Here is a 144,179-nt window from a genome sequence, read left to right as displayed (position 1 = left end):
AGTCACAATCACAGTGCCCCATCTCGTCAATGCTTCCCATTTTCCTCCATCCTTTCAACGACCTTTAGTCGCTACCTTCAGTTCTACAAAAGCCTATATAAGCATACTCATCGATCCGCCTCCATCATGTACATTACCATTTTCACGCACCATGAACATTATCATTATAAGATAGCAACATTGACATTATCATCATTGATTTTATTTAAGTGTAATATAAAATCATCTGTTGAGTCCATACCACCTCGTGATGCTGCACTACGCCGGGCAAAATGAGATACGACATGACATTAGAGGGCTTCCCACGACGTCATTCATCTCAGTGTAGAAGACAATTACAGGCTTTCGTCTAGCCCGCATCTCGTGGTCGTGCGGTAGCGTTCTCGCTTGTGTACTGTCCTTAGGTTAGTTAGGTTTAATTAGTTCTAAGTTCTAGGCGACTGATGACCTCAGCAGTTGAGTCGCATAGTGCTCGGAGCCATTTGAACCATTTTTGAGCTTTCGCCTACCTGGCTGTTTTCGAAGCAAACGCCCACCAAGGGGCGAGAAAGGAGCATAAACAGCACAATGAAACAAGAGACGCTGTACAACAACAAGAATAATAATATTTTTAATTTTATCGCTGTCAGTATCTGTTTTCATTATTAGAACAGTGACGAAGGGCTATCAATAGCAACCGGAAGTTTTTTACCCAGTAACTCCAGTTATTCGGAAAAGCGCTGAAAAATAGCCTTTCGTAACTGGATGTGACCCTGTCTTTCGATTGTGTCCACATCAAAGGACACCAGAGGAACTGCGAAGAATATATAATATACTAACGGAAATGTCAGAACGGGGACCAGTGAAGAAGTCTGGAGTATGAAGCAGTCCCAGGACTCACACTACTTTAATATCCATCACAACGGCCGCTAAAGGCTGCACACTTAGGTCTAAGGGACGCTGAAGAACACAGAGAAATCTTTTTACTGCAAAAGGTTAGTTACCCTTTAGGAAATTTCGACTATAGAAGGTAAACTGAACCACTTCTAGTCTATCTGGTGTACTCTGGGTAAAAGTGAGAAGTGGCTTGCTTCTTAAACTTTTTCTCGATAGTGTTATTGCTAATGTTGGATTTAACTTCAATATTTGTAATTACTGTTGTTGCTGTGTTAAGTTCCTGGTCGTAGTGTTCCTGGGACCTAGTGCTGGAAAAGAGATGATGTACGACGTACTGGAACACTACATGTCTGTTATATATTGAGTGTAGAAAGGAAGCTGTGATGAATGTGTATATAAAATAATCTTTCCTGTTAATTTTAAATTTATGATTAATTTTTTTTATCTGTAGGTTGACAACTAGAAAGATACTGGTAGGAACATCTAACTCCATACTGACCTACGCCACTTGTTCACAGTTTCCAATAACTTACGGAGTTTTCTAGTGGAAATTTTCCACAAACAATGATTGTCATCAATTTATCTGTACCAATACACTGCATGTTTTACCAGTGGTTCAGCGTTAAGAAAGTTTTCGAGAACATTTCTGGGAGTAATGGAAAATGGGTGAGCCCACGGCCAGTCCATCTGATTGCTTGTAGTAACTCTCTTCAAAGGAGATATAATTTTGATTTAAACTATCTTCTATGGTATTGCATACGATCAGCTGTTTTTCTGAGTTACATTTGTATATGTAAAGTCATCACGTCAAACATCCACCCAATCTTTGAAATGAGTTGTGTACTGAAAAATGGGCATACAACACGAAACCTAGGTTTTACGAGAAAACAAAAAATGTTTTCTTAAAAAAGTTTATACAATGCACAGTACTTAACCATGAATATACAGATGAAACAGTTTAAAAGTAGAAGTGTGTCGAAAATAATTTTTATATGTGTGACCTCCAGAATCTTGTTACTGGATTTTTTTTTATTACAGCTTCTGCGGACGATAGAGTGGTGAGGCATTCAGAGTCCACAACACAGAATGAAGGTTAGTCTCTTTCACTGAGAATTTCCTGTAATGCTACGAGTTGCGCTTTGTTAATACTTAACATTATATCTTAGCCAAGTGTCATCGGTCTTTGTGGCTACAAATAATAATCATTAACTGCTAACTTCAATAGACAACGTTGCAGATTTGAGACTTTCCATCAGCTTCTTCACCGTTTGGATTTTCAAGCTAGTGCTTAATAATTAATTAAGTATCATCAACCATTATCCGTCAGCTGAAATTTTCTTAGTTTATTTACACTAAATGCAGCACTCGAAGGGTAGTCTGTACCTAGATGAGAAGACAATGATCACTAATGCCAACATGTATATCATGAGGTGGCCGAGCGGTTCTAGGCGCTACAGTCTGGAACCGCGTGACCGCTACGGTCGCAGGTTCGAATCCTGCCTCGGGCATGGATGTGTGTGATGGCCTTAGGTCAGTTAGGTCTAAGTAGTTCTAAGTTCTAGGGGACTGATGACCTCAGCAGTTCAGTCCCAAAGTGCTCAGAGCCATTTGAACCATTTTATATTATGAGTGAGCATGTGGTAATATTTTACTGCATGGGACACTGAAAGTTTACTTTGAATTTCCTCTTTAGTGACATACTCTCCGTTTGGAAACACTTTCGCCAGACAGTATTGGATAACGGTAACTGCTATCTTTTGAGGAGTACAACGTCTAAGAATACGTTGCACTCCTGAGAATACAGATGTTTATGCTTAACATCATGTCGAAGTCGATTCCATGAGAGATAGGGTAGCGGATCGGATCAGGAAAGGTTGGGGAAAGAAGTGGCTGTTTTGCAACCCTCCCCGCATTTTTGTTATGCGACTTACGGGAACAACGGAGAAACCGGACCGAGAACTGAACAGACGTCCTCCCGCAAGCGAATCCAGCTGGTTGACTACCGCTATATGTCGTTCGGTTACAGCGCCGAGATACATTGCTTAGCACCCAATCCACGAAATTCGGTCAGACGCGTTACTGGTCACGCAGCCTGGTGTTCACTGGTGACACTTGGCGCACGTACTTAGATATGAACGTGACCTGATTATCTCTTACGGTTGGATAACACATAAGTGAGTCAGCTTTCTAATTGTCAAAATCCTAGCTTAAATACCTCTGAACATATACGTTTAGTGTTCATTTACTTCTGTTGACGGGTTATGGCGATTTATTCTTATCAGACTAACCACTCTCCAATATACATTCTCCAAAGACGAGTCCTGATGACACAATTTTTTATTTTATTCAAAGTTCCTGGTACAGTATTCAGTTCTGGTAGTTTACCGAGCGAGGTAGCGCAGTAGACTCGGATTCTACAGGACAGAGGCTGAAAAACCCATCCAGCCATCCAGATGTAAGTTTATGAGATCTCTCTGAATATATCCACGGTTGTTCTGCTGTATTCCTAGATAAGAGTTTTGAATGTGCGTCTTACGGACCAACATACAAATAATGATGCGGAATTATATGGCATTCTGATGGCACTGGAGAGGGATCACAGACATCACCGTACAGGGTTTCTTGTCTGTCCCGACTCGTTTAGTGCATTGCAAGCACTCTACCAAATGTAGCCAGCAGACCCGCTGATTCAGCTCACCCATGGCTCCTTACAGCGGCTCCAGCATCGTGGCAAGGAGACGATCTTCTGCTGGGTACCTGGCCACATCGGGATACAGGGACGCGACATGGTCGACAAAACCGCCACGGAAGCATGTCGGATTGGTGCCGTCCATCACTGTCCCATCCCGTTGCACGCCATCGTCTCATTTTCTGACAGACGCATCACACGTGAGTGGGAGACTGAATGGTTGCAGGTGACAGAAAACAAGCAGCGGTCGCTCAAATCGACTACACAGGCATAGCGGACGTAATGTCGGCCTCGCCGCTGGAAGGATGTTCTGCTTACCAGACTGCGCATCGGGCACAGTCCTTTAACACAGGTCTTCCTCCTCCAGCGGGAGGATCCATCACTCCGTAAAGTTTGTGTCGTCGCACTTTCAGCTCAGCATATTTTGGCAACGTCTATCCTATATAATGATATCAGGGCAGCCCTCAGTCTCGATGGAGATCTGGACACCATTTTAGCAGATACTGATTCCCGTGTTACGAGAGTGGTGACATTTTGTGAACTGTCAGGCCTCATCCCTAAATTGGCGGGGAAGAGAGGCCGACTTTAATAGATTATAAAGTGCTCCGCATGTGGGGCAGCCTTCGTTCCCACCCACGAGATTAGCATGCTGAGTTTTCGTCAGGGTGCTGATGACCATGATGTTGAGCGCCGCTCAACTCGGTTCATCATCATAATCATCACTGAATATCTGTAGGCAAACGCCGCCGCCATGGTTCCACTTTCCTCCTCACCCTTCGCCAATCGAAGATTCTGCCATATCGCTAATACTGTCGTCGTGGGGCGGGGGGGGGGGTGTTAAAAGACGTTAAAATCCAGTCTTCCTTCTGAGTCTGATCTTACTGTTTGTTAGTGAGTGTTATACACTCCTGGAAATTGAAATAAGAACACCGTGAATTCATTGTCCCAGGAAGGGGAAACTTTATTGACACATTCCTGGGGTCAGATACATCACATGATCACACTGACAGAACCACAGACACATAGACACAGGCAACAGAGCATGCACAATGTCGGCACTAGTACAGTGTATATCCACCTTTCGCAGCAATGCAGGCTGCTATTCTCTCATGGAGACGATCGTAGAGATGCTGGATGTAGTCCTGTGGAACGGCTTGCCATGCCATTTCCACCTGGCGCCTCAGTTGGACCAGCGTTCGTGCTGGACGTGCAGACCGCGTGAGACGACGCTTCATCCAGTCCCAAACATGCTCAATGGGGGACAGATCCGGAGAACTTGCTGGCCAGGGTAGTTGACTTACACCTTCTAGAGCACGTTGGGTCGCACGGGATACATGCGGACGTGCATTGTCCTGTTGGAACAGCAAGTTCCCTTGCCGGTCTAGGAATGGTAGAACGATGGGTTCGATGACGGTTTGGATGTACCGTGCACTATTCAGTGTCCCCTCGACGATCACCAGTGGTGTACGGCCAGTGTAGGAGATCGCTCCCCACACCATGATGCCGGGTGTTGGCCCTGTGTGCCTCGGTCGTATGCAGTCCTGATTGTGGCGCTCACCTGCACGGCGCCAAACACGCCTACGACCATCATTGGCACCAAGGCAGAAGCGACTCTCATCGCTGAAGACGACACGTCTCCATTCGTCCCTCCATTCACGCCTGTCGCGACACCACTGGAGGCGGGCTGCACGATGTTGGGGCGTGAGCGGAAGACGGCCTAACGGTGTGCGGGACCGTAGCCCAGCTTCATGGAGACGGTTGCGAATGGTCCTCGCCGATACCCCAGGAGCAACAGTGTCCCTAATTTGCTGGGAAGTGGCGGTGCGGTCCCCTACGGCACTGCGTAGGATCCTACGGTCTTGGCGTGCATCCGTGCGTCGCTGCGGTCCGGTGCCAGGTCGACGGGCACGTGCACCTTCCGCCGACCACTGGCGACAACATCGATGTACTGTGGAGACCTCACGCCCCACGTGTTGAGCAATTCGGCGGTACGTCCACCCGGCCTCCCGCATGCCCACTATACGCCCTCGCTCAAAGTCCGTCGACTGCACATACGGTTCACGTCCACGCTGTCGCGGCATGCTACCAGTGTTAAAGACTGCGATGGAGCTCCGTATGCCACGGCAAACTGGCTGACACTGACGGCGGCGGTGCACAAATGCTGCGCAGCTAGCGCCATTCGACGGCCAACACCGCGGTTCCTGGTGTGTCCGCTGTGCCGTGCGTGTGATCATTGCTTGTACAGCCCTCTCGCAGTGTCCGGAGCAAGTATGGTGGGTCTGACACACCGGTGTCAATGTGTTCTTTTTTCCATTTCCAGGAGTGTATGTTGCGTAATGTTGCCGAAAACAGTAAGTAATTGAAAGTCCCACTGAAAATAAAAAAAAAATTACTCTGTCAACGACATTCAGGGTCCAGTCACATTAATGTTACCTCCACCAATATTCGACGTCAGCGTGCAATAAAAGCTCACACGTGGAAGTTGGTAGTGCTAGCAGTGGAGGATACGTAAAGTGTGCTGGGGGCAAGCCGGAAAACGGTGCAGTCGTTGTCGTAATGCGGGAATGGAGCGATTTATCCACGTCCAAAATACCATGATCATTAGATTCGGGGCAGGGGTGAAAGCATTTCCGGAACGGCTTAGTTTGTAAACTGATCGCGTGCCGCCACGGTTAAAGTGTGCCGTGTACGGCGATATGGCGCTACCCAGAACTGGCACCGAGGTAACTGTAGTGCACTGCGGACTGTAGCTGACGGAGATGAACGACGGCTGGGCAGATTTGTACGGCCGAACAGACGTACCAGTATGGAGCAACTGGCTGTCCAGCTGAACGAAGGGGCTGCGAACAGTGTCTCCTCAACGACCGTTCAGCGAACTTTGCTGCCTTCGGCCAACTCTAGCAGGTGCCCGGTTCACGCGCCCGTGCTCACTGTTGTCAATGGGCGACAAAGGCCCGCATTTGCACGCAACTTCCACAGCTGGACGTCCACTGAGCGGCGACAGGAGGTCTTTTCAGATGAATCACATTTTTTGCTCCATCGGCTTGTACAGCCTGAAACAGCTGAAAGCAAACATCCTGCAACCAGGAGGGACCTTTATGGTCTGGGGACGGTTTAATTGGAACTGTCTGGATGATTTTGTTATTCTGAAAGGCACAGTGGACCAACACGAGTATGTATCTATCTTTGGGGATAGTTGCGCGATGGCACGGTCACATCTTCCAGCAGGAGAATGCAACGCGTCGAGACCCCAACAGTGTAAGTCCGAGGCTCGAAGAGCATCAGGATGAGTTTACTCTACTCCTCTGGCCACCGTACTCCCCGGATTTAAACCCAATCGTGAATCTGCTGGACCACCTCGATCGGGCTGTACCGGGAGCGATCCGCAACCGAGGAACCTACCTCAGCTGGCCACGGTACTGCAGTCAGCATGGCTCCACATCCACGTCGGTACCTTCCAGAACCTCACTGACTCTCTTAATGCTCGACTAGCAACGGTCCGCAGTGTAAAAGGCTTTTAGCAGGTGCTCACATTTACGTGATTGGCCAGTGTACTTCGATCTTAGCTGTAGAAGACGTGTTTTCAGCAAGCGTGTGAAAATGTGTCTGTACTTGTAAAACTCAGAAAAACTCTCCTCTCCAGAAAAGCCTTTCCTCCACTGCACAAGTTTTCCGTTCGTAATATTGCATCCGAGTTGGATTAGAAACGTTATTCTTGTTAGATGGATTTCATGTAAACGAAGACTAATTCGAGGTAGTGGTACCTTTAGAGGTCACAGTTCGCACTAATTGACGAAACGTCATCGAGTAAAACAGAAGTGATTGCTGACGTTCCCGAGGGTAGGTGGATGACATCGGAAGTTCACTGAGGCTTTTTGCAGATGATGCTGTGGTGTATCGAGAGGTTGTAACAATGGAAAATTGTACTGAAATGCAGGAGGATCTGCAGCGAATTGACGCATGGTGCAGGGAATGGCATTTGAATCTCAATGTAGACAAGTGTAATGTGCTGCGAATACACAGAAAGATAGATCCTTTATCATTTAGCTACAAAATAGCAGGTCAGCAACTGGAAGCAGTTAATACCATAAATTATCTGGGAGTACGCATTAGGAGTTATTTAAAATGGAATGATCATATAATGTTGATCGTCGGTAAAGCAGATGCCAGACTGAGATTCATTGGAAGAATCCTAAGGAAATGCAATCCGAAAACAAAGGAAGTAGGTTACAGTACGCTTGTTCGCCCACTGCTTGAATACTGCTCAGCAGTGTGGGATCCGTACCAGATAGGATTGATAGAAGATATAGAGAAGATCCAACGGAGAGTAGCGCGCTTCGTTACAGGATCATTTAGTAATCGCGAAAGCGTTACGGAGATGATAGATAAACTCCAGTGGTAGACTCTACAGGAGAGACGCTCAGTAGCTCGGTACGGGCTTTTGTCAAAGTTTCGAGAACATACCTTCACCGAAGAGTCAAGCAGTATATTGCTCCCTCCTACGTATATCTCGCGAAGAGACCATAAGGATAAAATCAGAGAGATTAGAGCCCACACAGAGGCATACCGACAATCCTTCTTTCCACGAACAATACGAGACTGGAATAGAAGGGAGAACCGATACAGGTACTCAAGGTACCCTCCGCCACACACCGTCAGGTGGCTTGTGGAGTATGGATGTAGATGTAGATGTAGATGTAGGGTTACGGACCCTCTGCTGTCCCTCGTCTACATAAACGATTTGGGAGACAATGTGAGCAGCCGTCGTAGTTTGTTTGCATATGATGCTGCCGTTTATCGTCTAGTAAAATCATGAGAAGTTCAAACCAAATTACAAAACGATTTAGATAAGATATTTTTATGTTGCGAAAATTGACAGTTGACCCTAAACAGCCGGCCTTTGTGACCGAGCGGTTCTAGGCGCTTCAGTCCGGAACCGCGCTGCTGCTACGGTCGCAGGTCCGAATCCTGCCTCGGGCATGGGTGTGTGTGATGTCCTTAGGTTAGTTAGGTTTAAGTCGTTCTAAGTCTAGGGGACTGATGGCCTCAGATGTTAAGTTCCATAGTGCTCAGAGCCATTTAAACCATTATCCATATGAGTGCTAAAAGGAATCCGTTAATCATAGGTCACACGATAAATGGTTCAAATGGCTCTGAGCACTATGGGACTCAACATCTTAGGTCATAAGTCCCCTAGAACTTAGAACTACTTAAACCTAACTAACCTAAGGACATCACACACACCCATGCCCGAGGCAGGATTTGAACCTGCGACCGTAGCAGTCCCGCGGTTCCAGACTGCAGCGCCAGAACCGCTAGACCACCGCGGCCGGCACACGATAAATCATTCAAATTCTATGGCAGTAAGTTCAACTACATATGTAGGAATCAAAATTACGATCAACTAAATTGCAAAGAACACATACCAATGTTGTGGCGAAGCAAACCGAAGACTACGTTTTGTCAGGAGAACACTTAGAAAATGTAACATATCTGGTAAAGAGACTGCCTGCGCTACGCTTGCCCGTCCTCTTCTGGAATACTACTGTGTGGTCTGGGAGCCTTACTACATAGGTTTAACGGAGTACATCGACAAAGTTCAAAGAAAGGCAGCACGTTTTATATTATCGTGAAATAGGGGAGAGAATTTCACTGACATGATAGAGGATTTGGGGTGGACATCACTAAAACAAAGGCGTTTCTCGTTCCGGCGGTATTTTATGACGAAATTTCAATCACCAACTTTCTCCTCTCAACGCGAACATATCCTGTTGACGCCGACCTTCATAGGGAGAAACGATTATCATAAAAGTAAGGGAGATCAGAGCTCGCTCCGAAAGATATAGATGTTCGTTCTTTCTACGCGCTGTTCGAGGTTGACATAATAGACTATTATTGTGACGATGGTTTGATGAACCCCCTGCCAGGCAGTTAAGTGTCAGTTGCAGGGTATCCATGTAGGTGTAGACATAGATGTGTTACGTTGAAAGCTGAACGTCCGTCGTACATTTTTTAAGTCAGTCACTATAGAAAAGTTGTCGTAGAAACAGAACCACACGAATTTATTTATTGTTTCCTCTTGGGATTTACTCATACGTCTAAATCTTACTGCATTCAGAAAAAAGTCAGTTTTGCAGTTACTACACTTCCATAAGCACTTGGTAACGCCGATTCATATAACATCCTTGTGATCATCAACCACTAGATTCACTAGTATGGACACTAGATAACATGAAATCAATCGCACCGTCATCAGTAGTGTTAATTTACCAGCATTATGTGCTGCTATTAAGTATTATGTGTCCCCGGCAAACTTAGTGGCTGTATCTTTGTGTGTTTGTGTGTGTGCGCGCGCGCGCTTGTGGCAACAGCAACTACAGATCTACAAATGGCGAGCAAGAGTACATATATGATTGCTCTCTCTTACAGTTGCAGGCGACCAGTGCTCCTTCGGAGAGCACAGACTGAACATCGGCGACGAACTTGTGGTCGGCAGCAGCCGCTGTGTCAGATGCAGGTGTGACGTGCCTCCATTCATAGTGTGCACGGAGACATCTGGATGCGACGCACACCTCGATTCATAACTTGCACATAGAGTCCAGATCATGGATGAGACTAACATGATTTTAGGTCTTCAGACGTTTATATATCAGATTACGATTTACATGTCACATTTTAAAGAAAAAAATTTATCATTGAAATGTAATTAACATGAAAATGAAAGGAAAGTAATAAATCACAGACCAAGCACTAATTCCAGTGAAGGTCTATTTGAAGGAAATTAACCTCAGTACTACATTGGTATAGTTATTATAATGCTATATAGCTGCAGTACATTACCTACAACTTGTAACACATCTTCTAAATGATTGTTCATAATGACTGTATATGTAAATAGGTAGTAGACATCGTATAGCATATTGGCTGGCTGTGGTTATTCATGGTGGTGCTTACACATGGGATGCCCACACTGATGTCTTGTCAGCAATCTTGAATGAGGCGACCTGCATCTGCTTTCTCCGAAGCATGTATCAGGTGCAGTGTCAGAACCTGAACAACCATGACTGGTGCTTATGGAGTTGGGTGTTAAGCTGGCGGTCTTGTGGACGAGTATGGTGGAAAGAAAGATAGGGAAGGGGTGCAACCCGGAGTTAGTACTTAATTTTCTGTATGTAACAATTTGTACGGATATAAAGAGGAATGCTCACATTTGCTGAAATGTAGTAAAGCAGGTCGAAGCCTTCAGTTCACTGACTGGGAGATTACAGTCCGTATACACGGGCGACTTACAAATGCCTTGCATCTATCACCTTAGAATATTGCTCAAGTGCAACCCGTGGAAATGGAGATACTGAAGCGGTACAGAGAGAGGCAAGCATGAACAGCCACAGGTTTATTTCACTCAGGAGTAAGGGTCACGAAAATGTTCAGAAACCTTCGTTGGCATGGGCACCAGTTATTCCCCGAAAATCTACTTACAAAATTTCAAGATCCAGTGCTATGTGACGACTCTAGAAATATTCTTCTGATATTTCCTTTTGCGACTGTTATATTTGTTTAATTTTGAATAAATATCTCCAATTCTACATTTTTGTTTTTCATTGCACTCTAATGTGGATGTTCTTATAACTGATCAATGCAGGTGGCATGCTTACAGCAACGCTGTCTGTTAGAAAGCGTCGCTAAATCCATCTGAAATTGTGTAACTGCATTCCAATTATCTTTCAGCAAAAATAATTCAAAAGAAACATAAAATTTTTTACTAAGCAAGTTGTCTTGTGAGACTCTGTGTTATACAGTGGAAGGAACAGCGTTAAAACGTGTGACGTCACAGTACGAATACATGGAACTAACAGAGCTGCAGCCAAGTCTTCGAAGGAAGCATTTGAGCTACGAATCCACGACGTCCAGAAAAATATGGCCCCAGTATGCCAGTATCGATTATTTTTGGGAGGTACATTGGAGCCTGAAGATGGCATAATGAATTGCCGAAACCGTTAGCCAAAATAAAATAACATCTCAATTGCTCAGCTGTTTGACGAATTTCATTATTAAAAGAGATTGAAAATCCAGCAGAGAATTACAAACTGAACTTTGGAAGAATATACGTTCAAAACGTTCCTGTTAAAATACCCTGCAAATTTACTACCAAACTGAGCAAGAAAATTTGCGAACAATAAATGACACATACGCGAGCATGTAGTACCATATTATAAGAGTAAGAATGTATGACAAAAGAAATGAGTTCTGAACTATACTTCAACATAACTGACCCTGGTGATAATTAGTAATGCAATCCTTGTCCGTGAATAATCTTACTGTGTGCTAAAAGTGATTTTAGACTAGCCCTGAGAAACGTTCGTGACTTATCTTCTCTCAACGGAAACTCAATACTCTTGATTACTCAGAATCGAAACATGATTAGTGAATCTGAACAACTCAATTTCTTGGGTTCCTAGGAAGTTGGTATGCAGTCTTGGAAAATCGACGTTCAGGACTTTGTTCAAAAACTTAAAGCGGCTTGTCTACTATTAGAAAAGTATATGCAAGAAGTGATAGTCCAACATGAAAACTAGTTTACTTTGCTTCTTTTCATTTGTTTACGACGTACGGCATTATATTCTGGGGTGAATCTTCCCATTCACGAAGGGTATTTTTGCGTCCGAAAAGAGCAGTTCGAGCAATCTGTGGTGTAAGTTCAGTAGTCTCTTGTCCATCCCCGTTCAGAATCTGCAAATTCTGACATTGGTCTCTCTTACGCAGAAAGCGGTGCTGTATCGTACAGCATCCATTTGCAGTAAGCTTCCACAAGAGTGAAATAATTGTACTGTTTGGTCGTCTTACTGGTGATTGCCAAGGAATTGTTGGGTTCTCTGGCAGAGAGCAGAAGAGTAAAATGCACTTCACTTGAATTCCAAATGCAGATCCAGAGTAATATCAAATACAAACCCGGGAGCAAGTCTGCATATCCACAATAGTAACAGACGGTGAGTGTCGAGGCAGAGCCATTAAACTAGACAGACAGAACTGTTACTGAAGAAGCCTCTGGGAAGTGTTCACAACAATTTGTCACGTTGTCCGCCTCGTGAATTACCGTGTACTCCTTGTGGTTCGGAGACAATATGCTGAAGTTAATAGTGGACAATCTTCCACAATGTGTCTGTGGTATTTTAAAATGAACACTAGATTTCATCCTCATAAGACACCAGACTAATAGACTGGTGTTTCTCTAACAGTTTCCGTGCCAGCCTGACGCTGCTGACTTCTTTGCCGGTGCTTGCATATTATTAGTTAAGCTGATAAAATGTTTATTGTTTCTAGTGTGTATAATAGCCCTGTTGCAGGCTAATGAAACCACCGTCTAAGTGATGTGAGTATGAGGGCACGGTCTGTGCCGAAGAACTCCATGCAATCTTGCTTCTGTAAAAGGAAAACACACAATACACACATTGTAGGCTGCAGCAGTGAGGTCGAAACGTTTATTTTAGAAGAAATATGACGCGGTCTAACAACCCAGAAGATTTTAACTTTAGTGGCAACGGCCACGAAACCTGCAGACTTACATCCTGTTACGTCTTTGATTATCAGAAACTGTACAATGGAAGTTAAGGGCTGGAATCTTTATTATGTTAATGGGGATAAACTGTTTTTAGATAAGATTTTGTTGCAGCAAGTCTAGGTCCGTAAATGGCCATGACGGTAATCCAGGTTTTAGCAGATTCTTCCTGTTAGTTATACTTACATTAACTGGCAGTCGGTGCTTTGTGCTACTTATACTTTTTATACATTTGGTTACTACTGTGTAACCTGATGAGTAATAAAAGTGACCTGGCGTTGTACACTCAGTCAAACCACTACGCGTGTAATTATTTTGGACCCAACTCCCTGCTTCCAAAACACCAGTAATCCTCGCACTTTGAACTCTGAGATAAAGAATTTCATCAGGGCTCACTCCTTCTATTCTACCGAAGAGCTCATAGGAAAAAAAACTGAGCTCATTCCTCTGTTGTATTGTTTATAATACTAATACAAACTCAGGCTTCGTGTGAATTTTATTTTAACTATACTTTTCTGATGTTAATTTCATGTACTGACTCGTTCCATGGCCATCGAGATTTGCTCCTCTGTTTGGTGCTTCGGAACTAGTCTAAAATTGAAATAAAAACAAAACTTAGTGACCGCATTATTATACCCAAATTGCACACGAATGCAACACACGCTACTCTAGTACATGATTATATGCCAGTTACCTACCCAGATGAAGAGAGTGAAAGAGTATATGATGACATCAAAGAAAATATTCAAATAGGTAAAGTAGACAAAAATTTACGTGGGAATCGTGAGTGGAATTCGACAGAAGGACAAGGAAGAGAAGTATTAATATTTGAAGCACATAGTCTGTCAGAAAGGAACGAAAGGACAAGGGGGGGCGGTAGAATTATCCACAGAACGAATTCTAATCCTTGCTAACACTTGGTTCAAGAATCATTTAATAAGCTTTTATACGTGAAAATCATTGGAGACACTGGTGGGTTTCAGATTACGTAATGGTAAGATTTTAAACTCCAAGAGATTTTCAGAGACAAAAGTGAATCCTGAAAATAATTTACTTTTTATAAAATGCAGATTGAAACTGAAGAAACTACGAAAAATTAGGAAATTGAAGAGACAAGACCTGCGTAGATTGAAAGATCCTGAATCTGTTGAGAATTTTTTAGGGACTACTAAGCAACGATTGACTGAAAGAAGAAAAACAATGCAATAGATGATAAGGGGTAACATGAAGAGATGAAATAGTGAACAGATGATCAAATGGGTAAAAAGGCAACACCTTGAAATAAATCCTTGGATAACACAGGAGATATTGCATTTAACTGACCAAAAGAGTAAATCTGCACATACAGTAACTGAAACCGGCGAAAAGCAATATAGGCGTCTAAAAATGAGATTGACAGATAGTGCAAAATGGCTAATCAAGCTTGTCTAAAGGACAAATGCAAGGCTATAGATGCATGCCTAATTAGTTGAAAGATAGACGCTGCTTATAGGAAAATTGAAGAGACTATTGTAGAAAAGAAAAGCGTACGTACGGATATCAAGAGCCCAGAAGGTACGTCACTTCTAAGCGAAGAAGGGAAAGGTGAGTGGTGGAAGAGATATATAGATCGGACTACTGAATATCATAACAAGAACTAGAATAGAAACAATAACGACCCAATAACACGGACTCTTTTGATAATGTCTTACAGAATAATCTGTTTGGATTAACTCACCACTCAGAAAGAAAATAATGATTGCACAAAAGCGAACAGCGAGATTAAGATGTGGTGTTCATCCACTGACATCATGTAGGCACCTCTTCAAAGAGGTTGGAACTTTTAACTGCGCTGTCATAGTATACATATTCATTAATGAAATTCTTCACTTATAACCCATCACAGTTTGAGAAAAACAGTGATGTCTATACCTACTGCAGACAAAGGACTTTCATGGATATGATGGAGTGCCTAGCAGAATATTAAAGTACTGTGCTGCACATGTTAGACCTGTACTTAGCCATATTTGTAATTTTTCCCTTAGGAAAGGTGAGTTTCCTGAACGATTAAGGTACTCAGAAGTAAACACGCTTTATAAAAGAGGAGAAAGGCATAATGTAGACAATATTAGACCGATTTCTATGCCATGGTGTTTGCTGAAGTTATTGAAAAGCTGTGTATGTAAGAATAATTGACCATTTTAGATAACATAATTTGCTACCAAATGTCCAGTTCGGCGTCATAAGTTGTTTAACAACTGAAAATGCTATATTCTCTTTTCTCTGTGACGTACTGGATGGGTTAAACAAAAGTTTTCCAACGTTAGGCATAGTTTTTGATTTAACTAAGACGTTTGATTGTGTTGATCACAAAATATTGCTCCAGAAGTTGGACCATTACAGAATACGGGGAATAGCTCACAACTGATTAATCTCTTACTTTAACAACAGAAAGCAAAGTGTTCATTCACAGTTTTGAGAATGGCTGAGATGTGGGGTCTGAGTGGGGTGCCGTCAAATGGAGGGGTACCCCAGGAATCAGTTTTGGGGCCACTCTTGTTACTTATTTATATAAATGAAATGCCCTCCTGTATTATGGGTAATGGTAAAATATTTATGTTTGCTGGTGACACTTGCTTGGTAATAAAGGATGTTGAGTGCAATATTGACTCGGTTTCAAATAGTGCAGTTCATAATTTTATGTCTTGTAGAAAATAAACTAACGCTAAATCATGGTAAGACTCAGTTTTTACAGTTTCTGACACACAATTCAACATAACCCGACGTTTTAATTTCACAGAATGGGCTTATGATTAGTGAAACTGAAAAGTTCAAATTTCTAGGTGTTCAGATAGATAGTAAGCTGTTGTGGAAAGTCCACGTTCAGGATCTTGTTCAAAGACTTAATGCTGCCATTTTTACTATTCCAACGGTATCTGAAGTAAGTGATCGTTCGACATGAAAACTAGTCTACTTTGCTTACTTTCATTCACTTATGTAGTATGGTGTATTTTGGGGTAACTCTTCCCATTATAGAAGGATATTTTTGGCTCAGAAACCGGCGGTTCGGGCAATAAGTGTTGTAAGTTCGCGAACCTCTTGTCGACCCCTGTTCGCTACTCTGGGTATTTTGACGTTGGCTTCTCAATATGTATATGTTCTTTACTGTCGTTTCTTATTAACAATATCAGCTTATTCCCAAGAATAAGCAACCTTCACTCAGTTAATACTCGGCAGAAATCAAATCTGCTTTTGGATCAGACTTCCTCTTTTCTAGTGCAGTAAGGTGTGCAGTATGCTGCTGCGTCCATTTTCAAGATGCTGCCACAAGATTTCAAAAATCTTAGCAGTAATCCACGCACTTTCAAATCGAAACTGAAGAGTTTCCTCATAGATCACTCCTTCTATTCTGTCGAGGAATTCCTTGAAAAATTAAGCTGATTCTTGTTGTATTGTTGATTGATTTACTTAAACTTACGGACTGACTAATTTTTTTAGGGTTCATAAACATTTTATTTTTATCTGTTATTACGTTTATGTCGTAACTTCACGTACTGACACGTTCCATGATCTTGGAGATTTTCTTCTTAATTTGGTCCGACGGAACATGACGTGCATAAATAATAAAAATACTATACAAGACGGAAAGTAATCTTCATAACCCAGTGTTATAGCTGCCAGAGGTTCAGAGAGGAGTTCAACACGCAATAACAAGAAAATTTGATCATTTGACAAATAACACAAAAGTCTGACAGGAAACAAAGTGATTTTTTAATCTAATTTAAAACCACATCTCTGGACAACTCCTTCTATTCCATTGACGAATTTCAACTTAAAACTTGTAGGTAGTATAAAAAATATAAAAATGATATTTGTGTTTTTGGATTTATTTGTTTCGCCGTTTCTTTTTCTAAATACCTCAGTTTACTGGACAACAGTAATTTACAAAGAACTTGTGCAAATTCTTGTTTCAAGGTATCTAAGTTGTATTTCGTAGTATCCACTGTTCTCGTGGGAATATTTGCCTCTATAATGTGTCTTTGGCCCTTGGAAGTTACTCAACTTTGCACTCAACCATGAAGTGGCTGAGCCACATTATGTACCCCTGTAGACAGTAAAATAAATTCTTCTTACTTTGGAATTTTTGTTTTGAAAAACATAATCATCTTGAGGTTGAAGCTCTTCAGTCTGTGTTTGCTGTATCAATAGATTTGGTTTTGGAATCGATCGACCTTGAGCAAAACAGGCAAAACACGCAAAAAACAAGAGATAAAAATAACCTACAGGACAGACAACTCAATACAGAGAAAAATAAGGACAATCAATACAGGCACAGCAGAACACAACACATCTGGTATTTAAAAGTTGACATGATTGGATTGCAAATTAATTTACATAGAACAGACAAGTAGAGACTAGAGTACTAGATACACAAAACACACAAGACCATTAAGTAGTAACAGCTGTCATTCTACGTTTGCTGAACTCCTTATGGACACGAAACACAGCCAACAGACATCAACACTGACATTAAATTAAAAAATGCAGCAACAGCCCACCCTCCCCCACACAAAAACTAATAATTGACAAACTTTATCAAACACAAAAATCCATAGTTTAAGGAAAAGCAATAATAATAAATGAATACACCTTTCTCTGCAAGGGAACTCTGTTCTCGGCCCTCATAGAACTATCAGATAACACCAATCCATAAAAACCCCAAACCCACCTCTCCAAACACACACACACACACACACACACACACACACACAAACACACACACACATTCACACACATAAATTTAACCGCAGAGATAGTTAAGTTGATGTGAGCACTAACGAGGACAAAGCCATTCGTAGGATTCGAAGTAAATAGTTTTTGTAAATTTAGTTCTATATATATATGGCTGCAAATGGCAAACTATGAAAGAAAACAAGCTACATAAAAAACAAAAATCGCAGCACAATCACAGCTGTAGTAATAAGATATACACACAAACCTTTGTCTGTTTTTCAAATTTGTAAATACCGTTTGAAAAACTGAAATTTATTTCTGTACAAATAGTAAAGAGCATTTTGCTTCTTTAAAAGTAAGAAAACAAAAGCTCGCTGATGTCCCTGTAGCTTGAGCGAAACATGTATCGGAAGTAAAAGAAAAGACTAAATTGTGTTTAGCTCAAATATACTGAATAACCTAGTCTGTAGTTTGGTCCTCAAAAATGAGTTTAATGACTAAAATTCCTGTTCACAAATCCATCGTGGAACCAACAACAACAAGCTGTGGGAGTGTATGCTGGGAACTCAAAGAAAGAAACAAAAAAGGGACTTTGAGCTTGAGAAAAGCCTGTAGAATTACCCGACTTAAGACCACGTAAGAAATGAGGATATAAGAAAAAGGACACATATTTTTCTAGTATTATGGATAAAATAGAGGAAAGACAATTAAGATGGTTTGGACATGTCAAAAGGTTGGAAGAAGACAGATGGACCAAGAAAAGACTTTCATGGCAATCTCCTGCAAGGAGAAGAACTGGAGGACCACGGAAAGTGTGGCTGAGTGGTAGCCAATAAGCGATGGAGAGAAGAGAAATGGAAGACGATGGGGAAGGATGGCCAGACCGAGGCATTTGGCGACAGAGATGCGGGATGCAGCGGTAAACGTAGGACCTCGGAAACAAGAAGAAGTATCTGCATGAGTAGGACAAATAATATTAATGTGTTCATTAACGTTAACACTGATCGTGTCCACATGCCTTTTAACTAACAAATAATAAAATGGTTTTGATTTCCAACATCCTCCGTTTCGAAAGTTAATCCTTTTGATCAACCCGATGTCTAATAAGCTGCATCCATTTTCCTCATTACTCCCTAATCCAACATTCACATTTTAAATCAAACTGTGAATATGATTAACTTTTAATACGATGAGTAGAACAGAAATGTACGGATTTCTTACACTTCCGAGAGCTCTAAAGATGCTAACTCACGTGACGCAGGTGAGGACATCTGGAAAGCGAAACAAATCTGCTGAGTGCTCCTGCAGCAGGTGGGAGTTCTTGCAGGCCGTTCACGAAGGACTCACCTCACCGCTCAGGGGCGCGCTCGTGTAATTAGAATCACCTTAAAGATGTAGCGGCGCTTTTTCGTGGCATTGACAGGCAGACAGAGGCTAAAATATATTATTTCCGCAACACTATGTGTAGCAGATCATTTCAAAGACCGCTACAGTAAATTAAATAATGGCTGTAGTGCTGCAGCACAGCAATCCCTGTTATTAACTGTTACATTTCGTAAACCAAGTTAGGTCCATTTTGCACATAAAGTCTGAACCTTTACCCAAATACGGAAATTCGAAAATAATGATTTTAAAATCAGTGGACTTTGAAGTTGAAGGACATCGATTCTAATCTCTAACATTCCATCCAGATTTTCCCTTGTTTCATACACGTCATCGACGTGGTTGTAGACCCTGATCTTCCTTTCATTGCAGAAACAGAACTAGCAGCCGATATTTTTTGCATAGTTCTGTTCATACCCGTTTCAGGCTTTCATCCATTTTAAAACGGAATAATAAATTTGTACCTTCCTTAGTGCAGCATGTTAATAGACTGGTTTTTCAATCCTGCACCTGCCTTACGTTCAACAATTTGAGGGTCCTTTTATCGCCTTCATATCCATAGAATAACAATTATAAGTTCACTGGTAATCCATCGTAATTATAGCTTTAAGAGTCGCTTAAAGAAAGAATCGATATATATTTGACTTGGGTCCATGGTACTCCAGACGTTGGTTACTTTAGCGAACGCTACTGTCAAAACTACATTGCCAGAACGTCGACATTCACAATAACCTTGGCATAATTTACTCTAAAACAGCCATGTAACGTTCTGTCAGTATTTATCCACGGAAATGGCTACTTAAACAGCAGATAACCTACTTTAGGGTGTGCATTCGAGCAATGCTCTGAAGCTGACCATACTAGACGCTGTCTCATCATCTAACATAAACAAGTAAAACTATGTTGTGTAATATTTTCCATCAGTTCTTTCATCACGGCATGATTGTCATTTTCTCATTCCACATGATGCATCTTACGATATATTTTCTGCTAATGTTGAAAATTATCATGTTACCTGTAAGCGCTACGGAGTTTTGCAAGTGTGACATAATTCTGATAATTTTTTAGTGTCATATGTTGAATCTCCCACTGGCTTTAGCCCCTTTGCATTTGTCACGAACTTTTTCAAAACACTATGTGACATTTAATACTTGTGAAAATGTATTTGTCCACTAGGTAAGGATATTTGCAAAATGAAAATACAAAGAGAGGTAGAAGAAAACAAATTAAATGCAAACGCAGCATGATGTATAAAAATTCATTTCGAGTGCCTATAGAAATCACATAGATTTAAAATTAATACACGAAACGTGTAGCAACAAATGAAATCAATTACCTTCATGTGATAGGTACATGGGTCACATGTTAAAGCATGTCAAGATACACACGAAACATGAAATCGGTCACGCACACAATACTTGCTACGTACGTTAGAGAAGACGTTTCTTACAACTGATCGCAGTGTGTAATCAGCATGATGGAAGTCCACACGTTTTGTACACTAACGCATTTCACTCAAATGCCATAAATTTTATTTCAGAGCTCCATTACTTTCATTTACGTCCTTCACAGTAGTTCACTCCTGTGGCTGCTTTGTATATGTCGTTGTTGTTTTATTTTATATTTCTATCTTTTTCGTTTGTGTCCTCAGTTTATCTATGTGATAACTTCGGATATGCTTTGCTGTGGCTGATCTTCTCCCACAGCAAATCTCCCTACATTTCATTTACTTTCCCAATGAATTACAGTATTTCTAAGGCGGAAGTAGTTCAAGGGCCTCAAGGCTTGTATACCACTGGTTTCGAATGTAATGCTAGGTGACCGACAGTATGGAATCTGTATCGTGAGTTCTAACTGTATAAACGAAACCCACTGCCCAGGTGGTGCCCAGGAACCGGCTGACGCGTTCAGTAAGCTGCCAACACAGCAACCCAGCAGAATCAGGCACTTTTGCTCCATCAACTTCCACACGGCAATGCCCGCGCTTATGTGCTAGCCAGAGGATTCGTCGACACAGAATAATGCAGGAGTCGAGGAGTATCTTCTTCACCGTCAGCTCCAAAAAGCTGCGTTTAAATCTGCAGGGCAGCCGAGTAGATCATCAGCATAGCAGAGCTATGTTAGACACCTGCTGTGTGTTTGTACCAGTAAATCTGCAACATTCTTCTGATGTATCAGTAAACGGTGCACCCGGTAGACGCTATACCACTCCACCATCTCTACGAGACAATCCCACAAGCTACCTGCTGCTACCTTATGATCAGAGGCACAAATGGACAACTACCTGGCTCCATAGTGCTCACGTCCGGCAACTGTTTGACGATACTTTTCAGCCTGTGGTCCAGGATTTGATGCTGGTGGCCCTGTCATCAGCTTTGTCGCCGACCACCACCACCATCACATCACCACCAACCGTGCCAGCATTCTCTGAGTAAGAAGACCACCTTCCAGATCTGTTCGTATGCTACCGGCCGTTTGCTATTCGCTACGCCTGCTGTTCAGACGCAAGGATAACATGGGACAATGCCAGGCGAAGTCATGGACGCGGACACACACATCTTAGTGTTGAAGCATTTTTTCATGTGCGGATGACATTTCTCCTAAAGTCAGATGATACGTCCAAATACTCATACATTTGCGCACCAATGTGAATAGTCGTTTTGTTGCTACTTTCCCAATGATTTTAGAAATTCTGATGGAATGTTATCTACCCCTTCTCCTATATGTGATATTACGTCCCCCGTAGCTCTCTTAAATTCTGATTCTATTACTGGATCCCCTATCTCTTCTAAATCAACTCCTGTTTCTTCTTCTTTCACATCAGAAAAGTCTTCCCCCTCATAGAGGCCTTCAGTGTACTCTTTCCACCTATCCGCTGTCTCCTGCATTTTAAAGTGGAATTCTCGTTGCACTATTAATATTACCACTCTTGCTTTTAATTTCACTAAAGGCTGTTTTGACTTTTCTACATGCTGAGTCAGCCCTTCCAACTATCATTTCTTTCTCGATTTCTTGACATTTTTCAAGCGCCATTTCACCTTAGCTTTCCTGCACTTCCTATTTAATTCAGTCCCAAGTGACTTGTACTTCTGTATTCTTGAATTTCCCTGAACATTTTTGTACTTCCTTCTTTCATCGCTCAACTTAAGTATTTATACTGTTAGCCATAGTTACCTTCTTTGTACCTACGTTTTTCTTTCCATCTTCTGTGACTGTCCTTTTTAGACATGTCCATTCCGCTTCAACTGCACTGCCTACTGAGGTATTCCTTATTGCTGTATCCATAGCCTTACAGAACTTCAAGCGTATCTCGTCATTCCTTAGTACTTCTGCTTTCCACTTCTTTGCGTATTGACTCTTACTGACTAATCTTTTAAACTTCAGCCTACTCTTCATCCCTGCTACATGGTGATCTGAGTCTATATCTGCTACTGGGTACGTCTTACAATCCAGTATCTGATTGCGGAATCTCTGTCTGACCGTGAGGTAATATAATTGAAATCGTCCCATATCATCCGGACTTTTCCAAATATACCTCCTCCTTTTGTGATTCTTGGACATACTATTCGCTATTACTGGTTGCAATATATTACAGAATTCAATTAGTCTCCTCTATCTCATGCCTTGTCCCTGGACCATATTTTCCCATAACCCTTTCATCTACTCCTTCCCCTATAACTACATTGCAGTCCCCACGACTGTTAGAGATTCATCTACCTTTACGTGCAGTATTACCTTTTCAATATCTTCATATAATTTCCCTATCTCTTCATCTTCAGCTTGCAACGTCGGCATTTACACCTGAACTATCTTTGTCGGTGTTGGTTAGCGCCGATTCTGATAAGAATAACGTTATCACTGAACTGTTCACAGTAACAAACTTTCTACACTGTCGCTTGTGTTACTTTTTATTTGTGGATGACCGATTTCGATCTGCTACAGAGATCATCATCACATCTACATTCCTTGGTGTTGGCAGGAACCAGTGACATGGAGCGGGCCCGTCCGTGCTGGAGCTAAGGACACTGCGATGGCGCTGGTGTCTACAGTGTGTTTAATGGTCCAAATGGCTCTGAGCACTATAGGACTTAACATCTTAGGTCATCAGTCCCCTAGAACTTAGAACTACTTAAACCTAACTAACCTAAGGACATCACACACATCCATGACCGAGGCAGGATTCGAACCTGCGACCGTAGCAGTCCCGCGGTTCCGGACTGCAGCGCCTAGAACCGCACGACCACCGCGGCCGGCAGTGTGTTTAATGTCATCAATGCAGAGTTTCTCTGAAAACCGAAGTTTTAAATTCGCTTGCACAGCGCTTGCTTGCTGCAGTTTTGCTTCGAAAGCGACAGTGTGTGGCTCCTGTCAAAATATCGGCGGTTACCAACGATATCACCCAGCTGCATTACTGTAAAGTATTTGAGCACTGGGAAAAGCTCATGTCAAATAATAATTTTTCATGCAGAAATACGCATAAGCTACTATTCTTATACAACTGCATGACAACAGATCCTTGTTAGCTATTGTTTAAACCATTTTATTTAATGTTTAAACATTTATTTATATGAGTTTGAGAGAAGGCAGTTTGGCATTGTTTTCAATAGTGGTGTCAGAAAATGCATGTATTGAGCACTTCCAAATTATGTTAGTTTGTCGATACCGGCTGTAATTATATTTAAATAAAGTTATTGGCAAAACTGAAATTACCAAACAAATGTGACAAGATATGAGATATTCTTCCTGCATTCAGTTGCTTTGCTATGGTGGAGGATACGATGCTCTATCAGACGTTTACCTAATGAGAAAGTTATTAAAATCGTAATAAATCAAGAAATAAAATAGAAGCAGTTATGTGTCTTTGAGGGATCGTAGGTACAGTGTAATGCTATCATCTGAGATATGGTTTGTTGAAATTTTCAAAGCATTTGAAAGTTGTTAATCCTATCGTCAAAATAATATTGCACTGTAAGACATTAACTTCTGCCGTTTTTAAGTTACTGAAAATATTGTTGTTTTAGTGGGTGCAAAGATGTATCGCATTTGCTTTATCATGTAATAGTACTGTATCATAGAGTTTCTAAGAAATGTAAGAAGCCACGTTTCAGACAGGTTTACACTTCACCATTTCTGCTGCCCTGTCGGATTTTTCTACTAATTGAGTGACTGTTGTCCACATGCTGTTTACCTTTGTACTTGGGTGGCCGGGGCCATAAAGGTAACTTTACTGAACCGGTCGCTGCTCACAGTTGAACTTCCAGCCGTACAGCAAAATTTCCTTAGCTGCTTTTGATCCTAGGTGGTCAAATAGCTCGCCCATATAGCGTAGCGCTACTCTATCATGGTCACAGAAGCAGCGTACCACAGGTGGAGACTGTAATCGTGATTCAGTGAATGGGTGCAGCGCCTTGGATCTCAATTTTTCACTTTGTATTTTTGAGTTAGTCCTCATCCCACCATCATCTTCCCATTATATCGGGAGAAGGTACTATGGCACTATTTGGTAGAGGCCTGAGGGCTCAACCATGATCACCTATGATGCACCCAATGCAATGTACCAGGAAACTAAGCTCCATGCACTGAGACGCACCCTGTAGTGTGCTGAGAAAGACATTGAGCCGAAAAGAGCTAACAGTGTGACTGGCTCAGTTGTGGGAAACCATGGGTTGGCAGAAAGCTTAGGAACAGGCCAGAATACATATCGAGTTTTTCTTGGAAATAGGATGTCGGGTAAGTACTGGGAGTAATCACACTGACGTGACAAAAGTCATAGGATACCTGTTAATATGGTGTCGGACCTCCGTCTGCGAGCGTAGTGTAGGAGCACGACGTGACATGGACGTGCAGAGATGTTGAGCCATGGTACCCCTACAGCCGTCCATAATTGCGAAAATGTTGCCGGTGCACGATTTTGTACACGAACTGTCCTCTCGATTATGCCCAAAAATGTTCGATTGGATGCATATCGGTCTATGTGGGTCACCAAATCATTTGCTCGACTTGTCCATAGTGTTCATCAAATCAATTCCAAACATTTGTTGCCCACTGACATGGCGCACTGTCGTCCATAATAATTCCATTGTTGCTTGAGAATATGACACCCATGAATGGCTGAAAATGCTCTCCAAGTAGCCGTTTCCAGCCAACGATCAGTTCAGTTGGACCACAGACCCAGTCCATTCCATGTGAACACCGCCCACACAATTATGTAGCCGCCACCAGCTCGCACGGTGAAAACCTGGATCCAAGACTCCGTGGGTTCACCCGAACCCTACCATCAGCTCTTGCGAACTGAAATCGGGACTCATCTAACCATGTCACGGTTTTCCAGACGTCTAGGGTCCAACCGATATGGTCATGAGCCCAGGAGAGACGCTGCAGGCGATGTGCTGTTAGCAAAGTCAGTCGCGCCGGTCGTCTGCCGCCATAGCCCGTTAACTCCAAACTTCGCCGCATTGTCCTAACTGATACGTTCACCATACGTACCTTGTTGAATTCTGTAGTTACTTCACGAAGCGTTGCTTATCTTTAAGCACAGAGAACTCTACACAAACGCCGCTCCTATCGGTCGAAATGTGAATGCCTTCTGCCACTGCGTTGTCCGTGCTGAGAGGTAATGCCGCATATTCGGTATTCTCGGCACACTCTTAACAATGTCTTGCCAACCTAACGAAGTATGTCCAAAACAAGCTTCTACGCGTGATGCTTGCATCTGTGTGTGTGTGTGTGTGTGTGTGTGTGTGTGTGTGTGTTTTTGTGTGTGTATGAGAAGAGAGAGAATGACTTGCAGAGCGAGTATGTGCTTCTTAAAAAAAGATAGAGTGTGTTTGTTTGTTTGTGTGTGTGTGTGTGTGTGTGTGTGTGTGTGTGTGTGCGTGTGTGGGGAGAGAGGTTGTAGCTTTTTTTTTAGTGTATGTCTGTGGGGGGGAAGGAGGGGTTGGTGATTTGAGTTTGAGAGTACTGAATACGAATGTAATAGCTGTTAGAGAATTGCTGAAAACTTTGGTGACAGCTGATGTGACCTTTGGTTTCAATGTTATGTGGAGGGGTTAATGTATAAGTGAGTGAAATGGCGTTAGTGTTATTATTATTATATTGGGTGGTATTATTACATTAATCCTCTGGAAAACCCTGTTGAATGACCAAGTACACTTGCCAAACAGTTCATTGTTTACAATAACAGATAAAGTAATGAAATAACGTTCCCAAAGAAGATTAGTATGGTAATAATACCACCCAACAACGTTTCACTCACTTAACAACAAACTCCTCCACAGAACATTGAAACCAAAAGTCAAATCAGCTGTAACCAAAGGTTTCAACCACCAACTAACAGCTATTACATTCATATTCAAAGCTTTACAACTCAAAACACCAATCCCCCCACAAACACACACTACAAAAAAAGAACAAAAAAATCACAATCCCTTCTCCCCCCTCCCCACATACAATTCTTTTAAAAACTTAAAAAGAAACTTGTACACAATCTTCGTTTCTCTCTCTCTCTCTCTCCCTCTCTCTCTCATACACACACACACACACACACACACACACATAAACACATACACTCACACACAAGCGTGCACATATAAACATCATGAACAGAAGTTGGTTTTTGCCATATACTTCGTTAGGTTTGCAACGTGTTGGTAAACGAACCACAGAGGAGGAAACACATAATCAGGTTACAATACTTACGTTGGTAAAAGCACTGTGTTGGAAACAGCTATATTTAGTGGCAAAAGAATAACAGTACAGCACAAAAAAGATGGAAAACATGCTTAAGAGTATGAAAAAATTCAGAATACAAAATTGTAATTGTGTTTCGGAAACAAAGGGGTAGTGCCACCTCCAGACCAGATGAGAGGAAACGCAGATTACAGCAAACTGTAAGTAATTACATTTAAAAAATAAAAAAAACACAAAAAAATGAAAAAGTTGTTATATTAACTTAAGTATGTTGTTAAATTAACTTAATTATGTCATGTATTGGAAAATTTGACTCGTTCCACATCATTACGAAATATCGTATTCATGATCCATGGAACTAGTATTAATCTAATCTAATCTAATCTAATCTCTACTTATTTACATAAGAAACGCGACGTGAACTGTTTGCTAATCTAAAAAAACAGAACTCTGTCGTTATAGATCCTATTGAAGATGCCTTAGAGCAAGAAAAGGTGACATGCATCTGGGAAAAATAAATTAAGTTGCCCCAAGAAAAGGCTGTTTTAATTACAGAACTAGTATTATGTGTGTTGATGATCATGACGATAGAGATGGTGTCAGTGATTCATTGAAGATGTAATTGATTGTGTTCATTGAGTCCCAGAAGAGTGGTTAATTTCCTCGTCAGTACGTCTGAGTACGTGACCATAGCACGAATACCATTTACTCCTTTCTTTTGTGGACAGTTTTCCTTATTTGTTATGTCGTAGTGATAAGGCAACAGGGTAGTGTTCATAAAGGTAAATGAGCTTGTATGGTTAAAGAACCACCTGGTATCTCATTCTGAATGCTGAATAGCATATGGCATTGTTCGTGTGAATCAACACCGAGCTGCTACCTAACGACATACTTAAGAATTCTTATTTGTCTTTTCGCTTTTACTTATTAGAGGTTTGTGACGTATACACACTGAGAATATGGGAGATCCAAGTTTTAGTATGTGTTGCATTTATGGAGAGTCTTTGAACCGATAACTCGAATGAACTCTAGGAGAAAAAGCAGTAGTGTGCATTTGGAAATGCTGGGTGGGAACGTCTAACTAGGCCACACTGATAGGCACGCCTTCTTGGTCTGCATTACCTTATTATGAGAGTGAATGACACAGTTTTTTTTTGAGTCATCATTCTTCTGAGTGGTTTGATGCGACATGCTCAATTATTTCTGGATGTATTCCGATCTCTGTCTTCCTCTACAGTTTTTTCGCTCTACAGCTCCCTCCATAACCACTGAAGTCAGTCCCTATGTCTTAACAGATTTCCTGTCATCCTGTCTCTTCTTCTTATCAGTGTTTTCCACATATTCCTTTACTCTCCGTTTCTGTGCAGAACCTCGTCATTCCTTACCTTATCAGTCCACCTAGTTCTCAACACTCGTCTGTAGCAGCGCAAATCTAATGTTTCGATTCTCTTCTGTTCCGGTTATGCCACAGTCCATGTTCCGCTACAATACAATGGTGTGCTTCGGACGTACAGAAATCTGTCCCTCAAATTACAGCCCATGTTTGTTATTAGTTGACTTCGCTTGGCCAGGAACACCCTTTTTGCCAGTATTAGTCTGCTCCTGATGTCCTCCAAGTTCCGTTCGTCATTGGTTATTTTGCTGCCTAGGTAATACAGTCCCTTAACTTCATCTATCTTTACTTTAAGTTCCTCACTGTTCTCATTTCTGCTGCTTCTCATTACTTTCGCATTTCTGCGATTTACTCTCAATCCATAATCTGTACTCATCAGAGTGTTCATTTCATTCAGCAGATCATGTAATACTTCTTCACTTTCACTGAGGATAGCAGTGTCATCAGCAGATCGTATCATTGGTATCTTTTCATCTTGTATTTAAATGCCGCTCGTGAACCTTTCTTTTATTTCCGTCACTGCTTCTTCGATGTGCAGATTGAGCAGTAGTGGTGGAAGACTACATGACTGTCTTACATAATTTTTTGTCCGAGCACTTCTTTCTTGGACGTCCACTCTTATTATTAGCTCTTGGCTCTTGTACATATTGTATATTATCCTCCTGTCCCTATACCTTACCCCCATTTTTCCTCACAATTTCGAGCATCTTGCGCCATTTCACAATGCCAGGCACTTTTTCCAAGTCGACAAATCCTATGGACGTGTCTTGATTTTCCTTTAGTCTTTCTTCCATCATCAACCGCAACGTCAGAATTGCGTTTCTGATGCCTTTACCTTTCCTAAAGGCAAACTGATCGTCATCTAACACAGTCTCAGTTTTCTTTTCCATTCTTCCGTATGTTATTCTTGTCAGCAACTTGGATGCATGAGATGTTAAGCTGTTTGTGCGGTAATTCTCACACTTGTCAGCTCTTGCTGTCTTCGGAATTGCGTATATTATATTTTTCCGAAAGTCAGATGGTATTTCGCCGGACTCATACATTATTCACACCAACGTGAATAGCTACTTCCCCCCAATGATTTTACGAATTATGTTGGCATATTTTCTACTCCTTCTGTCTTATTTGATTTTAAGTCACCAAGCCTAAATTTTGATTCTAATACTGGATCCGCCTTCTCCTCTAAATCGACTCCTGCTTCTTCTACTATCACATCAGACAAATCGTCCTCCCTCCATTCCTAGTAATTCTGCATCCCACTTCTTTGTGTATTATTTTTCCTGACTAATGTCTTAAACTTCAGCCTACTCTTCATCACTACTGCATTGTGATCTGAGTCTATATCTGCTCCTGGGTACCTCTTTCAATCCAGTATCTGCTTTCAAAATCTCTGTCTGACAATGATCTAATCTTATTGAAATATTCCCGTATCACTTGGCTTTTTCCAAGTATACCTCCTACTCTTGTGGTTCTTGAACAGATTATTCGCTAATACAGGCTGAAATATATTACAGAACTCAATTACTGTTTCCCCTCTCTTATTCCTTGTGCCAAGCCAATATTCTCGTGTAACCATTTCTTCTGCTCATTCCTCTACATCTGTGTTCTAGTCCCATATGACATTTAGATTTTCATCTCACTTTATGTACTGTTTTACCCTCTCAGTATTCTCATATACTTCCTCTGTCTCTATTGCTTGCGACGTCGGTGTGTATACCTAAACTATTGTTGTCGGCGTTGGTTTGCTGCGGACTCTGATAAGAACAACCTTATCACTGGACTGATCACAGCTGCTTTCCGGGTCAAACAGCGAGTGTTGAAGGAAACTAGTGCAGATCAGGACCTGGAGACTCTATGTCAGTGTAGAGGAGAAAGCGGCACTGTGAGGTGAAGACTATTCAAGAGTGTTTACCGTAGATTCAAGATGGAGAATGTGAAGTTTAGAAGCAATTTTCCATATATTAGCTCTTATATTTTAGCGAGATGACAAGCAGGAATCTGGTAGGTCTGATTTTTCCTAGGTAGAGGTAAATGTAATGGCATAGTTCACAGCAACGACCTGCCAACTCAGCACGCCAGCAGAAGCAGCCACTTGCACACCATCCTCCTCTTCAAGGCAACATCCAAAGTCACTGACCACCTTCTGGAAATCTTCCACGCTAGCCAGAGGGTTCATCTGCCTGTAGGAAAGTGACAGTGGTATACATCATATATGCAGACAGTTGTATTTAAACCCCAGGCCCGAAGACCATGTTATCGGTGTGGCAAGGATACGTAACGATGCCTACCATGTGTCAGTTGCGGCCGCGACACGGATAACGTTCTACTGACGTCAGTCATAACTGGTACAGCTAGGATATGTTGTTCTGGAGGCACTGGACTTAGGATGTAGCCAATAATCTGCCCCCCGCCCCCCACCTCTACAAGACCATTAGTTAAGTATCCTGCCTACGCCTCATGCTCTCCCATCATGTCATGTTTCGCGCGGCTCCCCCGATCGGAGGTTTGAGTCCTCCCTCGGACATGGGTGTGTGTGTTTGTGTGTGTTGTCCTCAGTTAGACTAAGTAGTGTGTAAGCTTAGGACCGATGTCCTTACCAGTTTGGTCCCATAAGATCTTACCACAAATTTCCAAAGAGCCTCCCCCATCTCCCCCCCCCCCCCCCTCGGCTCCTTGAAACTGTAGTCCGCCAGCCATCTGCTGATGCTCTCAAGCCAGTGGTTCGCCATTTGACACACCGTCAAGTGCTGCATCACTTGAAGACGTCACGACAGCAGTGGACTGTCCGAAATGCACCAGCCACTGCCGAAGAAGCAACACCTGCCGTGTTCACCGAGTTGGTGGCTCACCTTCAAGCTGTGTGCATACATCACAGGCCGCTAGGTACATCTGCTGCTCTGAAGCAGCAACAAGACAGGACGGTGTCAGGTCCGCTGTGTCCTCAACCAAGGCACGCACATGCAGCTGTTCGTGTCTAAGTGATGAAGAAAGTATTGTTCAAATCTATTTCTGACTGCAGCCTGTACGCCTCGTCTACATACGCTGTTACATTCAGTCTCAGCCACGCGAGGTAGTCACGCGGTCAGGGGCGCCTTGCCACGATTCGTGTGGCTCCCCCCGTCCGGGGTCCGAGGCCTCCCTGGGGAATGGGTGTGTGTGTTGTCCTTAGCGGAAGTTAGTTTAAGTTAGATTAAGTAGTGTGTAAGCCTAGGGACCGTTGACCTCAGCAGTTTGGTCTCAGGGGAACTTAACAGCAATTTCCTTATTTCTAATTCTGTCTCACGGCCATCACACGAACCGAGGGTGCCCCTCATTGCCGTCAAATATCTAAACACTGAGATCTCCTCCAACACCCAGCAGCTATCATTACACAACCCCTCCACCACAAATGCATACAGCAGTGCGATGAAAAGATCGTACAGTGTTGATGCCCAGGGGGCGTCCACCTGGGGTAGTTCGTCCATCGAGTTATAAGTCTTTTCAGGTGACGCTTAATTGGACGACCTGTTTGTCGATGACAATGAAATGATGATGAGGACAACACAACACCCAGTCTCCGATACGAGAATATCTCCGAACCCGCATGGAATCGAACCTGGGTCTACTGCATGGCAGTCTCACACCCTGAATGAGGAGGCGGACATAGAGCAATGATTGATGTCTCGTGTTGAAGTGGTGTTCGATACAGAAAACAAAGCGGCAATGAAGAGGCATTTCTTAAAGTCAGACCTCAGGGTCAGCTTGCAGTAGTCAGACAAGGTCAATGCGTGCTGCGGCTGCCTGCAGGTACAGCTTCGGAGAATGGGCGACACCTCTGCCAGTGCTAGGTCTGCGTCATCGGAAGGCCGTCGGCCGTCAGAGACATATAAATAGCAGAGCTGTGCGTGCAGTGCTGCGACTGGTTGACCAACGTGAGTCGTGCGTCACAGCACGGGGTTCCCTCGCCTGGCGGCAGCGCTCTGTCCTGTTGTGACGTAACAGCAGCTGCTACTGCCAGCTGACCGGCGTAGCGCGGCGACCTTTCCCACCACACGGTACACGGCCTTCCGTCCAGCTTCTTCTCTCTGCTGAATGTCAATGTCACTGGCGGCGTCACTCAAGTAGCATTTCTTGGAAGATCCGACACAGATTACTATGGAAACAACATTCAGATTGGCAAAAAGAATCTGGTATTAAAGATACTTAGTTCGTCAGGAATGTAAGGAGAATGCTCACAATACGAAAGAACTGTTTTAGATGGGTGTGTAGCAGCGCGGCTGTTTACGACTCTGAATTTTGGCGTTTCGTCGAAGTCAGTGTACTTTGGGGCAGTTGAAAGCGTTTTACCGTATTGTGAACGTGTTCTTGCTTTTCCACGATGTATACCAAGCAACAAGTTCCTCCTGCTTTCTTTTTATTCACATTTAAAAATAATATTTCCTGATATGCCCAAACAGATGCACTATTTGGAAAACAAGAACAGGTATTGTAGCTTTGTTATTGTTAACCTAGAATCTCGACTTTGTTTCTGTTCCACACTGCAATTACTCAGACTGTATGCCGTCATAATCACCCCTATCTTTAAGGCTTAGGCTTGCGGATATGTCGGCTTCTTGAAAGGCAATCGCCCTCCCACACTATCTTTCTTCATTCTGTTACCCTACTGCCTCTCTGGAGTTTTCTTCTTATCACTCGTTCAATATCTATTTTCCACTTAAGTTTATTATCCTGTATTCTATCATTTATAATGAAAGGTACCAGTGCACTTTTTATATTGTTATTTAGTTTATTATGGAGTAGTGTATAACTTGCATCAAATTTTAAAAATATTACTCACGCAGCTCGCAGTTTCCCCTTGTTCAATCTGCTTAACATCACGTTCTCGTTGTCGTATGTTTACTTAAAACTGCGATAAACTATAAAACTTGATTTTGGTTGATTGTGAGTTTTCCTTCCTAATTACGCCCATTGCTGTATCATAAATGTTTTGCAGTTCGTTTATTTTCTTAAAAATCTCTCGCAGTAAAATATATTACGCCTTAACTTAGGGTGTGTACGTCTTATTTAAATTAAATTATTTGTAACTGTATTTGTCCTCAGTCTTGTTGTCTTGCTTTTGTGCATAACCAGTAGATAGGCACCTTACGACGGCACTATTCTGTCGAAGTGCTTCGTGCTGATGTTAAACTATGGATTATGCAGAAAAACTGTGATGTTCATGAAATTCAAACGGTGGAGACAAATCTCAACTAGTTCCAGATAACAGTGATAAACTGTGGAAATATTCAGGTTGTGCACTCATAGCCAGTCACCAAATGACATTAAATTTCCTTATCCTCGGTTAGCTGCATTGCAATGAGTAAACTCTTTACTTGCTATTTTGATTGGGAACCGGTGTGACATGAGCAGCAGTCGCGATACATTTAACTTTCAGCTACTCTTAGAAAAGGTTCTAAAGCAACGGTCAGCTAAGAGTACTGGGTGTTTGTGTTGTCCTCATCATTTCATCATCATCCAGGAAAGTGGCGAAATTGGACTGAGCAAAGGTTGGGAAATTGTACGGGCGCTGATAACCACGCAGTTGAGCGCCCCACAAACCAAACATCATCATCTTCCCAGCTAAGAGTACATCGCCACATAGGTCTTCAAACAGTCGTGCATTTAATTAGATACACGAATATGCACTAGGCCTTCATGTTAATCTGAAAATGAAAATAAATCCACTCCCAGATTCTAATTTAATGTTTCAGGAGGTTTATGAGCCACACATTCCCATTTCGGGTGCTCCCTTTTCCTCTCGAAGCAAGCTATGATTTGGATGACAAGAATGGGCTTATACAATGGGCTAGATCGCAAATAGTCCTCTCTACTGTTCAAAACTGAGGATGAAAGGTATAAGAAACCGAAGAAAAAAGCTCCTTTTTACCTACTTGTCGACGACTGGATCATTATTGGTACCAGCAATCCCTCCCCAATGGTGTCAAATGGGCTTCTTGTTTTCGTCCTTCTACGGCGGTGCATCGCTGTGTTTGGTATTTACTATGTTCTTTGGAGCTTCTGAAAGCCAAATGTCCCTGAACTGACATCAGACAGACTCTAACTGTCATTGCTGTGGATATTTTGCAATTTGAGATGACATACCAACTTGTTTCTAATTCCTATGTGTGTGCACTCGAAATAATATCTGACGAAATTGATTCTGCTTCCAGTATTGTAAAAATTAACAAAATAAGCTAGTCGCCGGAGGGTGATAACTAACGGTATATAAGCACAGTCAGCACTAAGGAAGACACTTAAATTGTAAAACTGTGGACCAGATGTTTCTGATTGACTGACAGAATGTGATTCTCTTTATAATATGGATCGATACTACAGCGTTCAGAACAGACGTTATTGCCGAAGAAGTTTTTCTTTCTCTTCAACTTAATTTTTTTATTTACGATTCTCAAATATCGCTTTTGTTCATCTTCCGGCCCAACTCGTGATTGCTGGACGGTCACTGCAACTTAGTTATTTATTTAATCTTTTCATAATTCACATTTTTAATCTTCCAGTCCCAAGGCGTATTTGCAGTACCGTCTGCTGTGAAACTTCCTGTTTTCGGCCAAACATTCCATCAGGCTGGGAATGAAGAACAAGGAAACCCAATGGAAAATGTTTAGAGGTTCCTTCCAATCCCGTCATTCGCCGGACGACAAAGGGAAAGCTCCTGAGAATCTTCTTCAGGCTATCAGATTACGAGTATTTACATTTATTTCTGGTACCATTTGTTAAGGTCCCACACAACGCTGAAAAATTTGTGTCTGGGTTGTATTTCACTACATGTGACACGTACCTGACGACACATTTGTGGACAACATGTACGTCAAATACCAGCGAATATGAGTACGGAATAACTTAAAGTGGAACGAGAAGATAAAACTAATCGTGAGTGAGATAGATGACAAATTCAAATCCATTGGATCAATCTTAAGGTAGTGATGTACGTTCGCGAAAGCTGCAGGTAACAGAACCCTCGTCAGACAGATATCTCATGACTGCTTCTCAAGTTGGGATTCTTATCACGTAGGTAACATAGAGGAATCCAGTGGATACAAAGCAGAGCATAGTGTTTCCTGAGGATTTCTTTAACCTCGAGAGTGCTACAGATATGGTTACTGTATTGCAATGGCATGTTCTACAAGAGAAGCGCTGTGCAACATAGTATGATTTATGTTTAAAATTCCGAGAGCGTGCGGTGCAAGAACAATTAGCTAACATTCGCAACTGGAAGGGAAGATAGAAGTGACAGTTGTCACACTCTCCGCCACACACTATAAGTTGATGTGCAATGTACTGATGGGGATGAAGATGAGCCTTGATCTCCCCTATTGATGTCACTTTATCTGCTGTCTTAAATGAATAATAACAGAGCTATTGTTTGCAAGCATAATTCGCGAACTGGTGCATTTCTGGATCGCTCTGTTTGAGACACATGTTCTTTTTCTAATCCCCTAACAAAATGCCGAGGGTGAGCTCTAGGAAATATTAGTCCTTCGAAAATCCCATGTCTTTTGATCCAGATCCCAGAGACTTGACTTTGGTGAGAGCAGACCCAACGAAAAAAAAAAAAAAGATAAAGGAATGACGCATTACGTGGGAAGTATCCGGATGAAACAGAAATCGCTGGCTCTAACGTACATGCACAGACAAACAAATTATTACAATTTCAGAAGAACCGGATGATTTATTGAAGAGAAAGAGGTTCACAAATTGAACAAGACAATAATTGGTTGGTTCACCTCTGCCCCTTACGCAAGCAGTTACTCGGCTTTTCACCGACTGATAAGAGTTGTTGGATGTTCTCCTGGGGGAATCGTGCCCAATTCTGTCCAACTGGAATTTCATTGACGGTGTACAATTGTATTCACTGATGAATCCCGCTTCTAAATGAGCCCCAATGGTCAGGGGTCTCATTTCCTTTCATTGCAGGACCCGTCGTTCGTGGCACCCTTATAGCACGAAGATACGTCGGCGATACTCTATGTCCTGTTTTGTTACCCTTCATGGAAAGCCATCCTGGGCTTACATGTTGGCAAGAAAGTTTGCCATATCTCTCATAGAATGAGAACGTTTGGAGCATTATTGGCAGGTGCTTCCAACCAGCTCGGGATTTTGACAATCTAACGTTCCAGTTACACATAATTTGGCATGATATCTCTCAGGAGGACACCCGATAACTGTATCAGTCGACGCCAAGGGGCAGAGGTGGTCCAACGCGTTATTCATTTGCTCAGTTGTCGTGAAGCCGTTCCTCTTGAATAAATCATCCAGTTTTTCTAAAGTTGTAATCATTTATTTCTCTGTACATGTATCTCACACTACTGATTTTCACCAATTCAGATAATTCCTTTCTTTCTTCTTTTTTCACTAGAACAGCACTGTCTCACTGGAAGTCAAGACTAAGCGCATTTACATATTTGTGTGTCAACGTCGATAACTTGGGCATCATCTACTGGAAAGAACTTGTCTTTGTACAGACAGGGATATTTCATTGCATGCAGGAAAAAGGAGGGCGGTCTTTTGTGGAGCTGGGTTCGTTTCGTTCAAATACTGACGGGCTAGGAGCAGGTCAAAGGGTTTGTCAGTTGAGAACATTCGGGAGGAAATTGCCAGTTCCAGCTTGTTTCCTAAGGGCAGAAGTAACATCCAGTAAACATTAGTCTGAGCTCATGGACTGCAGCTATTTTAAATGTGTTTTTACGAATGTCTCCCAGCTGAAGATGTCAATTAGTCGTGAGTATGTATGTCCATCTCTTAATGTCTGTAACAAGCAACATCACTGACTGTCACGACAGACAATGACTCGCCCCTGCGTCGTGCTCTTAACCTTGTACCTCTGAAAAGGACGATTCTTCCACGAAGGAAGGAAGAGGAGCGGGAGGAGTACGTAGACACAGACAAGACAAAGAAGCGCATCTGTCAGCAGACCAACGTCCGTAGGAAATTAAGGTTGGGCCTTAAGCGTTCTGTGACGTCACTAAGGAACAGCGTCAGCCTCGGGAACTGCATGTAATTAATATGTTTCCTCTACATAATGTAACTTAACCACGTTTGAAAAAGACACTGCTGATTAAAATAAGAAAAAAATCATACATCAGTGGAATCCAGGCAAGCAAGACGATCGCAATCTATAGTCTATTCTTGCATTTTTCTGTCAAGATAAATGTTGTAAATGAGCTTTCAGTTTTCTATGTGGCTCTGAGAAAAGTTTTAACGGGTAAACGAGAGCTATATAACGTTCATTCTCATTTTGTATTCATCACAATTTTAAAGGAACTTCAACTAACAGGTGTCCTCTGTCGTTTTCACTCATGAAACTACATATACAAGTGCATCACTTGTAGAAGGCATTTTAATAAGTTAATCAAACTAGAAAACCGTTCAAAATACCTGATGACAACTGAAACTGACGTTTATCCAAGAACGAAATACTGACACCCCAGGTAGAGGATATCCAAATTTTTCCGGAACAATTTTCAGCTCCCTGCCATGAGATATCACAGTTAACTCAAATGTGTGCAAAGAAACTGATATGCAAAATAAGGTCCTCTTTGACACGTAGAACCTGTTTTGATCCCTATAAAAAATTTCTGATTTCAGCAGGTGGAAATATTTTGCCAGTGTCCGAGTACCTTCACGGAACACAAGTGCATTTTTAATTACTTTCTTCATTGTGAAATCGTCATTTCGTTGATGACAACTGACTTCGAAAACCTTTAACACCTACTTGCAATTTTATGCACACAGTTTCTCCTCTGCGATGCCGCTACGTTATTCTGTAAAGTGGCTGTATCTGAACCTCAGAAACAATCGTACATTTATCAGCAACTCAGAAGCGAAGGTGAGGAAAATGAACTCCAGCAGTTAGCTATCATTTCCAGCAATCAGTGTCTAAAGGCATAGTATGACGTCAGCTATTTGAAGTGAACGTCGGACGCTGCAAAGCGGTTCTTACCAGCCGATGAGCATGAAGGACATTTTGGCACGACGTGAGCTATACTCACGCCGTGTAATATGACCACAGAGTGTAGGAAGAAAATGATAACAGCCTTCGATAATTCACCCTTAGTTTTTTTTGCAACATTATGCTGAACAGACAACAATGTACCTTTAAATACTTGGCGGTGAGGTTCTAGGCGCTGCAGTCCGGAACCGCGGGACTGATACGGTCGCAGGTTCGAATCCTGCCTCGGGCATGGATGTGTGTGCTGTCCTTAGGTTAGTTAGGTTTAAGTAGTTCTAAGTTCTAGGGGACTGATGACCTAAGATGTTAAGTCCCATAGTGCTCAGAGCCATTTGAACCATTTTTGAACCTTTAAATACTAAGCAGATACTTTCATTGCCTACGCCACGTTTTCACAATACTCCTTTCAACTTAAGGCCAAATTATGTGCAGGCCCGACGAAGGCGAGGGGTGGGAGGGGCATGGTGGGAGAAGAGTACAGAATTTCCGGGGCCCAAGCCTCGAAAGAGGCTCAAGAGTCTCAAGGATTCGGATACTCCATGTGGCTCAGGCGGCAAATGTCATACTGCTATCGTAAATTAAATTTTGTATCATGCAGTAAATAAGAGAGCATTACCGCAGCAACAGCGTAGTCAAATTTAGATTTTGATTTCCAATTCAGTTCCTCGCCCTCATGTTATTTATAAGACATTATTGTTTCGTCAAAGAAACTTGGCCTTCGGAGGTTCATCGTAGGGAACTGAAGATGCAAGTAATGAAAATTTTATAAAATGACTTTTATCTTAATAATATGAATATTTATATATGTGTTTGGAGAGAAAGAGATTGATTTTTGATTGAGATTTTTACTTTAAGTCGTAACTGGTACCTGAATTTTGGTTGCTACCTCCTTGAACGATCAGCTTCTGCACCAGTTGGTGACGAATTATAATCTGGAGGAAGTTATTGTTCTTTAAGGTTTAAAATACGACTCTGTTAGTTACTTGGGCGTATTGCGGATAGCTTTGAGCCCTAGGTTTCGTAGCTTTTCATACCTACGGGACCGCTGTTGTAAGTAAATAAGATCAAACAGCAATCTGCTTTTCGTGAGAAAACGAGATTGTTTGGCACACAAACTTCCATCAAACTATACGTCCTGCTACATCAAAATTGGTCAGTGGAGTTCAGCACCATACTATTGTACAAGAACATAATCCAATTACTGTAACTGAGAACTTTTGAGACATTGTAACCTATTGAATGAAAACTATAGAAAATGCATTTCTTTTCCTGTATTTTAGTGATCTTTGTACAGTTACAATTCTGTCGACTGATAGACGGCGACGACAAGGAAGTTTACCTCCTTTTCCAAATACAAGATATTTCTGTTCTTCGCCCGCAGCTCGTGGTCGTGCGGTAGCGTTCTCGCTTCCCACGCCCGGGTTCCCGGGTTCTATTCCCGGCGGGGTCAGGGATTTTCTCTGCCTTGTGATGGCTGGGTGTTGTGTGATGTCCTTAGGTTAGTTAGGTTTAAGTAGTTCTAAGTTCTAGGGGACTGATGACCATAGATGTTAAGTCCCATAGTGCTCAGAGCCATTTGAACCATTTGAACCATTTCTGTTCTTCACTTCCAGAAAATTTGTATACCTAAATATTTGGCAACTCTTACACATATGTTACTCGGTTTTATCACTAAAACACCAATCTTCATTAAATGTAACAATACGTTCTGAGCGATGGTCTAGCAATACGTCTTCTTTCCGCAAGATACAGATTAACAGTCCTCTTTTTTTTAAATAAGTAAATTGTCGTTTTTTTAGAATCCATACTCAAAGATTCACAACTACTATCGTTGCGGGGATTGCGCGCTAAAGCGTTTCTTGCTGAGCAGCTGCACTTCACTTCAAGTACTTTTTGAATCACATTTACATTTACGGTATGTACATACATTACTGAGCTTCCCAGAATAAAATCAGGCACAAATTAGTTAAAAAAGAACCGTGAGGCACACATAAGATTACAATTTCCGCAGAATATTGGAGTTCCTGAGTCACTATGATGCAGTTCTTGAAAAACACATTATCTATATCAGAGGCTAACAAGAAGCTGGAGAACGTTTACAAGTGGATCACATGTGTAGTGATACTCAGAATGACTTTATCTCTACTTGTGTGCATCACCTCAGCAGTACATTATCGGGACAGAGTGAAAACGAGAAGTATTACACAATTACTGTTCATGCAACTCGTCATTCAAATCATGCAGAACAAGTAAAATACGTTATTTGAATAATGAACTTGTTAAAAAAGAAATAAATGAACGGCATTGGAATTCGTAGTTTAACAGTTAAACAGGAACGGCTATTTCACATTTACTTCCACGAGTAAGAGAGTGTGTTACAAAGGAGTTCAGGCACATTTTCTTCGGCTGAATCGTCGTACAAAATTTTCTCCTTGTACTTGTCACAGCCTTATGTGGTGTACAGGCACATGAGAGTTATCATGACGCAGATACTTTTTCCGGAGTGATCCAAAATTTTTACAATCCGAATGAAATTTTCGCTCTGCAGCGGAGTCGGCTGATATCAAACTTCTCAGCAAATTAAAAATTTGTGCTGGACCGATATTCGAACTCGAAACCTTTGCCTTTCGCGAGCAACCGCTCTATCGTTTTTTTTTTTTTTTTTTTTTTTTTTTTTTTTTTTTCGTTTGGTCTATACAAGCACGCCTCACGACCCCTCCTCACAGCTTTACTTCCGCCAGTACCTCGTTTCCTACCTTCCTAACTTCACAGAAGTTCTCCTCCGAACCTTGCAATCTCAATCGCTAGAGCAGCTGCCCTCGAAAGGCAAAAATGCCGAGTTCGAGTCTCGGCCCACCATACAGTTTTAATCTGCTAGGAAGTTTCATTTTTACAACGTGTTCACTTGCAGTTCACTAGATGGGATATTCTGAAACGGTGTGTTGGAAGTTCTCTACATTCCATGTTTGATACCAGCCGGAATGCTCGTGTTTACGCTGTAAGAAGAATTGCAGCTCACTCCAATAAGACTGCCATTGCTGTAGAAACCCACAGGAAACTAAATTTGTTATCTGAAACACGTGGTACGGGTTTGTTTTGGATTATGGGAGATATTTCAAGTGCTTAATCATGAAATCAATCTGTCTAAAGTTGTTGGTATCAGTTGGCTACAGAATCAACTTACCACAAGCTCGAAATACTACCACTGACATTCAGGTAAGACACCTTGAGAATTTATTATACACTCCTGGAAATTGAAATAAGAACACTGTGAATTCACTGTCCCAGGAAGGGGAAACTTTATTGACACATTCCTGGGGTCAGATACATCACATGATCACACTGACAGAACCACAGGCACATAGACACAGGCAACAGAGCATGCACAATGTCGGCACTAGTACAGTGTATATCCACCTTTCGCAGCAATGCAGGCTGCTATTCTCCCATGGAGACGATCGTAGAGATGCTGGATGTAGTCCTGTGGAACGGCTTGCCATGCCATTTCCACCTGGCGCCTCAGTTGGACCAGCGTTCGTGCTGGACGTGCAGACCGCGTGAGACGACGCTTCATCCAGTCCCAAACATGCTCAATGGGGGACAGATCCGGAGATCTTGCTGGCCAGGGTAGTTGACCTACACCTTCTAGAGCACGTTGGGTGGCACGGGATACATGCGGACGTGCATTGTCCTGTTGGAACAGCAAGTTCCCTTGCCGGTCTAGGAATGGTAGAACGATGGGTTCGATGAAGGTTTGGATGTACCGTGCACTATTCAGTGTCCCCTCGACGATCACCAGTGGTGTGCGGCCAGTGTAGGAGATCGCTCCCCACACCATGATGCCGGGTGTTGGCCCTGTGTGCCTCGGTCGTATGCAGTCCTGATTGTGGCGCTCACCTGCACGGCGCCAAACACGCATACGACCATCATTGGCACCAAGGCAGAAGCGACTCTCATCGCTGAAGACGACACGTCTCCATTCGTCCCTCCATTCACGCCTGTCGCGACACCACTGGAGGCGGGCTGCACGATGTTGGGACGTGAGCGGAAGACGGCCTAACGGTGTGCGGGACCGTAGCCCAGCTTCATGGAGACGGTTGCGAATGGTCCTCGCCGATACCCCAGGAGCAACAGTGTCCCTAATTTGCTGGGTAGTGGCGGTGCGGTCCCCTACGGCACTGCGTAGGATCCTACGGTCTTGGCGTGCATCCGTGCGTCGCTGCGGTCCGGTCCCAGGTCGACGGGCACGTGCACCTTCCGCCGACCACTGGCGACAACATCGATGTACTGTGGAGACCTCACGCCCCACGTGTTGAGCAATTCGGCGGTACGTCCACCCGGCCTCCCGCATTCCCACTATACGCCCTCGCTCAAAGTCCGTCAAATGCACATACGGTTCACGTCCACGGTGTCGCGGCATGCTACCAGTGTTAAAGACTGCGATGGAGCTCCGTATGCCACGGTAAACTGGCTGACACTGACGGCGGCGGTGCACAAATGCTGCGCAGCTAGCGCCATTCGACGGCCAACACCGCGGTTCCTGGTGTGTCCGCTGTGCCGTGCGTGTGATAATTGCTTGTACAGCCCTCTCGCAGTGTCCGGAGCAAGTATGGTGGGTCTGACACACCGGTGTCAACGTGTTCTTTTTTCCATTTCCAGGAGTGTATAACTTGAAATACCGCGCCGGCCGGAGTGGCCGAGCGGTTCTAGGCGCTACAGTCTGGAACCGCGCGACCGCTACGGTCGCAGGTTCGAATCCTGCCTCGGGCATGGATATGTCTGATGTCCTTAGGTTAGTTAGGTATAAGTAGTTCTAAGTTCTAGGGGACTGATGACCTCAGATGTCAAGTCCCATAGTGCTTAGAGCCACTTGAACCATTTTAAAATACCGTCACGAATATCGGGACACCATTCTGCCTGCTTCTGAAGTTGTCGCCAGTGCGATTAACGCCGATTATGAATTTCCAGAGGCGTGCACTAAGAAGAGGAACTCTTTTCGTGATGGAAGCAGGTACGAAGTGGTAAATTTAAATTCAAAAGATTTATACAAGATAAGTCATTACTTACGTATATGTAGATATGCGCATCTCATGCTTGACTCTGCCTGAATCAAAAAGGTCACTGAGCTCTCTGAGTCGAGTTAGAAACTGCCCCACCTCAACTACGAGTCTAGGACGACTCTCAGATTAGGCGTCCTTGGCAACCGAGTATAATTTGGCAAGACCACTAGATTCGGATGTATTGATTCAAACATTTACTTAACGAAAGGCTTGTAAAACACCGTCGAGAGCGTTTTGTCTTTCAACGAAACTGCAGCGCCCAACATCGGATCTTCATTGTCATGAATTAGATCAAAAGCTACTACAAACTGTGATGATCCGAGGTTGCTTACAGGTTCCACTTGCACCATTGGGTAGTAACACTCAATGTCCACACAGGAAGTATTTAGGCTTTGTACAGTGAAGCCTCGGTATGTTTCTCGAAATAATTTTTTTGAAAGCTAATAATAAGAGAACAAATAGCACTAAATATGAAACAAATTTGATACGATATTGCAGTGCCTGTATTATTTACTCGAATTACCATGAACTGTTCGTTTGGATATGGATATATGTGCAAAAAAAAAAGGGCACTGCGACGAATACAGCCGTTATGAAATACATTAAATGTTGTTCGGACAACCATCAGCTGTGTAATGGAATGACACCAATGAAAATTTGTGCTGAGGCGGGACTCGAACCCGGATTTCCCGCTTACAGCGAGCGGTCGCCTTACCATCTGGCTATCCAAGCACGACTCATGGCCAGACCCAAACTTCCATACGTCGTGAACCAAGTGTCTAAAAGATGTACTCGTACCTTCGTTATATTTATTCCCGTGCAGGTGGGACATTTTAATTTAAATTCGGTTGACCGGTATCGGTATGGTTAGAGTTTTAATTATTATCTCTGTACGTTACTACAGTGCCTGTGTTGTTAAGAAGAACGGTGACATGTTCTTTCGGACAGGGATACAAGTCAGAAGGAACACTGCATCGTACTTGTGAACAACACAGGCACTGTAGTATTGTACTTATCCGCCGAAAACGGGCAAGCGACTTTCAGTCTGTTGAGAGGTCAGACAAACGTGTGGTTCCTGAAGAGCGGCAGCAGCCTTTTCAGTAGCTACAGGGGCAACAATCTGGATGATTAACTGATCTGGCCTTGTAACATTTACCAAAACGGCCTTGCTGTGCTGGTACTGCGAACAGCTGAAAGCGTGGGGAAACTACAGCCGTAATTTGTCCTGAGGGTATGCAGCTTTACTGTATGGTTGGATGATGATGGCGTCCTATTGGGTAAAATGTTCCGGAGGTAAAATAGTCACCCATTCGGATCTTCGGGCGGTGACTACTCAGGAGGACGTCGTTATCAGAAGAAACAAAAGCGACCTTCTACGGATCGGAGCGTGGATTGTCAGATCACACCGTCACACCATAAACCTACCAGAAAAGCAGATAAAGTGAAAATAGGGTTCAACAGAAATTTCGACTAACGAAAACCACAAGGAAGGTTGTATTTAGGAAGCTTTCTAGTCTATACGTTGAAATGTTTGTGAAATCACTGGAGTGCAGGTCACATAACAGGCAATCCTGCTAATGGATGACGATGATTATGTATGAACCTTGGCTCAGATTTTCTTCCTTAAGGGAAACTATACTTTCTACACGAATCTAGATTCTTGATGACTATTAAAAAATCCACCACGTAGCACCTTTTCAATAAATCACGAGAAAACTTGGACATCATGTGAGATCACAAAAGAACTGGATCATATTTGTTGGATGCTCTACTTCGCACACTTCATTCGATTCTTGCTGGTTCAGTACTACTGCCGACTAGGGATGTGCGGTGATGATCCACATTTGTATCGATGTATCAATATCGATACTCAAGTCCTTGAAATATAGTAAAAGCGATGTTAAAGGTGGGATATAGACCATCAGTGTTACCAAAAACACCAGATTCCTTGTAACCACAACCAACAATGCTTGCCGGCCGGTGTGGCCGTGCGGTTCTAGGCGCTTCAGTCTGGAACAGCGTGACCGCTACGGTCGCAGGTTCGAATCCTGCTTCGGGCATGGATGTGTGTGATGTCCTTAGGTTAGATAGGTTTAAATAGTTCTATGTTCTGATGACCACAGATGTTAAGTCCCATAGTGCTCAGAGCCATTTGAACCATTTTGAACCAACAATGCTGTTGTCATTTAAATGAGTCTTTTTCAGGTCATGTATCATATCGGCTTCCATTGAGTGGTTAAAGGAGTACAAACACTATTGTAAGGAGAAGTCATGTATTGTGTTTTGCCTACATGCTCAATTTGGTAGCAGAAAACTCTACCGAAAAGACTAACAAACTGTCTTGACTTGATTACACTTCTGCAAATGAATGAATTGTGACTTGAATAAAGTGTAATAGCAAGTGATGAGCTAAGATAAAAGATCTTAGACTAATTCAAGTATTATCCCTCAGACGAAATTTAACGTTCTAGGTTAATGAAAGATTTTATCAGGCCATTCAGTGATGCTTCATATACACTACTGGCCATTAAAATTGCTACACCAAGAAGAAATACAGATGATAAACGGGTATTCACTGGACAAATATATTATGGTAGAACTGACATGTGATTACATTTTCATGCAATTTGGGTGCACAGATCCCGAGAAATCAGTACCCAACCACCTCTGGCCGTAATAACTGCCTCAATACGCCTGGGCATTGAGTCAAACAGAGCTTGGATGGCGTGTACAGGTACAGCTATACATGCAGCCTCAACACGATGCCACAGTTCATCAACAGTAGTGACAGGCGTATTGTGACAAGCCAGTTGCTCGGCCATCATTGACCGTACTTTCTCAATTGGTGAGAGATCTGGAGAATGTGCTGGCCAGGGCAGCAGTCGAACATTTTCTGTATCCATAAAGGCCCGTACAGCACCTGCAACATGCGGTCGTGCATTATCCTGCTGAAATGTAGGGTTTCGCAGGGATCGAATGGAGGGTAGAGCCACAGGTCGTAACACATCTGAAATGTAACGTCCGCTGTTCAAAGTGCCGTCAATGCGAACAAGAGGTGACCGAGAAGTGTAACCAATGGCACCCCATACCATCACGACGGGTGATACGCCAGTATAGCGAAGATGAATACGCGCTTCCAATGTGCGTTCACCGCAATGTCGCCAAACACGGATGAGATCCATAATGATACTGCAAACAGAACCTGGATTCATCCGAAAAAATGACGTTTTGCCATTCGTCGTTGAGTACACCATCGCGGCGCTCCTGTCTGTGATGCAGCGTCAAGGGTAACCGCAGCGATGGTCTCCGAGCTGATAGTTCTTGCTGCTGCAAACGTCGTAGAACTGTTCGTGCACATGGTATTTGTCTTGCAAACGTCCCTGTCTGGTGAGTCAGGGATCGAGACGTGGCTGCACGATCCGTTACAACCATGCGGATAAGATGCCTGTCATCTCGACTGCTAGTGACCCGTTGTAGGCGTCGCCACCGGCGCCAACCTTGTGTGAATGCTCTGGAAAGCTAATCATTTGCATATCACAGCATTTTCTTTCTGTCGGTTAAATTTCGCGTCTGTAGCATCTTCGTGGTGTAGTAATTTTAATGGCCAGTAGTGTAGTTAACTGGCCGCTGATAAAGAGGTTGGACAAAAATATGGGCACAAGAAAAACAGAACACATTAATGACCTATCGAAACAGCTCTCAGTCGTCTCGGAATGGATAAATACAGGTCCTATACGGTTTTCAAGGGAATCTTATGCCATTTTTCCTGCAAAATAGTGCCAAGTTCAGATATCGACGATGGAGGCGGATAGCGATCACGCTTCTTTTTCTACAAAGCACACCACAAAGGTTCCATAATACTGAGATCTGGTGACTGTGATGACCAGGGGAGATGCGACAGTTCATCTTTGTGATCACAAAACCAGTCCTCGACAATGCGAGCTGTGTGAACAGGTGCCCTGTCGTCTTGGCACACAACGTCTCCTTCGGGGGACACACATTGTACCATAGTATGGACCGGATCAGCCAAAATGGTATATAATCCTTGTAAGTACAGGTACCTTGCAGCGTAACCACGACGGCCACGTAATAGTACGATACCACTGTCCAAATCATCACCCAATTTGCGCCATGTTTCACTCTTGGGACTTACAGTTGGCCAGTTGTTGGAAACAGTGTGAAGCAAAACTCATTCCACAAAATGCGTTTCGTCCATTGCTCCATAATCCATGTTTTATGGATTCTGCACCATTTTTTTCTGTTGCAGCCGCATACATCACTGATGAATGGTTTGGAATTCCAGCTCGCCGTGCAGTTCCTTGCTTATAGAGCACCTGATTAGTTGTTTTGGTGCTGACATAATTCCCAAGTGCGACATTCAGTTCTGCAGGGACTTTTGGACCTGTTGTTCCCTTATTTTCCGTCACACGCCTGTCCGATCACTAGATCTATATTTTCGACAGCATTGTGACTTAGTGGACGATATTTTTCCACTTTACGTATCCGTGATATGAATTTTTGGTACAATGCCTCTTGTAATACCATACACTTGGGCTCCCTTTGTTACGTATGCACCCACCATATGATCAACAACAATTTCCTATGTTCTAATTCACTTAACTCGGACAATATGCACTCACAACTGCACAGAACACTTTTCTGACCACGACTGACTCTTTCAAAGTGCACTTCAGAGGTGCCGGTCTCAGTCAAATAAAACAGCGCAACCTCCAGTCTTGGAATCATACAATGAAGGCTTTCACGACCGGATGGTACTGTTGTTGATAATTCTTCCGGGTTATATGGCCGTGGCCCATGGAATTCTCCTATTCCTAACGTTTCGTCCAATACTACGTTGGACATCTTCAGAGGTATGGCTGGTCATGCTGAGTCCTGCCGACTGTCCTGAGGACTCAGCAGGACCAGCCATACCTCTGAAGATGTCCAACGTAGTATTGGACGAAACGTTAGGAATAGAAGTATTCCATGGACCACGGCCATATAGCCCGGAAGAATTATCAACAACACTCCAATCTTGGCTGTCGTCGGCATCTGTTTTCAAATATACATTTCTCTCGGTGTTTCCGTATTGCTTTTTCAAACCCCTGTATTCTCGATCTTGCAGTTCGTTGTGACATTTTGTGACCTACAGAGGATGCAACTCGTGAAAGTCGTGTGAAAATGTACTATGCAAGAAACAAAGTAAGTACATTTACTAGTTTGTTGAATATGTAAAGAAAAAATGTTAAACGTGTGTTAATTCCTAAGGGACCAAACTTCTGAGGCCATCTGTCCCTAGACTTACACACTACTTAAGCTAACTTATGCTAAGAACAACACACACACCCACCCATGTCCGAGGGAGGACTCGGACCTCCGGTGGGAGAGGCCGCGCAGCCCGTTACATGGCAACTCAAGCCGCGCGGCCGCTCCGCGCAGCAATATGTAAATAAATTGGATGTAAGGAATAGAGACTATTGGAGAGAACCTGTATGGTGACATCACAACAGAAATTAAAAAAGATGCTCACTAACACGGAATCTATAAACGCATCGACCACATCAAAATTTGTTTCATCCTAGATTCAAGGATTTGCTAGATTCTTTAAGCATATTTAAAGACAATCAAAACTATGAAGGATTTGCTAGCTGCTGTTGAAACAACTGTCACAGAGGGTGGACACGTTTATACCAAAACATTACTGTAAAACAGAGAGATGAAATATGACGGAGAATATCACAACAGAAGAGTAAACTGCAAACTCGAACTATAGTGGACTTACCACCACAGATCAGTTATTACCATAAGAAATATCGCTTTGAAGATCTTAAGCAATATCTATTGGGAGTATGGAATAACATCAACTGTACAAACTATGCAAAGCTACAAAAATTACCCTGAAGAATATGGCTGTATAGCCGCATCCCCAGCTTTCATTTCGAATAAGCAGTGCATGATCTACATCATTGAAACACTGCATAGAAGAGGAAACTTATCTCAAAAATGTTATTTTTACAGTCGGCCGGTTAATAGTTGTGTGTTATGGTAAGTTAATATTGCTGTATTTACTGATTAATAAATAATATATTAGATGTATTTGTATGTTGCTATGTATGCCGTTCTAAACATTCATCGTATAAGACAGATTATTATGAGCCAATGATCATTAGATGTCGACGATAAAACGAAATCGACATCGATGGTTTGCGGATATCACCGGTATCTACTACTGCCTCGATGAGATAATGATAGAAATACGAATTATATTACTTTGTGGCCACTGCATACGAAACACACTGTGTCAGATTACGATCAGTCTTTCGTAAACATGCGGACTGCGCTCAACAGCCGTAATTACAAGATTTGCGAGTGTCGGCGCACAATTAGAGGAGGAGGCGAGACCATGAAACAGGTGACCTCGACTCGTCCCCCTCCCCCTCTCTCTCGCCCCCCCCCTTTAACCCCCTCAACACTCGCACGGTGACGCCTCTCGCCCGGCCTTCCTGGCTGTATATATACAGCGCGGTCAGCACCTGGCGTCCACTCCAGTAGCGACTCGACACCAACATGAACGGCGCCCGCTGTGTGTCTGCCGTCTCCCTGCTGCTGCTGGTGGTGATCTTCACAGCCACTGCCGGTGAGTACTGTGCCATGTATAGGAAGAGTCTACGGAACATGGGTACCACGACCTTCTGACAGCACGTGCCGGAGGGGTAGAAGAGAGAGGATGAAAAGCAGTGCGGATATATCTGGGAACAAGAGGGGAGTAGCAAGGGGGAGGTACAGCGTCTGAGGTTTCCTCCACATGATTCATTAAAGTGGTGGTTTCGGACAGGCAGACAGGTCTTTCAGTGCATTATAATAGCACAGCTCGCAGCACCTGAAGAATAAACTGGGTCGTTCGTTCAAACATCGCGAAAAAAATGGATTCAACAATTCGGGTGAAAACTCGGAAGTTCAATAGTAACACAGAGATGACGCAGGGCTAGAAAATGTCTGCTAGATAGATGTATGCTTGAGAAAGGGAGGAGAGAAGGTTTGGTTGTTGAAGTCAGGTGGTCACGAGGTTCAGAGAAATATTACGGTACTGAAGTAAGGAAAGGATATGGCTGTAGTTGGTTGGATGAGGGAAGAAATGTCCTCCCCATACTGCGTATGTGGCAGGGATATACCAATTGTGTAGACGGCGTAGAGGAGAAAAAAATAATTTCAAAAATGTCAAAAATAATGCTGAAATGTGTGTGAAATCTTATGGGACTTAACTGCTAAGGTCATCAGTTCCTAAGCTTACACACTACTTAACCTAAATTATCCTAAGGACAAACACACACACCCATGCCCGAGGGAGGACTCGAACCTCCGCCGGAACCAGTCGCACAGTCCATGACTGCAGCGCCTCGGACCGCTTGGCTAATCCCGCGCGGCCCAAAAATGTCATATTATCGCATTGAGCTGCTGGTAAAAATCTTTATTTACACAACCAGTTTCGGTCGACAAACCATCCTCAGCTTCGTAAAGGTATTGGCAAGGAAACAACTTTTAGACTTTATCGTTCCTGTTTGGTAGACTGTTTTCCATATTTTTATTCGCTGCATTCAGTTTAGCTTTGGATGTTTCCAGCACCTATTTCACCACATGTTTCGACAAGATTCATGTACACCTAGTGTAAGGAACACATTAGTTAGCAGAGAAAAACTAGCGGTGAGAGGTATACATGATCTACACCCGCTCTACACGTCGCTTCTGGCGATAAATGAGAAGCTCATATAATAGTCACATGGACGTCATGTAATTGAACGGGAAAGTGGCAGATAGTCTCGCAGATCTTCCTAACGCAGGGGGAATTACGCCTGAGAAAAAGGAATAAGATAAACCTTGAAATGTGAGATGCTGTAGCGGGAGATTACTATCCACGTATTTGGTAATTATGGCGAGATTTATGCTAGAAACCAACTAATAAAAAACTCAATAACTATTATCATTAAAGAGTATTTGCGCCAGCAAGTAAGCTCAAAATGTAGTGGAATCAATATGGAATCAATATCGCAACACTCTCTCTCTCTGAAGTGCCCGTGTATTTCTCAGTGACAAACAGCTGAAACAAACAAGACACGGCAAAATGAGTGCTGCACTTTAAAAGTAATTCCCTAAAGCAGCGACCATATCCAGTAGTCTTAGAGGCACACGCCTCATCAATATCGTGACCTTCAGAGACGAATTCAGCGGACAGGAATGAGGGAAGGAAACAACTGCATTTCTGTTGAAGGAACAATGCAGCGTTCATCTGATATCACGTTCGATCCAACCGGGATTCGATCTTCACCCTTTTCGAATATAGACCGAATCTTTAGAACAGTGGGACATCTGTCTAAATAGCGAAGCTACTCTTTTAACGCGAGACGGGAGTGTGTTACAAATAAGCACTTTGTTTCCACAATTGCCTACAGAAGTTAAGCAGCTGCTTCAATCACATCTTCAGAGTTCTGTAGGACGTAGCACATTATTATTTTCTGTTAGGAAAGAATTTTTTTGACATTTTAAGAAGACGATATACCAGTAACTGATTTCCTCCTGTTGCTTGTATTACTTGTGCCCACATTCCCTCACGATCGCCTAACTCAAGAGTATTGTTGGTAAAAAACAATGATATCGGAAACTATAAATAAGACTGAAGTGTACATGTGCTTTTCAGCCTCAATAGCTGGACTGGTGAATGTACACGCTTTCCATAATTGATGTAGTGTACCCACACTTTTCTTTCATCTGCATTATTTAGCTCACAAGCCTCGGTGATCTGGGAGGAAAGGCGAGTTTAAATACAGTACCTTCGGAGTATGCACGCCTTCCGCATCTCACGAATTGAGACAAGATGACCCTGGCACGTTCGTCGGCGATCGCGAGGTCAGGCTATGAATTACGTTGATGGTGATATGACGTCATCGGTATTTCTGTAAAGTACGCAGCATACCACTCCGTGACTGAAACATTAACTTGAGCTCAGCACAAGCACTTCCACTCTGATGGGGATCTTCTCGCGCCGAGTAGTGTTGACACAATGCAGTGCTGAAGGAGTTGTAATCCAATCGAGATTTCGCACAGTACCACAGATACAGCCACGAAAAAGACAGGTGGCGTTTCGTACTAGTTGCTTCTGTTATGATTGGTGTTATTGACGTAAATCTATCACACACACCCACGTGAGTAACAAATATTTCCATGTTACAGCGTTGGTAGCTTGCTTCAGCAACTTTTCCGGTTGCTGAGAATTTGCTGATCGAAGCTACGGGTTCTATACTGCCAACCAGGCATCTGCATCTACATCTACATGACTCCTTTGCAGTTTAACTTTAGTGCCAGGCAAAGGGTTCGTCGAACCACTTTTACGCTATTTCTATAGCTCTGTACTCTCGAACAGCGGGCGATAAAAAGGAATACTTAAATTTTTTCGAGTGAGCTCTGTCTCTTATTTTATTATGACGATCAATACACCGTATGTAGGTGGGAACCAACAAAATACTTTCCCACCTGTGGGAGAAAGCTGGAGACTGAAATTTCGCGAAAACTTCTAACTGCACCGAAGAACGCCTTTGTTTTAATGATTGCCACCCCAATTCGCATATTAATCAGTGACACCCCCCCCCCTCTCTCTCTCCCTGTCTGTCTGTCTGTCTGTCTCTCTCTCTCTCTCTCTCTCTCTCTCTCTCTCCCCCCACCCTTCCGACATCCTCCTTCAATATATCTGGTTAAGATCCCACACCACACAGCAGTGCTCTGGCAGCAATGGACTAGTGTACTGTAGTCAGTTCTTTTGCGGATCTGTTCCATCTTCTAAGCGTGCTGCCATTAAAACGCAGTCTTTGGTCCGTCTTCCCAACGACATTATCTGTGTAGCGTTTTCAGTTTAAGTTGTTCGTAATTTTTCTTCCCAGGTATTAACAGCTGTTAGATTTTTGTGATTTCTCGTGAAACAGAAATTTAACGGATTACTTTTAGTACTCATGTGGATGACCTCATACTTTCCATAAATTAAAGTCAATTGCCACTTTTCGTACCATGGAGATATTCTGTTTGAATCATGTTGCAATTGGTTTTGATGCTATTATGACGCTACGAGACGGTAAATCGCAAAGTTATATGCAAACAATCGAAGATATGTGCTCCTGTTTTCTCCTAAATGTAGCTTACTAAGAGAAGAGGGCTTATAACACATCCTCGTGGAACGCAAGATATCCCTTGTTCCTCTCTCCGTCAATTAATAGTATGACCTTTCTGACGGGACATAGCGAATCAAGTCGCACAACTGAGACGATATTTCACACTCACGAAATCTGATGAGCAAACTCTTGCAGCAGCGGTGTTAATAGCCTTTCGGAAATTGAGAAATTTGGTATCAGAATGGAATCTGCCAGATTAAAACTGTGTGTTGGACCGAGACTCGAACTCGGCACCTTTAATTTTCGCGGGGAAGTCCTCTACCAACTGAGCTACTCAAGCAGGACGTACTAACCCCCTCTTCTCACCTTTACTTTGGACTGTACCTCATCTCCCACATTCCTAACCACAGGAGTTCTCCTGCGAAACTTGCAGGGGAGGTTTAATCTGCAAGGAAGGTTCACATCAGCACCAGAGTGAAAATTTCATTCTGGATACATGGCCCAGTCTGTGGCTGAGCATTGTCTCCGCAATGTCCTTTCTTCCAGGTTTGCTACTTCCGCAAGTTTCTCCGGAGAACTTCTGTGAAGCCTGCAGGGCAGGAGAACAGGTACTGGCTGAAGCAGGGCTATGAGCACCAGTACACAGTCGTGGTTGGGTGGTCTACATCTGCATCCACATTTATACTCCGCAAGCCACCCAACGATGTGTGGCGGAGGGCACTTTACGTGCCACTGTCATTACCCCACTTTCCTGTTCCAGTCACGTGTAGTCCGAGGGAAGAACGACTGCCGGAAAGCCTCCGAGCGCGCTCGAATCTCTCTAATTTTACATTCGTGGTCTACTCGGGACGCATAAGTAGGGGGAAGCAATATCTTCGATACCTCATCCAGAAACGCACCCTCTCGAAACATTGTTACAAGCTTTCTCTACCTCTGTGAATGTAGGTTTACCTTCCTTTAACCTATTTTATAAGAGAAGTCTAAGGGTCAGAATTGCCTCAAGTGTTACTAAATTTCTCCGGCATCCAAACTGATCTTCCCGGAGCCCACCTTATACCAGTTTTTCCATTCTTTTGTAAGGAATTTCTTTCCATAATACTGCCTTCAAGATCATCTTGTTTGTAAAGTTTCTCTATAAACTCATTCCACCTTTCAGCTTTCCGTTCTTTGCTTAGTACTAGTTTTCCATCTGAGCTGTTGATATTCATACAGAAGCTTTTCTTTTCTCCAAAGACCTCTTTCTACCTATTTGATCCTCTGCAGCCTTCACTATGTCATTCATACAGCTACCCATTCGTCTTGTACTGTATTCCTTTGTTCTATATTTTGACAATTTTGGAATCAAAATCTGTGATCATTCCGCTGCCCATTTCATTTAACCTGGACAGCAAGCTATACGACGATGCAGAGCGCTTCTCTTGCAGAGTCTGCCACTCGAGTTTGCTAAACATCTCCGTAACGCTATCACGGTTACCAAATAGCCGCCCTGTGACGAAACGCGCCACTCTTCTTTGGATCTTCTCTGTCAACCCGACCTGGTACGGATCCCACACTGATGAGCAATACTCAAGTACAGGTCGAACGAGTGTTTTGTAAGTCATCACCTTTGTTGATGGACTAAATTTTCTAAGGACTCTCCCAATGAATCTCAACCTGGCACCCGCCTTACCAACAATTAATTTTATATGATCATTCCACTTCAAATCGTTCCGTACGCATACTCCCAGATATTTTACAGAAGTAACTGCTACCAGTATTTGTTCTGCTATCATATAATCATACAATAAAGGATCCTTCTTTCTATGGATTAACAATACATTACATTTGTCTATGCTGCCACTCTCTGCACCAAGTGCCTATCCGCTGCAGATCTTCCTGCAATTTTCTAATGCGGTAAGTCATAGTAAGTTGACAGAGCACCTGCGCGCAAAAGGGAAAGGTCCTGAATTCGAGTCTCGGTCCGACACTTACTTTTGATCTGCCAGAAAATATAACATGGAACCTGTCTGAGATCTCTTCTGACAGCGTTCATTACTCCATGAGAATAAAGAGCTTGTGTTGCGCAAGAACGATATTTTCTGAATCCGTGCTGATCGTAGCAGCAAACCTCTTCAACAGTTCTTAAAATACTTGGGCAGCGAGTGTTTTGAATTCTCAACTGAAAAAACCTGGGAATAGACATTTCCAATTTCACAGTTTTACGAAACTTGAAACTTTGAAGCGTATTTAAAGGTAAGTGGTCGTACTGTAGAGAGCTTCGGAAGAGATTCAAGAGCAACACGCTGTCTACACATTCTAATCTACGTTATTGTTTTCTATATCATATACTACTACGGAGCCTTTATTTTGACTCCTCGTGAGCGTTTACTGGGGAAAGCAGCCATTCATGCGAATTAATGTACATTATCTTTACTGTTGCAGATTCCAGGGCTACGAGATGTAGAGTAGAGGAGTGTCCCAACTTCCGGACCATACGGTACTACGAGGAGCTGGGCTGCGTACGCAGTGATGGCTCCAGCGAATGCTGTGCTACACGCTTCGACTGCAGTGAGTATCGCACTTGAAAGTGAAGGCTTCGACTCTCAATTCAGGTACCCAAAGCATTGTCTGGGGTTGTGTGCGATATCCTTAACAAGAAGAACAAACTTTTTTCTAACCTTCATTAGGGTAGCTTCATTGCGCGAAGATACAACGCTGGTTCCGACGTAGTGGTACAGCACAAGTGCAATGTTCAGTTAATCGGCCACACACATAGCTAAAAACTGCCTTTCAGTTTTTCCTGATCTTGTTCGGATTCCAGTTTGTCAAGGTGTAAGCCACAACTTAATTTTGAAGTCAATCAAATAAGTTTCCTGATGAGCAGTTAGCTGATTATGAGGACGAGAAACTCTATCTTGAGTAAAAATACCCTAAGATGTCGTTGAAAACATGTTAACTTCGTCTAAAAAGGTTGTAACGATGAAGCATACCTTTGGAATGTGCAGCACTATAAATAATATCTGGCCGAGCTGTCGTACTTTGCGTAAATTATAAATATCAAATTACTTTCATTTCTATATAGTAATCATCAATTACCACAGGTGAAATGAATTTCTGTTATCTCCTGTAAAAATAATTAGTCACTGTAGTCTTCTTAAATGATAACGAGTGTAAATAATTTTCACTTCTTACGGACTTTATACATTGTTAGTAATTATACAAAGGTTCACAACAGATCCTGATAGTAAGGCGTCAATATGCACACTGATTCACGCTATCGTTAGATGTCAATCAAAGTAACACAACGACTTACATTCCCAAGAATTACCTACAAAATCTTCATTACGTGATTCAGTTGAGGGCAGAAGCAGGTAACAGTCGACGACAGGATCTTTGTCTATGTGTAGCAGTTTCTAACGCTACCGCTGTGTAGAGTAGAAATACTCTTCCATATAATTTTCGGAAGAGAGTTAAAACCACGAACCTGAAGCAATTTCATTAAAAGCTAAAGTCGTTGCCATTCGTACTAAGGCAATATTGTGTGAGCTCAAAAAGTGAAATTTCAACTATCTCGATAGATTTCTGGTGAAAAGTCACATAATTATTTTATTTAAGATTGTGGGACATTTTGTTCCAACAGATAACGCAGATCAGTTTACCCACATTTTGTTTATGTGAATTCTCAATTACGTTCCTCAATAGAAGTAAATAGTTACAGTCTTGGCTATCGTAAAACACATAGTTATATAATAGATACTGAGATATAACGTTATTAGTGACATTCTCAATTATGGTTCTGAAGTTGGGGCGAAATCTGTTTATGCCTATACGAATATGGGTAAAACGACAGAAAACGATTCTACGCTCACTTAAGCGGTGTCGCTAACACACGCTTGGACAGTGTACCGTGGAGAAAACCGGTTGAAACCCTTCCAATGGAAGAATCTTTCAGCCAGAGCTTTGGCCAGCAAGGGAGGTCGTGGTGTAAACTTCTTGATCGCTCTACTTTGTATCTGCGTCTTACGTGAAACTGCAAACCACTCCGCAGTCTCTCCTGGAGTGACTGTGTGTGACAGTATTAACGGTGATCCATCTGTCGCATAGGGTGCTTGAGGTTGGCAGACATCTTGCAGGTATTCTAGGGGCGCAGCCTGTGTGCCAGCAGCGTAACGTTTCTTTCTCTCTTCATTGTCGTTATTAAGTACACAATAAAACTCTACACGCACTCGTCACTGTCACCTACACAGCTACACACACTTAAGAGAGAAGATATGCCGGAGATGCCGGGATGTGGGAAGAAACAAAGGGGCCAGGTGCGAGTGGAACTCGTGCTCTAAGGGTTTTCTACAAAATATATACAGTACTGGCCATTAAAATTGCTACTCAAGAAGAAATACAGATGACAAACGGATATTCATCGGACAAATATATTATACTAGAACTGACATGTGATTACATTTTCACGCAATTTGAGTGCATAGATCCTGAGAAATCAGTACCCAGAACAACCACCTCTGGCCGTAATAATGGCCTTGATACGCCTGGGAAATAAGTCAAACAGAGCTTGAATGGCGTGTACAGCTACAGCTGCCCATGCAGCTTCAACACGATACCACAGTTCATCAAGAGTAGTGACTGGCGTATTGTGACTAGCCAGTTGCTCGGCCACTATTGACCAGACGTTTTCGATCGGCGAGAGATCCGGAGAATGTGCTGCTCAGGGTAGGAGTCGAACACTTCCTGTATCCAGAAAGACCCGTACAGGACCTGCAACATGCGGACGTGCATTGTCCTGCTGAAATGTAGGGTTTCGCAGGGATCGAATGAAGGGTAGAGTCACAGGTCGTAACATACGTGAAATATAACGTCCACTGTTCAAAGTGCCGTCAGTGCGAACAAGAGGTGACCGAGACGTTTAACCAATGGCACCCCATACCATCATGCCGGGTGATACGCCAGTATGGCGATGACGAATACACGCTTCCAATGTGCGTTCACCGCGATGTCGCCAAACACGGATGCGACCGTCATGATGCTGCCAACAGGACCTGGATTCATCTGAAAAAATTACGTTTTGCCATTCGTGCACCCAGGTTCGTCGTTGAGTACACTATCGCAGGCGCTCCTGTCTGTGATGCAGCGTCAAGAGTAACCGCAGCCATGGTCTCAGAGCTGATAGTCCATGCTGCTGCAAACGTCGTCAAACTGTTCGTGCAGATGGTTGTTGTCTTGCAAACGTTCGCATCTATTGACTCAGGGATCGAGACGTGGCTGCACGATCCGTTACAGACATGCGGATAAGATGCCTGTCATCTCGACTGCTAGTGATACGAGGCCGTTGGGATCCAGCACGGCATTCCGTATTACCCTCCTGAACCCACCGATTCCATATTCTGCTAACAGTCATTGCATCTTGACCAACGCGAGCAGCAGTGTCGCGATACAATAAAACGCATTCGCGATTGGCTACAATCCGACCTATATCGAAGTCGGAAACGTGATGGTATGCATTTCTCCTCCTTACACGAGGCATCACAACACCGTTTCACCAGGCAACGCCGTCAACTGCCGTTTGTGTACGAGAAATCGGTTGGAAACTTTGCTCATGTCAACGCGTTGTAGGTGTCGCCACCGGCGCCAACCTTGTGTGAATGCTCTGAAAAGCTAATCATTTGCGTACCACAGCAACTTCTTCCCATCGGTTATATTTCGCGTCTGTAGCTCATCATCTTCGTGGTGTAGCAATTTTAATGGCCAGTAGTGTATATATATATATATATATATATATATATATATATATATATATCGACGATGTTCGCATGTTATCGATATCGATACTTAACAGACTGGCAGACAGACAGTTGGATAACAAACGAGAAAAATATTTCTTTTCATCTAATATAATTACACGTTAACGATTTTTGGGTTTATTCCTTTACTTGTACTGTAAAGCCTTGCTCCTTGCCAGATCTGCCAGCATCAAAATATATGACACAAATGGCCATGTATTTTGACTGCATTGGCTAACAAGAATACATTTTTTACACCGCCAATTACCGTAGGATGAGCATGTGATATATAGTTCAGCTCGACACGTCTACCTGTTCCTGAGGAAAGGGGAAATTATCAGAACGACAGACAGACAGACAGACGGATAACCAATACAAAAATATTACTTTTTCGTGTAATCTAATTTTTGATCTTGATCCTTTACTTGTACCGTGATACCGTGATTTCTGAAAATTTCATGATACTAGATCAACGAGAAGTACCCATAGGTTTTTCTGAGTGAGTTTTCCAGTGTTAAAGTATGTGACATAAATGTTTGTTTCTTTGGATTCCATTGAGTTCGAAGCTTAACTTTTTCACACGTGAAAAATTTCAACTTGATACCTCTAGCCGTACCTGAGAAAAAGGGGTCTGAACAGTAGAACCCACAAACAGGCAGACGGAGAGAAAAATGATCCTATAACCGTTCCGTTTTTACCGATTGAGATATGGAACCCTGAAAATTCTGTTCAGTTAGATCGCTCAACTACGCCATGGTTCTTCCATTCAAAACAATACGCATCCCCGTATTTTTGGTGCACGTTAAGCTGTTAAGCGAACACGTTACACAGTTAGATCTTTGGGTCAATATTTGCACCAAGTAGTAAACAAATCATCCACAGTAGCATCAACCTCTCGAAGACAGAAGAAGCTGCAATTTGAAAAATGTAATTGTACTCGACAACTATTACCTAGTCCTACACCATACGTAAAAGTGACAGAAATTTGTTGTTTTGCCAGGTTCTCTTCTGTCGCCGGACAACACAAAGTGCTACTACAGAGGGAAAACCTACGAACCTGGCACAGAAATTGGGGATGAACGGAGAGAGAAGTGCATACCGAGTTGCACGTGCAGCATCGTGCCAGATGAAAGTAACGGGTAAGTGAGCCTGTTATTTGCCCTGAAAAACTGTAATCGGGCATTTCACGGTAATTTTAGCCTCCCAAAACAAGTTAACTAATAGATATGTAAAGGCATCATGTTATGCGAAAACGTTTCAATTTTGGTTTTTAAAACCTTAAATCGTATCAGTTCGATTCAAAATATCGAAGGCAGTAAACGACGCTGTTGCAAGTTACCTTCAAAACATGTAGCAACGCACCCCCAAATATTCAGTTACATGTCTCAGTGTTGACGCAGTCAACAATTATGATTTGAATCTGGTCGATTTCAATATTAAAAGATATTATAGGAACAAGTGGAAAAATATTAATTGATTGAATGTAATTGTTAGATGTCACACATCGTTAAAGCTGGAGATCTGCGGCCCATATTGCAACTTCTTTCAGTGTTTCTACATTTTCCCCCTTAGCTGCTAGTTCATATGGGAACCAGCCAGTGCAGGAGCCACACCTGCACACGCATTTACAATTTTCGGAAATTGAGCTTCACCGTTTACTGTCAGTCTATCTACAATAATACTACTGCCTTCGCTCGTCATCTCGACCTCCTTCTTTTATCTTCATGTGGCTACATGTCGCAATTACAGTCATAATTACATTTTGTACTCCGGATTCGTTCACATGTTCTTCATCTTTCCTACTACTTCCCAGTTTACCGCTCTACGTTTCGCGCTGTTCAACCCTAAGGTTTCCGATTGTTTTCACCTTGAAAATCCGTATCTCTCTCTCTCTCTCTCTCTCTCTCTCTCTCTCTCTGTGCGAAAGGTAAAAATCAAATCAGTGTGTATTGGCCATTATATATATAAATACTGGTTTGTATTTTACATTGCGCACCATTTTACCAAAAGGCTGCAGGCCTTGTTTACTCTCACGATTATTTCATTTGTTGTCCAGACAGTCACAAACACCTGATCCATTTGTTTTATTACTTCGTTGTTACTTCGTACTATTTTGTGTCTAATATGTTGGTTGCACATAATGTAGTCAGGCGTTCTTTCACACTTGGTCTGTTGAAGCTGATGGAAAGTGGAGGTAAACAGTAAAATGAGGTAGTCAAGCGAAGTTCGTATAGGTATGTTCCATTAACACGAATCCTATTTCCCTTTCCCAGCTTAATTAATTGAGAATTAATATGTGATAGCTGATAGTCATTTTCAGAATCAAAAGTATAGTTTAAGTTATCAACGGATATTAAACGGCAAAAATTTTGGATGGTCCAGAAGATATTTTATCTGCATTTTCGGTTTTACACCCTCATCGACCTGTTTCATTATTTCATTGTTACTTTGTACTATTTTTTCTGCGATATTATGGTTACAGACAACTGAGTCAATGCATTCTTACGCACTTGTTCACTTGTTCAGTCGAAACCAGAGTTAAACGGTAAAATTAGATATCTTCAAGTGAAGTTGGTATAATTACGTTTCATTAACACGAAGCTGAATTAATTTGGAAATTTTTCTGATACTAGGTCCCTTTTATAGCTCGTTGTCAGTCGTCAGTTACTTATTATCCTGATAAAGCCTAATGGAAAGTATATGACTGAGTATGTTCCTTAATAAACTTGCGTACCCTGAGTAAATGTATTATTTCTCAAGCGCCGTTATTAAGGGGGGAAGGACGTCAAACGGGCTGACTTGGAGCAGGAGAGGCACCACAGGACATTTTAATTTACACTGTCTATACTTTTACAAATTAATTCATAAAACTATACCAGCATGACCAGGAAGGATTCAAGATTCACAGTCATAGCAGTGGAAGTTCAAAAACATAATAAAATATTATATTTTTACATATGAAATTTCATCATTTTTTCACTTACTATTGGCTGCATTTGTTGCTATAGGTACACTTTTCTTCATAAGTAAGAGAGATTTTTCGATCAATTTTGCACAGGATACAAACCATATTTACAGGTGCATAAAACTCTAGAGCTTATTTGATTTATGAAAAAAATTAATGAGTTGTTACATTTTAAATTTCATGTTTATAAAAAACTCAAAATTTGTAGTTAATTATCTCAATTTTTACCACAGTTTTTAATAGATTTTGAAAATTCTGGAGTTTAATACATCTGTAAGTATGGTTTGTGTGCTATGCAAAATTCATCGAAGAATCTCTCTTACTTATGAAAAAAGTGTGCCTATAACAAAAAATGCGGCCAATAGTAAGTGAAAAAATGAATAAATTTCACATGTAAAAGAAATAATATTTTATTATGTTTTTGACCTTCCACTGCTATGACTGTGAATCTTGAATCCTTCCTGGTCATGCTGGTAAAGTTTTATGAATTTATTTGTAGAAGTATAGACAGTCAAAATTAAAACGTCCTGTGGTGCCTCTCCTGGTCCAAGTCAGCCCGCTTGATGTCCTTGCCCCCTTTAAATAATTCGTTGGATCTGGGGAAGTGCATGTGAATATACCATCCAAACGAACACTTCATTTTCATTGCCGTATTATTTCGTTCACCCTTTGCAACTAGTCAAACACCCTATACGTAATGGTTTGTCATCGGTTTAGTACAAATACTTTAGGGATGAACTGGAAAGTAGAATTTAAAAAACTGAGATGCAAAACCAACATATAATTCACACACATACACGTGACAGAGGTAGGTTCACTCATTGACCTCACTCATTTTCACTGTACTTGGTTCTGGAATTATGAGAAATGAGAAACAGTAGAAAGAGGTAGGAAACGAAGTAGTATGTCTGTGGCCGTTTATTAAAGAGCGTCTGGTGAGAACCAAGTGGTGATATTTAGATATTTAGATTTTAATCAAGTGCTGAAATCAGAATTCGTGCCAGTGCGCGGAAGTCAGAGACAACCGTAGTTTTAAGATGACCCGAGTACAGCAAGTCATCATAGTAGGGTTCAGAAAGCTGCACCGGATGTAAAAGTTTCCAATTAGAGCAATTGACGTAAGACACTTGAATTTTGATGGGAGAATCATTACTAAAGGGACTTCTCTTAGTGTCACAGAAGTCCAAAAACTTATTAGTAGGGTTGGCAAACCATCGTGTAGAAGAGAACGCCTTCAGGTTTGGCTAAAGTAGAACTTGTATCAGATGGTGATCAATCTTGGCTACTCATAAACTTCATATTGGCTTATTTGATTTTTATGCTGACAATATCTGCTGACTTAGACAGAGGTGTGTTAAATGAACAAAACTTATGGTGCTTCACAGAAACATCACCCATACAAATGTCGGTAAGTAAGATAATCTCATGTACTGTCTCGTTGCTGTGGTAGATTGTCGCTGACAACTGCCTGTGACTATGGCGTTATTGTGATCTGTTGGTAGCAGATGCCAAACTGTCATGGTGGATGCGTGTCTTAGTCCCGTGTGGCAGAGCAGCAAAGTGATGTACATCTACATGATTACTGTTGCGGATTCGGTGGTCGAACCTGGGACTCCAGATGGCCGAGCTGAAGCCGGGACCCACTGCGCCGTATTTCATCAGAAAGCCGAGCAAGTTCAAGAGCGTCAAGGGGCAGTGCACAGTGATACAGCGGTATCGGTAGCATTGCTTTATTCAGCTAATTCACAGTATTCGATGGATGCAGCGTAGTGTCGGCGTGCCACCTGCACGAGTTCAGCCTGCTGAGCAACTCCTGGTATGCCGATGCTGCTGCTGTTGTCATGAAGGCCGCTCAGCTGGAAGTCAGCCGCACTCTGCCCAGTCGCCGCCAGCCTGAGTCGCGTCTGGCGCTGTGCAGCTGCCCGCGATTCCGGAGACTGCTGTAGTCCCTGGTCCTCACCGCCCTTCACCCCGTTTGGCCTGCTCTGTCCGACTATGGGACGAAGGTGGATGTATGGTCACCCGTGGCCCTCGGGCCGCCGCTGCTCCCAGGGTAGGACCGGACTCAAACCCGCGCCCTCCTGGATGCGGTGCCACAAATTGCCGCTAGTGGTGCTTCCCGGATGGCAACACCCGCCGCCGCCACTGGCGCTGTGGTAGCGCTGCTGCGCCTCCCTCAGTGTACGCCTCACCGGGGTCCCGGTACGCCAGGTGGGAAGCGAACGTGGCCCGTAAACTGGAGTGGAACCGAGCCCCTCCTAGACCCACTGTAGACCACTGTCACTGTCCTCTTTGAGTGATCTCCAAGTTCCACGCTGCCATTCTGTTCCGACCCAGTGTTGTGTCCCCGGAGACGGAATATACCCCAAACAAGTACATAGAAACTAAGTACACGTTTATGTAGAATAGTCATAACATTGCTGACAGACTGGCCTCTATAAGTGAAGAGCAGCACAGGTCCGTCACAATGCTCGACTGACTTTGCACACTTCTCTGTCCCAAGCTAAAATCACCTGTCTATTTATACTGGTTTTCCCCTCGCTTTTGACGTAATGTCAGATAAATTCGCACAAGTCAGCCACTTACAAATCGCCCTCCTGGCTCTGGCCTAGTGCTGTGGCTGTCATTATCCTGTGGCTCCGATGCTATTGTAACGTTCGAACGTGTTCCAGTACTTTCTTAGCCGCGATAGATCCCTTTTGTGCATTAGTAAAGGAATGCAACGTTTCCAAAAACTCTAGGTGTAACGTGGAGTTCAAATATGTCAGATTCTGCACTGGTAATATCTCTAGAACCCCTTCCAGATAAAACAACATTCTCTGTGACAAAGTTAAAGCTGTTTCATCCGTACATGATGCTGGAAGACGGAAATCCTCCCCCACAATCTCACAAATCGTAGCATTTATAGTTATTACATCCTTCTGCAGTTGCAACCTCCTTCTTTTATCCGCTCTCTGATTGGTATAACAAGTGACCAACACCCATATCGGCGTAAATACCGAATATAACCAATGCCTCCCTACCTTCTGGAAGTAGGAATGTATCAATAACTCCTCTTTCTCACAATCTGAGCCATTCGTAATCCCCAGGAACAATCCAACTTCGATTAGGGCAAATCATCACTCGCCCTGCGAAGAAAAGGAACGAAACATGCCTGTACCACCTCTTTTCCACTACAAGTTACAACTACATCGTACGACATCCTCAAAAATTCCGGACAATTCACTCAGCCTCTATCGAATTCTCTGAACAAATAAAATAGTCTCCCCCATTCTGTGACAATTCGAAAGTTTGTGCATTCAGTTCTCGAATCCTGTCTGAGAAAACCTCCGCTGTCTCATTAACTAATGCACTTAACTTTTCACAACACAATCTGTTTCTGGAACCTCTGGCGTAACCCACCCTCAAGCTCTGAAAACATCCCCACATTGTTCAACGTTTCATGATACAATATGGACGACTTGGTTTCCCTTATCAAGTGCAACTTCACCACTCTCAACATTACAGCATCCGACAACCCATTGGCCTCAGCCATTGTGATAATGTTATTAAGGAATACCGACATATCATCAATTGCTTTACCGGAAAGGGGTTAATCAATGCCACGATTGCTGGGTCAAACCGTCTATGACACTCCACGACCTGTTTCGCTTCTCGCAGTGTCTCAAATCTCCTTGCTAATTCTTCATATTTTTCTTTGTCACTTATCCTCGCCTCCGACAATACCCGAATTTGCTCTGTTAGAGAGGCTACAGCTTCCGCTGTAGTCACTGACGCAGCCTCCGCTGCTTGCCTTGTTCCCACCATTCTTGCTTATAACTCCACTGTAGCCATTAATTTCACTCTGCTACTCCTTAAACTTAGTTCTTGCGGTGAATCATCGCCCATCTACATTCTGAACAATTGCGCATCAAATGACCAAATCTCTTACAAATAAAACAATTCTTTGGCACTCACTTTGTACACGGTAATCCGTGTCCTGACAGGTTACAAAAATTACATCTCTTAGGCGCTATGTTATCATCTCTCCCATTTCCCCTGAATCCAGATAAATCTACAGCCTCCTCCAGCCTTACAAAAGACACCATTAAAAAGTGCATCCTAATTAACAAAATAATTACACATAAACCATAAATCAAACGTCACTCACTCATCCACCTCGTGCTCGTGTGCAGGTGAACAGTCCTGCTTTCCTACCTATATTTGTATGGACCAACACCTCTAGAACGACAAGACATAAAAAGAAGTGCATGACCACCCGTCACGAACGCCACCAAACACCTCAACTAACCCTCTACACCGGCACATCTCAATGGTACTTGCTCGACATAAGATGTGGGAGTGAAAATCCGGTACCAGCGTTGCAACTGGCACCACCTCTGACAAAACTGTTGTGGGTTTGGTGGTGGAACCTGGGACTCCAGATGGCCGGGCTGAAGCCGGAACCCACCGCGCCGTACTTCGTCAGGAGGCCGAGCAAGTTCAAGAGCCTTAAGGGGCAGTTTAGAGTGATACAGGGTACGCCTCGCCCGGGCCCCGGTATGCCAGGTGATAAGCGAACATGGCCCGTAGACTGGAGTGGAACCGAGCCCCTCCCGGACCTGCTGCAGATCTCTGTCACTGCCCTCTTTCAGGTAGACAGTGTGATCTCCTAGTTCCAGGCTGCTGTTCCATCCCGCCAGAGTGTTGTGTCCCCGGAGGCGGGATATATCCCAAACAAGTACATAGAAACAAAGTACAAGTTAATGTAGAATATTTCTAGCATTGCTGGCAGACTGGCCCCTATAAGCTTACACCAGCACAGGTCCATCCAGACGCTTGACTGACCTGGCACACTCTGTGTCCCAAGCCAAAATTGCCTGTCTATTTATATTGGTTTTCCCCTCGCTTCTGACGTAGTGTCAGAGAGGCACAGAAACTATTGCAGGGATAAATTACCACACGTCAGCCACTTACAAATCGCCCTCCTGGCTCTGGCCCAGTGCCCTGCCTCATACATCGCAATAACTTCAAGCAACACTGCGGTTTCCTGCCTTGTTGTTGCACCACTACAAACAAATCGTGCGTGCAATACCGCCGTCGCAGCTCCGCGCCCGCGAGTTTCATGTTTAGATTGCCTGACCTGCTGGCTATCGACTGTTACCACACTTTGCCAGCTGCCCCATATTCCATCGTCCAACCTCACCTTCATTGAGTTTTGATAAAATTTCCCTTTCCTTCGACTAGGACTGACACTAGCAAAAATGGTTCAAATGGCTCTGAGCACTATGGAACTTAACACCTATGGTCATCAGTCCCTTAGAACTACTTAAACCTAACTAACCTAAGGACAGCACACAACACCCAGTCATCACGAGGCAGAGAAAATCCCTCACCTCGCCGGGAATCGAACCCGGGATCCCGTGCGTGGGAAGCGAGAACGCTACCGCACGACCACGAGCTGCGGACGATTGACTGACACTAGCGCAGCACGCTTTAGTGCCCGGTAGAGGGTTCTTCGAACCACCTTCACACTATTTATCTACCATTCCACTCTAACAGCACATGGGAAATGTAATTACCTAAACCTTCCCGTTCGACTTCTGATTTCCTTGTTCTATTGCGTTTCGCATTTCTGTGCAGGTTGGCGGCAATAAGATATTTTAGCAGTCAGAGGAGAAGGTTGGTATCTGTTAAACCAGGGGTCTCCAAACTACGGCCCGCGGGCCGAAACCGGCCCGCGAGGGCCGGGAAACCGGCCCGCGTTAAGTGGCCGGACATCCCCCGTATCCGGCCCGCCAAATATTTGAGGTGGTACCTATACTGCCAACAACTGAGTTTCGAGGCCTATCGCGACCAATACACCACGACATTGGCTCTGCTACTCGCTACAAGACTACATAACTACACTTATTGCTTGAAATAACAATGCGTTGACATACTCTACCTCTGTTACGTCTTGCAGTAATAGTGTTGCTAACAATGATTTTGAGATTTCGTTAACTTTGCAGGACGCTTTCGTGAAGAATGTGCAGTGACATACTTTTTTGTCGGTGAAATTCTCCAGAATAAAATACGCCAGAATTTCGGTCAGGTACGTCCACCAATCAAAATTATTCAATTAAATAAAAATCGCAGTTCGTTTCAGTGCTAGCTATTCCCACAACCTTAGATTTTTGCGATTTCATCTTTCCTTTAGCCTTACATTACGGTGATGATGGAGTGCTAGGGTGCTTTAATCGCACTAGGTAGATCTTGGCCCTTATGACTTCGTGGAGGAGTCAATGTGGCCTGCAGACTAAAAAGTTTGGAGACCCCTGGTTTAAACGACTGCGTCGCCAACTCGCTCACTACATCCGCGAGTAGCTTAGCCCTATTTCACGATATTACAAAACGAGCTGCCCTTTCTTTGGGCTTTTTCGATGTCCTCCGTCAATCCTATGTGGTAAGGATCCCATACAGGACAGCGGTATTCTAGGGGGAACGGATAAGCGTAATCTAGGCGGTTCCTTTAGCAGACATGTTGCGTCTTCTAAGTGTTCTTGCCAACAAAACACAGTCTTTAGTTCTCCTTCCCCGCAACATTATCTCTGTTATCACTTTGATTTAAGTTGAACGTAATCGTAATTCCAAGGTATGTAGTTGATCTGACAGCCTTTAGATTTGCGTGACTTGTCTTGTAACAAAAATTTAACCGATCTCTTTTAATTCTATGTGGATGATCTCACGATTTTCCTTAGTTACAAACAATTTCCACTTTTAGCGCCATGCAGTTATATAATGAATTGGTTTTGATCTTCTGCTGATTTTACTTGATAGTAAATTACGTGATTGGCATGGTATGTGCGAGTAGCTAATTTGGAGGGACGAAATTGACTCGTTAATCGGATTTAATTTCAGTCGGGAAAGCTCCTTGAATTCTGATGAGTGCTATTGCAATCTTTGTATAAAAGTCGTAGAGTATGAACAACAACTTCACTGAATAACAGCCGGCCGCTGTGGGCAAGCGGTTCTAGGTGCTTCAGTTCGGAACCGCGCTGCTGCTACGGTCGCAGGTTCGAATCCTGCCTCATGCATGAATGTGTGTGATGTCCTTAGGTTAGTTAGGTTTAAGTAGTTCTGAGTCAAGGGACTGATGACCTCAGATGTTAAGTCCCATAGTGCTTAGAGCCATTTGAACCATTTGAACTGAATAACAAAGAGCTTTAAAGAGCTTTAATAATACAATAGTTTGCAAAACATAAGGGCAAAAGTAACATAGGCTTGTTATATAATTTCCAAGTAATATCCAAATATATTATATGTATGTACTTATATATGTATGTATATTTGTGTGTGTGTGTGTGTGTGTGTGTGTGTGTGTGTCTGTGTGTTTATGTGTGGATGTGGGTGTTCCACATCTCCTCCTAAACTACTGGACCGATTTAAACCAAACATGATCCACATATGCCTTACTGTCGGGCAACAATCGCTGTGGGGAGCCCGAACCACCTGTGTACCACAGTTCAGCAGATATGACGTCAAAACCAATGAGATGCGTGAAAAACTGCCGCATCCTGCATGACGTTTAGATTTATTACTTTTGTGCCACTAACTCTATTTGCAATAAATTTCGCAGACAATATGCACATATCCGCTAAGTGGACCTAAAAAATTATGTCATAATACCGCACATAATTCGGCAGGTGTGACGTCATAGACCCTAAGATGGTTGAAAGACTGTCGCATCGAGCATGGAGTATAGATTTATTACTTCGTTCTCATGAAGTCTATTCGCAACACATTTTGTAGACGGTATCCAAATATACCACTGAATGGATCTACGAAATTATATCATCGTACGACGCACACTTCCGGAGATATGGCTTCATAAAAATTAAGCACATGGCCAGACGCGGCGTGGTCCTGGCGTGGTCCTGGCGTGGATGCACAGCTGTATATAAATACCTGCGAAACTGTCGGTTTCTCTGCTGGTAGCACATGTAGCAACAACTGCCACAGTATACTACAGAACGTAATTGAAAATAGTGCAAAGTGACACGAACAGAAATGAGTTTCATTCAAAGACGATACTTGCAGTGAAGTCACTGTGATTCTTGACCGTCACATGGACATTACAAAAGGATTGACATAGTTCCCAATAGGGTGTGTTATTACCACGCACGACAGTGCATGCTCTCTAATGTGCTCAAATGCCAGCCACAATGTTGGTAAGGAGTTCTTGTCTTACACATTGCATTGCTTCACCATCGCTGTTGATGACTGCTAGATGGTCGTTGGTGCATGACATCATGCTGTATTACGTCTGCCTAATGCATCACACATGTGCTCGATGGGATTTCATTTGGCCAATCCAGTCACCGAATATCACCTTCGCCCAATATCACCTCGTTCCCAGTCTCCTCCATCTTCGCAATTTGATGTGGTCATGTATTTTCATCCATCAAAATAAAGTGGTGGCCTAACGCACCCCGAAGATATGCACATAGAGAACGAGTACAGTATCAGAACAACATTAACCGCTGAGTTTTCCGTATTCAAAGATCTGTGTGTCAGTATGCCCAAGCGAAGTCTCCAACAGCTTAACACCTGAACGTCACAACTGACCTTGGTGACGGTAGTGGCTGGAGAGAATAGGTCATCAGACTGGACAGATAGGGCTGTAGCGAACGTCTACAATGCAGTCACACCACTGACGTTGAAAAGTGTAGGGCAGGGCGTGGCAGTCGCACAAACATTTACAACACGTTAACTCAACATGCAAGCAGCCTATCGATGATTGTAGCCAATGGACTCGTAACCTACAATTACATTTTAAGTTATTTGATTAAATCTATAACCCCTCTTTGTATGGGCTGGACATAGTGCAATTAGTGCTTATTCATATGCGTGGGAGGCACCCTGGTTAAATCTATGGAGGATAAGGTAATGACAAGTTAATGGTTTGACGATTAGAAGTATAGCTTCCTTCCACGGTTGTAAGGCGTCAGACAGACAACCTACAGTTTGAATATAAAACTGATCAGAGTAGGAGACAGCGTTATGCGCTGCAAAAGCAAACACTTTTGTGAAAGGTTATAGGTTGTTGAGATAAGGAAATGAGTTAGCAGGGACCCCAGGACAGATAGAATTTGAGCGCTGGGGCGATTAATGGCTGCTGACTTGAGATCTGAGGTGTTAACAGCCTTACTGTGATGTGAAGTTATAGTTTGAAAACTTGTGAAGCGATGCATTGGTAAACGTGGGGGGGTTTCAAGTAATTATGAGCTCTGTGACGAGGAAGGAGAACTGAAAAATGGTTCAAATGGCTCTGAGCACTATGGGACTTAACAGCTATGGTCATCAGTCCCCTAGAACTTAGAACTACTTAAACCTAACTAACCTAAGGACAGCACACAACACCCAGCCTTCACGGGGCAGAGAAAATCCCTGACCCCGCCGGGAATCGAACCCGGGAACCCGGGCGTGGGAAGCGAGAACGCTACCGCACGACCGGAGAACTGAAGGGACATTGGAGGTTTAATGGGATGGAGGCCCAAGAAAATGAGTAAAAGAACTGAAACATTACGGATGGGCAAAGTCGTACAGGTAGGATGTGTAGAGTCTTGTACTGCAAGGAAGCGAGGGGGAGGATGTTGTTTTGAGTGGCCGGTATCCTCTTTCTACAACAAGAATGTACACTTGATTTGTTACAGTTCTTTATTTACATGAACTGGGAGATTTACTTAACCTGAGTAGAGTCCATGTTTTGTGGTACAAGCTCATCAGCGATAGTCCTCTTGCAGATAGTAAAGTACAATTCTGGTTCAGGTAAAATAGTCTCACTGTGGTCACTAATCTGGTCGCTATGTACTGTCGTAGCCTGTGACGAACTGAACCTGCTCTGCAAGTAAACTGACAGACACCAAACTGGATGCTTGAGTGAGGCCCACCGAACAGCGGCGGCGGCCTAAATACTTGCTGTCGATAGGGCGTTGGCGGCATGTTGCTTGTGGGTGTGTCTCTGGCCGCTCTCGTGATAGGTGCGCTTGATACAGCTCCTACTAATGGATCTTCTCACTTCATCTTTGCCGACCGGTATGCTGGCGACACTTTACACCAGCACAGGAAGCTACTGTTGCTTTGCAAAGAAGAAATTTGGAGCGGTTGAGAGGTGGTCCTCCTAGTTAGGCATGAGACGGCTGAGGAACAGAATACTTTAATGGAGATGCTTCAAAGAATTTTACGTCTCTAAACTTCGGTTTTGCTTATCAGAAATATAATTTCGAAGTCCGAAACGTGTTACGAGTGAAATTTTATCAAATGAACTACATAATGCTTGTCAATTTCACATCATTCAGTAAAGCTTTGCTTCACGCAAACGCAATGGACTATTTATCTCACTGATTTTGCCTATACTTAATGAACATAAATATGTCAGAATGTAATAAAATTTGCTCTAACAGAAGCAATGTAGCTATATTAACAACATTAACCGACCTTCATAACAGCATGAACAATTAATTGAAAAATCCATTTTTTATAAAGATTGTTGTACGTAAAACTGGCTATCGCATTTATAAACGATATCGATACATTTTAAGACAGTACTTCTGGTCTATGGTAAGTATATGTCTATGGTAAGTAGGCACTTTAACAGTTTCAATCGGCACTCCTTGCATTCGATTACGAATATATTTCCAGTGGCTTCCTGATAATGTCGTTGTGGTCTTCAGTCCGAACTGGTTTGGTGCAGCTCTCCATGCTGCTCTATTCTGTGCGAGTCTCTTCACCTCCAAGTAACTGCTGCAACCGACGTCCTCCTGAATCTGCTTCCCTCCAATACTAAACTGGTGATGCCTTGATGTCTGAGAATGTGTCCTATCAACGGATCCCTTCCTTTGATCAGGTTGTGGCACAAATTTCTTGCCTTCGCAATTCTGTTCAGTATCTCTCATTAGTTACGTGATCTACTCTTATAATCTTCAATAGTCTTCTGCAGCACCACATTTCGAAATTTTTATTCTCTTTTTGGTCTAAACTATTTATCCTCCACGTTTCACTTCCATATATGACTATACTCCAGACAAATACTTTCAGAAACGACTTCATAGAACTTAAATCTGTATCCGATAGTAACAAAATTTTCTTCTTCAGAAACGCTTTTCTTGTCATTGCCAATCTGCATTTTTATCCTCTCCACTTCGGGTATCATCAGTTATTTTGCTGCCCAAATAGCAAAACTCTTCTACTTCTTTAAATGTCTCGTTTCGTAATCTAATTCACTCAGCATCACGTGATATTATTCGACTACGTTACATTATCCATGTTTTGCTTGTGCTGATGTTCATTTTACATCCTCCTTTCAAGACCTGTCCATTCTGTCCAACTGCTCTTCCAAGTTCTTTGCTTTCTCTGACAGAATTACAATGTCATCGCCAAAACTCAAAAGTTTTTATTTCTCTTACCTGAATCTTAATTCCTCTTCCAAATTTTGCTTTGGTTACCTTTACTGGTTTTTCAATGTACATTATAGAATAACATTGGCGATCGGCTACAACCTTGTCTCACTTCCTTCTCAACCACTGCTTCCCTTTCACGTCCCTCGGCTCTCATACAGCCACCTGGAATTTATATAAGTTGTAAATAGTCTTCCGCTCCCCGTATTTCACCCCTGATACTCTCACAATTTCAAAGAGAGTATTCCAGTCAACATTGTTCAAAGCTTTCTATTTCTATCGCTTGCACCTTGTCCTGCGATTACGCAAGGGTCGGCCATGGTTAACCGGATTTGGCATGTTAATTTGAAGAGGTGACCGGACGCCCTTCCTGCCGTCACCCCATACCCCACAGGACGGAATCAGTGTATACCAGCTGTCTGCATCGAGTGTAAATCGTGAAATAGTGTGCACGTCTTTCAAATGTCTGTGCGTCGTGTAACTGAGGCGGGACGCGGGGGGCCAGCCCGGTACGCACCTAGTAGGATGTGGAAAACAGCCTAAACACCACATCCAGCTGGTCCGGCACCCCGGCCGTCGTCGTTAATTCGCGGGGTGGATTTGATCCGGGGCCGGCGCGCCTGCCCGAGTCCAGGAAGTAGCGCGTTAGCGCTCTCGGCTATCCTAGCAGGTTGTTAGAAAGCTTTCTCTAAGTCTACAAATGCTATAAATGTATATTTTCCTTGCCTTAAACTTCCTTCTAAGATACGCCGTTAGGTCAGTATTGCCTCGCTTATTCCTACATTTCTCCGGAATCCAAACTGATATTCCCTGAGGTCGGGCTACTACCATTTTTTGTAAGGAATGCGTATTAGTATTTTGCAACCACGAATTGTTAAACTGTTAGTTCGGTAAGTTTCACACCTGTCAGCAACTGCCCTCTTTGTAACTGGAATTATTACATTCTTTTTGATGTCTGAGAGTATTTCACCTGTCCCATAGATCTTCCGCACCAGATGGTGCAGTTTTGTTGTGGCTGACTCTCCCATGGCTATCAGTAGTTCTGACCGAATATCGTCTACTCCCACGGCAACGTTTCAGAGTCTGTCAAATTCTCCTCGCATTATCGTATCTCCCGCCTCATCTTCATCTACGTCCACTTCCCTTTCTATGACATAACCTTCAAGTTTATCTTCCTTGTATAGACCTTCTAGGAATGATGGTTTTACCTGCGTGTCATCTTCGTTGCTTCCTTTGCCAGAAGCAAAGAATGACTTTCTACAGTAAAAAACGCAGAACTGACTAAGCAGAAAACAATCTTACCAATTACTGAATGAATCGAAAATGAAGTTATGGGAGTCTAAAAGACCGATTGTCATTGCAGCGGGAGGGAACAAAGGTCTGACAATGGCAAGGTGCTGAGTATACAAAACATGAACAAAACACGAACTTTTAACCTCTTTATCTTGTCTCAGAGGCACTGAGTGATATAAACAGTAGTAAACATTTAAGTTGTAGAAAATTCCAGTCATTAATTTGACGTGCAGCTATTTATTCACCATTCAGTATTTGGTACATTCTTAACTGTGATGAAAATTTAAAAATTTGTCCCAGAGGGTCTCAGAGAGCTATTAACATTTAATTGTCTTGCTTGAAAAACAGACGTTAGAAGAACTACCATTTGAATGACACTTCAAATATTGAAAGAAAAAGTATGAATACGAAAATGTTTGCTTCAACTAGCCTTATAGAGTAAGAAAATGAGTCTTAGCAAGGCTCACGTGTTTTAGAACAATAACACACAAAAGAGCAAAAAGGACGCGATTGATTCGTAGGTTTAAGAGTGATCTAAGTTAGCTAAAATAGAACGCATCAGCCAACACAAGAATACCGAGGTTAGCTCAGCCCACGCATCACACAGTTGCTTGATTCGGCTCACATTCTGAAAAAAACACAGCGAATACATTCAAACCACATAACAGAAATAATTTAGAAACTGAACTCGGCTCTTTGACCTTGCCATAGTTGACTTGAAGCACGGGAAACTGTGTATGTTTGACGAATGAATGGTCTAAAGTTAACAGTCAATTGCAGATACAAACGTTTTATAACAGTTTCAATACATGAGGATACTGTAGGAAACACATGTAGAATTTTAGAGAATCAGTATTTGCACTTAATCAGGTAATAACGGAACTATAACTGGGTAAAATACTGGCCTTTTCGCAGCTCCCTTAACATCAGCTCGGGCGTGTTGCTATTAGCAGGCATACTAATACACATTAAGAAAAAAGGCCAAAAGAAAAGCTGCTGGCGAAAACTAAACAACGCTATAGGCGAGAAGCCAAAACAGGTTTCAGTGACATGAGCTTAGCACAGGAATAGAAGTTTTTTCGAATCGTGTGTAACATTTAATCGCACGAAAGACAAGGTGGTCACCACTTATTTCTATACCATTCGTTGATTAAATAAGAAATACGGGCAAGACCACATCAACCAAGGTCGCTGAAATGGAAACTATACCATCTCAAAACGTCCAGCCCGCGATCTTGAAGGCAAATGAAAGCAGTGGTTCTTCAAAATGGCGCAGGCACGCTCTTCGTGGTAAACGACTTCCAACCGCAATACGCCGACCAGACCTCCGCTTTCAGCGAGCGACCCCTGTCAGCATCCTGAACAGCCAGAAAGAGCGAGAGGCGTCGCAGAGAATCGGCCGTGTTGGTAAATCTCATCCAAGAACCACAAGGCTATCCTCTTGGAACACCAGAGAAGCCGTCGCTGAGAAACGAATTGCAGAGAAGTTCTACGAGTGGCCAGTGTCGATATAAGCACACGCACAGCTCTATAGTAAATCTGCTGTTATGTGTCTATTCAAACCCACTAACCAGCATGGAGCCTGAAAGAAGCAACAGTATAATGAACTAAATATAAATTACTAAGAAATGACAAAATGTTCACATTCCCTATATCACATTGGTTCATTACACAAACCTGTTAGTGGTCGTCTTAAACCTTGCGTAGTGTTGGTTTCTGAGTACTTTTTCTAATTTCTAACAACAGACTGTATCTATAAAGTTGATGGATATCAATAAATACAAAACCCACTTTTTTTAAAAATTTCATCCTGTAACACGCTAAAGGCTAATGAATCTCGCAAATGTCAAAAACGAAACTTAACTTTCCTTACAGGATGGAAGCAACTTTCCTTTGTCCAGGAACTGACTGTGGAATAGTTGGCGTTCCTTCGGGTCTATTCAAACCCACTAACCAGCATGGAGCCTGAAAGAAGCAACAGTATAATGAACTAAATATAAATTACTAAGAAATGACAAAATGTTCACATTCCCTATATCACATTGGTTCATTACACAAACCTGTTAGTGGTCGTCTTAAACCTTGCGTAGTGTTGGTTTCTGAGTACTTTTTCTAATTTCTAACAACAGACTGTATCTATAAAGTTGATGGATATCAATAAATACAAAACCCACCTTTTTTAAAAATTTCATCCTGTAACACGCTAAAGGCTAATGAATCTCGCAAATGTCAAAAACGAAACTTAACTTTCCTTACAGGATGGAAGCAACTTTCCTTTGTCCAGGAACTGACTGTGGAATAGTTGGCGTTCCTTCGGGTCGGGAAGCAGAATGCTACATGACAGATGGCCTAGATGCGTGTTGCCCCACTGGAGTACGATGTGGTGAGTGACTAAAATTAAATAAATTCATTATATTCATTACATCCAATGTGGATTTATTAAATTGTTCTACAAGTTAACATTTATTGCTGTCTGTACTAAATATCCTGCAGAACAAGTATGTAGGGGCCATAAAAGAAATAATGCTAGGAATTCCTACACGAGTCACAGGCGCTGTCAGTCTCTACTTTACATTTGTCTTCTAGGAAAGGTTTTAGGAAACTCCTCTCCTATCTACTTGTGGTACAATGTCCAAGGACAGGGGTTGACGGGAGAACGTACATTGCAAACGTTTTTGTCGACTGGTCTTTTAATACTGCAGTTGCTGTGTAAAAAATAACAATTTCACAAGTCGTAAATGTACTTGCAGAAATCTGCAGACAGTGAAAACTTTCATGTTCATCTACATCTACAACGATACTCTGCAAATCACATTAAGTGCCTGGCAGAAGTTTCATCGAACCACCTTCACAATTCTCTATTATTCCAATCTCGTGTAGCGCGCCGAAAGAACCAACACCTATATCTTTCCGTACGAGCTCTGATTTCCCTTATTTTATCACGGTAATCGTTTTTCCCTATGTAGGTCGGTGTCAACAAAATATTTTAGCATTCGAAGGAGAAATTTGGAGATTGGAATTTCGTGAGAAGATTCTGTCGCAACGAAAAACGCCTTTCTTTTAATGATGTCCAGGCCAAATCCTGTATCATTTCTGTGGCACTCTCTCCCATATTTCGTGATAATACAAAACGTGCTGCCCTTCTTTGAACTCCGTCAATCCTATCTGGTAACGATCCCACACCGCGTAGCAGTATTCTAAAACAGGACGGACAAGCGTAGCGTAGGCAGTCTTCTTAGTAGATCTGTTACATTTTCCAAGAGTCCTGCCAATAAAACGCAGGCTTTGGTTAGCCTTCCCCACAACATTTTCTATGTGTCCTTCCAATTTAAGTTGTTCGTAACTGTAATACCTAGGTATTTAGCTGAATTTACGGCTTTTAGATTAGACTGATTTATCGTGTGACCGACGTTTAACTAATTCCTTTTAGCACTCATGTGGATGACCTCACACTTTTAGTTATTTAGGGTATATTGATTATGTAATGATGTTAATTATATAATGGTAAGACGGCCATTGGGAGATGTGTACTCTGACTATAATTTATTGGTTAAGGAATGAAGATCAAAGAAATTTGAGAACGGCTGGAAATTATGGAGATGAGAGCAGGATCACTTAAAATGTGGAAATCTTTTTGAGAGTTTCACAGGGAGCATTAGGCCATGATTAATTGCAATAGAGGAAAAGGACACAGCACAACTAGAATGAGTAGCTATGAGAGCAGGATCACTTAAAATGTGGAGATCTTTTTGAGAGTTTCACAGGGAGCATTAGGCCATGATTAATTGCAGTAGAGGAAAAGGACACAGCACAACTAGAATGAGTAGCTTTGAGAAATAGTGAAAGTATCAGAAGATGAATTGAGCTGAAGGACATGGGCCAGTAGAAGTCTTGGAATAAATCATGGGATAATCAGTTTAAGTGACAAAAGGAGAAAATGAGAAGCTGACAAAAGGTAGTACAGATGTCAAAAACATGAGTTTGAGGAAGTGCAAAATCGCTAAGCAGCAATGACCTATGGACAAAAGCAACTTTATAGAAGCATGTATACCTAGGAGCAAGACAGACAACGCCTATACGAAAATTAAAGAGTACTTTGGACGTAAAAGAAGCTGCTGCATGGATATCAAGGGCTCGTATGGCAAGCGTGTACTAAAAAAGAAGGGGAACTTCGAAGATATAAGAAACACATACAAGGGCTATAATAGAACAATTAACTTCAAGACAGTTTAACAATATGAGAAGATTAATTAGATGAAAGTAAGAAGAACTTGATAAACAACTGAAAGATCCGATTTGAAACAAGGCCCCTGGACTAGACGACATTCCCTCAGAACTATTCAGTTCCTTGGGAGAGTCAGCCACGGCAAAAGTATTCCATCTGGAGTGTAAGCAACATGAGAAGGTGAAATACCATGAGGCTTCTAGGAGGATGTAATAATTCCGATTCCAATGGAAGCAGGTGCTGGCCGTTATGGATATTACAGGACTAACGGTTTAGTAGGTCTTGGTTGCAAAATACCGACATCAATGGAAAAACTGTTAGATGATCAGTTTGAGTTCTGCAGAAATACAGGAACCGCAAAGAATTACCTATCCAAGAGGATAGGTTAAAGTAAGGCTAACCTAGGTTTGATGGAAACATTTTGACAATGTTGACCTGAATACATTCTTTGAAAATCTCAAGCTGGCAGGAAAAAATAAGGGAAGCGGAATGATGTCTACAGCTTGTACAGAGTTAAGAATGAGTCGACTGACATGAAAGGGAAGCAGTAGCTGAGATAGGTGTCAGATGTTATTCAATCTGTCTTAGCAGCAATGTACCGATTATTACACAGACGGAACTGTAAAAATGAGAAACAAAAAACTTTTTGTGCAGAAATCTGAATCACATGAAACAAATTTTCGTGAACTGGGTATAACCTGATGAAGATAAAGATAAGAAATATAATTCCGTCCATGTTAATAACTGGAAGCAGAGTGGGATATATACCGATAACAGCAAAAATACTGTTGTAGATACGAAAAATGCACCATATACAATGATGCATATTGTCACAATAAAAGAGCAAAATTGTAATCTATATTTTTATGCTGTCTCCTTAAACTTGAAGACAGGGTGGATATCTGTCGGCATAAGGGAAAATTTCTTGTTGATAAATGACATAAACGTGCCATAGAATTACTTGGTTTCAAGGAAGGAAATGAGAAAAAGTTTTGCTTCATGGGTTTTTCTTTCCACGCTATTAATACCGTTTATGCCTATATGGTTCAAGCGATTAGTGAGGTATCTGCTGTATACCACTGTTTCATACTGCACTGATCAAATCTGGAGACCTCTCACGGTCTTCAGCAGACCAGAAGTGTGGCAAATGTGTCATTTACGTTGTTGGTAGAATCTACTGCGATAAACACCCTCCAACTAGTTTTTGAAACCATTTTAAAATTCAATATATACTATAGTATGACCGGCTTGCAGCACGCAAACCACAATGCCCAAGACAGAGCTACCAAGAGACTGGTCATCAAGGTGTTTACATGAGGTTACACGGAAGAGATTCACGTTCACCTGATAATGAACTCAACAGAGTAACATTGTGTCCGCTTGCCGCTGTAGTGTCGCTGTGTAAAACGAAAGCATTCAGGAGTTTCGCAACAGTGTACGTATGTAACCAGGAAATGTGATAATTTAGAATAGCCTTATACTCTACCGAGGAATATTCCTGTATCTGTCTGTTAAAATAATATAACTTTTACAGTGAATGATACCGACATTCCTCCGGCCGAGTGTTCATACAAGGGGAAGACATTCCGGGAAGATCAGAGAATAGATGGAACTTACTCTGAGTGCAAGAAATGCGTCTGCCAAAAAGGATTTGACGGTAAGTGACTGCCTTCCATCATGCAGACTTCCATCTGCCTTCATACCGAACGACCCAATATTGATTAAACATACACAGCCAACAAATGAATTCAACAGTGTTGTGTACCGTCGATGTGTCACGTTGATTGTGTTTCGAGCAATACTGCCTACGTATGTTTTCTTCTTCACTGGTAGTCACAATTTCCCCGTAAACAGGTGCGTTTTTAATAAGTGTTACCTCCATACATGTTAATAATTAAATTTACTCTCACATGTGACGAGTATTTGCGCGTCATCTCTGCTTATATCATTTCATAAAACATTAATGTAACCAACTAGCATCGTGTACTTGTGAACAAGTAGGCTAGCTTGGAAAGATCACATCCAAAACCGAAAAGCAAACAGTTAATATTTGCTGTTAGTTATCACTCTTCAGAGATAAATGAGGTTTTTAAAGGGCGTTGTATATTCAAAAGGACAATATTCAATTTTCAACATTTCTTTGCTGTTGGCACGTGACACATGCTAGGCACAGTTCACAGAAATCGTTAACCACTGTGTGACCGATTGTAGAGTCGTCTAGGCACAAACGCGGACGCGTGATATGGCGTGCGCTATCAAGGAGGCGTTGAAAATTGGATATTATCATTTTGAATGGATAACGCACTTTAAAAACATCCAGCATCTCTGAAGAAAGACGAGTTATAGTAAATATTAATTGTATGCTTTCCGTTTTGAATGTGAACATTTTAGGCTAGATTAAACCGAGACTGTTATGAATATCAATTCAAATACACACACACAGTTACTGCCTTGCAGCCCAATGGCTGAGAAACCATAGCAACTGAACAACTTGCATCAGTACTCCACGTTTATGTAAAAAACTTCATTCCTTTATTCAATAATTAATGAGAATTGTTTACTCCAACGAATATCTTGCACGTTACTCTATAGGAAAATGGTGAAAAATAATGGTTGTTTTATACATACATTTTTATTGACCAATATGGATTCGGAATGTGACCTCTTGAAATATTTAAAATGCAGAACATTGTGCAACTCTTTTAAGCCAACATACTCGAAGCTCTACTTCAGAGCAAGAATTGTGATAAGTTAAATACAGTCAGGGTCTAAAAATATAGCGAGTTGTATTTAATTGTTAATGGATTCCCAAAATTTAACCGAATTCTAGCTTTAACGGTTATCTCTTTAATTTGAGTGTCTAATAATGTAGAGAAACGAAATCCAACTATGTGTTTAACTAATGAGGAGCGCCAATTCTTAAATTACAAGATATCCATCTTCCTTTCCGTCTTTCTTCTTAATCTAACGTCGCTTATTATATTGAGTTATCAGACAGAAAATGTATTTCGCATCGTGATGTGATTAAGACCATCTGTTTGCACACTAAACGTACAATGTGCATGCAGTCTTGGTGAATGCATCCAATCTACACAGGACATAATTAATACGTGTTCTGCTGGCGTCGTCAGCTCGGACCGCTCGAGATGGCTATAGCAGCGATAACAAATTCGACTTGCATTTTCAAAGACGAAGGTTCTGATCCCCATCTGTCCAATCAGTCACTTCTATAGAATTCCTAAATCACTTACGGTAAATAAAAGGATGGTTCGTTTGAAAAGGATAACGGCAGATTTCATTCCTGTCCATCTACAATGTGAGTTTAGGCTTCGACTTTAACGATGCCTTCATTCATTGAAGGTTTAACGCTAACTACCCTTTCACCGAGACTGAAATTTTAATCCATAAAATTCCAAAAATATTAAGGCAGGAATACACTGATTGTATTTACGAGGCCGTTCAATAAGCAACGTAACACGTTGGTCTCCGAAATTAAACTGGCTTTATTCAGGATTCCATTACACCATATTGTTACACACTCCTTAGGCTACAGAACGCTATTTTTAACATAATCTCCGTTCAATTCGATGGCCTTACGTCATCATACTGGGAGGACCTGTACGCCAGCATGGTACCACTCTACTTGTCAGAGACAACTTCTTGCCGCATCAGTAACCTCCACACTATCCATGTAATGCTTACCGCACATTGCATACTTCGTTGGGACAAATAGATGGAAGTCGGAAGGTGCGAGATTCTGGCTGTGAGGTGGATGAGGAGGAACAGTCCAATGAAGTTTTGTGAGCTCCTCTCGACTGTGCGGACTTGCGTGAGGCTTTCTTGCTTTGTCACAGGAAAGCAGAAGTACGTTTGCATTTTTTTTGGCGACGAACACGCTGAAGTAGCTTCTTAAAATTCTTGAGGGTAGTGCGACACACTTCAGGGTTGATCGTTCAACCATGAGGGAGGACATCGAACAGAATAAACCCTCGAAGTCCCAGAAGACCGCTGCCACGACTTTACTTGAACTTTCTCTACAGGGGAGAGGTCGTGTGCCTCCGCTCTGTGGATTGCTGTTTTGCTTAAAGTTCGAGGTGATGAGCCCATGGTTCATCGCCTGTTACGATGTACGACAAAAAATTGTCACGATTGGTCTTGTAAGGCGCAATCAATTCTTTCATTACTCTGTATCGTGTTCTGTTAGACGGAGATGAACCCAGCACATTTGACTGCCCATACTGGTGACAGATCCGTCGATCACCCCGAATGAGAGTGTCCGCACGTTCCAACATTGCAGGAGTCACAGCTGCGTGCCGCCGACCGGCACACAGGAAATCGGACAGGTTTCCACGATCTTGTTGCGATGTTGACACACACCTCGCCCAACGACTCACCGTGCCTTTTTTCACCACATTTGTCTCTGTAGACGTTCTGCAGGCGCCTATGAATACCTGCGATCATCTGGTCTTGCGCCAAAAGTCAGTGACAGCTCTGTGCTTACGTCACTGACACCATTTTGAAGGCAACCGTAGAGCCGCCACCAAGCGGAACTTCATAAAACTGTGCGGGCTCAAGCGGGAATACTTCACAATATACCACAACAATTCCCGAATTTTTTTGACCTAAGCTGGCCGAGAAAAAATTATTGCATTATTTATTGAACGACCCTCGTAAAATCAGTGATAAAAATGCCAAGCCTCAAGATATATAAACAGAATATTCTACTAGGTTCGTCTGAAAAGCACGGCGAATGGTCTCAGAAAATAAAGGAGATAAGAGTCACAAACAAAATATCTCTTCCGGCCTTCGAAGTAATCACCAGTAGCGACAACACACTGCTGACTTTGGTTGTAAGGTTGTTGTAAACTGTAAGCAAACGCTGTCCAGAAACTATGCAGCACTAAATGACGTGCTTCTCATCGTCTTTCCCACCTGTCTCGGGTAGAAATTCACGGTCCCTCAACGTCTTGCTGTCGAAACAGACGATCAACATCGTCCTAATCTCGGATTTCCTCAGCCAATGTTTTTCTTCATGGTGGGGAATACGATGAACACCATGCCATCGACTTTCGCTTGATCTCCGGATCCTATCCCTAACAGGAAATCTCATCTCCTGCAACGATGCGGATATTCAACAGCGTGCGACCGCGCTGCTTCCAACGAAAGCGTTCGCTAATATTTCGCTAATATTCTCCAACAGCTTTACAATCAATTTCCGATGTGTGTTGTAGCTAAAGGTGATTATTGTGAAGGCTAGTGAGCGTATTTTGTTTGTAACTCTAGCTTCCTTTATGAGACTATTCGCTGAACGTTCCAGACGTACCTTGTCGGGTGTTGTGTGTGTGTACGTGGAGGGTTGCTAGTCTTAGCAAATATTTTGAATACAGTTACTGTGTTGGAGTCTTTACACTGACGGAAAAAATCGCAACAGCAAAAAGAAAAAATTACTGTAGAACAATGAAATTTCGGGGATACATTTGTCTAGGTAAAATGTTCAAGTGAATGACACTGTAACACGGCAGGCTAATGTAAGCGCGAGAGAAGCCGTTACAAATCTAAAGAGCTGGTACTTTAATAACCGGTGCAACCGCTAGAATATTAAATGCAAGCATGCGAACGTCCATGCACGATGTTTAACAGGTGCCGGATGTCAGTTTGTGGGATGGATTCCTTGCTTGTTGCACTTCATCAGACAATACAGGAGCTTTTACCTGTAGGCTCGGACAAAGCACTACGGAGATGCTTCGGAAACTCAAATGGGAGTCCATGGTGGGAAGGTGACTTTCTTTCTGTTGATAAAATTTTTGCGAATGAAGCTGCAGTCCGTTAATGTCCGATATGTGCTCGATTGGAGACAGGTGATCGAGCAGTCCAAGGCAACGTGTTGGCTTACAACAGTGGTATGTGGGCGCGCGTTATCCTGTTAGAAAATACCCCTGGGAATGCTGTTCATAAATGGCAGCACAACATTCGAATCACCAGACTGATTCACAAATTTGCAGTCAGGGTTCGTCGTACGAAACCTCACCCAAGGTGTGGATTCAGTGTGTCTAGCACACGGACAGGTTGGTTGCAGGCTCCCAGCAGGCCTCCTTCTAACCAAAACACGGCCACCACTGGCACCTAGGCAGATTCAGCTTCCACCGAAAAACACAACGAACCTCCGCTCTGCCTTCCAATGAGCCCTCGCTTGACACTACTGAAGTCGCAAATGGCGCTGGTCTGGGGTCAATGGAATGTACGGTACAGGGTGTCTTGCTCGGAGATGTACTTCAAATATACAATTTGTAATCGTTCGTTCTGTCACTGTGGTTCTAACTGCTGCTCAGATAGCTCCTGCGGATGTAACACAATGCGCCAGAGCCACAATCCGGACACGACGGTCTTCCCTCTCGGTAGTGGCACGTAGTCGTCCGGAAACCGGTCTTCTTGCGACCGTCATTCTCGTGATCACCGCTGACAGCTGTCATGTACAGTGGCAACATTCCCACCAAGTCTCTCTGCAGTATCGCAGAAGGAACATCCAGTTTTTCGTACCTCCATTACACGACTACGTTCAAACTCAGTGAGATGTTCATAGTGGTGACTTTGTCATCTTAAAGCCATTCTGGACTAACATCGACTCACCATACCCAATCTCTAAGATAATTAACGCTCAAGACCGTTACAGTTTGTATTTAAAGCCAACCTGACTTGCATTCTCATAGTGGCGCTGCTAGCGGCATTCTTATGCGAATGGCCAGACGTTTAAATAGATACCATCTTTCAGGTGCAGAAACACGCCTACCAACTTTCGTTTAAGTCGCACAACCCCTTCTTGGAACAATGATTTTTTTCCCGACAGTGTGGACGAAAATTTCAGTATCGCTGAAAAGGAAGTTAGAGACGAACTCGAACCTCGCTTGGGGAAAGGCCGGCGAATGAACTCTGTCGTTTCCTCTTCAAACAAACTGTCCTGGCATTTTCCATAAGTTGTATACGGAATTCAAGGAAATTCCTGGTTGGTCAGATGGGGATTTGAACCGCGTCTTGCCAAATGCAAATCCAGCGTCCCACCGCTCCTATAGCCATCCCGCCCTGTCCGCACTGATGAGGCCAATAGAACTCGTACTGGTTTGGTTCCAAAACGCACGCTCTCTGGACTTATTAATCTTATCAGGATCTCTCTTATATCGATTCCTGAGAATTTAGCTCCACTTTTAATGAAGATTTAGAGTAGTTTAGACACTGTTTTGATCAAATTAGGGGAAGTCTTAAAATGGCTCTAACTCCTTCTTATTTACTTTGAGCTTCTGGTTTACTTCTGCTGTTCGGTTAAGACTGTTTATGCATAAGTTACAGCGACTGTCATTTTCTACTTTCATGTAGGTAGTGTCGTACGCACCTTCCACCTTACGCCACCTTGTCAATTAGTTTGTAAAATTTGAGAGTACCTTACTGCCCGTAATAAATAGAAGCTCTGTTTCATAACGTCCACCAAAACACCTCGTAAACTGTTGGGATTAAATCACCACACACCTGTCCGTTTAATCCACGCCACATGCAGTCTATTGTGTCCTGAACTAATATGTCTTTTATAGTATCTGCTACATAGCGTCTATTGTCCTGAACTAATATGTCTTTTACAGTATCTGCTAGATAGCGTCTGTCTCTAAGATTGGCTGAGATCGCAGGCACTGAACACAAGTACACTCCGGTCTTACGCAAAATAAATATATATAAGTGAGACACAAAAAAGATAAAATATCTACAAATATTATTTATCAAGAGCTGCTGTAACTCTGGGTTGCTATTTGCTACTGAAGAAGCGCATGTAGGTAGATAGCGCAATCTCGTTATACATAAAACGTCTTCCAACAAACTAGTAAATTTTATGCATGTCGATTTATTATTGATAGCAATTTATAATTTTAGAATTCAGGACGTCCTTGTTGGGTAGCTTTCATTATTAAACAGTGCAATCAACAATCAAGCAAATTACCTTTACCTGTAATACGGAATATCAGCACTGAAGACTGTGCAATTACCTACCTTGAATGGCGCAGCTGTAAATAATTTCGACTTCAAGTCGCCTTTATCTGATGGTAGACGCCTCTACTGTTTCACGATACTATCTTCAATAATATGAGTTCACAGCAACAGAAGAACAAAATTCTTCAACCCTTGCCCCTTGTGTCTTTAAATATTGTTAGTTAAATTATAACCGGTAGATCAACAAAGTTTGTCACGTGGCGACTACGTAAAGCCGTGGCATCGAAATTGGCCTAAAAAAATAAATAAATAAATAAATAAATAAAATTCTAATGTGTGTGATATCTTATGAGTCTTAACTGCTAAGGTCATCAGTCCCTAAGCTTACACACTACTTTACCTAAATTATCCTAAGGACAAACACGCACACCCATGCCCGAGGGAAGACTCGAACCTCCGCCGGGATCAGCCGCACAGTCCATGACTGCAGCTCCCAAGACCGCTCGACTAATCCCGCGCGGCTGTCCTCAAAACTCCAAGCGTAAATTTAATTTGAGGTGTATCTGAAGGAGAACTGTTAAAAGGTAAACTGAAAACTGACCTGAAACTATGTAAAACACTTCACTAATATTTGTCTACAGTAGATTAATTGTATCGATGCTCTTCAATAATGTCGGTTGACAGTTGACAGTGTGACTGCAGAGATGTTCGTCCGGCAGCTTCCTACCTGAGACGACTGCAGCAAGATCTCTGGCGCCGACGCTCTGTTGTCTCGCCGATCGCTTGTCCGTCAGAATACACAGTAAATAAAAACTCACTAATCCTAACAGAATACGGGGCAAGGTTAACCGAGTTAATTTAATAGCGAGAACGGAGGTTTCGAAAACAACAGTGGACAATTGGCGAACACCAACACCGACTTGCAGCCCGTCTGTTTATTTTTCGCTTCACCAAAAGTAATTGAGGAGCGCGGCCCTTCCACAGATTCCAATACAGTTTTGAGCGTACCAAACCAGACTATAGTCAGCTCACTGCTCCAAACGAAGACAGTCCGTTTCACCCGTAATATTCAGTTTATCTCGTAGTTGCAACATAACATAGCTCACAATCGCTCCTCAACTGTTCCTTCCTAGCATTATTCACAGATATTAATTTTCCTAAAGAGTCGAAGCTCCTAAAATTACAACAAAATTACATAAACAGAATTAAGATTAGATAATAAGTAAAAACATTGATTATGCGTAATACGTCACATTGGATTTGCATACACAAAATTATTACAGTTTAAAATAAGCAACGTTAACAGATAAAAGGAAAGAAACACAAATGTTCTGCATAATTCCAAACGGTCAGTAGTAGAAGCGTGTTACAGTTCGGGGCCACGACGTTTTGTTGCACGCTGCGGTGTTGCTGTAAATCACTTGTGTCAAATAGCAGTATGGTTTCCTGAACTTAGAAGTATCTCGTCGGGTTTTGACCATTTCTCGTGCGCTTAATTCGGTACGACATCTCGTTGTCCTCGGTATCCACTGCCATTAGTTAGGCAGTTCTAATCCATTATTTCCAAGTTCAGTAAGCCGCTAGTAATGATCGGTTGTATAGTGTAGCAGATTTCTGGAAACTAGACAGTTTATAACTATCCTCAAAAAGGGAAAAGTAATTTCTGCATCTCGGATTCTACGAATAAACATATTTTTCAATTCTGAAGACTCAGCGGTGCTAGGCCTTCCGCCTGAAGTACATGGGAATGTTTTTACTAAAGTAAGCTCTCAGAACAGAGTACTCAAAACAGAATTTGTCTCCAAAGTTAAAGCACAGACATGAAGGTGCTGGTATTGCCAGTAAATATCTTTGAGTTTTCGATGAGTTTTCTAGCGTCATTAAATTCTTAACAAGCTAACGCTCTTTTGCAGGAACCTTGGATGGACCCTGGTGTAAGAAGAACGCCTGTGAGTATTCCCTCTTCCAGAGACCGTCTGAAATTGCAAAATGTGCTCCGATATTCCGTGAGGATGACAACTGTTGTGCTTACAGATTTCACTGCCGTAAGTATTGCAACTTACTTTGCCGTAATTTCCTCTACTAAAAAATTAACGATTAAGTTTCAAAAGCCACTTTATACACGTATGTAAATGAAGTGCATTTTAATATTATTTAGTGATTCACAGAGTGACCGCTGAAAATGTTTCGTGATTGCTTTGATGCGAGAATTTTACTGTACCCAAGCTGAAGCTTTCGAGATCCGTTACTAAACTGCCGTGTTGGCTGTGAGGACGCAAGGCGTTTCGAAGAAGTTGTACTGCAGTCTTGGAATGCCTAGCAACTGCAAATTCTGCTTAGACTCATGGGACATTCCCGTTGCTTTAACTGCGATTCAGACGCTTTCACTAGACCAAATTACTTCCGTGTCCCAACCGGCAACGGACGCTCGACACTCGGCAACAGTTCTAAGTGAAACTCCAGACAGCACATACCACATCCCCCCTCCCCCCCCCCCCCTGCCCAGATTAAGTGGTAGGATGGCCGAGCGGACAGTCCGTCAAAAACTGGACACAGATCAAGCATGAAAACAGGGAGAAGGTGTACCGACGTGTGAAAAAAAAGCAAAATAGGAAAAGCAAACCGTCCAATTTTAAAAAAGTCAGTGTCGAGCAAAGTGTAGGAGCGAAGTGGTCGTGGTTCAGTGATCACGCTGCTGGACTACAAAACGGACAGGCCGTGTTCTGAACACCCATGTGCTGATTATTTATTTCACAATATTATGAACTGTCCGTCCGGTTACTGAAATGTGCGTTCTTTTTCTGTAGTGTTGGCAGTTGTCATACTATAAATTGGTTGTAGAATGTACCGTAAGTCCAGTAGTAAGAATACTTTAACGACGCAAGTAAATGTGAGAGCATGTGCGGTAGCACATAGCATCTCACATAAATGAAAACAACAAATAATCGGGTGTGCACTTAATTACAACAAAGAAATTCAAGAATGAAAACTTCCGAAACGGCGCACTTCAAAAACGTTAAAAACATATGTTTTGACACAGCACAGAGAAACTGTGTGGCTGTGAAACTGTTGCGTTAATTTGGTGCAGGTTGTGTGACAAACTGTTATGTTTACACCATTTCCTTGGGAGTGATCACATTCACATTCGTACAAACACCTAAATCGATCAAGGAGGCATATTCCACTCACCAGGCGCACAAATTAGGTGCACCGGTAAGAGATACCTGTCAAACGACACATGTACTGTCACTAATGCCGTGTATGACACACCAGACGCGTTTTCCGGTGGAGGATTCGGTTGAATTGTCGGCTTGTCATCAAAGGTTTCCTGGTTCTCATTCGAAAGCCACTTCCTTTCCGTTGCTAATAGAGTAGTTGTACAGAATCAGCTTTCATTACAGGTCCCTTCCTTACACCTTGCTATTGCAAACGGACGTTGCACCACGATACAGACACAAATTTGAATACAGCGAAAAAAAAATAGTATTGGTACGAGGGAACTTCGACCACCGTTTGCCCGATTAGTGCCCCAACACAGTCACCACTTTTATAAACCTCATTTTCTTCGTTATTGGTCGTTGCATTTGTTCGAGACGGACGTCACATGATACCCGTTCAAGTTCAAAATTACTCCATTCACTCCGTTTTTATTATGTATTGCACAGTGAACGGCCCTTGGACACTGTCTCTATTCTGCATTTTTTTTTTTTTTTTTTTTTTTTGCACAGTTCAGTACACTTTCTTCCTGTTTTCATGCTTAATCTACACTCCTGGAAATTGAAATAAGAACACCGTGAATTCATTGTCCCAGGAAGGGGAAACTTTATTGACACATTCCTGGGGTCAGATACATCACATGATCACACTGACGGAACCACAGGCACATAGACACAGGCAACAGAGCATGCACAATGTCGGCACTAGTACAGTGTATATCCACCTTTCGCAGCAATGCAGGCTGCTATTCTCCCATGGAGACGATCGTAGAGATGCTGGATGTAGTCCTGTGGAACGGCTTGCCATGCCATTTCCACCTGGCGCCTCAGTTGGACCAGCGTTCGTGCTGGACGTGCAGACCGCGTGAGACGACGCTTCATCCAGTCCCAAACATGCTCAATGGGGGACAGATCCGGAGATCTTGCTGGCCAGGGTAGTTGACTTACACCTTCTAGACGACGTTGGGTGGCACAGGATACATGCAGACGTGCATTGTCCTGTTGGAACAGCAAGTTCCCTTGACGGTCTAGGAATGGTAGAACGATGGGTTCGATGACGGTTTGGATGTACCGTGCACTATTCAGTGTTCCCTCGACGATCACCAGTGGTGTACGGCCAGTGTAGGAGATCGCTCCCCACACCATGATGCCGGGTGTTGGCCCTGTGTGCCTCGGTCGTATGCAGTCCTGATTGTGGCGCTCACCTGCACGGCGCCAAACACGCATACGACCATCATTGGCACCAAGGCAGAAGCGACTCTCATCGCTGAAGACGACACGTCTCCATTCGTCCCTCCATTCACGCCTGTCGCGACACCACTGGAGGCGGGCTGCACGGTGTTGGGGCGTGAGCGGAAGACGGCCTAACGGTGTGCGGGACCGTAGCCCAGCTTCATGGAGACGGTTGCGAATGGTCCTCGCCGATACCCCTGGAGCAACAGTGTCCCTAATTTGCTGGGAAGTGGCGGTGCGGTCCCCTACGGCACTGCGTAGGACCCTACGGTCTTGGCGTGCATCCGTGCGTCGCTGCGGTCCGGTCCCAGGTCGACGGGCACGTGCACCTTCCGCCGACCACTGGCGACAACATCGATGTACCGTGGAGACCTCACGCCCCACGTGTTGAGCAATTCGGCGGTACGTCCACCCGGCCTCCCGCATGCCCACTATACGCCCTCGCTCAAAGTCCGTCAAATGCACATACGGTTCACGTCCACGCTGTCGCGGCATGCTACCAGTGTTAAAGACTGCGATGGAGCTCCGTATGCCACGGCAAACTGGCTGACACTGACGGCGGCGGTGCACAAATGCTGCGCAGCTAGCGCCATTCGACGGCCAACACCGCGGTTCCTGGTGTGTCCGCTGTGCCGTGCGTGTGATCATTGCTTGTACAGCCCTCTCGCAGTGTCCGGAGCAAGTATGGTGGGTCTGACACACCGGTGTCAATGTGTTCTTTTTTCCATTTCCAGGAGTGTATGTTCAGTTTTTGAAGGTCTGTTCAGTGGCCCATCTGACCACTAAATCGGAGGTAGAACGAAGGGGAGGTTCCCTTGTGAGGAATTCGTTTGTAATTCCGCAGCAACAACTGGCGTTAGCGATTTTACTAAGAGCCGAAAACCCGGAAGTTCATAAATAGGAGAGTATGGCGGCAAAATCCCTGGTTCTTCTGGCAAAATCCCTGGTTCTTCTTCTGTTTGTTGGGTAATTAGTGGACTCAATCATTTCTGCAGTACTATTTGCATTAAAGTAATACTACAGAACACGCTCATACCAGGGCAAACAGCAACGCCGAAGAAACCTGTCACCACGATCTTTCACCCTACTGCGGGGATGCCTCAAGGCTCTGTCCTGTCCTTCCTCCTTTGCAGCAAGTCACCTCAGACATTCAGAAATCATCACCTCCCACCGATCTCCTGCGGTATACCGACAGCACCGCCTACCTAGCTACGCACCACACCTTCTGATTCTCCCACGCTTCCCTCCAACGCCACTTGTGTCTCCCGGTCGAGCAAGTGGGAAATGCAAGTCACTCCAAGGAAAAGCCAAGTTACTGTCTTTAGTCGCGCATCTCTGTGATTCTATCGTTCAGTTTTCCACCTCTCCCTCTACAACCAACCCAATTCTTTGCCTAACGTATAATTTAGAACTACATTCTGATATAAAACTCACATGGATTGCATATCTCCTTGCAGTAGAACACAACGGCCGAAACCTGCTACAACTTCTAACTACTTGGGACCCACATCATTCTATCATTACCCTCACCTATAAATCCCTCATCCAGCCCATACTAACAATTTCAAAACTACCTGGGAGTCTGCCTCCCCTAAATTGTACAAATCCCTTCAAACCATGGAATGATACTCCACCTTGTCTTCCAATTGCCCCAGACTTCCCCAACGCGCATCCTACGCCAACTTCCACAACCTCTCATGTCGGAGCGCCTTCTCACCCACTACATAAATCGTAAAGCCCATTCTCAGCACTCAGTATTCTATGAACTAATCACCAATACAGGTATTCTGCAGCAACACTAAATACATATACCAGCTTGCACGCACCTTCAGACATTACCCGTTCTCTCCCGCAGGAATTTCAAACAACTCTCAGTACCAGACCTAGTCACACCGCTGCACGTCACACCTTCCTACCATTTTCTTGAAAACGAACAGATGACACACCCTTACTGTGGGACGCATGCCGCGATATTTGCTACGCTAACAGGTGTCCACACGATTTTGTTTTACGGAAAAATCCTGGGAAAACACATTAGGTCAGCAGACAGGGGAAAATGGGTTGCAGAAGATCTACAAGACGCTGTGAGACTAGTCAAAGAGCAAGGTATAACTAAAAGGAAAGCAGCTCGAATGAAAAATATACGAGAACGAACATTAAGGAGGAGAATTGCTAAGCACAATTTCAAGAAAAAAAAAGATGTGGACTATTATCATACTTGGGTGAAGATGCACAAAGGAAATTAGTTGCCCATGTAAAGAAATTACAAACATATAGCTCTGCTTCCAAATCATCAGATATCAGGCAAATTGCTTTCGATTTATCTGATCATATGGGATTGAAAAATAAATTCAATCAAGAAACGAAACGTGTAGGGGATGATTCGCAATTCTCATTTTTACATAGAAAGCAATGCAGGCTTAAGTGTAAGAAAAGCACAAGAAGTGTATGTTGCCAGAGCGACTGGAGTGAAAAGAGACGATGTCAGTTCTTACTTTGATCTATTACCAAAACCATTGTGAGAAAACGGAGTTTGGATAAACCATGTAGTATCTAGCACGTAGACGAAACTCATCTACAACTAAACAATTAACGTGGGAAGATTGTGGCGGCAAAAGGAGGCAGGTATGTCCATGCTATTACTTCTGCTGAAAATGGAGAGACAATAACACTTATTGACTGCTCTAACGGCGAGAGAAATTTCTTACCACTTTACTGAATTTGCAAAGGGGTAAATAAAAAACAAGACGCTGAAGACAGCATGCCTCCAGGATCAAATGTTGTTATGCGAAGAGGATCCGCTTATGTCAACACTGATATTCTGATGCATTTGTTCAAAAACAATTTTCTTCCTAGAAAGGCACCTGGCCCTGCTATACTTCTGCCAGATGGTCATGATGCCCCTCATATTAATTCTGTCATCCTCTTTGGTCCAGCTGTTGGAAACAAAGTGTCGGTAGTTTGTTTGCCTAGCCATACTTTTTACAGTCACTAGGCGATAAAATATTACTATAAAGAGACTTTTCATTCACGGATTGTATCTAAAGCAACGAAAAGCGGAAGAATTACAAGTCAGCAGTATGGAGAGTTGCTCCTGAGAGCATAGACTCGTTCTGCAATTGTCCAGTTTGGTTTATCCGGATTCAGAGTTACTGGAATTATTCCGCTTGATAGAGCAGTAATTCCTAACCATGCCAAGGTTTCAGACTTTAATAATATTGAGGCTGAATTGCCAACTATCGAAGATGTCTCTAATGATTTGACTCCAGATCATCCATCAACATCAACGTCTGAAACAAACTTGTTCACAGGACACTTTTCTACTTGCAAACATTGCACAAATTTGGCTACTGTTCGATCAACTGCACACGGCAACTGCAGTGTAAATGACAGCCACTCCTCATGTAGAAACTCCATATCAAAATTGCTGGAACAGATTTCACCTCTTCCTGCACTACCTCAGAGAAATAAATTCAAAAGAAAACGGTCAGTAATGAACGTAAGATGCGACGAGTTAATAGCAGCAGAAAGAAAAAAAAATCGCTGAAGAAAAGAAGACAGAGAAAGCTTGCGCACAGAAAAGTGTAGCAGCTAAAAGAAGAAAAATCCCCAAAACCAGAGGAAGAAGAGGATGATAATATTTCCCTACACGATAGTTCCTCTGATGAATTAAATTTTGAAAAAAGGAAAACGAATGAGTAGACTGTCTTGAATTTTATCAAGAAGCGTCGTCTGACACTGATTGGATTCAACATGTAGGATGCTCTAGATGGCTTTATGTCTTTTGGAATCGGTCCCCTGTCCCACCCTTCTGCGGCATCTTGCCCGTCATTTAATATTTTCCTTAAATTTACATGCCACTGTATATCATGACAATGTTCCTTTTGTTACAAAGGTTTTTCTAATACGATAATTTCTGTCACAATATACGCTGTTCAAACCATCAATCTTGCCAAAGTTTATTGCGATTGAAGTGTATGTATATTGATAAAAATAAATTCGAAAAAAATATACGGCATCTGTCCCGCCTTTACCTTACACTCAGCTGCTGTTCGGGGTACTGTTGCGTACGTAAAATGAATGTGACAAACATGTATCCAACCTTTTCCATAAGATACATACAAGAAAATATACTTACGACCTGGAACCTATGTCGTACGATGATAAAGTTTTGTAAAAAATAAAGCGAAAACTTTTGTATTAAACATTTACTGAATTTTCCGTCGGTGCTTGACAGAATACTTACAAAAGCGACAAAATATTTACGTAGGATGCATAAGAAAAATATTAAAATAATTACATTAATAAAAAGGGGGGTAAACGAAGAAAGTTTTCAAGTGGAGATACATATAACAAATGGTGAGAAATGAAATGAATTTTAGTACTTGGTTGGAATCTTCCTGCTTTTTTTTTTTTTTGACTGAATGTAAAAATTCACTTTGTACGTTATATGGATGGTTCTCTGCTAGAAGACTATCAGCAAAGGTCCAATATTTCTTCTGGAAATTAAATCTGTGTAAGTCGCGCACACTATGTCTGTGTTTGTGACATTCAGTTGTCACCTGAAGATGGATTGAGAAGCCGAAAGCCGCTTGGTGATAAAACAAATAAAATTTTGTAGAACATTAGGAAGTGTTTCCTCTTTCATATTCTTTTTCATTTAGTATGTAAAATGTAGAATTTTTCGGGCGCAACAACGGATTGAATTTATCATTGGATCTTCTTTCTTACAGCTTCAGCAGACGATAACGTGGTGAGAAGCTCAGAATCTACAACAGAGAATCAAGGTCAGTCAGTCTCTTTTTAAAATTTGCTATAATGCTTCGAGTTGCACTTACATATTACTTCACGTTGCTGTCTTAGCGTAATACAATTGGTCTTCGCCAACAATCACTAACTGCCAAATTCAGTAGCCAACGTTGTAGATTTAAAACTATCTCTTTGTTAAGATACCAGTTGTAACGTCAAGCAACTGCTACGTTAGTAAGTGATTATCTCGAAACAACGATTCTGGTACCATTCGGAGGTTGCCTTTGTAACCGCTTCCATGGGAAACAAAAATTTGGTTTTCATATCACACGTAATTATTAACCAAAATTAAAAGTTTAGAATACTGACATGTCATTAAGAGGTGTAATCTCACGTTGGAAGTTTAACACAATAAGTCAAGTATTGCAGTTAGAAACTGTGCGTTCGTTTTGAGGCAGCGTAAATGACAGCGCACAATTACCGCGACTTTATTCATCCAGTTTCTGGACAATGAGAGTACTTAGCGACATTCAGTAAACTCTTGACATAATTTGAAACATTTAAGAAACTATTCCTCGCTGAAACCCTCCATAAAACGATAGAAAGGAAAAAAAAACCTTATCGCCTACCACACTTTCGTTGTTAGCGCAGTAAATCTTCATTGTCAGGCATGACGTTTTAACTGATTGCTTCCTTACAACCAAGTCCATTCGTAAGGTATTTCGCAGACAGTATTCACATATTCCATTGAATTTATCTGCGAAATTATATCATTATACGACACATAGTTCAGGAGATACAACATCAGAAACATTAAGATGCGTGAAAAAACTGACTTTTGCTTAAAATGGAGCGTAAATTTTTCGTATTGTATGCATTCAGTGGTTCATAATCAGAGCACTTAGCGACTTCCTAGCAACTTTAAGCATAATTTAAAACTTTCCTAATCTGTTTCTAAACTTTTTCTCGCTTACATAATTAACATCAAATATTTAATATACTGAGTCATTTGTAAAATAATCAGAGGTTTGAACAGGGGTTCGATTCTGTAAACCAATCGAGGGTTTAGCGGTTAATTAGGTTCCACTAATAACCCGTCCTCCTGCTGAGATTTTCGGTTTTTATTTTCACGCTCTGCGTCTCTCTAAGGACATTCTGAGCCTTCGTAAGAATATTAAATGATAAACAGTTCGCCCATGGACCGTGCAAAAGGGTCTACAGTATTGTTCTAGACTCTGAGGCACTGAGAGATTTCTGAGCATTCCCTTTTTAGTGACATACACTGTTTAAACATGTACGCAAGATAACTGGGTAATGGACGCTGCCATCTGTTGAGGAGTACCTGACGTGAATGAGAGACGATGACGACCCCATCAAAGAGACGCAGTACAAGATGGGAAAAGTGGCCTCCTATATTAGCAACCGTACATCGTTAGCCTTAAGCGGCTTAGAGGACGTTCGCGCGAAACCTGTATCTGCATGTCTGGACGGGGGATTTTAAATGGCGCGTCCTCCGCGCCACGTGGCTCGGTTACAACTCCGTTATTACACAGTCAACACACGTGATTGATTCAGACGGGCTACTGATAGGTAATTGAGTGTTTCATAAAATTTCCGACGTGCAGCTGCATAAATTTCACTTCTTCTTCTAATATTTTGGCTGTATACTGTCCAGCCATCGTCTCAGTGAACCGACGTGACCAACGCTGCAGCACTTGCTCCATCCCTTTAAACCCGCGGACCGCGCCACTGCGCATGTGGCCACTGATACACAGGGCGCCAGAGACGTTGATTGGCGACAAAGAGGTACAACAGATGTATGAAATTAGATCTATAGCTGCATGGTCAATCCACATTGTGACATCGATGTTTCACTGCGAGCTGCACAGTTGCGTCATCTTTGTGAATTTATTACAGTAAGTGCCGGATTTCATGATTTTTTCAAGCTGAAGCCGCTGTCCCTATTAATTAAATTCGACGCCAACGGAATTAAAGTTGCTTCTTTTACTACTGAGTCGCAGAATGCTGAAGTCGAGGCTAAAATTTCTACGCTATTGTACACCGTAGAGTGCCCAGTGTCAATACAATGCTCTACCACCGCCGATTTATTAGGTTGTAAGGGCCGGGTGTAGCTGCGGTGCTCTGTGCATCCGTCATGGACTGTATGCGTCGTCTGTCTGATGTATGAACGGCCACACTCACAGAGGATCTTGTAAATCGCAAGCTTACCAAGCATCAAATCATGCTTAACGTAACCCAGGATCGCTTCTGTCTTCGGTGGAGGGTGAAAGCTACTTTCACTTGGGTTTGCTGAGGATCCGACCTATTTTTGGCGATAGACTTCCGACGTATGGCACAAAAGCCATTGATGTAGAACTTTCCGTGACTCTGCAGTCCTTACGTCCGCTGTCGGTTTCATTCAGTGTGCCTTACGTATCTGCTGAGGAGAATATCTGTTGGCTTGGAAAACCCTTCTCAAGTGTAGAAGCTCGTCCTCCAGATTGCTCTCGTCAGCAGGCTGAATGGTACACAGCCGAAATATTACAAGAAGAAGTGAAATTTATGCGGCTGCACGCCCGAAATTTTGTGGAACAACCACTGCGCCTAGGAAATATGAAGATGCACATGAAGCAACTGAGTGTGTGCTGAGGGGACGTAATCACATCTGAATATTACGTGGTTACCTCTCGTGATGGCGTCATTATATATGTGCGTCAGGTTCTGAGTATTTACATGTAGTTTACATGGGGGCTTAATTAAATTTTTTGTTTATGCCCATATTTTTACTGTCTGTCCGGTTACGCAGTCTCGTAACCGGTTGGCCCTGACCAGTATTAGTACGCAATCTGACTCCATTGAATAACAACAAAGAATGAAACAAAACTTCCGTTAACACAATTAATTAATTAAGTCCCCAGCAACTATAAAACCTACGAAACAACAAAACACAAGTGTAGCTGTTCTGTGTGTGCAAGTATGATTCAACGTATACATCTGGCACGGTTCTTCCTCAATAAGACCAGATATTTTAAATACCATTTACACTGAATTAATTAAATAAAACTGAAATACTATAATTGCACATAGAAACCAGAAATACAGTCTAATACAAGAACACGAGCCAGATGCTTTGTTGACTGAACCTGTGACCAAGAGGCATTATTGTTTAAGACAATGAAATAAATAAAAAAAGGAATTTTTTTACCTTCATATATATTGACGAAAAGCACATTACAGCATCCCTAATCCAACAACATCTGGTGTCTAGCCCATCAAAACAATATGTCAATATCTGAACCAGCACTCTCCATGACGACTTCACGACAAGCACTCCTACCACCGCTTCTGAACAACTACTCTCCACGACGCCTTCACGACAAGAACTGCCAGTGGAGGCGGGTGAATAATACTCTTTGGCGCAATCTCTGGCGCTGTGGCTCAGTGTAGCCACCTTTCAAGTTGTTATTTACCTCCGCAGACGAAATATGGGGTCATCCTCTGACCAGACTAACCACTCTCCATTATATCTTCTCCAAAAACGTTTCCTAATGACACCATTCTGTATGCTATCTGAATTTTCTGGTACCATATTGATATCGTGTAGGTTATGGAAGAAGATGGCCCTGTCGTGAGACAGGGAACTCGTACCGTGTTGGACTGAGGCTCAAATACCAGCCCAGCCATCAAGATGTAGGTGAACCGCGATTGCTCTGACTCTCTTTAGACAAATGCAGGGATGGTTCCAGTGAAAGGGCGTGGCCCATTTTCTTCCTCGTCCTTCCACAATCCGAGCATATGCTCCGTCGCTAATAACCTCCTAATCAACGGTACGTTAAGGAAAAAAAATTCTCCTTCCTTCGCTCCTATAATTTATTCTCAACGAATGTTTCAGGTTGTGTATCGTTGGCTAAAACGGTATGTAATGTAAAACAATTAGTGACGCATGCTGTGGAGGGCTGATATTTGTGGACACAGTAAAATGTCGGTCCCATTTGCTTGGAGAAAGCGTGTGAAAACATTTGTAGATTTAGAAAACTCAGAGAGCCTTCCTCTTCGGAAAAGACTTTCGTTCACCGCAGAAGTTATTTGTGCTAACAGAGGATACCTTTGAGCTCGAACGCTCGGAATAGCACGAAACACTCGATCATAAGAAAACAATGATCTAGGTCATTTCCATGCACAAGTTGCATTCTAGCATGAGTGACAAATTAATAGAGAGACACAAAGTAGTATGATAACAATATCGTAGGCGGAAATTGTAAATAATTCAGTGACGTCAGTGTATGATTACATTTTCAATCCACAGTGTCAAAAATCCTGTGCTTAAAGTAATTATAATAGCGCAAAAGAGACATATCCAACACACCTGGTAGTGGTTATATTGGTCACCGTTGCGGGATTTTGACGAAGTGGATAAAACAAGTGGGAGAGAACATTGTTCACCCTTCAATTGCTTTCGAATTCAAGCAATCCAAGATCAAAAGCCACACTAATTATATTTTTAAACTATGGTATGGGTATGTCAATGTCATAACATGCCTTTCGCCAAGCATAGTGAAACATAGCAGTATATTTTGGCGCAGAAAATTGATTGTAAATCACGGAGTGGAGTTGATGAAATAACAATCATGTTTTCACTTGTGGTTAGCTACATTGTAGTTTTACAAAATCAGCACTCAGTTTATACATATTGCCGAAAGAAGTAAACATCAAAGGGTTGGCAATATTTTGTTGTTTTCGGTGGCAACATATTCAGCATAACATTTATGTTTGAAAAACTTGCGTGATCTGTATGGCGTGGTCGAAATCACACAGCAATAAGTTCTTTTAACTTGTTACATGTTCCGCAAGGACTGAAGTTAGGAAACGTTTCATGTGTTCATTATTCATTTTTACACTTTTGCTTGCCTCCCCATGAATGTTTCGTGGGCAAGTTGTTTCAAGTTTGTTTGAAATATATGGGCCGGAAGTCCGTTGTGCCTTTTGAAAAACGATTTAGAGCTTGTTTGCTAGTCTGCCGGTCAGTGTTAAAGCCATGTTAATTGTGTAACTGTGGGTAGAGCTATGTACAGACTTCAACACACTAACTGTAGTTTTCCGTCCTCTGTGAGACGATGTTGGTGATGAAGACATTTCGTGGTAGAATTGACTCTGGTCACTTTTCTGTGCATTTTCTTTCTCCACACCCTGTTCTGCGTCCACAAACTGTTGTGCATTGTAACGTACACTATTCGCGTCTTCTATGCCCTTAGGCGTGACAAATGCAGCTATGTGTCTGGATGAAATGTCATATACAGCCTTAAGACTGCCGATAAAAGAAATCGAAGCTTTGAAAATATCTGAGTCATCAATTTTAGACAGTCCTAGTGCCCACATTTGCAGATGCCGATAGTGAACTGCAGATCGATACGACCTCGCATTATCAAACTGCGATGTTTCATGCTCTTTTATAGTTTATAATGGTGGCAGTCTGTTTCCTTCTAAACTAGCTGCTGCTCGCCTTTTGCTAGGCGTGTAATTTAGGATTGATCCACTATTTGATTTACTTTTAATGCACTCATAGCGCCTGCTTTGTTTGCTACTGGAATTGAAGGCACGATTCTAATAGAATAGGCCTCGACTATTTGGGTGGAGACAGTTCGTACTCACTTCGACTGGACTGTTCCTTTCGCTCTGGAGATGTACGTCGTGTACTGTTTGAACAGCTCCCTTCAGGTTGAGATTCTTCCTGTTCTTCGAAATCAGTATATCTATTCAGCGTAACGTGATTTATTTCTGTGGCGTCCCCATTATAATACCTGATTTATTACGTTGTATAATATCCCGATTTCAATTCCACATTCACCACGGCCAAAGTTTTTCCGTAATATTTGGACCGCATTCTTAGGATTAATTCTCTTCATGATACCCCCCGGACAAAGTTTGCACAGTAAACCGCACACTCCTGTTGTTTTTATGACTGAGTGTTAACATAAGCACGGTTTTGTGGGATTCCGAGCGTACTATGCTAAAGGTGTCCCTTGTAACTATTGCATAAAAGCTGGATTAGGAATGTTATTCACATTAGATGGATTTATAGCAAATGGATAAAAAAAATGGTTCAAATGGTTCTGAGCACTATGGGACTCAACTTCTGAGGTCATTAGTCCCCTAGAACTTAGAACTAGTTAAACCTAACTAACCTAAGGACATCACACTCATCCATGCCCGAGGCAGGATTCGAACCTGCGACCGTAGCGGTCTCGCGGTTCCAGACTGCAGCGCCTAGAACCGCACGGCCACTTCGGCCGGCGCAAATGGATAATTATTAGAGGCAGTACAGTGGTACCTTTTACATGTTGCTTTCGATACTGAACGTCCCTTGGGCACTTTTTACCTCTATTAGTGTATGGTAGGCTGTCGCAGAAACTGTCCTAGACGATTTCACTGATTCTTACCTCTTGGTATGAAATCATACGTTTAAATTTTACTGTATTCACTGACGAATCAGTTTGAGTTTTGCAGTTTCTGCACGAGCAGACGCACTAGATAGAAGCAATTTATTTCATATCTTTGTGACCAACACACAAGAAAGTCACTAATTTACAGAAACAACTGAATATCAGTCGCACCTCCATCACCAGTGTAGACACGTTCATCGCCCATTATGCGTTGGTATTAAGTATTTCGTGTTCTTGATGATGTCTGAAGTGCTATCTTTATTTGTGCATGCGTGCGTGTCTTTGTGTGTGTGTGTGTGTGTGCGACTGGAACAACTATGCACGTATGAATGGTAAACAATAATACACACTCCTCTCCGTTACATTGCAGGTGACCAGTGCTCTTTCGGAGAGCACGAACTGAACATCGGCGACGAGCTACTTGTTGGCACTGACGGCTGCGTCAAATGCAGATGCGACGTTCCTCCATTCATAACTTGCACGCAGCGTCCTGAATGCGGAGGTTTCTTCCTTTGATACCTTGTACGCAGTGACCAGATCCTGAATGGGACGCAGAAGGTTTTAGTGTTTCGTTTTTACACGTGTGTAAACGAGAGTATGAATTACATGTCATATTTCGAAGAAAAATGTTAAACAATGAAATGTAATTACTGTGACAAGAAAAGTGAACTAATAAATCGTAAATGAAGTACTATATTCCCCTGTCTCAATACCACAGTGACAAAGTCATACAAGACTATACAGGTTTAGTAAATTAACTATAATTTATAGTTCTTCGAAATGGCTATGTTTGTAAACAGATAAATCAGGAGCACTTCTTCTAGCGACCGTATATTCTGCATTGACTAACTGAACTATTTTTGTACAGGCTATCCATTGTGGTGATTACTTGGAATGCGCACATTGCTCTCTGACGTGGTTTACCTTTCCTTCCTCCAAAATATGCATCAGATGCAGCGTGATAACGTGGGCAATTGTGGTTGGTGCTAGTGGAGTTTGGTGTTACATTGGTGGTATTGTGGACCAGACTGGCAACAACTTGAAGTCCAACCCAGAGCTGTCACTTAGTCTACTGCGTGTAGCCATTTGCAGGGATATTAAGCGGAACGATCACAGCCGCTGACCTGTAGTTAAAGCGGGCGGCAGACCTCCGTTCTCCATAAGGATACTGGGAGATTCTGTCTTTTGCATACTGACTGCAAAGCTCTTGTACGTACCACCATAAAATTTCTAAGTGTGTGGGACCTGAATCAAATGGGGGCAACGAGGGTTATAAAGGATGTCGACAAAGAGTGATGGCATGAACCGTCAGATTTGCTTGACTCATTGATGAATGTCCCAGAAATGTTGAAAAACATGTATCGGCAGACTCTTGAAGATAGCCACTTGAAGATAGGCACCAGTTGTCCTACGAAGGTCTACTTACAAAGTTTGAAGATCCAGAATTACTTCGTGATGACTGGGTGTTGTGTGATGTCCTTAGGTTAGTTAGGTTTAAGTAGTTCTAAGTTCTAGGGGACTGATGACCATAGATGTTAAGTCCCATAGTGCTCAAAGCCATTTGAACCATTTGAACCAGAATTACTTGACGAAACTAGAAGTGTTCTTCATTCCCCTACATTTCGTTCCCGTGATGGTCGTGAAGGCAACATTAGACCAAAGACAGCACGTACATTTAAGATGCCATTCTTCACAAGTTCAATACTCGATTGTGACTGGAAGAAATTCTAACATGTGATAGGATGCATTGTACCCTCTTCCGTCCACTATACTGCGGTTCGCTATGTTTTTATGGATACGTAGATGTAGAGAAGGGATCATAGAAGTTTACGCCCCTCCTCCGTCCCCCCATTTGATTAAGGGAACGCAGTCAGTCTTAGAGCCACAATGTAATGGACTACACTACATGGGCAGATCCTGACGTCACCCGCCAAACACTGGCAATAGGAAATTTCTGCAGCGCAAGAATTAGAAACGCCGTCCACCGAATGCTAGGCGACCCTGACATGTGTCAGCATCCGCGACATTGCTAGTAAAATGGAAACATCTAAAAGTGCTCAAAACTCCCTTTTTCGAGCGACAGTATACTTGAAGGGAGAATTTCACGATGTGATACTCTGCTGACAGTAAGAGAAGACGCTGCCTGTCTCATTATCAAATGTGACTTCATTCTGTCTTCAGACAGTGGAAAACTCAATATTCTTCTGTCGTATATGGAAGAAATGATGGAACACAGTCACAGCGGTGTACTCACAAAGGGACCGTGCCTACTCGTCATCACTGATTTCGTCCAGGGTCGGCCACAAATGGAAGTGACAGAAAAGGAAATGTATTCGCAGCTATGAATATGAACCACCTCCGGCTGTGTATTGGAATGACGAAAATGAAAATTTCTGTCGGACCAGGACTCTAATCGAGATATCCCCGCTTTACGTGGGCGGTCGCCGTAACCGTTTCCTCTCATCTTTTTTTCTTTGCAAAAGAGGAGTGGGACTCTATCCAGTGACCCAAACATTACGAACCATTTTTTAAGGCATTTGGTCGCGGGGCAGAGTGGGCAGGGGTCGTCTATAGAGGCTTGGCCGCGGTTTCCCCATCGCAGCTACGTGAGAAAGGAGAGAGGCGAGGGTTCGGCCTAAGACGAATGGTCTAAACGCTGTCCAGAAGCAGGATTTTATTTTATATTTATTCATTGATTTATTTATTTTATTTTTGCCTTTATATATACGACGTCACACTATGGCATGAAGAAAGAAAGGAAAAGGGAGGTCCGACTTCCGATAGGAAGAAAATAAACACCCACTCCGGTAGTAATTGCAGCTATAGTCATCGCGACCGCTTCGACTATCCGAGTACGAACGACAACCAGACGCAGACTTCCGTATGTCGTCAGCCACGTGTCACAACCTGCACTCGTACGTTCCGTATATTCCCGTGCAGGAAGGACGTTTTTATTGAGGATCAAGGACCTGCTACTGGCAAATGAGTGCGAAATATAAGCGCTGTCTTAGTGAGAAGTACGATGCATGCATGATTGCATGTCCGAAGAAACATTTCATCGTACTTCGTACTAACACAGGCGCTGATATTTCGCATTGGAAAGTGACAGAAGTGGGAGCTGCAGATGGGAAAGAATTTAGAAAAATTTACATTTCTCACGCAACTGAGGCGAGGTATGAGCTTTTTCTGGTAGCGTAGTTTATAGGCAGCGGTTGGCGCAGCGGAAAGAATGTGGAAATGTAATGCGAAGGTCGTAGGTGGGTTAGAGTCCCTACACCCAAAGTGTCTGTTTTTAATATTTACGTTATGTACACTGTCAATAAATCTAAACAATGACCACTATAGTATTGGAACAAGGCCGCTACCATTCCAATGCCGGTACCATTCCAAAGTACCGTTATCCATGATGTCGGCCATGACGTCAGAGACACCCCCCCCCCCGCCTACATATACGCGCTAGGCATAGCCTTTCGTAAATGTTTTCATAACACCGCCACCATTCCAAAGCACCGTTATTCAACAACAACAAGGTCGCACACAGAGTATCCACCACGTGGTGCGTGTCAAGTTCCTATTGCCGTGGCGCGGTGCGAGAGAGAGAGATAGCGTCATCTCTCTGTCACACCCCCGCGCCTACATACACGCGCTAGGCAGTGCACGGTCCACCTCACTCTCACACTGCTCGTATACTTCGTTCGTCCGGTACTTGTCACGTCTTCGTAATTATACGCGCAAAAATGAAGCGTTCACGATCCCCCAGTGGCAGCAGCAGCAGCAAACGTGCTTATGTGGACGAAGTTCCCTCGTGGTTCTCGTCTGCTGTCCCGCTCGTCGTCAGCTGGCCAGTCACTGCCACAAAGTGTAAATGCACTCACTAAGGATACGATATTTTATACATGATTACTTGTTGCCTAAACCACTTGCTCTTACGTCATCACGTACAATACATTACAATTATTTTACAAAAGACATTTCTTAAACAAAATTTTCAAAACAAAATTATAGAAACAAGCATGATGGTCTTTTCCTGTGGATAAAATAAACGTTTATTAATTTAGTCATCCCATCACCATATGGTGTCTAACTACTAATTTCTCTATTACTACTTTCTACAGTTGGCGTCAACATGCTACTACTACATACCGTGACCTTTTATAGTAAACTCCTTTCCCTGGCGTCACTCAGTTGCTGCTATTATCTGTGAACAATTAAAAACATTTGTTGCACATTATTGTAGGTTACTGTAACTCCGAATTTCTCCGATACCCCTTTGATGTTGTGCTTGTTTGACTGGTTATGGCATTGGTCTTCCGCTCCTAGCCAGCTTCTATCTGTAACGGTAGGCTCGATTCAACGTCATGCTTATCTGTTGAACAAAACAAGAGTTGGGTTTGCACGTTACAGCATGTAAAAATCAGTGATAGTGGTCAATGTTCATGGGTGGACTTCAGAGCATCTATCATTTGTGGCGAACTTCATTATCTTCCTTTACACTGAATGGTGTGTTGTTTTAGCGTCTCTGCTTAACTCAAATAGTTAAGCCCACACTCGGCTAGTGTCGCTAATACGTCTCTACAACACTCCTACGGCGCAAATCATCAATAAGGAAATTTCCTTTCATCTCTCTTCCTACATTTCACGTTTGCAAATTTGGTAATCACTTCAGCGTAGTGCCGTCAGCGTTCACTTGTACCTCTCTTTTCTTACAGGTGCCCTTGTCAAGGTAATAACGTATAATTTAATTTGTTGGGTAGTAACATGCGCCAATAAGAATCCACGATAGACAAGGGGGGGGGGGGGGAAATCGTAGCGGCTAACCACACAGGGCACCGTGGTATTGTAAGGTAGCAGTATTTTGCACCTTACTGTAATATAATAATTGTTGTAAAGACGAGTTAGATACCGGTTATAATGTTATTTATCAGGCAATCAGCCTATTGAAACTAATATAGGGAGTATCAGACGGCATAAGATGCGTATTAACTTCAAGAAATTAGCATGTTGCATGAAGTCGGGGTTCGGGTAATATTTTCACGGAGTTTGGTTGGAGCGGACGAGCGGCACCGCTCAAACGCAGGGCAGTGGGTTGCGGATGTTTACAACCGACCATTACGAGTCGGCATGCGAAAGCGTCCCACTGGGGGCGACGCGCCGCCGGAGCAGGTAGGCACCCATTGCACGGACAACACCGGCAGGGCTTCGAGGGACGGCGCCTCGTTGGCGCTGGACGTTACGCCGATGCCACTATGTCGAGATGAGCTGGCGCCTAAGGGAGCCTTCCCACGAATCCTAACGTTTTCCGGGGCTTTCTAAGAAACGCGGTTAAGCTTGTGCAATGACCTTTTCCCGCGCGAGGGCGAACAGAGAGACACGATTGGTGGGTTCAATTTTGAACGGAATGTCAGTTTGTTCCAGAACATTCTAGGCGCGGTAAGGAGCAGTATGTTTTAATTGGCTGGAAGAAGCCAGGAAATAATAGTGGGAGCAAACTGTGCTGCTCTAGAGCCACGGGACTGGCCAGCTCGAAAAATAGCGTAGGGGTGCTGATTTTTGCAGAAGGAAGCCTTTGGAGCTGTTATCGAGAGAAGCGTCTTAGCTCCTGTAGCGAGCGGACGTCGTTCTTTTGGATTTGCTGTAGGAGAGTAAATTCTTTTCAGTGTGCTGTGCAGAACTTTAAAGAAGTCTGCCTGCTGCAACTGAAACTCGTATTCAGTTAGGGGTACTGCCATGTTTTACTGTTAGAGACAGGCTGATTCCGCTAATTACGGTTGGAACTACTGTCTCACAGGAAGCAGACAGTAGCAGAGCAATTTCATTGAGCCACACTTTATTAAAGACGTTACTGGATTCCGCCTTTGGGCTGTTGAGTCCCGTCTTAACGATTGCGAGACGATTGGAAAGAAAGCAGAATTAGCTTTTGAATAGGAGTTTACGAACAGGAGGCCTGTTCGCGAAAATAAATTCATTTTGTTGCAAGTGAGGCTCCTCGACGACGAAGACGCCATCGGCAGCTTTCTGACCTGTCCACGACGCTGCATTTGGTAACGTGATGCTCAGCTTCGGAATTTAATCCGACATTACGCATGCCTGTGATTACCAGAGCTCAGTTTTCAGCCACGCTCTTACTGAAAATTTGGCAATTATGGAAGGTTTGTCGGAAGTATTTTATGCCGTCTGACAAGGTGAAAATAACAAGTACAGATGTGTTATCCGACCTTAAGACTTAGTTCTGGAATTTAAGGGCCATTGACATTAATAGCTTCATTTTATCAATTACAAAGGTCTAGGGGTAGCGTCTTTGATTCATAATCAAAACGTTTTCGGTCCCCGGTTCGATCCCCGCCACTGCCTAAATTTTGATAAATAATCAGCATTGGCGGCCGAAGACTTCCGGCATAAGAAGTCAGCCTCATTCTGCCAACGGCCTTGTCAAAGAGGGCGGAGGAGCGGATAGAGGTTCAGGGCACTCTCTTGTCCTAGGGGTGGGAAATTGTCCCTAAAGGCGGAAGAATCAGCAATGATCAACGACATGAGGATGCAGAAGGCAATGGAAACCACTGCATTAAAGACACGTAACGTGTATCCACAGGACATGTGGCCTGTAATTGAAGAAGTGTCATGATGATCTCTCCATTGGCAAAAGATTCCGGAATAGTCCCCCATTCGGATCTCCGGGAGGGGACTGCCAAGGGGGAGGTTACCATGAGAAAAAGATTGAATAATCAACGAAAGGATAACGTTCTACGAGTTGGGGCGTGGAATATCAGAAGCTTGAACGTGATAGGGAAACTAGAAAATCCGAAAAGGGAAATGCAAAGGCTCAACCTAGATATAATTGGGGTCAGTGAAATGAAGTGGAAGGAAGACAAGGATTTCTGGTCAGATGAGTATCGGGTAATATCAACAGCAGCAGAAAATGGTATAACAGGTGTAGGATTCGTTATGAATAGGAAGGTAAGGCAGAGGGTGTGTTACTGTGAACAGTTCAGTGACCGGGTTGTTCTAATCAGAATCGACAGCAGACCAACACCGACAACGATAGTTCAGGTATACATGCCGACGTCGCAAGCTGAAGATGAACAGATAGAGAAAGTGTATGAGGATATTGAAAGGGTAATGCAGTATGTAAAGGGGGACGAAAATCTAATAGTCATGGGCGACTGGAATGCAGTTGTAGGGGAAAGAGTAGAAGGAAAGCTTACTCCTTACCCAAGTCACAGATGAAAAGGTTACAGGAGAATATGGGCTAGGGACAAGGAATGAAAGAGGAGAAAGACTAATTGAGTTCTGTAACAAGTTTCAGCTAGTAATAGCGAATACCCTGTTCAAGAATCACAAGAGTAGGAAGTATACTTGGAAAAGGCCGGGAGATACGGGAAGATTTCAATTAGATTACATCATGGTCTGACAGAGATTCCGAAATCAAATACTGGATTGTAAGGCGTACCCAGGAGCAGATATAGACTCAGATCACAATATAGTAGTGATGAAGAGTAGGCTAAAGTTCAAGACACTAGTCAGGAAGAATCAATACGCAAAGAAGTGGGATACGGAGGTACTAAGGAATGACGAGATACGTTTGAAGTTCTCTAACGCTATAGATACAGCACTAAGGAATAGCGCAGTAGGCAGTACAGTTGAAGAGGAATGGACATCTCTAAAAAGGACCATCACAGAAGTTGGGAAGGAAAACATTGGTACAAAGAAAGTAGCTGCGAAGAATTCATGGGTGACAGAAGAAATACTTCAGTTGATTGATGAAAGGAGGAAGTACAAACATGTTCCGGGAAAACCAGGAATACAGAAATACAAGTCGCTGAGGAATGAAAGAAATAGGAAGTGCAGGGAAGCTAAGACGAAATGGCTGCAGGAAAAATGTGAAGACATCGAACAAGATATGATTGTCGGAAGGACAGACTCAGCATACAGGAAAGTCAAAACAACCTTTGCTGACATTAACAGCAACGGTGGTAACATTAAGAGTGCAACGGGAATTCCACTGTTAAATGCGGAGGAGAGAGCAGGTAGGTGGAAAGAATATATTGAAAGCCTGTATCAGGGTGAAGATTTGTCTGATGTGATAGAAGAAGAAACAGAAGTCGATTTAGAAGAGATAGAGGATCCAGTATTAGAATCGGAATTTAAAAGAGCTTTGGACGACTTACGGTCAAATAAGGCGGAAGGGATAGATAACATCCCATCAGAATTTCTAAAATCATTGGGGGAAGTGGCAACGAAACGACTATTCACGTTGGTGTGTAGAATATATGAGTCTGGCGACATACCATCTGACTTTCGGAAAAGCATCATCAACACAATTCCGAAGACGGCAAGAGCTGACAAGTGCGAGAATTATCGTACAATCAGCTTAACAGCTCATGCATCGGAACTGCTTACAAGAATAATATACAGAAGAATGCGCTAGATGACGATCAGTTTGGCTTTAGGAAAAGTAAAGGGACGAGAGAGGCAATTCTGACGTTACGGCTAATAATGGAAGCAAGGCTAAAGAAAAATCAAGACACTTTCATATGATTTGTCGACCTGGAAAAAGCGTTCGACAGTATAAAATGGTGCAAGCTGGTCGAGATTTTGAAAAAAGTAGGGGTAAGCTATAGGGAGAGACGGGTCATGTACAACATGTACAACAACCAAGAGGGAATAATAAGAGTGGACGATCAAGAACAAAGTGGTCGTATTAAGAAGGGTGTAAGACAAGGCTGTAGCCTTTCGCCCCTACTCTTCAATCTGTACATCGAGGAAGCAATGATGGAAATAAAAGAAAGGTTCAGGAGTGGAATTAAAATACAAGGTGAAAGGATATCAATGACACGATTCGATGATGTCATTGCTATCCCGAGTGAAAGTGAAGAAGAATTAAATGATCTGCTGAACGGAATGAACAGTCTAATGAGTATACAGTATGGTTTGAGGGTAAATCGGAGAAAGACGAAGGTAATGAGAAGTAGTAGAAATGAGAACAGCGAGAAACTTAACATCAGGATTGATGACCCGAAGTCAATGAAGTTAAGGAATTCTGCTACCTAGGCAGTAAAATAACCAATGACGGACGGGGCAAGGAGGACATCAAAAGCAGACTCGCTATGGCCAAAAAGGCATTTCTGGCCAAGAGAAGTCTACTAATATCAAATTCTGGCCTTAACTTGAGGAAAAAATTTCTGAGGATGTACGTCTGGAGTACAGCATTGTATGGTAGTGAAACATGGACTGTGGGAAAACTGGAACAGAAGAGAATCGAAGCATTTGAGATGTGGTGCTATAGACGAATGTTGAAAATTAGGTGGACTGATAAGGTAAGGAATGAGGAGGTTCTACGCAGAATCGGAGAGGAAAGGAATATGTGGAAAACACTGATAAGGAGGAGGGACAGGATGATAGGGCATCTGCTAAGACATGAGGGAATGACTTCCATGGTACTAGAGGGAGCTGTATAGGGCAAAAACTGTAGAGAAAGACAGAGATTGGAATACGTCAAGCAAATAATTGAGGACGTAGGTTGCAAGTGCTACTCTGAGATGAAGAGGTTAGCACAGGAAAGGAATTCGTGGCGGGCCGCATCAAACCAGTCAGTAGACTGATGACAAAAAAAAAAGGTGTTTTTGCTCACTTTGATGTTAGGAAGAGTATTATTGTTAAATAAATGTGTTCGATGCTATCCTTGTTTGTTTAGTAGTGATCAGTTCACTGAACACTATTTAATTATTAAATATTAATCAAAATTAGTAAAGGGGCAGTTTTAATTAACACGTTTTGTCTCATAACAGGCCTTCAGCCAAAGCCAGCGACCCGATCCAGTAAACAAAGTGAACAAGTAAAAGCATTCATGTTAAAGCCCCCGACATTTGACTGACCTGCCTAGGGTCCCTAATCAGCATTTTATTGAAAGAAACCCCTTCCACGTGGCTGACCCTGCCTAGGATGTGTAGACAGCTGTAATCTTCTGATCAGTAATCACGACGGCAGTTATTTGTGAGCGGTAAATTCTTTATATTTGTGTTTGTCTATTTATGCTGTGTATTTGTTTCATTGTTTCTATCTATTGCTGGCGAGTCGTTTATTTGTTGTTGTTGGGATTACTGTGTTGTTTCGTGTTCTGTTTTTTGTCACAGATTGAATAAATATTTTGGATTAGGAAATAATGAGAGTAATTGGTTAGGAATAGGATCCGCAGAGATCGGGAAGATTTGTTGGGTAACCTGTTTGTGAATATTGTAGAGATATTGGGAGTTAATGATTATAATGCGTATTTTGTGTGTAAAGTTTTGTTAGTGTATAACGTTAGTGGGTAAGGAAACATAGATGATTACGAGGGCTAAGGCGCGCTTAAGAGAGACAGTTCAGGGCGCTACAAGGGTTGACAGAATGGCAGTGAAGAGAGGAAGCAGCAACAGCTTACACGAATTAGCGGCAGTGGAATTCGAAAGAGAAAACAGCTATTTTCGGGAACGAACAGAGCGCATGGCGTCACCGGACAACATGGAGCATGATGCATGGATTGGTGGGCCATTGGCGAGTCCAAGAGGTGCAATCAGGCCCATTGAACTGGTGATGCTCACGCGTGAGTTCGGCAGTGTGTCACCGCGGGGGCAAACGTCGCCCACGAGAAGCATGAATGGGTTACGTACAGGAGGATCGGAACGGAATAGTCCAACACTGTCGTACCGAGCAGGGTTTGGACCTTACTCGACAGGAGACGAAAGAATGAGCAGGGTATCACCTGCAAGTCATGACAGGAGTTATGATGCAGAAAGGGGAGACTTGGCGGTTGACGGTTCAGGTATCGCTTGAGTCTTGGAGCGTATGATGCAGAATATAGACGCCAGTACGAAAGTGATGCAGGAAAGAATTGAAACGTGTAGAAAGGAGAGGCAAGCTAGTCTGGAAAGAATCAGTGAAGAAACACAGAGCAGCATATAGGAGTGTAGAAAGGAAATCCGGGCGCAGCTTGCCATCATAAAGCGTGAAACATGCGGTGTGAAGGATGACGTAAAGGCGTTGCGCGAGAAGTTAGAGCGAGAGATAGCCGAAGCGAAAAGAACCGCCAATGAGGCGAAATTAATTGCGCGGAGAGCCAAGAGAATAGCGAGAGAAACGAAGGAGGTCACAGAGAACACGACCAAGGTCGGCAAAACTGTTATAAATAAGCTTCAGACACGAGTGAAAAAGATTGAAGAAACCGTGTCGAGCAGGAAGGAGGAAGCCGGAGAGGCACCACTGATGGCAGAATTTGCCGAAGTTAAACGACAAATCGAGAGCAGGGTAGAGGCACTGTCAGTCGACAGAACTTCTACAAATACAGGACAAACTGGAGCCGATATTCAGACGGTACCCACGGATGAGGTAACCTCGCAAGTACGGCAATGGGACACAGTATCTGTCACAGGAGCTGTGAACCGACGTGATAATGAAGCACGCATGCTGGAAACCAGACCGTTAGAACGTCAGGGCAGCTATGAACCGCGAGTCACACGTACGGAGGTACCGCGTGTAATAAGTGATTTGCCGGAGGCGGAGTTCAGTAGCAGAACAACTGGCGCAAGCAATTGCTACCCGCTGAGGCGATCCATCTCGCATTTGTAAGAGCCACAGGATATCCAGGAGGCACACACGGAGGTAGTTTATGAAAACATCGAAACACCACCGCAGAAAGATGAAACTAGGCAGTTTGATTATAAACACTTTCTGTCGCTACGCAAGTTCCAGCACTATAAGGATGATAATAATACGTTACATCCAAAAACGTTCATTGGACAGTTTGATCTAACGTTACCACCACAGTGGCCGTTAATGTACAAACTTGACTTTGTGTGTGGGCACTTGGAAGGTGCATCAGCGGAAAGTATGCGTAGTGTTGCTAAAGGTTGCAGAACGTACCAAGAGTGTCGCGACGCATTTATTGGTCAAAGGAGACCCAAAACAGAACTAAACAGGAAATCCTTATGACACGCAACTTCGAGAGCTCAGGTTTCCGAAGTGTTGTGAATTTTTTTGAGAACAGGCTGTAATATCTCTATATATTCGATGAATTATTCTGATACTATTCTACCCTTGAATGACGTTCACTAATTTTCTATCTCCATACTCGCAGAATCCATGTGCAAAGTAGTTTCATACAATAGCTATGCCATGAGTGCATAATTATTCTCTGTAGTACTCCCTTTGGTGGTTGTTAGAAAAAAAGCTTCGTGCCGATTAGCCTGAGCATTGTTTGAAGAATTGTAGTCTGAATATTGAGATTTATGACAAAAGATAACTGATACGAAATTGTTCGATCAAAAGGAAATATATATATATTGCTCCTTCATACAAAAAGGTGTGTATTTAACATTTGAGAATTAATGATATTCACTGATATATTGCGTAGTTGTTAATCAGAAGGGAACTTCCGAAAGACTTGATACGAACCTGCATTTAATAATCCAGGAGCTCCATTACTTCTTCGGAAGGTTAAACTTCATCAAAGCCAAATATCCGCTTCATCTGAGGTTTCCCAAATGATTATAGAACGCTCCCAAACTTACGAGGCATTTTATTTGTACAGATTAGCAGACTGCCACAAAGCACGAGCCTACAGAGAAGAAGAATCATCGCCTGATTTCATTCTAACAAGTAAAATTTCTGAATCATTTTGAGTGACTGAGTTATGATTGTGTTTCCTATTATGAATGATTGATTGCTCGAACGAATTGAGAACTACATAATTACATAGATAGGAGGAAAAATTACAATGCTGAAAAAGAATCAGTATCTGGACGAACCGTGCAGCCCTGGGGAGATAATACGCGTATGCTATATGAAGCTTCTATTTACATATCAGCAGACGCTAGCTGGCAGATGCGGAAATGACGTAGAAGCATTTAAGGGCGTTCTTAGGGAACTGGAGTTTGCCTATAACGAGCAGCAGGTGCGTTAGATGAAGAAGCAAAGGGAACCGCATGAGGAAGGCCAAGACGCGAATATAGAGGGAAACAGAAACCAGATGAGGAATAACTATGCCGGTAACGGTAACAATAGGGGAAACAAAACACAGTGGCGCGACAAAATTTTCCGCCACAGGAACGTAGGTGGAACCAGGGTAATAATAACTGGAACCCAGCCAATCAAAATGGAAGGGATCAACCATTGCAGAACTGGAGAGCGATTGAAGACCGCAATCCAGAACCTGCACAAATAATCGAAATACGTCCGGCGAACCCTGGCCGTACGCAAACTGCGCAAAACAGACAAGAATGACTAGGGCGGCACACTCGGCAGCGGAAGAACGTGGCCGGGAACAAAGTAGTGTATAATTAGATTAGGTTTTAGTGATTTGTTGGCAATGTTTATTTGTATTAGTATAGGCAGTGTTTTATTTGTGTTTTGTGATTATTTGTTTTATGTCGTGTGTATTTATTTTGCTATTTTCGTGTGCTTGTCTTATTTTGGTATGGATTGTGTGTATATTATGTGTTTGATGTTAAATTTTGTTGTATGGGGACCACTGGGTCGCTTAGTATAGAAAATTTGTTTCAGCTATGACACAAACAATATTTAGAGGTATTAGATTAATTATAGAAGGGGTTATATTAAGTAGATAACTTCCTATACAAAATTTTTTGGCATGGCTATTGGACAGGAGAACTGTCAGGACAAAATCTGGATCTGTGGTGGACAGATTTGGGGTGTGTTGAGCGTGTGGTGATGTGGTAGGTGGACATTACGTCCCACCGAATGTGTTGTGTTTCTTGAGACGAGTGCAGGGTGTGATGTCCGACGCGGTAGTGTTCAGGACCCACCCGTTGCGTTATTAGCGTATGGCGATAGTGGGTGTTTAGTGTGATAATTATGAGGTGGTCTGTCCGACGCAGTAGTGTTCGAGACGCACCTGGTTTCTCAATTGTGTTGCTAGTGTGAGTACGGTGATCAAAACGATTTTCCGGTGGCCAGTCAGTCGCAATTAGGCGATAGGGGCGCACCAAACATGGATAATTCGTAATAGGAGCAATGAGGATGTTGTGTGAAAAGGCGAGTTTTGAGCCGTCATAGAAAGACGTAAATCAGTTGGCTGGTGGCACGCAATAGCGTGATCGACAGACATTATTGATGATTTGCGCCGTAGGAGTGTTGTAGAGACGTATTAGCGACGCTAGCCGAGTCTGGGCTTAACTATTTGAGTTAAGCAGAGACGCTAAAACAACACACCATTCAGTGTAAAGGAAGATAATGATGTTCGCCACAAAAAATAGATGCTCTGAAGTCCAGCCATGAACCTTGACCACTATCACTGATTTTTACTTGCTGTAACGTGCAAACCTATCTCTTGTTTTGTTTAACAGATACGCATGACGTTGAATCGAGCCTACCGTTACAGACAGAAGCAGGCTAGGAGCGGAAGACCAATGCCATAACCAGTCAAACAAGCACAACATCAAAGGGGTGTCGGAGAAATTCGGAGTTACAGTAACCTACAATAATGTGCAACAAATGTTTTTAATTGTTCACAGACAATAGCAGCAACTGAGCGACGCCAGGGAAAGGAGTTTACTATAAAAGTCACGGTATGTAGTAGTAGCATGTTGACGTCAACTGTAGAAAGTGGTAATAGAGAAATTAGTAGTTAGAGACCATATGGTGATGGCATGACTAAATTAATAAACGTTTATTTCATCCACAGGAAAATACCATCATGCTTGTTTCTATAATTTTGTTTTGAAAATTTTGTTTAAGAAATGTCTTTTGTAAAATAATTGTAATGTATTGTACGTGATGACGTAAGAGGAAGTGGTTTAGGCAACAAGTAATCATGTATAAAATATCGTACCCTTAGTGAGTGCATTTACACTTTGTGGCGGTGACTGGCCAGCTGACGACGAGCGGGACAGCAGACGAGAACACGAGGGAACTTCGTCCACATAAGCACGTTTGCTGCTGCTGCTGCTGCTGCCACTGGCGGATCGTGAACGCTTCATTTTTGCACGTTTAATTACGAAGACGTGACAAGTACTGGACGAACGAAGTATACGAGCAGTGTGAGAGTGAGGTGGACCGTGCACTAATTTATATAGGTTCTGCCTAGCGCGTGTATGAAGGCGCGGGGGTGTGACAGAGAGATGACGCTATCTCTCTCTCTCGCACCGCGCCACGGCAATAGGAACTTGACACGCACCACGTGGTAGATACACTGGGGGCGACCGTGTTGTTGTTGAATAACGGTGCTTTGGAATGGTGGCGGTGTTATGAAAACATTTACGACAGGCTATGCCTAGCGCGTATATGTAGGCAGGGGCGGTGGTGGGGGGGGGGGGATGGGGGCGGGGTGTCTCTGACGTCATGGCCGCCATCATGGATAACGGTACTTTGGAATGGTACCGGCATTGGAATGGTACCGGCCTTGTTCGAATACTCACTATGCTGTATTTATTCATCTTTTCATATAATGTGAGAACATGAAAGGCAAACGAAAAGTTGGTGGATGAGCACACAGCAAAAACCAGTGATGTTGCCGATCTTGTATCAGAATTTGGCAAAGTTACAACAAAATAATACAAATCTGTTGTTTAATCGGGTTTCTGCCGGCTATTCGCGTCTTTCCTACACTGCGTGACTCGCACTCTTCTTCTGGTGCTGTCCTCCAGCCCACATTCTGTTGGCTTCTTCTGACAGCTAATGAACGAAGCTTTTACTCAATAGCATTTCCTTCAGCATAAGGTCATCTGGGACGGATAGGAAGTGGACATCTTGATTGTAGTGTTTGTCAGAGGTGTGTGTGGAACGATGGTTTGGATCTTCTATTTTCAGAAATTAACCGCAGGGAGGGGGGGGGGGGGTGTTTCCCCGGCAACTCTAGTGGTCGAGCAGTGCGAGGGGACGCCTATGCGGTCCGCGCTGTAGGTTTGGTTCCCCCAGTCGTCAGATGAGGGGGTTTGTAGATGAATGAGGGGGTTAGTAGATGAATCCAGTTTGGCATGAAATCGTCGGGCGATGTCTCGATGGCGCTGCATAACCTCCAGCTCGTGTGCAGCGTGATGTAGGTACCGATGCGGGAACCTCGCAGGAACATGATAGATCCGACGCAGAATCTCGTTTTGCAGCGTCTGTAGCCTGTGAAGGTAGGTGGGGGCTGCTCCTCCGCAGACCTCGCATGCATAGTCAAAAAAAGGTAGTGCCAGAAGATAAGAAGGCCATTCTCTACGGATAAGGCGGAATGCTCGTTTAAAACAGGGTAGGGAGCAGTTGATCTTAGCCCCAACTTCTTCAATAGGCAGCCGCCAAGTCAGTTTGTTGTCCAGGAGGACTCCAAGGTATTTCACCGTCACCTGCCACGGCAGGTGGGTGTTGTAAAGGCGTAACTGCCGTTGGGGCATCGGCCTCTTCCACGTGAACATGATGGCTTGAGTCTTAGCAGGAGTGAAACCAACACGCCATTTTGCAGCCCAGTCTTCGAGGGCGTTGCAGGCACTCTGTAGTCTGGGAACTAAGACCTCTTTCCACCGGCTTCGGGAGTAGATCACGGTGTCGTCTGCATATACAGCCTTCTCCACACGAGGCACCGTCGGAAGGTCGGAGGTGAATATCGGATACAAGACAGGCCCAAGGACGGAGCCCTGGGGAACTCCTGCTGCAATGTGTCGTGCCGTTGAGAGCGCATCGCCCACCTTAACACAAAAGGTGTGGCCCTGCAGATAGGTTGCTATAAGCTTCACCAGGTGGACCGGGAAACCGTAGCGGTGAAGTTTCCACAGCAGATCCTCATGCCATACACTGTCGAAGGCTTTCTGGACATCAAGGAAGCCAGCCCTACAGAACTCCCGCCGGTTGAAAGCTGTGGTGATGTACTCTACCACGAGAAGGACTTGCTGAGTGGTAGAGTGACCGCGGCGAAAGCCAAATTGCTCCGGCTGTAATATGGCTTGTTGTTGGATGATCCGCTGAAGCCGTTGGAGGAGGAGGCGCTCAAATAACTTGCTCACATGCGGCAGGAGACTAATGGGGCGATAACTGGAGGGCGATGCCCTGTTTTTCCCCGGCTTAGGCACCGCGACGACAATTGAATGCTTCCAGGCCCGGGGGAAGACTGCAGAGGTAAGCACCCAGTTGAAGAAGGCCGCCAGGTGGGCGACCGCCGACCAGGGCAAATGCTTCAGGATCCTGCCCGTGATTTCATCCTTTCCAGGAGCTTTAGATGTCAGAAGTTGAAAGATGCCTTCCTGGACTTCCTCTGGGGTGATGTAGGGGACGTGGCCTTCATCTTCGGCATCGTCGGTTCGAAGGAGGGCAGCGACGTCTCTATGGATGCTGTCAACGCGCTGGGGGTCCACTCGATCCTGCAGGGGGCGAAAATTCTGTTCAAACACGTCCGCGATCATGTTGGCTTTGTCCGCTGGGCTGTACGCCGTCCTGCCATCGACGGAGAGGGGCGGCATCCTGGAGCGCCGGTTCGTCAATTGACGGAGGGTCTGCCAGCCTAAAGGATCCGGCGTGAAGGACCGAAGTTTGCTCGCCCAGAGCAGGTTGCGGTGGTCAGCAATTCCTGCTTTAATATCGCGACGTAACTGGTTGATCCTCCTCTTCAAGCCAACACCACGAGTGATCCGTCATTCCCGATTTAACCTGTTTCTAGTGCGGATCATATCGAGGATATGTTGCGGCAGATCAGGCGTCCGAAGAGCGGGATACTTCGGCGGTGGGGTGGAGACATGCAGCGCGTCACTGATGGCATCCGTAAGGCGGTCAATTGTGTCTTCAACGACTTCCACGTCGTCGGTCATGACGGAGACGGCGTAGTCCACATGGTCGCGGAATCGATTCCAGTTAGTTCTGCATAAGGGGGTTCTGCATTGGGGTATGTGCCGGGGCGACCCGCAGACGAAATAACACTGGCAGATGATTCGAGTTTAGCTCGTGAATCACCTCGGCGTCGAGGAATTGCGGGAGGCCCTTGGTGATGGCTATATCAATCACATCCGGTCTGCCAGACGACGGGTAGCACATAGGCTCCTCGGGTCCGCAGGCATAGGCGTTGACTTCTTCGACTTCTTCGACTTCTTCGGGAGCCTGGAGGAGTCGGCGGTCGCTATTGTTGGTGTTCAGCGAATTCCAGGCAGCAAGCTCTGAATTCAGATCCCCGGCAATGAAGAGCTTCTCAGGATGGCGGAGGAGAGCCCGAGCATCTTCCAGGTCCAAGACACGGCGCGGACTGCGGTACACCGAGATAAATGTGATGGGCCCTGCATGGGTGTCGACAAGGACCGCCGTCGCTTCGATGAACTGCGTGGAGGGCGGCCGGACAGCATAGTGCTTGATGGAACGTTTGACGAAGATACCGGTGCCTCTGCCCCAAGTCGGTCTGTCCGTTCGATAGCAGCAATAATTAGGAATATTGCTCCGTATGTCCGGTTTAAGAAACGTTTCATTGACCATGCAGATGTCAATATTATGGTCAGTCAGAAAGTGCTGAAGTTCTCGCAGGTCGTGTGCCAGATTGTCCGCATTGTATGCAACGATGCGGACGTCGTCCAGTCGAGGCACTCTAGCCATGACGTGGCGCAGCTGAAGCATCCTGAGTTACCTGGACGGCTCTGCAGATCTCCGATTCCACGGCGGAGGCGATGAGCGCTGCCAGTTGCGCAAGCTGTTTTGTGACTTCTGTCAGCGTAGATGTGACTTGGGTAAGGAGCCCAATCTGCGTCTGTAGCTCCGATGGCATGGGAGGCTGCGCAGTCGCAGCCGGAGGCGTGTGAAAAGCAGGTGGCAGAGGTCCCTGTGCGTCCGCGTTCATTGATGCAGCTGTGGGGGTGCGGTCGCCGCACGGCATCTACCTTGCGGACACTCTCCCGAAGTTTAGCCGAGCGCCGTACCATCAGAGTCGGCCAAGTCCTCTTGTCCATATTCGGCAGGGACTGACGGCGGCGACGACGCTCCGCAGGCAGAGTAGTCTTCTGGATTGGGGGAAGACCACGCTGGCGTCTGCTCTCCTGTTTGTGTTTACTGCAGGAGCGGTAATTTACTGGATGTGCCCCACCACACAGGCTACAGATGGGCGGGTCTTACAATTTGCGGGTGCATTCCTTGCTGGTGTGTCCGTCGCCACACCGCACACATATGGCAGGCATAGTGCACAGCAGGGAAACGTGCCCAAATCCCTGACAGCGGAAGCATTGTACAGGGCCTCTCCATTTCCGCATTTCTAAATCGTCACACACAGGTTGTAAAACCGTGTGACTTGAAATATTGCTCGGTGGGTAGGCGTATCAGGCAAGACAACCACCCTCTGGCCAGTAAGTTGATTGGTGCCCGGTATCCTGTGAAAGTCCACGCGCGTGGCAACGAACCCCATGGACTCAAGCTCTTCCTTGACGTCTTCATTTTGCAGGGACTTCGGGACTTTCTTGATCAGAGCCTTGATAGTCGGTGGCCGGACAGCTGGAAACGTGTTGTTAGGGATGCCATCACGTCCCAACTTCTCCATGACAAGGACGTAGTCGTCAGTCGCTGACAGAATGAGTTTCAGCGTGTCCTCGCCGGTTTGCTTGAGGTGGAAAGGCTGTGTACAATGCTGCCGGAGCCAGTCACGAAACTGCTTATAGTCACCCGTAAAGTGCATCACTATGGGCGGCACCTTCTGCTGAACTGGTGGCGGCTGTTGGTCGGCGTTATTCATTTCAGCGTCGTGGTCGCCTCTTTGCTGTCGCGCCTCTTGAGACGCGCTTCTTCATCCATCACGCTGCCTTTGTCGGTCCGTTAAAGAAGCGGCTGCTTCGTCCAATGTTGCCCCAGTGCCCTGCAGTGGCTCGAAAGCATTGGAGACAGGGAGCTCCCTAGCGACGATAAGGCGTTGCCGCCGCGCCTGGCGCTTCATCGGTGGTTGTTGAAACCCATCCTCCAGTGCGTCCCACCTCGAGGAACGACTTGCTGGGGAGCGATCTCGGAGGGCCCCTCTCGAACCATCTTCTAGCTGGTGTCGGCGTTCACGCGCATCTACGAAGCTGCTAGCGTCGGAATCCGAAGAAAATTCCATATCGGCGTCCGTGTGCTGCTCTGCACATTCGGTACTACCCCTCGGGGCAGGTTGGTCCGTCCTGGGCGCGCCGGCTGATGGCGGGGCGGCCGGCGGAGCAAGCCCCACCGGACCGCGGCCGGCCGGCGCAGGCGCTGCCGTCATCGAAGCGGCGGTCGCGCGATCGCAGAGTAGCTTGTCCGTGCAGCTCGACATCACTAACTCGACTGGTGCTGTCCGATACTGATTATCCATTGTGGAACGAGTCCATGCCTTAGACGTTCCCTGTGAGGTCCCCGCCGACTCTGGTGCTCTGTCCGTGGTGTGCGCCGACCAATAGCAACGGCTGTAGCGTTTTCTTCTAGCTGCGGCTGTTCCGGACGCTGCGCGCGTACTTTGCGGCTATTATCCGTTGTCAATATAGCTGAATTAAGTTCTGAATGGCGTCCACCCTGTGCTAGACATTTTATCTGACGATTGTCATCATTCGAGTCCTTCAGTGTATTGTACAAAAATGAATACTCTGTCGAGATGTTCAAAAGGCGCTGCGCCCTGTTTCGCCACCGGAGGTTCCTGAAGAGATACAAGAAAAAACGCATAAGATTGCACATTTGCCATATGTCGGGCCGATATCTGCCAAAATCAGCAGAATTCTCCTCAAACATATCACTGAAAGCGTGTTCCATCCATCCACCAAGATTAAGGGTCTGTAAGGCAGTGTGAAGGATGACCTGCGTCTACAGAAACTGGGCGTTTACCACTTACCATGAGAATGTGGGATGGCTTACATCGGCCAAACGACCAGGACAGTTGACATCAGGTGCAGACAGCACCTAAGGCACACCAGACTGAGACAAGCGACCAAACCAGCGACTGCCGAGCATTACTTAGAACTCAATCATTCTATGAAGTATAATGATGCCAAGATTTTAACGCAATCATCGAGATACTGGGACATCATCATCAAAGAATCTAATGAGATAAAGGCCGCGGAGAAAGTCATTAACCAGGACACCGGCTTCCAGCTGAGTTCGGCTTGGAGTCCAGCGCTCGATCTTCTGAAGACGCAACGTTGGCAACATCAAGGCACCAGGGGACGCAAGTATAGAGATGGAATGAGGGATAACAGACCAGTACATGTAACAAAGGTCGTACGTGAAAAGGTACCTCATTCAACAGACACAATATGTGAGGGCGTTCTTCTGAGTCTAGTGACAGTTGGAGCAGAATCGATCTGAAATGAGACTGCAGTCGCTCCTGGGGAACAAGAACTTCGAACGGAACGCCTAACACGGCAAACCAAGGTAACAGAACGTCTCAATTCACACGAAGGACTCAAATGACGACAGTCGGCTGATAAAACGTCTAGCACAGCTTGGACGTCATTCAGAACTTAATTCATCTATATTGACAGCGGATGATAGTCACAAAGTATGCACACAGCGTTCGGAACAACCGCGGCTAGAAGAAAACGCTATAGCCGTTGGTATTGGTCGACGCACACCGCGGGCAGAGCACCAGAGTCGGCGGGGACCGCAGAGGGAACGCCTAAGGCATAAATACCGGACTTGTTCCACACTGGAATCAGTATCGGACAGCACCTGAAGAAGAGTGCAAGTTAAGCAGTTGAAATATGGTGCAGGAAAGACGCGAATAACCGGCAGAAACGAGATGAACATGACAACACCTCGCCGGGAAAGCCTGAAGAATTAATACTAATCTCATTTGTCTGGTGTGATGAAGACTGACTTGTAGGAGAAGAAATTTCGTCTGTTACCTAAGCCGTGGAGGGGTCAAAGAAATCCATAATTGTACGGCGAGATTATCATCCAGTAATAAAGTGGTTCCCCCACAAACACACTCGTCATTACTATCCTGCGATGTCTGTTTTCATAGTAAGCTGAGGAATTTGATCAAAAATGTTCATTACTGCTCTCACATCACCGACAGAAAAAGAAGAAATCACATTTCGGGAACAATGCCAAAAAATACATACCACTGTACATCACCAGCTTTCCTTGCCAACATTTGTTCACCAAATGCATTAAGCGTTGTTTGCTGTAAAATTTTCCGCTGAGAGAGAACGTTATACGAACGTAAACGAAGCTTGTATTTTTATAGAAAAATTAAAAGAACAATTTAAATATGAAAATGTGGCGTTTATAAAACGTGCCAGATGCCGAGGAAATTAGTGCTGCCTGCTATAACCACAGCAAGTGTCTACCAGCGCTTGTTAAATAATTAAAGTTTCTAATTTTTACACGAAACTCTCTTGTACGGCTTACAATCCCTTCATGGAAATTATGCGTTATCCTAAATTTTCGTAGACCTTTTCTTTTCATGCCTTCTATGACCGGTGTGGATATTACCGAACTATCAGTTTAATATGTCAAGGTGTCAAAATACACACACAGATCTTTGAGGGAGGAATGCAAAAAGTGATAGAAGCCGACCTCGGGGAAAGTCAGTTTGGATTCCAGAGAAATGTAGGAACACGCTAGACAGTACAGACCATACGACTTCTCATAGAAGATAGGTTAAGTAAAAATCTACGGTAATCTACGTTTATAGCATTTGTAGACTTGGAGAAAACTCTTGAAAGTATTGACTGGAATACTCTCTTTGAAATTATGACGGTAATAGGGGTCCAATACAGGGAGCAAAAGGCTATCTACAACTTGTACAGAAACCATACCACAGTTATAACAGTCGATGGTATGAAAGGGAACCAGTGGTTGAGAAGGGAGTGAGGCAGGGTTGCAACCTATCGCTGATGTTACTGAATCTGTACACTGAACAATCTGAAAAAAAAACCAAAGAAAAATTCGGAACAGGAATTAAAATTCAGAAAGGAGAAACAAAAACTCTAATGTTTGTCGGTGCCTGTAACTCTGTCAGAGACAGCAAAGGGCTTCGTAGAGTACTTGAACGTAATGTTGAGTGTGCTGAAAGGAGGATATAAGATTAACTTAAAAAAAGCGAAGCATGAATAATAAATAATAGTCGAATTAAAGCAGGTGATGCTGTGGGAATTTCATCAGGTAACGAGACACTAAGAGTACCAGATGGGTTTTGTTAGCTGGGCAGGAAACTACGAGGGTAGGAACTTTAACAGTGGCAACTATTTATTTACAGCTCGTACAATATAATTCTTGTTTCAAAGTTTTAATGACCTTCAAAGTAGTCACCAGTATTGTGTAGAACCCATTGCCAGCGATGTGGAAGTCGTAGGATACTCTTAGCAGTGCCAGTTGTCAGTAACAGCTTGCACTGTACGTGTTTGAGCATTGTCCTGCAAAATGATGATCAGGTCATGCAGAAAGTGTCATAACTTCTGTCTCTAAGCTGGTCGTAGGTTGCGTTCCAAAAATGAGCTGCACAGAGACAGAAGTGATGACACTTACTGCAGGGCCTGGCCATCATTTTGCAGGACAATGCTCAAGCACGTACAGTGCAAGCTGTTACTGATTTGTTTGACTGATGGGGGTGCTAAGTGCTATACCACACAACATCAGCATGTACTCAGAATGACGAAGATTCCGATGGTCTTCACAGTGATAGGGATTATGGAGCTCCTACTTGGACGCCTTCCTACTCTCTCGACGCAAAAAAACATGTCTTGAACGGAATCGTACTGCTCTTGATGGCGGTGGCAAAGCGCTATTGCAAATATTAAACGAAAGATGAAGATGCCAGCTTCGCGTTGCCAATTGTACGCTCACTCCAGTCTCTTGCCCAAAAGAAAAATTTGGTGCTCAGATTAATATGTAATGTATTTTCAAACAGTTATTAGCGAAACGTTATTGTCAAATTACTTCAGAACTTGAAGCCAACGCACAAGCAGCTGAAACAGATTCCTGTCAACTTCGCCATCTTCTCCAGCTCATCGTCCACGGTCCAGTTTTTCAGAACAGCCGCCGGCCGGGGTGGCCGAGCGGTTCTAGGCGCTACGATCTGGAACCGCGCGACCGCTACGGGCGCAGATTCGTATCCTGCCTCGGGCATGGATGTGTGTGATGTCCTTAGGTGAGTTAGGTTTAAGTAGTTCCAAGTTCTAGGGGACTGATGACCTCAGAAGTTAAGTCCCATAATGCTCGGAGCTATTTGAACCAGAACAGCCGGAAACAAACTAAATTATTTTTCACGTATTGGCGGCGATGATTCATCATCAATTTTGTCAAGTGTATTTGAGACTCAGTATATCAACATTTTCTCTGTCGACATATCGATAATTTTTTTCGAAACATCGACGGCCGGTTATGATATTTTTTAAATATCTCTATATCGGATTCCCTATATTTTTGAAAAATGTCAGCAGTCCTGCTGTAAACCATCGACAGCGCTACAATGCGACCAGAATGAAATTTTGTCGGTCGATTTTACGGTTAAGCCTAAAGGTTTGATATACTTCCAAAACACTCGCCTACTACACTCCTGGAAATTAAAATAAGAACACCGTGAATTCATTGTCCCAGGAACGGGAAACTTCATTGACACATTTCTGGGGTCAGATACATCACATGATCACACTGACAGAACCACAGGCACATAGACACAGGCAACAGAGCATGCACAATGTCGGCACTAGTACAGTGTATATCCACCTTTCGCAGCAATGCAGGCTGCTATTCTCCCATGGAGAAGATCGTAGAGATGCTGGATGTAGTCCTGTGGAAGGGCTTGCCATGCCATTTCCACCTGGCGCCTCAGTTGGACCAGCGTTCGTGCTGGGCGTGCAGACCGCGTGAGACGACGCTTCATCCAGTCCCAAACATGCTCAATGAGGGACAGATCCGGAGATCTTGCTGGCCAGGGTAGTTGACTTACACCTTCTAGAGCACGTTGGGTGGCACGGGATACATGCGGACGTGCATTGTCCTGTTGGAACAGCAAGTTCCCTTGCCGGTCTAGGAATGGTAGAACGATGGGTTCGATGACGGTTTGGATGTACTGTGCACTATTCAGTGTCCCCCGACGATCACCAGTGGTGTACGGCCAGTGTAGGAGATCGCTCCCCACACCATGATGCCGGGTGTTGGCCCTGTGTGCTTCGGTCGTATGCAGTCCTGATTGTGGCGCTCACCTGCACGGCGCCAAACACGCATACGACCATCATTGGCACCAAGGCAGAAGCGACTCTCATCGCTGAAGACGACACGTCTCCATTCGTCCCTCCATTCACGCCTGTCGCGACACCACTGGAGGCGGGCTGCACGATGTTGGGGCGTGAGCGGAAGACGGCCTAACGGTGTGCGGGACCGTAGCCCAGCTTCATGGAGACGGTTGCGAATGGTCCTCGCCGATACCCCAGGAGCAACAGTGTCCCTAATTTGCTGGGAAGTGGCGGTGCGGTCCCCTACGGCACTGCGTAGGATCCTACGGTCTTGGCGTGCATCCGTGCGTCGCTGCGGTCCGGTCCCAGGTCGACGGGCACGTGCACCTTCCGCCGACCACTGGCGACAACATCGATGTACTGTGGAGACCTCACGCCCCACGTGTTGAGCAATTCGGCGGTACGTCCACCCGGCCTCCCGCATGCCCACTATACGCCCTCGCTCAAAGTCAGTCAACTGCACATACGGTTCACGTCCACGCCGTCGCGGCATGCTACCAGTGTTAAAGACTGCGATGGAGCTCCGTATGCCACGGCAAACTGGCTGACACTGATGGCGGCGGTGCACAAATGCTGCGCAGCTAGCGCCATTCGACGGCCAACACCGCGGTTCCTGGTGTGTCCGCTGTGCCGTGCGTGTGATCATTGCTTGTACAGCCCTCTCGCAGTGTCCGGAGCAAGTATGGTGGGTCTGACACACCGGTGTCAATGTGTTCATTTTTCCATTTCCAGGAGTGTATATTGCTCCTTCATACAAAAAGGTGTGTATTTGACATTTGAGAATTAATGATATTCATCGATATATTGCGTAGTTGTTAATCAGAAGGGAACTTCCGAAACACTGGATACGAACCTGCAGTTAATAACACAAGAGCTCCATTACTTCTTCGGAAGTTTAAACTTCATCAAAGCCAAATATCCGCTTGATCTGAGGTTTCCCAACTGATTATAGAACGCTCCCAAAATTACGAGACATTTTATTTGTACAGATTAGCAGACTGCCGCAAAGCACACCGGTGTCAATGTGTTCTTTTTTCCATTTCCAGGAGTGTATTAACGCAACACTGATTAGCTACTGATGAGACCTTTATTAGTCCATAATATTTTCTATCATCATTATCCCTCTTCATCGACAGTCTGTGGATCAGCTAATATCACGGAGGATGAAAACCGTACGCGGCGATCTGTGCGACTGTTCCACAAAGTAAAGGTGTCGAGGCTAGCCGGCCGCATCCACCCTCCGCAGCAGAGCCCTTTGGCTGAGGCCGAAGCAAATTAAATCCGCCTCCCGCCCCGAACTGCTCGCTAAGACGGCGGCGGCCGGCAGAAGTTGTGCCGCAATCTGCAGCTACGGCTCTAGATGTGGGGGCGTGGCTCACGACGCCCCTCCACGAAAGAAACTCCCGATTTTCCTGCTTCTCTTAAATCCTATTATCCTATCTCGTCACTGGAGGTAGCGAAGCCGCAACGTAACTCTCTTGAAACTGTGTGCCTAAAACAAACGGAACTGCGCACGTAGTCATACATCCAGGATTCTGATCCACTTCGACCGAGCTGCTGTAACCGGATAAGAGTAACTGATTGACAGCTAATTATTTTTCAAGACAGCAACAAGCAACCGGAGAACGAGATTGGTCGAGTTGCCTCTTTTCTTCGTCATACAACGGAGGCTTTCACCATACAACCCGACAGAATTCTCGGCAGCTCTTTTCTTTGTGTTTGACACATCGCTCTGTGGACATCCATTACCACTGACAGAGTACCTATTGTGAACAGTTTTCGTCAAATGCTTTGTTTGTGCTAACTTTTTATAGAAATGTCTGTAACTAACAGAGAAAGCAAACAGAAAGCGATCACACTATTTCGATGCTACAATGCGAACTCAGCGCCGCAGGTTAACGAGTAACGTACGACGAAATTCAGTGTGAATTGCCTGGCAGTTTTGACGTGGCCGAATTGGGCGTGCGGGCAGCAGCGAACCGACAACAACGTCTGCTTATGTGTCCATCTGTCAGTTCTCATATAGCTCATATGGACTTCGTGGGGTTTACATAACAGTACTAAAGACTTCTTTCCATATAATAAACAGAGTCTTTTCTGAAATATGTAATGCATCACTAAATCAGGGCATTTTTCCAGAGGCACTAAAATATGCCATAGTTAAACCGCTCTGTATGAAAGGCGATAGGAGAGCTGTTAATATCTAGCAATCCATTTCACTACAGACACATTTTCCTAAATCCTTGAGGAGATTATCTGCTCTAGAATAGTATCCTACCTGGAAACGAATAATATCCTCCCTATATCACACTTTTGATTTCATAATAGTTGCTCAACTGTGAATGCCATTTACACATAAGCCAACTTTTAAAAATACTTTATAACAAAATACAACAAGCTGGTATTTTCAGTGAGCTGTATAGAGCATTTCACTGTGTGAGTCACACTTCTCTCCTGCAGTTGATAGTATAGCAAACCAATGCCATATCTAAGTAAGCAGAAACTTAAGCTTAATAGTTCAGCCAACGTAAACAGAGCAGTTTCTTTTGGCTGAGAAGAAATAACTTATGGTATTCCACAGGGCTCAATCTTAGGTCCACCACTGCAACGTTCCGTCTAATATAAAAAAGCTGACAGTTAGTTTTGTAGGTGAAACTAGTATTGTAATCAATACAAACATATATATATATCAAAAGAAGAAATGGTAAATAACGCTTTTAGAAGTACTATTGAATGGTTTAATGCCAGTAGCCATCAGTTTCAAACAGCCCCAAAATACTCAATTCTTCGCATCTAGAGACTCTACAGTAATGATAAAAGGAAATGTTAAAAAATTTTTTGGGTTCATACGTATGAGAATTTAAACTGGAAAAAACACTTTGGAACTAGTGACAGAACTTAGTTGAGCCACATTTGCAATTCGAAGAATAATGGAATAACGTTCTGGTGTGACTAACCTTAGGAAACATAGTGTTCATTGCCCAACACCTGGCCGTAAGAATAACGTGTGATCCTCACCAGTAATCATGGCGTCACCTTCTGTTTAAGGAGTTATCCATTCTGAATACTGCGTCAAAGTATGTTTATTTCCTCATAACGTTTGTCACAAATAATCCACCGCACATCAAAAGGAACAATGCTGCACATAATTACAAAAACAGAAGGAAATAATTACATCCTTTACTCCATATTAAGGTTGTCTTTAGCACAAAAAAGTTGTACAGTGCTGCCACCAAACGTTTTGATCGCTTACCCAACGATATAAAATGTCTGACAGACAGCAACGTTAAACCTGAGAGCAACTGATTCTGTTCCATAGAGTAATTTCTATTTTTACACCATGTAAAATATGATAGTAGGAATTGTAGATATACAGTAGCACAAGAAAAGTAGATAATCAACATGTAACTATAGTTAAATGTGAATCAGTAATGTGGCTATAAAAGACTTGTCCAACCTCATTAAGACTAATGATCCATGAACATGAAATGAACTAATTCACTACTCAAGTCTCCGTGCTTGATTCAGAGATCAAATGTGACCAATAGATCTAATACAAATCGTTACCTTCGGATGAAAACTTCTTTGTTCATCATAAACTAAATTCCATGCAGTAAAATTTGATATTACTGTACCACAACGGGAACTATCGAACACTAAGCGAAACTGCTTGAAATTGTGCTTTCCTTTACATATCGATCATTTACTTGTATTTTATTTGTCAGCTTTCTTTGTGTGGTTCAAATTTTCGTTTTTGGATTCTCTCCTGGAAATAATCCCCGACTTTATTAACACAGCAATCTCTTATTGAGAGTGACATAAAAGGGCTTTGGAGGATCAAGTAATCCTGCAGAGCGTTTTACGAGAACACTGATCATGTTAATTCTGACTTTATCTTTTTTTTTTTTTTTTTAGAAAAGCATTTCCGCGCATTTGCTGTATTTCGGTCGAAGCAGGACATCAAAATACCTCGCTTCGGATTACTAGTTTCTATTACTAGACGAATTTTTAATTACTATTTATCAACCAAATCACCGATAAAGGCAAATCGATCATCATCATTTTCTTGGGCCTTCGTCCCACTTCAACACGTTGTTGGCCTTGTTGCTATGGATTTGGCGATGTTAGTGTCATGGGGTCGGGTGATAAAAGCATATTAATGATTTCCTTAATACTTTGTGTAAACGAAATCAAATTACAGTTTTGTCATATTCTGATCAAACGCAATCGTTTGCTATAAATCACGATAACATACTACTAGATTTTTATTTTCTCGTTTTTCTAGCGATTTGTATATATTTAGCTAAAAATGCGCTGTGCCACGTGTTGGAACCATCACTGAATACCACTGCTGAGATGGGTCATGTGACAGGAGTGTACGTGGATGTATAGAGAGTAGAAAATGAATTATTTCCAGACAGTCGGACGGTGTGGTTGACGCGCTCGACTGCGGCGGTTTTCATGAGTCGCCTATGTTCCAGAAGTGACTGTGTGGTAGGCAGTCCGAGTACTTCCGGCTGGAAGCAGTGTGACAGACACATATAGCGGCGTGAGGGCTAAGGGCTCTTGCTCTTGAGCGGGACACTGGCAGCCTCTGTCGACCATAACTAGCGTATCCAGTAACGGGTGATGAATGAGGTCGACTCAACGTGTCTCCGTACTTTCATGTTACGTTTTGCATATAAGGCATTGGTGGCCTTTAATGGGTGCATGTGGGGCAGTACAAGTGGTAGATTCTTCCTATATGGAGTCCACTTTTTTAGAATAGAATAATTACCAATTAAATATAATTGCCCCCTAGCATGAACCAAGGACGTTGACGTTGTTGGGGAGGCTTGCGTGCCTTAGCGATACAGTTTGCCGTACTGCAGGCGGAACCACGAATGAGGGGTATCTGTTGTGATGACAGACATATGTGTAGTCCGTGGAGAGGGTCAGGAACGTTTTCAGTAGTAGCAGGGGCAACGGTGTGGATTATTGAACCTGGCCTTGTAATATCAGCCAAAAGGGGTTTGGTGAGAAACGGGAGAAAACAAAAGGAAACTAAAGCCTTAATTTTTCCGGGGGCAGGCAGTTTTATCATATGGTTAAATGATGATGGCATCCTCTTGGGTAAAATAATCTAGAGGTAAAACAGTCCCCCATTCAGATCTCTGGGCGAGGACTACTCAGGAGGATGTCATCAGGGGAGCCAAAACTGGCGTTCTGCGGATCGAAGCCTGGAATGACAGAGCCCTTAATCCAGCACGCAATTTAGAAAAGGTTGTGGATTGTTTGAGAGAAAGTATTAGCCAATGACTCACAGGGGAAAGGAACATAGTAGGAGACGAACGAGTAGCTTTGACGGCTGAAAAAGTGAAGGCAGCAGGGAACGTAACAGGTAAAAAGACGAGGCCTAGTAGAAATCCTTGGTTATCACAGGAAATATTGAATGTAACTGATTAAAGGAGAAAATATAAAAATGCAGTAAATGCAGCAGGCGAAAGAGAACACAAACGTCTAAAAAAGTGGGACTGACACGTAGCACAAAATGGCTAAGCAGGAATGGATAGAGAACAATGCGAGTATTCATAAGGATACATCACTAGAGGAAAGATAGATACGACCTACAGAAAAATTAAAGACGCCTTTGAAAAAAAAGAGAAGTAGCTGTATGAATAATCAGGAGCAGTTTCTGCGATTCCACACAGAATTTCTGGCTAACTCCTCTGGTCATGGTTATGTTGCCATAATGAGACGGGTACTAGTTTAGGAAGTGAAGATGGTTGTCATTTTCTGCGCCACATAACGGAAATCACGGCCGCCATCTTATTTAATGACCTCTGTGTCTTCAACGACTTGCTGGAAGCACATTTTACTAACTGACCTTAACGCTGAAGGAACGGTTCAGTAATGCGTTTATATAAGCTGCCATGTTTTCTCGGACTATATCATTTGTAAAAGATGTTTAAACTAGTGATTTGCAATCTCTCTAAGTCAGTGTTAATGACTGATTGTGCCCAAAAAACAAAACCTGTTCTCCAGAATTTGGAGGAGAGCGATGTCAGAGCAGGTAGGCGCAGCCTGGCAGCATCTCGCGGAAATCAGTGCTACAAAGAGATCGCAAGTAGACGAGCTTTACATCTACATACAACACTAAACACCAGAATTTCAGTCAACAGAATTAACTGCGCCAGTTTACTTTTATTTGATTAACTCCTTCACTGTTGTAGCTTGCTACTAGAATCTTAGCTAACAATGTCATTCATTAATATGTCAGTAGGGAAAATGGCAAGAAACTTTTACTTTTCATGTCATTCCTGTATTTCTGGATTTAGCCTCTTCTAGAAGACCGACGATGACCCTTCAGCGTTGTCGGCAAAACATTTTGTTAAAAACTCAGGTTAATGTGGACTTGCGGTATGAGTATAGCACGCTGTAGTCCGCGACGTGTCAGTTTCATCCGCTAAAACCAAATGTGAGGAAGAACGGGGGAATTTGAAGACAGCGAGAGTGGAAGGTAGTTGCTACCCAGCCTCTCACCAGGAGCAGAGTGTTTCTGGAACAGCTTACATTACCCCAATGCAGCTGGAAGAGATAGTGCCAACTGGTTACATATAAAGCGCTTTTCTGTCGTAAATAACATTCGCTTTGGCCGATCAGATGTTAAGATCAGCGACAAAAATTTAGTCACCCCTTCACCCCTACATACATTATGGCAAGCATCGTTCAGACTACGTAATTCTCGCCCTCCCCCCGTTGCCTTGATAACCGCCCGTTTTCGGTTAGGAAGTGAGTCGACAAAGTTGTTCATGTGGGTTGCATCCAGGTTAAGGAATTCGCTGAGGATTTGATGGCGCTGTTCCACCAAACTGAAGGGATGTTGATGTCGGCCTTTTACTTGCTGTTCCAACACATTCCACAGTTTTATATGCGGCACAAGTGATTTTTTTGGCCAGTCGAGATGTAATAGGGTGGGGGAATGTTCATAAAACAAGTGCAAGAGCGGCCCGATTAACTGCGCTGTTGTCATCTTTACGTGCATGTGTGAGCCTAGTGGGAGATGAACGACTCCAAATGTTCATTGTATGCAGTTTCCGTCGCAGTGACCTCTACCTAATAGATTCGGATGGACTTGCATTCACTTTCCGCAGCAATTCCTATCGTCTACGGAAGTGATTTTGATTCACAAGCAGTGAAACACATTTTGTCCCTCTCGATCAGAAACTTTTCCGACCGCCATTGTGACGTCGTGTTTCATGGCCATGTGTGTTGCACATGGTAACGGGTAATAATTGTAAACATTTTTATTGTATTCTACTTCCATCATTTTGACTTAACCTCATGCAGTGACGTGTACAATTATATAAACTATTCCGCAGTGCTTGAGGCCGGCTCCCACGCTATTACGCTGAGCTAGGCACGCCACCACGATACTGCTGAGTGAGAGAGGCCAACTTTATGCCACAAACCCGCCAATGGGAGGACTGGGTGACGTCACAGGTACGCATAGCGGTTGGCGCCGTAGCTGCCCCAACAGCGAGTCGCTCTCTTGTCTACCAGCTTCCTTACCCTTTGGACATGTCTGCCAATCCTTCTTATTGTGGCGAAATGCTCTCTGCGTATCACGTGCTATTTTGTAAATATTGTACCACTTAGTGGTAGTTCTTGGGAATAAAACCCATTTTCCTGAATACTGGCATTTCTTATTTTACTTGTAGGGAAAACACCCCGGATGCCCACCTGAGCTCCTGATATCATCCTGACATGTATAACACCACTACCTGTAGACATACTGCACAGTCCGCCGGGAAACACTTGCAAATCCAGCAACATTACACACCGCTTGGCCATGGATCGGACGAAACACGAGTACCACTCTTTGCCACTCTGTCACGTCCTTCCATTTATCCATGTTTATGTACAATGTCCGCTAGAAAAACTAATGTCTCACTGACCGCTACTGACATGCCCATGTAGAGTGCGCAGTCCGCAGCTCGTGGTCGTGCGGTAGCGTTCTCGCTCCCCGCGCCCGGGTTCCCGGGTTCGATTCCCGGCGGGGTCAGGGATTTTCTCTGGCTCGTGATGACTGGGTGTTGTGTGATGTCCTTAGGTTAGTTAGGTTTAAGTAGTTCTAAGTTCTAGGGGCTGATGACCATACATGTTAAGTCCCATAGTGCTCAGAGCCATTTGAACCATTTTTAGAGTGCGCAAGCGTTTGAGCACGTGACTCGATTGCTGCGCCATCTGTAAAGGCAGTACGACTCAACAGCCACTGCGCACTGACGTGGCAAATATTTTGTGCGGTGAGCTTATAACATTTTCATAAGTCTTAACACTACGGAATTAGGGAAGAGGTTCAGCTACGTTTCTCTTCAAGATTGGGTAGCAGCCTCAATAAATCTGGAAGACGTCTGACTGGACCCATGTAAAACAGGTCGTGCCACAGGGGTCTGTACAGATTCAACTGCTTTTATATATATATCCATGGTCTTCCAGAAAACATATCAAATGACTCAAAACGTTTCCTCTTTGCTGATGACACAAGCGTTACCATGAAAAACCTGAAAAAAATTCATGGAAGTAATTAGTAGCGTAGTCAGTAAATCGACATGTGACTTTCAGAAAAGAGGTTAACGCTTAACTGCAACAAAACGTAATTACATTATTTCTCAGATGAAACTCTTGTAAAACTGAGTTTTTACAGTCCCAGGGTGGTCAGGCACTGAAGTCGATCATTTTAAATTCTTACCACTGAAGTTAGTTTTCTTGGAAGTATGGCGTTCAAGATATAGTGCAGGAACCAAATGCTGCTGTGTTGGCTATGAAATAATCTCAGCTGTCTTTGAGAGTGAGGCACAAAGGCCAGTTTACTCTGCTTACTTTCACACTATTGATTTGTGTGGTGTTAAGTTTCAGGATTACTCTGTGCACTCACCGAGAATGTTTTCAGCCCATAAACTGGCACTGATCTGCATTGCCAGTTCGCAGAATTTGTGAACGACGTTGTCCAAGTGTCTCGGATTTCTAGCTCTGGCATATCTGTACATACATTCCGTCATGGGGTTTGTTGTTGACAATGTTGACTGTTTGAGTAGGAACTGCAATGTTCATTTGGCGAAAGGTAGACGGTAAAATAATGTGCACTTGGATAACATTTCCTTAAACACTGTACAGAAAGGTGTGCACTTTTCATCGGGTTTCATTCTTAATAATAACCCAGCATAATCGAAAGAAATTGAGTGATAAACAACAACCATTCAAAGACAAGGTTAAAAGTTTCCTTCTAGGACACCCCTGTTCTGTACAGGAGATCCTCGCAGTATTCCGGAACTCATCTCTGTGTTTTGTTATTTATTTGTGTACTCTCCCACAATTTTTTCGTGTTTCATAACTTTTTATTCCTTTCCTTACCAGTTTTCGAATCAGTATTCAGTGAACTCAACAATAACTCTTTGAGTCTAGTTAGGCTGAGCCCACAGAACCAGAAAAATAAATAAACTGTACATGTACTGATAACTTCGCGTGTTAATAAAATAAACCCTCTACATTCTCATAAACTGCGAAAATTATTCCGTGCAGCTACAGTTCTGACAGTCTTTTGCAATAGTCTGAAAATGAAATCCTTAACAAGAGAAGCTCTGCTGTTACCTCGACGCTTTCAGCTAATGAAACAGTTCAGTATTTCCTACGTCTCACTAATGTGTTACAGATGACTTATTTCACGAATTACGCAACACACCATTCACATGCTATACCTTTCACTAAGTTATTAACTGAAACAGAGTTACGCAACACTGTTGCCGAAAAGGAGTAGTCTCCAAAAAGGAGAACTTCCAAAACTTCTTACTTTGTTACTGCGAATTCTTCCTTGCAAGCAAATGGATATGTAGTAGTTCTTTAGTATGTCACACGCAGCTAACAGTTAGTAGTACAAAAAATCAGTCAGTTGCTTGAAGCATCACTGTGGGATGTGTTGATTTTCCTGCATATCAGTTTTCTGAATAGATTAAAGAACTGTCCACATTCGCTCTCTTTCTATTTGTCTGCTGCGCTACACACAGAAGTTCAGTCGGTGAAACAGTAGAGCACTTCCGTGTGTAAAATATTCTGTATCCGAAATCCTCCCCCAGTAATTGAAACGTCTGACCGCCCAGGAATCTTGTCGGGATGTGCAGACCATTCTGGTCGACAGCAAATAGTGCCTCTGCATCTGGATGTGTAATTTGCGAATGCACTTTTCGTTTTTTCGCATCTGAAGGTCAGTGAGATCCGTTGACATAAAGGGTATGCAAATATCACAGCGCGAGTACTATATGTTTACAATCCCTGTGACAACACTGTGCATGGAGGAAATGGGAATTGGATTCGACGTTTTTAAGCAAACCAGAAAAATTTCTCTTATTACTTTTCCTGTCCAAACGTCTCCGGATTATTTTCAAAACACAGATTAAATTAGGATCCATTAGTGATTGAATAAATAGGCGAAAAGCAATCTTTTATCTATTGCCATCTGTACCTTAGTTTGTTGTTCATTAGGCTTTGTAAAGCCACTGGCATTTAATTTTAGAAAAGCTCCAATTGGTGTTAACTCCACACACACACACACAAACACACGCACACACACACACACACACACACACACACACACACGCACGCATATGCAGGGTGTCCCAAAAATGTCGAAGTTATAGTGGCCGGCGCCTGCTACTAGGCCTCCCCTTCGGCAACAAACGTGACTCTGTATGCTGGCAGGCTGTATGCGGAACGTCTGGCATTGTTGTTTGTTATTCAACGATGGCGACTGATTACCCCTATCGCCAGTGGGGAAGATGAAGCTATCTGCTGCGTAGACATTCCATGTCTCGTATGAATGTGGTGATCTCTTGCGTTGGTGGATGACGGTTTTGTATATGAGGTTTCCAGTAGCAATTTATTTTTGTTCTGTATATCGAAAAACGTCAGACTTCAGAATTTCCCAGAATAAAAATAAACTGCACAGGCAAACCTGTATCCCGAACCGTCATCTACCAAGGCAACAGAGCGTCGCATTCATAGGAGGCAAGGCCTTTCTAAGCAGCAGCTAGCTCCATCTTCTCCACTGGCGATTGTGGCAATCAGTCGCGATCTCTGAATAACGAACACCAACCCGAGACGTTCCATCAAAGGCCCGTGCCCTTGTGGCACTTATAGCTTTGGCACCCTGTAGCGTCGTTGAATGACGTTTCCAGATACGGGTTCCTATCTTCACTTCATTCCTCAGAAAATTCTCTGCAACTTCTCGACGTTTGTTGCTACATTTCTTTGACACCATTTATATAGGGTGAAAAACAATTGCCGCACTTGGCACTCAGCAAGCGATTTCTCATCCAAATTCAATAAAAAAAAATTATATAGCAGAAACTAGTCCCGCCAACGATTTGAAAAACGATGCCCTGGCAACGTTGCAACTGCGTCCAGCATGGCCAAGAGCAGGGTAGCATTAACTCTGTGCCATACCACAACTGCCTCATTAGATCAGTGAGATGAGGCAACGCTGTAAGTAATGCGTATGAAGACTCGTCGACTTTCGGATTGTGTTCACACAAACATTTTGTTAAGTCGAAGCATCAAACTCTATCCAGTTTACACCTTCACAATGTGGTCCCTTCTGTTACTGTTACCTTCATTTAAACATTTAAACATTAAGACAGAATGAACTTGTTGTTGTTGTTGTGATCTTTAGTCCAAAGACTGGTTTGATGCAGCTCTCTCCATGCTACTTTATCCTGTGCAAGCCTCTTCATCTCCGAGTAAATAGTGCAACCTACATCCCTCCGAATGTGCTTACTGTATTCATCTCTTGTTCTCCCTTTACGCTTATAGCCCCCCACGCTTCCATCCAGTACTAAACCGGTGATCCATTGATGCCTCAGAATATGTCCTACCAAACTTCTCTTCACCCAAATTCTATTCAGTACCTTCTCATTAGCTACGTGATCTACCCACCTAATCTTCAACATTCTTTTCTAGCATCACATTTCAAAGGCTTCCATTCTCTATACTGTTTATCGTCCACGTTTCACTTCGGCACATGGCTACACTCGAGACAAATACTTTTAGAAAAGACTTCCTCACACTTAAATTTTTATTCGATGTTAACAGATTTCTCTTCTTCAGAAACGCTTTTCTTGCCATTGCCAGTCTACTTTTGATATCCTCCCTACTTCACAATCATGGGTTATTTTGATTCCCAAATAGCAGAATTCATCTACTATTTTAAGAGTGTTATTTGCTAGTCTATTTCCCTCACCATCACCTGATTTAATTTGACTACGTTCCATAATCCTCGTTTTGCTTTTGTTGATGTTCATCTTATATCCTCCTTTCAACACACTGTACCTGTTTTTATTCCTTCTCCATGGATTTTAATTTCTGCCGGCCGCGGTGGTCTAGCGGTTCAGGCGCTGAGTCCGGAACCGCGCGACTGCTACGGTCGCAGGTTCGAATCCTGCCTCGGGCATGGATGTGTGTGATGTCCTTAGGTTAGTTAGGTTTAAGTAGTTCTAAGTTCTAGGGGACTGATGACCACAGAAGTTAAGTCCCATAGTGCTCAGAGCCATTTTTTTTTATTTTAATTTCTACTCCAAATTTTTCTTTTGTTTCCTTTACTGCTTGCTCAATATACAGATTGAATAACATCGGAAATAGGCTTCAACATCATCGCACTCCCTTGTCAACTTTCATGCCCCTCGACTCTCATGACTGTCACCTGGTTTCTGTACAAAGTGTAAATAGTCTTTCGCTCCCTGTATTTTATCGCCAAGACCTCTATAACTTATAAGAGAGTACGCCGTGTCCCCATGGCCTAGGGGCAGCCGGCACGGTAGCTCAGCGTGTGCGGTCAGAGGGTTAGCTGCCCTCTGTAACAAAAAACTGCGGGAATTGATCAACGTAGAACCTAAACGAGTGTCATCGGACGTCCACCCCGAACAAATACAACAAACAATATAGATCAAAATGAGATAGAAAAGGGGTGGAGTCTTTGATTCTTCATCAGAACGTTTTTGGTCCCGGGTTCGAATCCCGTCGCTGCTTAAATTTTGATTAATAATTAGCACTGGCGGCCAAAGACTTCAGGCATAAGAAGTCACTCTCATTCTGCCAACGCCCTTGTCAAAGAGGGCGGAGGAGAGGAAAGAGGTTCAGGGCACTCTCTTGCCCTAGGGGTGGGAAACTGCCCCCAAAGGCAGAAGAGTCAGCAATGATCAACGACATGAGAATGCAGAAGGCAATGGAAACAACTGCACTGAAGACACATAACGTGTATAAATGGGACATGTGGCTCGTTGTTGAAGAAGTGTCATGATGTGATCTCTCCATTGGCAAAAGATTCCGGAATAATCCCCCATTCAGATCTCCGGGACTGACAAGGAGAAGGTTACAATGAGAAAAAGATTGAATAATCAACGAAAGGATAACGTTCTACGAGTCGGGGCGTGGAATGTCAGAAGCTTGAACGTGGTAGGGAAACTAGAACATCTGTAAAGGGAAATGCAAAGCCTCAATCTAGATATAGTAGGGGCCAGTGAAGTGAAGTGGAAAGAAGACAAGGATTTCTGGATAGATGAGTATAGGGTAATATCAACAGAAGCAGAAAATTGTATAACGGTGGTAGGATTCGGTATGAATAGGAAGGTAGGGCAGAGAGTGTGTTACTGTGAACAGTTCAGTGACAAGGTTGTTCTTATCAGAATCCAACACCAACAACGATAGTTCAGGTATACATGCCGACGTCGCAAGCTGAAGATGAAGAGATAAAGTATTAGAAGATACTGAAAAGGTAGTTCAGCAGGTAAAGAGACATGAAAATCTAATAGTCATGGAGATTGGAATGCAGCTGTAGGGGAACGAGTAGAAGAAAGTGTTATGAGAGAATATAGGCTTGGGATAAGGAACGAGAAAGGAGAAAGACTAACTGAGTTATGTAATAGATTTCAGATAGTAATAGCGGATGCTCTGTTCAAGCATCCCAAGAGGAGGAAGTACACTTGGAAAAGACCGGTGATACGGAAAGATTTCAGTTCGATTACATCATGTTCGACAGAGATTCAAAAATCAGATACTGGATTGCAAGGCGTACCCAGGAGCAGATATAGACTCAGATCACAATGTAGTAGTGATGAGGAGTAGGCTGAAGGTAAAGAGATTAGTCAGGAAGAATCAATACACAAAGGAGTGGGAAACGGAAGTACTAAGGAATGACGAGATAGGCTTGAAGTTCTCTAAGACTGTAGATACAGCAATGAGGAACATCTCAGAAGGCTCTGCACTTGAACAGCAATGGAAATCTGTGAAAAGGGCCATCACAGAAGTTGGGAAGGAAAACACAGGTACAAAAAAGGTAACTGCGAAGAAACAATGGGTAACAGAAGAAATACTTCAATTCATCAATGAAAGGAGGAAGCACAAAAATGTTCCGGGAAACTCGGGAATACAGAAATTAAAGTCACCGAGGAATGAAATGAATAGGAAGTGCAAGGAAGCTAAAACGAAATGGCTACAGGAACAATGTGAAGACATCGACAAAGAAATGATTATGAGAAGGACAGACTCAACCAACAGGAAAGTCAAAACAATCATCGGTGACATTAAAACAAAGGGTGATAACATTGAGCGTACAACGGGAATTCCACTGTTAAATGCAGGGATAGGTGGAAAGAATACACTGAAAGCCTCTATGAGGGGGAAGATTTGTCTGATGTGATAGAAGAGAAACAGGAGTCGATATACGAGAGATAGGGGATCCAGGATCAGGTTCAGAATTCAAATGAGTTTTGGAGGAGTTAAGATCAAATAAGACAGAAGGGATGGATTACATTCTACCAGAATCTCTAAAATCATTGGGGGAAGTGGCAACAAAACGATTATTCACGTGGGGTGTAGAAAGTATGAGTCTGGCGACATACCTTCTGACTTTCGGAAAAGCATCGTCCACACAATTCCGAAGACGGCAAGATCTGAAAAGTGTGAGAATCATCGCACAATGAGCTTCACAGCTCATGCATCCAAGTTGCTTACGAGAATAATACATAGAAGAATGGAAAAGAAATTTGAGGATGCGCTAGATGACGATCAGTTTGGCTTTATGAAAGGTAAACGGACGAGAGAGGCAATTCTGACGTTGCGGTTAATAATGGAAGCAAGACTAAAGAAAAAGCAAGACACGTTCCTATGATGTGTCGACCTGGAAAAAGCGTTCGACAATGTTAAATTTTGCAAGATGTTCGAAATTCTGAAAAAAAAAGCAGGGGTAAGCTACAGGGAGAGACGAGTCATATACAATATGTACAACAGCCAAGAGGGAATAATAAGAGTGGGCGACCAAGAACGAAGATTTCGTATTAAAAAGGGTGTAAGACAAGGATGTAGCCTTCGCCCCTACTGTCCAATCTGCATATCGAGGAAGCAATGATGGGAATAAAAGAAAGGTTCAGGAGTGGAATTAAAATTCAAGGTGAACGGATGTCAATAATGCGATTCGCTGATGACATTGCTATCCTGAGTGAAAGTGAAGAAGAGTTACTTGAATGGAATAAACAGTCTGATGAGTACAGAGCAGGATGGCGAGTAAATCGAAGAAAGACGAAGGTAATTAGAAGTAGTAGAAATGTGAACAGCGAGAAACTTAACATAAGGTTTGACGGTCACGAAGTAGGTGAAGTTAAGGAATTCTGGTACCTAGGCAGTAAAATAACCAATGACAGACGGAGCAAGGAGGACATCAAAAGCAGACTAGCAATGTCAAAAAGGGTATTCCTGCCCAAGAGAAGTCTACTAATATCAAATATCGGCCTTAATTTGAAGACGAAATTTCTGAGGATGTACGTCTGGAGTACAGCATTGTATGGGAGTGAAATGTGGACTGTGGGAAAACCGGAACAGAAGAGAATCGAAGCATTAGAGATGTAGTGCTACAGACGAACGTTGAAAAATAGGTGGACTGATAAGGTAAGGAATGATGAGGTTCTGCGGAGAATCGGAGAAGAAGGAACATGTAGAAAACACTGATAAAGAGAAGAGACAGGATGATAGGACATCTGTTAAGACATGAGGGAATTACGTCCATGATACTGGATGGAGGTGTAGAGGGCAAAAATTGCAGAGGAAGACAGAGATTGGAATATATCCAGAAAATAATATAGGACATAGGTTGCAAGTGCTACTCTGAGATGAAGACTTAAGCACAGGAGAGGAATTCGTGGCGGGCCAAATCAAACCACTCAGAACACTGATGACCGAAACAAAAAAAAGAAAAGAATCCAGTCAACATCGTCA

General features: G+C 43.3%; 1 protein-coding gene across 1 annotated transcript; it reads left to right on the top strand.

Moving 5' to 3' along the window:
- The first annotated feature begins 49,874 nt into the window (after positions 1-49,874).
- LOC126149760 (uncharacterized) lies at positions 49,875-103,470 on the top strand. The gene is made up of 8 exons (XM_049915832.1): positions 49,875-49,981; positions 55,920-56,045; positions 60,267-60,405; positions 77,200-77,324; positions 80,701-80,823; positions 89,051-89,182; positions 96,319-96,372; positions 103,145-103,470. Exons 1-8 carry the CDS (start codon positions 49,912-49,914, stop codon positions 103,288-103,290), a joined length of 915 nt encoding a protein of 304 aa, XP_049771789.1. The 5' UTR covers positions 49,875-49,911; the 3' UTR covers positions 103,291-103,470.
- The last annotated feature ends 40,709 nt before the right edge of the window (positions 103,471-144,179 follow it).

The sequence above is a fragment of the Schistocerca cancellata genome, chromosome 2 (genome assembly GCF_023864275.1).
Source record: "Schistocerca cancellata isolate TAMUIC-IGC-003103 chromosome 2, iqSchCanc2.1, whole genome shotgun sequence".
NCBI classification, from domain to species: domain Eukaryota; kingdom Metazoa; phylum Arthropoda; class Insecta; order Orthoptera; family Acrididae; genus Schistocerca; species Schistocerca cancellata.
This window is presented reverse-complemented; position numbering and strand designations above follow the sequence as displayed.

Bases quoted from the DNA above. Each gene is read 5' to 3' on its own strand.
- LOC126149760 (XM_049915832.1), top strand. From the start codon at position 49,912: ATGAACGGCGCCCGCTGTGTGTCTGCCGTCTCCCTGCTGCTGCTGGTG. The intron at 77,325-80,700 runs GTGAGTGACTAA...TAACTTTTACAG, and splicing joins CCCCACTGGAGTACGATGTG to TGAATGATACCGACATTCCT. The intron at 96,373-103,144 runs GTCAGTCAGTCT...GTTACATTGCAG, and splicing joins ATCTACAACAGAGAATCAAG to GTGACCAGTGCTCTTTCGGA.